This window comes from Vidua chalybeata, chromosome 3 (genome assembly GCF_026979565.1).
Source record: "Vidua chalybeata isolate OUT-0048 chromosome 3, bVidCha1 merged haplotype, whole genome shotgun sequence".
Classification (NCBI taxonomy): Eukaryota; Metazoa; Chordata; class Aves; order Passeriformes; family Viduidae; genus Vidua; species Vidua chalybeata.
In genome coordinates, this window is record NC_071532.1 from 5,005,542 (window position 1) to 5,149,720 (window position 144,179).

The 144,179-nt window shown below is 43.6% G+C and overlaps 1 protein-coding gene and 1 long non-coding RNA gene across 3 annotated transcripts; one reads left to right on the forward strand and one right to left on the reverse strand.

Annotated features, from left to right (window-relative positions):
• Nucleotides 1-5,043: 5,043 nt before the first annotated feature.
• SPRED2 (sprouty related EVH1 domain containing 2) lies at nucleotides 5,044-64,413 on the reverse strand. The gene is made up of 6 exons (XM_053937069.1): nucleotides 64,234-64,413; nucleotides 31,458-31,635; nucleotides 29,964-30,132; nucleotides 27,132-27,196; nucleotides 8,925-9,074; nucleotides 5,044-8,519 (listed from the first exon to the last, which is right to left on the reverse strand). Exons 1-6 carry the CDS (start codon nucleotides 64,278-64,280, stop codon nucleotides 7,869-7,871), a joined length of 1,260 nt encoding a protein of 419 aa, XP_053793044.1. The 5' UTR covers nucleotides 64,281-64,413; the 3' UTR covers nucleotides 5,044-7,868.
• Nucleotides 63,946-67,024, forward strand: LOC128785012 (uncharacterized). Of its 2 annotated transcripts, none has more exons than XR_008429727.1 (3): nucleotides 63,946-64,241; nucleotides 66,109-66,224; nucleotides 66,432-67,024. It is a non-coding gene; the product is annotated as an uncharacterized LOC128785012 (long non-coding RNA). The 2 variants fall into 2 exon arrangements; XR_008429728.1 differs by lacking the exon at nucleotides 63,946-64,241 and adding an exon at nucleotides 65,054-65,409.
• Nucleotides 67,025-144,179: the final 77,155 nt, after the last annotated feature.

The window sequence follows — 144,179 nt, forward strand, 5'->3', positions numbered from 1 at the left end:
GTCTCCTACCTGTTGCTGGAAGGAGCCCATTTATTCAAAGTCTAGAAAAGCACAAATGCAGCAAATAGCATTGCATTGGAGATGGCTGCTAGTTTTGAAATTAAACATATGTGGTATTTTTGCTACCTCTCTGGCACATTGCAGCCCTTCAAATCTCTCTGCAGAGATCTCTCTGCAAAGACAGGGGTAGGTGTGAGGACTCTGCTCACCCTGCAGCCTGCTCCAGGCCTGTGGCATTTCTGGCCACATGTGGAAGTACAACTATGTCTCAGCCTTGTGGCAGAAACTGTATTTAAATTGTGGAACTGGCACTGTTGCAAAGGCTGCCTTGCTCTGGCCAAATGGCTTACCACAAACCCCTCCATTTCAGACAGATGAATGAATGCACAGGCTTTCCTGCTTGCCAAAATGCCCATGGTTTCCCCAGAGCCCAGTCAATGGGCGCCTAGAAACAGCATCACTGACCATCCAGCACATGACCCTCGAGCCGCAGCAAAGCAGAAATCTCCTCTGAGCAGAATATATCTCTCTGCTTCATCCTACTGCTATTTTGCTTGCTATTTGGAAACCTTCTCATTTCTGTGGCTGGCTCAACCACTTAATAAGGTTCTGGGGTTATGCTCTAGATGAGGATGTTCACTGAGATCTATTCATTAAGCAAACAGAGAAATCCTGTAGCCAGCCCCAAGATTTGGGGTCACTGCACAGAAAACCCCATTCATTGTTGCCAAGCCACCAGGGTCAGCTGTCCAGCTGGAGTTTTACCTTCTTATTTAGTTATTTAGAGGGTAGCTATCACTTAGGCCTTTAGATCATGTTGGTAATTTTGGATTTCTGTTCCAAAAGGATATGTATATACACATTTGCAGTTTGACAGCCTGAGCCATGCTGCTGGTCTGAACTCTCCTCCTGGAGGCACAGACCATCCGCCCTTCCTGGCAGGAACACATGGAATCTGCTGGGGGCATTCCAGCTGGAACAGCAGACCCCATACCCATAGATTACTGTGACAATGGGAGCTTCCTTTTAGGTATCCCTCAAAAGAAAAGGAATAAAAAACCAAGATTCTATTTCTTATGTTTCATATCTAGGATGAACCATATTTCCCGCATCTTCATTCAGTCCTAACTTCTATTTCCTTTTTTGTTTTAGCTGTTCAGAGTTTTCTGATACTAATTTATTGGGATTTGACTTTTGCAATGTTCAGACTCCTGAAGAAAACCAGCAGAGTACTGCTTCTTTTGGCTGCCCACACCAAAATACTCTCCGCTCTAAGTTGTGGCCTGCACTTTTGCAAAATGTGGTTGAATGTTATACTTTGTAACCTGGCTTTTATCATTGTTCTCAGGAAGTTGTAAAGTGTAAGCACTTTTAAAGTGAAATCACTTGCGTTCAGTTGCTCTGGAATTGAGCTTTTAAAGTTGGAAATTACTCTCTGGGGCACAAGGAATGATAATGCTTCAAACTTTAGAAGTGTCTGAGCTTTTAGTTTCTGAATGAGGTTGGAGCTAAATGTAATCTGCATACTGGAAATCTCTGATTGGAAGATAGGGTACATTTGGAAACATATCAGACTTGATACTTCAAGGGTCTCACTGTATTGACAAGTTCCCTATCCCTGTTCTTTTTTACGACTGAAATGTCACATCAAGAGCTCTATCAGTTCATAAGATAACACTGGCACAACACTGAAGTGAGGAAATTAAGAGTGTGAAAATCAGCAAAGTGCTTGATAGTCCTGTCAGTTGCCTTAAAACAGATGTTGGCCAATTCAGTAGCTCATCACGACATAAGCTCAGAAAATGCAAAAAAAGGAATGGCAGTTCATGTGACATTTTCTATGTAATTAATAATAAAGTAATCTAGATAAGAATTAAGCTTAAGGCTGTGTATGACTTGGCAATGTCTTATCCATCCTGAAGTATGCATTAATTCTTGCTCCCCGAGGCAATGATACTTACTCCTAACACCAGTGACTCCTTGGGTGATTACACGAATTACATTCAGTCTGAAAATCACTTTGTGCTTTCCTTGCCTCCTCGGAGCACGGAGCTGTGATGGCTCAGGCAGAGAGATGGGATGTGTTGCAGTCCTCACAAACCTTTCTCCTTACAACCACCCAGAGCGCTGCCGTGAGATCCCGTCTCACATGACGTTAGGCAGCAGGCTTGGAATCTAACAGAAGCCAAACCAAAGTCTGTCAACTCTTCCTAAACGAATTTACAAGCAGGGAATGAGATGAATGGCATGGGATGGTTGTGCATTACTGCAGGAAAGCAACTAAAAATATTTGTGGGGATCTAAGTATATGACCCCAAAAATACACACATACTTTCCACCATTTAAATATCTTGTCTCTGGGTGGAAGCCAAACATTTTTCTATTTATTTCCACATATGTCATGAAGATTCTAAGGAATTTAATTGCCTAAATACATCCTGGAAAAGGACAAGGTGTTAGGAGGATGTTAACTCACCTAACATCATGTGCTAAAGAAAGGAAAGCATCTCCTTGTTGCTCTCACAGAAAAAGGCTGCATTTCTTTTATTACAAGAAGACAAAATTCTGTCTGTGATAAGTACTGAGAACACATGCAACGATACCTCTTGTTTCCAGGCATCCTGACAGCTACTTCAAATTTGCATTTTTAAGTGGAATTAGCAGAGAAAGAAGATTTACATACCCCTTGCTGGCAGCTTGGTTTGTGCTCCATGCAGCGAGGCTCCTGACAAAGCCCGAACCTCCCGATTAATCTCCAGGATGACAGGAGAAATAACCTTTGGATGAAGATGGTGGTGAACTTGTGCTCAGGGTACTCCAAGCCAGACTGTGTCACAAACCCCCCAGACGACTTTGTGGAAGCCATTCAAACTCTTGGACTTGTTTTCACAACAGGAGTAAGCCACTTTTGCCCATTTAAATCACAAACTCTCCAAGCAGAGTGAGAAAAACCTCCTACCCAGTGACTAAAGGAGGCCAGGTGAACTCCCCTCATGCATCCTGCCCCTGAAGGCAATGCCAGGCAGCTGCACTGCTGAGAAATGCTCGTTACCTTTGTCCCTTAGAGAAGAACAAAGCTGGAGGGACCCACACTGGTTACCCCTTGCAGTTGCCCTCCACTCACTCTGCCATTCCTGACCTGATGCTGCTTCTATGAGGAGAGGCTTCTTAGAAGCATTTGTAGGCTTCCTGAGGGAGCAGTCAAGAAGATCCTCTCCTTACCTTCTGACTCCTTAGTTTCACAGGCTACGAGGAGAAAATTCACACAGGTGGAACTGGGTTTGTCTGAAACCAAGGATGCCTCCCCAGGGGAAAAGCCTGGGTGTGAGCTGGGTCAGCACAACTGCTGCTTAAGCAGGGAAAAGAGATGCCTGGAGAGCCACTCTGAGCCAGGCAATGGTAGCTGCACACTTGGTGTCAAGTCCCTGCTAGAAAATGCCCAGCTGCATTTGTCAGACCCTAAAACTCAGCCTGGGTGAGGACTTTATTCTAAAATGTATTTTGTATTACATTTACTAGTGAACTAGATTTTTTTTTTAAACCATAAAATATTCAACACATGGTTTCATATGGCTGAAAACTTACAGTATCTGTGTCCTCTCTCAGTCTCTGTGATTGCATGCTACCAAGAGGACAGTACCTGTCCCAGACAAACAGGAGTAAATTATGCTGCAGAAAGTTGGTTGATGTTCATGGTGCCTCCTATCCTGATGGCACTTGTGTTTTACACAGATTCAGTGCCCAAATGGATTATTTTCTTGTTCAGTTTAGAAATCTCCAGGCATAAGCAACACCTTTGATTCATGGATGAAAGCAAGAGGACATTGCAGGCTGCAAGAAACATGGTTTTAGCCAGGCATTTTGTGGGATGGGCTAAATCCAAATGGTCAAGGGAATAGGGTTGGAGTTCATTAGTTACAGAGCGATGGACTGTGAGCAATACTTTGCAACTTTGCTGCTGACAGAGTCAAACACCAACACAAACTGAATGATCTTGTGTGCAGAGTCCTGAACACAGCACCTGACCCACACTGAGCATTTCTCACAAGGGCTGCACATCTTTTTAAAAAAACATACACATACCATCAGTTGTATAATAAATGTACACAGAAATCTTAATGTGAGCACATCACGTTTCTAGGAATATGTAAACAAATACAAATGAATAGAAAGTGTGCTCTTTGCCCCCTCTCCTACATATTGTTTGAGGCAGCTTTGTTGTTCAGCAGCAAAACAACCAGCAGCACATAAAAGAGGAGCAACAGCTTCATTATCACTTACCTATGGAAAAATAAACCTGGGCTCTGCAGATGTGGTCGGTGTTGGCCTGACCAAGCCCTTGGAAATAATTATAAAACTTCAGGTATACTCACTGGTTTCTCCCTGATTTTCCCCACTGATTGGTGGCAGCCTGGTGTCCATTTAAACTGGGTTAATCTCTTTCCATGCTAAACCTGTCTGAGCAGGGATGGCCGTGCCAGGCACCTCAGGCATCTCTCCTTCCCAGTGGCTGCAAACCCGCTCGTGTGCCCTCAGCAGCCGGGACGGCTCTCGCTCAGCAGCCACATCTGTGGCCTTGCCCTGCTCCCCGCTCCTCCTCAGAGCCCTGGCTGAGGTGAAACAAAGTCAAATCAAGGAACAACAGCCCTGCAGCATCTCCAGCTCAGCCCAAAGCCGTGCGTGGGGTGAGGCCTCAGGGGAGAAGAGCAGGGGGAGCAAGAGGGAGCCTTTGCTGCTGCCATGGCTGCCAGGGCCTACCGGGGCCTGGTGCTGCCAGGCCACGTCCTCCCGCCAAATGCGCCAAACACCCAAAAAACACCTAAAATCCACCAGGAAAAACCCACCCATCCTCGTCCTCCCTTGCTGTGTCTGGATGAGAACGGCCTGTGCCCAAGGCTTAGCAGCCTTTGCCACCCAGAACTGTAAAATAAAGCAATTTTTTTCCTTAGAAACCCTGAGCTCTGGAGATGCCCCCATTCTGTTTTCCCCTCAGTCTCCAGCCACCAACAACAATAAACGGCATCTTTTTGACAATAAACGGCATCATTTTGATATGATGTATTTGTATTTACATGGTACATTTTAAAGCAATAGCTACACTGATCATACATATTAGAAACAATAAAAAAAGAAGTTAAGAACTAAAATGTACATCATACACTTGTATATATATTTTTTTTTTTACACAGAGGTAAAAAGGCTTATAAAAATCAATACAACAGGGTTTTAACTTTTAGTATATAGATACATAATGATGAGGCTTCAGGCACTTTAATTTGTTAACGTGAGCAATAGCTTGGAAAAAAAAAACAAACAAAAAACCAAAACCTTTCCACAACAGGAAAAAAAAATTGGTTAATGTTTTTGTTACCACAGATACAAAAATAAAATCTGAATAATTTCTCTCAAATGATTGATGTCAGTATTGCAAAGCTGACTGGGAGAATGCTACACACTGTTCAGCAGCAGTGTGGAAATTAAGGAGAAATATTTACAAAAAACCACCCATTTCTATCCTTGTGCCCTTACACCACTGCCATCACGAACCAAACAACGTACGCAGCAAAATCTACAAGTATTACAAAAACCCAAGAGAAGAGGGAAGAAGGAGGGAAAGAAAAAAAAAATAAAAAAGAGGGACTTTTTTTTAATAACTTTTATTTTCAGACATACAGAAAGGCTTGGAGTATGTCTACTTTACTTAAATAAATAGGGGCACTTCAAGACCGGACAAAAAACTGTAAGATCTTTTTGTAGTGTTGTGCTTTATAGAGAGAAGATCTTACAGATGTTTGTTTACATGAAACAACTTTTGAGAACAGAAATAAAAGGAAAAGGTTGTTTCATTAATTATTTTTTTACGAGGCTGGCTTGATGTTTACTAGACACCATTGAGAGATTTGTCAACTGCTATTAGGCACAAAATATTTATATTTCATTCAGCAAACCCAGACACATCACCCAGAGTGTAACACTCCATCCCTTTTCCACTATCATTCAATTTTTTTTTTTTCTCCAACTGAAAAAATCCCCAGTAACTGCTATGAATTAAACCTACCCAACTCTATAGTGTATAATAAGCACATTGCATACTTAATTTACCGTTGACTAAAAAGCTGTGATTAACTCTCAGAGGAACTGTTGGGACATTCCACCAAGAAAGAATGGCAAGCATTCCTTTTACATTTATTTGGCAAATTAATTATTAAAAAAAAAAAAATCCTCTCTTTTAAGACTGATGTCAATGTGCAATAGAGGGAGGGAAAGGACATGCGACCACTGGCAATTTACTGCAGAAAGAAATTATGGCAGGAACAGCAGTGCCAGCTTTGACAAGCCAATCCCTAGCTGCCTCAAAGTATTCGGATTGTACTATGCTAGTTAGAGCTCACTGCGCTAAATCTTTTTTTTTTATTTTTTAATAAAAATTATTTGGCTATTCCTTGTAATATATTAGAAAAATACTCTTTTTCCAAGCTAATTACAAGCCTTGTACACAAGACAACATGACATTAAAAAAAATAATAATTAAGAAAAAAAAAATTAAAGTAATATTATCCTGCTGTATGCACCTTATGCATCCACTTGATAAACCTGGGTGGTGAACTGGGGAGGGGGAAAGCCAGGCAGACGCCTCAGTCTGGCTCCTGCAAGGACTCACGTGCTCCATCCCACACACAGGCTCACAGCAGTGTGCTGAGAGATGTGGAAGAAGCTGGCAGATTGGGACCGCAGGTCACAGACTGGAAGTGGTAGTTATCATCCTGGCTTTGGATTTTTCAATACCTGCTTGGACTGCTAAATGCTGTTACTACAGTGGACGCGAATGTTCTCATGCTCATGTATACAGAAAACAAACACACACGATTTTCCATATAATCCACCACTTAATGCAGCATTTCCCCAGAATTGCCATAATAGTGCTTTTGACATTGCATTGTTAGTAATTCTTTGCATATCAACAATTTTCCTCATCTGGAACCTTAGTGTTTTATTCACAGATCTCTACGTTGCTGTCTAACGATGAAGTTCCCTTTCTTTTTGGGCAGAGCTCTGAAAACACATTTTTCCAATGCTATTTAGGGAAAAGAGAAAAGCCTAAAATTTAAGTTTCCCTTTCAAGTAGTGGTCTGAAATGATTACAGGTAAGGAGGACTATCAGATTCTCAATGGCTGTGTGACTATGGTAACTGAGCCTTACTTTCTGTTCACAGAGCTTTAGGAACAGAGAAATAATTTAAGATGTTTGCTGAAGGAAATGACGATGGACCCTAGAAGAGAAACTGCAGCTTAGATGGCTATTTTAGCTTTGGAAAACAGAACAAAAAACCCAAAGAAAACCAGTGACAGAAATACTGTGTTGTGGTACAAGTTTGTTACTAGCACACCTTCTATACACACACAATAGCTTGACGGTAAGTTAAAATATCTTCCAAGTGAGATCTCATTCACTACACCGTCCCATTTCTAGAAATGCCAAAGCTTGCTAACACGCCGTTGGTACCACACAAGCGGAGGCAAGACAGACACAACCTGGAGATGTTCTACAATCCACCACCATTTAAAGCAGTTCTTCTCTCAAACTCATTTTAAACGAAAAAAAAAAATATAAACATGTACAAGACAGTCTGTTTTGATTACAGATTAATAATACAAAAGTCTATGCTGTAGGTTAGTTAGTTAGAACAGTTGATGAGCAAATCAATGCAGTGTGAGCCCCAGACGACCCAATGTAAAGTGATCCAAACTGGTGGTTTCCGGATGCTGTCGGGCACAGTGGCTGCATTAAAGTGAGTGACCTCAGTGCTCCAAAACCAACGTGTTCCTTGAACTACAGGAAAAACCTAACACTTTGAATGCATCTGTAGTCATCCAGCAGCTTTGTGTTTTCCACCACAGCACCTGCACATGACCCCACAGTGGTAACAAGCCCGAAGCGGCAAGTAACAGCACATACATGGAGCAATGAAAGACAAGGCGATAAGGGCCATCCACCGGAGGCAAAACATTTCATCACTGGTGTCGCACGAGCAAGGATCTGTATAGTCTCCTTCTGGGTCGGACATACAGTGATAGAGCATAGTGTCTGCGCACCACATACAGCTCACTCGATGGATGCAAGTCTTGACGCGGTCTGGAGCATCCTGGCACTGACCCCGCTTGTTCTCCTCGTGGTTGAACATGTCCCTGCAGTACACGCACCGCGACCTCTCACCATCTTCCTTCCGCCTGGGCTTGAATTTGACAGGTTGAGTCTTTATCACAGCACCCTTGGTATCTTCACCCAGGTCAAAGTCCGAGTTGTCTACGTAAGGATAAGTGTATTCGTGTTTCGAGGCCTCGCTTTTGGCAAAACGTACGTAGGAGTCCATGTCATCAGGATCAAAGTTCTTCCCTCGTGCTGGGGCATGGCGATAATCCTCATACCCAGTCATCCAAATCTTTTCCCGAGGATTGATGCGCACTATCTCCTCATCATCATCTGGAAAGTTGACGTGCCGGTAGGATCGTGGTACTGACTGTGGAAGCAGGAAGGAGATGAAGAGAGAGAAAAGATAAATAAGCTCATTTTGCTACTGGTAATCACTGTCTCCTTGCTTCCTGAAGAGCCAATACTTAACAACTTTGTCTTTCCTTCTTTATATGCCCTTCACCGTGATCCATCGCAGACTTTTTCAGCCTTTGGCTCATGAGGGAGTACAACTGTCACAGTCCTACACTGGCCTGCGTGCACGTGGTACAACATAACATGCAGTGTTACCCCCTCCCCACACCTTTTTTAATAACAGGAAGCCATTTAAAGCTAAATGAGAAGGAAAGGGGGAGAGCAAAAGGAGGGAGCTGCCTCGGGCATGTGGAGGAAAAACCAAACATGGGAAAACTCTGGCAGACACAGAGGTAGCAACACTGGGAAGAAACCTTACTTGTTCTAGATGGTAGTGGTCAGAGCTGTAATGGTCGTGAAGGTGTCCACGAGTGCAAATTCTTCGATGTTCGCAGGATGCAGGAGAAGCCAGAGTTCGCACAGGCTGTTCCCTTTTCTGAGAGGAGTTGGAGGAGCTATCTGTAGCATTCTGTTTTAAATGGAAAGGGAGGGGAAAAAAATTGTCACACATTCAGCTGTTACAGCACAGGGCATTAAGAGATGTTTTGCCACTCACTGACTTCGCGCACACCTGCAATATTGGCAACACCTGACTGCTGGAGGCTTCATGAAGTTTCACATAAAATACTTGAAAGAGGTAGATCTGTTGCCAGGCCATAAAAGCTGTCACCACACACATGGAAAAATAATATGCCATAGCCTGCCCGTGACATATTCACTAACACCACTTGTATTCTCTTGGCATGTTATTTGTTATCTTGGGCATGGCGGGACGATGAGTGCTCACCAGGTGCTACCTCTGAAGAGCAAAGTTAAATCCCAGCAAATGATGCAATCCTGTAGGTCCTGAAGGCTCAGACAGAGCATCTGTGTGCCCAGGCTGTACCCCACCAGTCACCCAGGCTACAAAAATACTGGCAATTTTGTTAACCTTTACACATTCTCCAAACACTCACTGAATTCCAGTTCATCACCGGCTACTTAAATATCAGCTTTCCTTTAAAAACTTCAGGCTTTTTTTTCTTGTTTTGTCACTTTTTTGCCACTCACAATTACTGTGCAATGAATGTTACTTGTGTTTTTATACATTCCTGGCTCCCTGTGAGCACTTTCTTTAGGTTAATTAGTTACATTATTATGCAACAATGATCATGAAAGGGTGAAGTATCACACAGTAACATGCTATTGCCAATACCTACTGCTTCTTAACAATCCTATTTCTCTTCCTGCAGAAACACACAGAGAAGGAATAATGTCAGCCACCATCTCTCCATATCCCTTCCTTGGTTAAAACAGTTGCCATACAATATTCAGGATTTTGCCCATTAATTCTATTTATAGGTTTTTCATATTATCATGAATATCAATGGACAGTTGTTAAATGCACCAGCAAACCAAGAGCAGGAAAAAGAGAGCCTTCATGCACAACAACCAGAACAGCTATAGCACTGCACGTGCCTGAAACATTGGTGCTTGAAATAAAAGAAATCTCCACCCCATCCCTCTCTTAACTAACAAGATGTGCTGCAGCTACAAGTCCATGGAAAAGGTTCCTGATTGCCAGCTGAGACACAAACTCAAGAGCAGAGAAGAATTGTACCAGTAGGAGCAGAAGACTGGTTTTACCTGAAAAACCTTCTCTCCTTGTCAAGAATGCACTCTCTAAATACTATTTTCCAATGAATCGCACCAGACGCATTTCTTGCTCCAAGAATACAAGAACCCTCTTTGTGAGTATTTGTTTATTCTGAAAACAATGCTCTGAAAGACTCCGTCCAAAGGTGAGAACACCTTGAAGCATTACAACACAAAAACAGATGTTGGTTCTCTTTAACTCTTACAGCACTTTAAAAGCACCGAACTCCCAACTTATTTTGTTGAAAGCAAACACACAGTTGTTTGCGGTGTGATGTAAAGCCAGGCTGGGTTATCTGAGAGGTGCAACAAGCAGAATGAGTTTTGAATGGCTGACTCCCATTAAGAACAGACTTTTAATACGTGTGTTTGTTTTATTTTATTTTTAAAACAAGTACACAGAAGCAGATCAACTCTTAACATAGTTAACAACACCTCTAAAGTGGAACCAATATTCAGCCTGCATCAATATTCAGGCTCTTTTAAAAAAGAGGTTTCATCAGTCTTCATAACTTATTAGACAAAGGCATTTCAAGTCTGGGGTTTAAACCCTTCAAAGCTAACTCTTGTGCACTCAACTTCAGGCCCTACAATAACTAGCACATTTTGGAGACATTTAAAGAAAAAAAAAAAGAGCAGTTTCTACAAATGTTTTGTAATAACATTAAGCTTAAAACCCGTTTGAAAACCCTGAGAAGAGTCAGGATTTAATTAGAACAGACACGTTGGTACTCACACAAGTACCTTTCCTGCAGAGCTGTATGTGGTGCAGACCAAGATGCTGAGCTGTGATTTAAGCTTCTCAGAAAGCCACACAACACACCCCATGATCCAGGCACCTCAAGCCTGCTCTCAAAGTTAAACTTCAACTGACATGAAGCAAAAAAGAGGCAGGGTCTTAAAATGGTACCATGGCAGCCAGCAGGACCCTTCACCTTCAGTGGATCCACAGCTGAGCCCTGCTGGGACAAGCCTTTTGTGGATACACAAAAACATCATGGGTGCTCATGGTCCAAACAATGCAGCCTGGGGAAACAACCCAGTGGGAGGTCATTGCACATACTGTCCTGCAACTGCCTCCCTGTCCTGGATGAAAATAAAAATCCCACCCAAACTAGATATAACTCCTTGATAATCTCAGCAGGGCAGCTGGGAGCTATAACCAGCCCTCTGCGCTATTTGCTGCCTCTCTGGGAAGGCAGCATTTCTGCAACAGGCAACTGGAAAAGAGCTTGTAGTGATTTTTATCTTGCCTGATTTGTATCTACCTTTGCTATCCTCCACACCTTCTTCCTTTGGACCCGTCGGGGCAACCGAGCCTCTCTTGCACATGTGTTGACACGGCTACAAAACCTGTTTGCAGCATACCAGAGGCTGCGGCGCTGCTCTCCGCTTTCTCCTTATTAAAAATTGCTGCATTTCCACATTCAGTGTCCTCAGATTAGATGGGCAGTTTGCCAACACAAATACTTACCCTAAGTACCCATAAAGGGGAAATCAAGCTCTCTAAGACCAGGTCTCTGCTCACTCATCCATAAAGAAGTTCATGGTGACTCCTGGCTGGTGACACCAAAGGCAGTAGCTGGGTGACAAATGCAGTGTCTGTGGAGTTACCTTGCTGAGCATCAGCTGGGATAAGCACTGGTACTTTCCAAAAACCACCATTGCACCAAGGTCCCTCACTATTTCAAACTGACATAGGGGAAGAGTGCTCTTAACACACATGAATGCGTGGTCTGAGGACCGAAGAAGACAAAAGAGGTAGTAAATTCCTACCTCCCAAGCAGAAGGTCACCAGTGAACCCCACAGGCCCCTCACCTGTGCTGGTGGGCACATTCATCAGTGATGTGAGGAGAGAGATGAACAAGATGACGACACAGTTTCCAGATGAAACTTGTTATTTCACCAGAGTCAAAATGAAAGTTGACCCTGAAAACCTGCTTAAGAATCTCATAATGCAGAAAGACTTTTAACATGCTGGATGCTAAAAAACCCCCAAACATAATTAAACCTAAAGAGCAGCGTGACATAAACACCTTGATCTGACACACAGAATGATGCTCTCTGAGCCAGTTATTGCTGGACAGGAAAGAGGTCTTGGGATTAAAACAGGCAGCTCTGTGACAGTGTCCACTTGGTGGCTCAGCAACAGGTTAAAAAAACCAGCAGCAACAAAGACAACCACCAAGGCACTGCATGTACCTGCTGTGCTGCTCCAAGCTGTCTGTGGTGCTGGCCCTCCTCCACCCTGGCCCAATAAGGGCATTTCCACCTCACAGAGCCATGGCCAGGACCACAGAGGATATGGGATGGCTTCTCAACAACAGCTAACTAAATAGCCTGGGTCTCTCCAGCCTGGGAAAGAGATCATGGAAGGGACCAAGAAGATGAGAAGTCTACTGAAGTGTGAATCCCATAGGAATGTGAGCAGGAAGGGATTACTCTTCTAGTATCCTTCAGAAAGTAAGATCACGAGGCATTCACTGGAACAGGCTCAGATAAGGTTCAGGCAGAAGGAGGTACTTCTGATGGTGGTCACAGCTAAAATGAGGTTCAAGAAGCCAGAGAGAAACCCTCAGAAGAAATTGACCAAGGATTAGAGGCATGATGATGCCTCAGGCCTCTGAAAGTGTACTGTTCTCTCAATGCCCCTCCACTGGGACTGAACCTGGACTTGGTGACTGGTGAAAATCAGGCATATTTTCAAAGAAAAGGCACACTCATCCTCAGCCAAGTGCCACTAAGAACAAATGATGGTAGGACTTTGTCAGTGAGGGAAGCAGGGAACAGCTTCTGTCCCCCACAAGAAGACTGGGACTTGGCTGGGATTATCCACCATCAGCATAGCAGGCAAAATTTTGGGGAGGGTAGTGAAGGGTGGAAACATGAGATGCTTGCTGTAAGTCTTCCAAATACAAACACACTCACCTACAGAAATACATCTAGAAAGGACGTGGCCTCCAGACACAGGCTGTTTCACTGATGGAAAATCAGGTCCCAACTACTGAGCCACTGGTCTCTCAGAGAAACACCATCTTCTCCTCAAACCTGTTAAAACCAATCCAGCTCCAGCATTTGGTTTTGAGAGGAAACTATTGAAAACATGCCCAGTAGTCACAAAAGAGAAAAGAACCCAAGACTAAAAGTTGTTGGAACAGGGAGTCCGATAACAAACTCTGTTTCAACATGCCCTCAAACTCTCAATTATGAGAGATTTGTGCTGCTCATACCAGAACCTTCTGACTGCTACAGCGGTCACAAACTCTTGTGGTTTCACTGCCTGGATAACAAAATCATTAATCATGACCATAAGAGTAATTTTATAAAACCTGTGCAACACATTTCCTGTTGCAAGCGAGCTGGACGTATCTGAGCAAGCACACGTACTGCATGTGTGGTATGGCTGCTTAAAGAAAAAACAGCAGGCTTCTACAGGCAAATGATGGCACTGTGGTAATTTACAAAAAAGAAAAACATGTCCTTGTTTCCCCCTCAGACTTTCAGAAGTGACTCATTAAATTAAAAAACCCCAGTCATTAGTAAAGAAGATTATGTTAATCATTTACTGCAGTTTATTTCTCATTGAAATAGATTTGTTACACAAGAAGGCTAATCAGATACCTAAGCAATAAGCATAGATGAGCATCTATGAAAAAAAACACAAGAAAAAGAAGACTTCTCCTGCTTCTAAACTGGACTTATTACCTTGCCTCTAATGACCTCACAGAATAGGTTTACTCTGTGTGATGCAACATGCAAGGCTGACTATAAAAAAGAAGAAAGAATTAAGAATTAATAATTCTCTCTCAGAATTATGAAGCAATACAATCTGTGGCAGCTTGTCAGAAAATTGGCTGCCAGAGGGAAATTATGGAGTTCTGTCACTTAAAATTTCCAGAAGTGCTCTCTGCCAGCTAAAGGATTTGCAAGTTTGCTGTGAAAAATAATTGTGGGTCAAGCAAGACAAGATTTTTTTTTTCCCCTCTCCAGAATGGTTAATGGTTGCATGAAGTAGGAGGGAACAGATGTATCATGATGTTGAACAATTAGCTTTGCAAATAAGGGTTCTGAAGGAATCAAAACCCCATGCCAGCCTGGCCTTTGCAAAGCACAAGCCAACCTGCTCTCTATTGCCACGCTCCACTTTTCCCATTTCCCACTGCCATGCAAGCCCACACACCACAACATCCAGATCCAAGGGGGCCTCCTGACATGCAGCACAGAAAAGCAAAACTTGGTGGGGCTCACGGTCTCACCTTTACCGAAGGCATCCTTCTGCAAGAGCCAAAGCTCCCCGCAGCAGCTCCTGGGCTCACCTGCGGAGGCCGGAACGTGCTGAAGGAGAGCCCAGCACCAACTCTTCTTTTGAGAAGGCATCCCCACCATTCCCAGGACAAGAAACCCAGCTCTGCTTGGGTTGAGGATGAGCCTGGAGAAGCCAGAGAGCTGCATCCTCCCGTGCCACAACCCAACCACCTCCGGCCGAGACCTCTGCAATGGGCTCCCCACCAGCAGCCGGAGCCCCTGGTGTGCCCTGCCCAGGTGCAATCCCTCGGGAGCCCTGGCACAGCTTCACTTGACCCTTTGCTTTCACTGGGATATGGGGAGGCACAGCTGTGCTATCAGTACGGAAAGGAAGAATGATAAAGCCAGCAAAACAGCGCAGCAAGCGAGTGATACCGAGCTCTGCGCCGGCCTGGGCCTTATCTACGGAGCCGCTGTTTAGGAACGTCACCAAGAGGAAGTCTGAGAGTTATTTCGGATGCATGGCAGAGAAGCTTCCACCTTTCCAAAGAAATTAAGATAAAATATAGTCTCCCAGAACTCCCTCAGCTTAATCTTGCCAGACCAGAACAAGTCCTTCCGTTTTCCTCCAGCTTCTTTTAATTTTATTTTTAAAGCCTAAAGAGATACAGCACTTCTGACTTTCACAGACAGTGGAACAACACAAATTCTAAATTTCATCTTGAAACACCTTCTTCTCTCTATTCAAGACATTTAGAAAAGGGAACAGCTGACATTTTCCATCACCCTCTAACTGCGCCCAGTAAACTCAAGACAGCCCATTTCAAAGAGACCTTAGATTATCCAAGTATTAAGAAAAAGATTCAGTGTGAAAAATCTTTTAAGATGTGAGACTCCTGTCTCCTAAGCACAAGCTTTTAATTTGTCATGGCAAGACAAAACCATGGAAGAAAATGCTTTTGTCAAATTTCTGTTTGTTTCCCATCACTGAAGACAAGACAGAAACTGTATTGCAGAAAATTGTTTCCACATATTTTTGGAACATTTTGCCACTCTCATCCACTGGGGATGGCTGCAGCTGAATGTAGCTCTACTCTGCTCAAAGTCTGAAGGAAAAACTTCATGCTAGATCGTATTCCAGTTCAGTTCAAAGACAAATTGGCTGTACACAACCTTTACAATAAGCATGGATTCAGACTTGTCCAATACCAGAACATGAGCAGAATTTCTCAAATGTTTGTTTTCTAGTCATCCCTGAAACAAATACCAATATAAAGTGCAGACAGCTTGCTGTTTTTTACTCCTACCTTTTATTATTTTAAGTTTTTGTGGCTATAGCTTTCAGTGCCATAAAGATGCTGGTGGCTGTGCTGGCTGAAGTCAGCAAAACTTAAGGAACATTTATTTATTAGAATTCAGCACACAAGATAATCTCCATTAAACTCCTGCTAAACCCAACTCTGGCATCATTGGGCAGCTCTGCATGGGCCACAGATGTGGCTTAACAGCTCACTTCAAGTAGTGAAAAGAATATATGAGACTCAGACACGATGACATGACAAACACTCAGATGTGGTAAGGGGGGGAAACCTCAGGGAGATTTTCCTGTTTCACTACTTGCCTCATACAGGGCATCAGATATGTCTGCAAAAAGCAGGCATTTGAAGAGATACAAAGAGAGACTTTGTCTGCAAAAGTCAGAGGAGGACTGAAGTAAGTCAGTATCCCATTTTGCTGCAGACCTGGACCAGAGGCTCTGAGAATGTCTATTCAACATTTCCTTCCCAGGATACTTCTCCCCCTCACTACACCACTGGGCTAGAGAGAGCACTGCTTCGATGGAAAGTCTTTGCATCAGGTACTTATAAGGGAAAACCAGAATGTTTTAAGGGGGAAGAATCCCAAACCACAAGCCCAGCTTCTAGGGCTGCTCTCCCAGGCAGCACAGCAATCCCACAGTACAGCGGTGAGAGCAGGGTGGCTCTGTCTGCCCACAAGGTGCTTGTGTCCTCATCCAAGAGGAGAGCCTCTCCTTAGCAGGACTCCCACGCTTTCTTCTTCATTCCTGCAACTCCTCCATGCTGAGGCCTGATTGGATTCCTCCATGCTGAGACAAGCTACACTGCTTCAACAGGATCTTTTTATTTAAACCTGGGAACTGTTTCAACTAACCCATTGCTTAAAACCATCTAAGGATAGAGGCTAGCCTTTCCCTTTTGCAGAGGCTCTGTTAATCTGTTTATACCTTGAAAATGACACCCTGGTGTGGACTACAGCACTGTTGGATGCTCCAGCATCCAACATTTGCACTTGTACAGCTCTGCAAAGACTAGCAGAACCACTTTCTCTAACAGTATTATCCACATTACCACAGCTGTCCTCTGCTAAGGCCAAGAGAATGGCCACCATGGTCTGAACTGCTGAAGGCAGGGGATGGCCACTGCTTCTCTCCCCCACCAGTGCCATCACCTGCTCTGTGGGCATATGCATGGGTGCAGGACCACAAGAATGCAGCCCAAAATCACTTTTCCATCAGCTCCCTGACCTCAGCTGACCATCCACGTGGTGGCACGGAGGTACAGAGAGCAGAGGTGGGGGAGGCTGGAAGGGGAGCTCCTAATTTTCAGGTGCTGACAGGGAACTTAGCACATCCAGCCCTGCCAAAAAGTGTTCCTTTTGCAAGATGGGTAAAGAAATAAAGGAGGAAAGTTCATAAGGGGGTGTTAAACACTGGACAGCTGAGCGCAGCTGGGAACAGATGGCTCCACAAAACTCACCGTGAATCTCAGCCCTTCTATACAGAAACTTTCAAGGAGGGGGGCAGGGAGTAATATTAAGGGGGTAAGAAAAACACTAAAGAAAATTAAATCAGCCAAGCTAAAAGAATTGATGCACCTAAACCATCATTAATGTCTTCAATGCATCTAATCCATCATTAATGTCTTTGCTATGTACGCTGCACCCTCTAAATCCAGCAGTGCTCCTCCTATATAATACAACAGGTTACAAACAGAGGGAGAAAAAACTAAGTTAAATGCAAACTTCCCACAGAAGACTGATATGATATTTTAGGAAGTCAGTTAGGGGTCATTTATTCACACAGTTATGAACATCCATGATATTTTAGCTGGAATTTATCACCAAAATAGAAGCCAACAGCTGATGCAAACTTTTAAAATATCCTCTTCATATGCACTGCAAATATGTCAGGCTCTGCTTAAAAATGTAGTGGTACTTATTTACTTCTGTCTTTCCTTCTCCTCTTGCAGAAAGTGCCAGAGACATATGAACTGCTTCCTATAATCACTTCTGATTTAATTTTCATAAAGTATGTACAAGATACAGGGCAAACAGACCCTTAACAAAACAGAGGGGAGGGAAGGAAATGGGCGTATTTAGATGCAGCTTTTTATAATGCATTTCTGTACTGGGCAGAGGTCCACTCTGAGCTCCCCAGACTCCTGTATTCTGTTGTTCATCCTCAGTTACTACTAAACACATCCTGGGGGGAAGAGGGGACACCACCTTACGATATTTTCTCAGTCAGAAAGTTGTGGTGTTTCTTTACTGCTTTCTTTTGTTCTTTCTTGCCTTTTTCTTTCTAGGGGTGGGAGGGGGAATCTGTCAACTTAAAGAAAAATCCTGAAGCATCATATAAAAGCATGTTTCATTGGTAAGCCAAATAACTCCTTTTCTTTCCCAAATTCTCCAAAAAAAAAAAAAAAGAAAGCCCAAGTAAAGAAACAAACAAAAAGCCTCCAACTCCAATAATTTGAGAGGATCCAAAATTCAAGGACGCACTCCAGGCAGCCTCAACTCTCTGTTTGTTTTGGGTTTTTCTTTTCTACCTGTTACACAAGACGACAGATTGAAATCAGATTTGCCAGTGTTTACACAGCAGGTGGAATTACAGGCTCCTTCACGAGGAGGAGAGCAGCTCATTTGCCCCACATTTCCCACTCAGCTCCCTCCCTATCGCTGCCCAGACGGATGCTCCAGCTCAGCACCAGGAGCCAAATGCTTTTCCCCCTGCCAAGGGTGCAGAGAGCTTTGCCTGCTCGCTGCGTCCCTGCGGTCCCACAGCCCTGCTGGGGTTTGTGCCAGGCAGCCATTCCCTAATCCCTCCTGCTGCACTACAGGAAGTTGTCAGTCATCGCTGTGCCCCTGGCCAAGGCTGCCTCCTCCTTCCAGCAGTGTTTACACCCCGTGCTGGATCCACTCTGCCTGTCATCTTCAAAGGCAGTGCCTGGGGCCAGCCAAGGCACCCCAAATCCAGCTGTCCCTGCTGCCTCCTCCTGCTCTGGGACAAGGCATTTTGTTCCAACACAGCAGCCAGTGAGACTGCAGCTTACAAATATAGCTGTCTGCTGAAAGCCACTTCCTCAGGTTGGATATGCAAGTAATGGAAAAGGCCATTTTCTGCCTCTGTCAAATTTTCAAGCACCCTGATGACGAAAGAAAGGCCTATACACTTCAAAGGCTGACTGCAGAGCCCAGATTAAAGAAAAAAAATCTAATGGAAAGCTGCAGTCATATCAGTCATGTATTTTCAAGGTAAAAGCATACATTTGGCCATAACACACCCCCATCAACACCGCCTCAGCTATGCTGGCAGCTCCTTCTAGTCTCAGCTGAAGGATGAACTTCACAGTAGAAACATGAAGGAGGAAAATGCCACGAATCCTAAACCAGACACAAGTGCAAGAACCACCTTACTTGTATCACCAGCACAGCAGAGGTCTTGCAGCAGGCAATGGATCCAGGGCTGGGGGTATGCAATGAATTTCAGGTGGCACCATGAACAACGGTGGGGTGGCAAAGATTTTTTGCCTCCTTCTCTGCCCATCAGCTACAGTTTCCCTTGAGCCAGCACTTCTGCTTTTCCAGCCATACAGTGAGCTGGCTCCAGGAGCTAAACCACCGGAAAAGTATTCGCTTTCTTTTATAGGGCTAGTTTTTGGTTCACTTCCCTGGGTTGGCTCAGCTGTGCTAGGAAAAGGGGGATGGAAGAGCCCCTCTCTGCTCTGCTGAGGCTAAAGATGCATCAGTCAAGTTGCATCCCTCAGTTGTGGTTTCATATAGGTGCTAAATAACTCCTGCAACCCCAAATCCTGCTCCCCCACATCAAGTTCACTCTTGGTGTGACTGCTGCAAAAGCAAGGTGGGGGAACTGAGCTGGCTGAAAAATAACTTGCTTTTCACAGGCATCTTGACTCAAATCAGGAATCAGGTCCCCCTTACATAATACCAAAGAAATGCCCTGGGAACCATGGCTGAACAAAAGAGAAAAAAAAAAAAAAAAAAAAAAAAAAAAAAAAAAAAAAAAATTTACAAAAAAATCTCATTTACCATTCTGTTTTACTGTATGTTAAGAAAGGGCAATTTACTCTTGGTTTTATTTTGTTTCTGACACATTTGTGCCTTAAATACACAAATGCACTACAAACAAATGCAAACAAATGCACTACAGCATTCAGTTCCAGAAGAATTGAAAGGGAACACGCTCATAAACAGCTTCACACTTTAACTCATCATATAGTTTAAGTACATTACTACACAGCCAAATTATTTTTTCAGAAGACAAGCACGCAGCTAGTTGATTGCAAGTGTGAAATGGTGCTACAACACACTCTGATCACAAATTCACCAAACTACATCTAGAGAGGCACCAGCCAAGTCACCTTTGTACAAGGAATCCTACAGACAGGTCTGCTAGTGACATTTTTATCTTAAAGGCTCATCCTGCAAGAAAACAACACCTTCAGTAATCTGCAGATTACTTAAATTAATACAAATTGTGTTATACACAACAAAAATTATAGAGTACAAAATGTAAAGAGCTGGTACACTGAGGTATGGCACCATATCATCATCCAAGCCCAGGGAAAGAGCAAAATGAGTGTTGAGAAGGAGGAAAGAATTAGGAGAGAAGGAACTCTCTTTTGAACTGCTGGAGCAAACTAAACAAAACTGAATACTTAACTGGTGCACAAATTACAACACAAGTTCTGGCAAGATGCAGCTATAAGGAAACTTCCACCATTGCAAAAGATCAAATTTCCGTTTCCTGCAGGATATATCCCAATCCCACTGCACAACCAACTGTGTTTGTATGTGGGAATGGTACAGAGCCAAAAAATACACTACAAAAAATGGTCTTGAGAGGAAGAATTGTGACAAGAGAAATTGCTTACCCTCAGCAAAGTAGCTCAACACATCCCAGTCATTGCTATAATTAGCTACATAAAAACTACAGAGCAGTGAGCCTTAGAATATCTGATAGCAATGCAGATACTTTTTGATTAATAATTTGTAATTCACTTATCGAGTGAAACAGCACCAAAGCAACGGAAATTCAGTCAATTTGGGAATTGTGTTAAAATGCCAATTTCTGATCTGCAGTAAGAAAAGCATGCTTTACCTATCAGAGAGTGACACAAAAGCAAAAAACCCTCATGATATATACAATAAAGCAATACATAAATCATCCAAGACCTTTACTCCCCCTCCTTTCTTTTAAAGGAAGCAAACAAACCTTCAAACTTTCTCCTATCTGCTCCCCTGAGCTCTTCACTTTCATCTTATGAATCTGTTACACACACAAGAATAAAGAGATTTCATGTTCTGTGTACCTCCACACCACAGTAATTTTTATATATCCTTCTGTCCAAATGACAGGTTATGAGTAAGAGTAAGCAAGGACAATCTATAGTAATGGCCTCTACATTTTTGAAGGACTTAAGGAAAAGAGCAGCTGCCTTTCCAGATTATACCACTGTTTCAGTGACAATAGTATTAAATTATCAGTGAGTATAGCCTGCTTGTGTTGGCAGAAAGAGCAAGAAAATAAATGGGTTAATTTCCAGCACCACTTGAAAGAAACAAGAGATCCTCAAAGAGAGGGAGAAATACAACACTAGAAAATAAACCTAACAGCCAGAGGAAAAAACTTTCCACTTGACCTTCCCTACTGAAAAATCTCTTTCAGCATTGGTATCCATTCCCATTGAGTGATGTGAGTTTGTGTGGGCAAAGTTAACCTGAAGGCAGGAAAAAGCCCCAAACAGATAAAAAACAGCTAGCCTCAAAACTGGTGAATAGTCAGGACCTTTTCAGATTTTTGAGGGAAGGATTTGAGCATGCTGCTTTTTCTGTGTGTGAATTTCTCTCTTCTTGGCAAGTACTTTTTTTTTTTTTTCCCCTTTAAAATCTGAATTAGAATAGCTGTGGTTTACAATGCAAGCCCAAAATCCAGACATCAGAGGATGTGGCTAGCAGCAATGAACCCTTTGGCTGCTCACACAGAGCACAGCTGGCTGCTGGGCAGGAAGAAGAACAGAAGGCAGGCCATCATGTCCTGCCACTGCAACAATCCCCTTGTTGGTCTGCTCAGCCTCACAGAGCAAACAAGGTGGATTCGCTCGAGGTGATGACCCCATCATTCCCACAGAGAGCTCTGTGCCTCCAAAATGCATTTTCCCCTTCTGCTATTGGAGGATGGCATTAAGAAAAAAGGAAATTGCAAGCTCTTGTGGCTCCTCAATCTCTGAGCACAACTTCTGACTGAAACACATCTCACAGCTCAGTGTTGTTCTACTCCCAGCAACGTCATTTTCCACAGAGGGCTGGGATGAGAGATGCTCCAGCATCCAACAGAACTTACAAATATATTCCAAAGTATTTGGACTGGGTTTCTACTGTCCACTTTAAAGAAAAAAAAAGCCCCAGTTTTTCTTTAAATGAACCATCTGAATATGAAACAACCAAGCCAGCAAGAAAAATTAGATTTAGTGTTTATCTAGCTAATATAAATCTTCTAAATTTTAATAGTGAGGCTCTAACATGCTTGAGGCCCAGATGGGAAATGAAAGTAGACAAAAGGTTTCAAGGAAAGGCAGCATAAATCTGTTTTTTTTAATTAGGAAAGCAGAAGAGATGCAAAGAGGACTGTAATGCAAACATCTGCCCCACTATGCACCGTTCTGGTGAAGAAGAGGTAATTGTGTCTGACTCTGAAATGACTGTCAGCAGTATCCAAGCCACATAATAAACTTCCTAACTCAAACATCCCCAAGCACAGGAATCCATGTTCTGACAAGAAAAAAGGGACAAGAGGCAAAGGATTGCTCCAAACACATGACTTGGTAGTGAAAACATGAGCCTGAAGACTTCTGCTGGAAGTCCAGGAAGAAAAGCAGTGGCAGCAAGATCTGTCCATATCACCTGAGTGAAGCAGGAGAGTATTTCCCCCTTCTTGCAGTTGGGGGACCAAGATAAGTAAGCTTTTAGCCAGGAGTCAACAAGAGAAGCAGTGGATTGAGTGTGTGCACCTTGAAACGCAATTCTGTTGCTCAACCATGCACCTCTAGATCACGCCTGCTTGATCTGCCAAACTCTCCAGGTCTCATATTGAACAAAAATAGGATTTTAAAAAAAATAAAAAAGTATTGATTATATAAAATATGTGTGATTTTAACATGCATATTACACGTAGTAAGGTTGAGTTTTGCTGTGTTCGCCCTTACATTTCCCTTAAAGCTAAAGGAGACTGAAGTAATTTTTAGAGTCACAAACCAGAACGAACATGGGAGCTGCTGCTCCTCCTGCCAGTGGGTGTCTTTTCTTTAGCACTAAAGCAGGCACAAGGCTGCAGATTTATCTGAAAAACACATGAGTGGTGTTTCACCTGAACTGGTCATAAGGTTTCAGAACAAACACCTCTGCTTTTTCAGATGGGATGCTAAAATAGGCCATTTCAGGCACTCTGCAGACTCTGGAAGACATTGACCTTTTTTCCTTGGAATCAATTCACAATTTTAACTTTGTGGTCATGTGGGATTATTATCTGTAATTGAAAGTAGAAGTGTAGATTAGGGAAAAAAAAAATTACACAAGAACTCAATTATATGGCAAGTTCCGTGGCTGAGGAACTACAGAATACACCCAGTCTGTATTAAACCCTATTTCTGAAGCAAATGTTAATTAAAGAAGGCTGAAGATGCAAGCTGGATGGATGAAGACAAACAGAACAATCTCAGCCTGTTGCAACGACAGTGTTTCCCCAACGGAGACAGAACGGATGGCCAGTCTTACTCAGATTGCATCTCTTGAGAGGACGATTTATAATGTACCAGACAGAAGAAATTTATTTGCTAACATATGGAAAACATTTATGGGCTCTTTGGAGGATCTGAAACTCAAGAAACACAACTATGTATTGTTAAAACTCCTAAATGGAGATTTCATTTTAGAAATAAGCATTTTTCAACTCGAGGCTGTGACATTTAGTTCTATATACTGTTGTTTCCTGCCCTGTCAGGTATGAATTTCAGAACAGGTTGTTTGCTGTAGGTCTAAGCCACAGGACAAGTATTAGCTGGCAAAGTCCTGTTTTTAAAGATATAACCAATGCTTCAGAAAGATGGATGGGGAGCGTTTCCATAGGGATGGGGCAGGGTATTGCTGCCCAAGTTATCATCTCGTCTCTGCAAGTTACAGTCATGGGAGGAGACAAGACTACTGACACCAAGTGAATGCTCCCACAACCACAGCTGCAGATTATCAAACACCCCAAAAAAGTCCACCTTCTGATACAAGAAAATGGTCCTCCACTAATCCATGCAAGGTCACAGCCTGCAGGAGAGCTCCACCTCTGGGGCAGAAGTTCTCTTCCCCACGGAAACAGCCTGCTGGACGCCTGGAAGGGCTGCGGGCTGGCTGAGGGATGAACAGAACGGATGATGCACCAGTCACACACACGAAACCACGCACATCCCACGGAGCCATACTGCAGCTAACAGGAGCAGGGGCTTTAGAGAAGCCCCAACAACCAAAAGCTGTGTCGGGGTCAGGGCTTGCATGGAACGAGGGGGGTTGTTCTACAGCTGGGAGCATTATGTTGGTGCAAACATCTGCGCACGATGAAGCCGGGGTGGCCGGCCACAAAGCAGCCTCAGAAATGTGAAGTTTTGGACCTGCTGTGCTTGAACAGATTGAAACATCTTCATGAAGAGCAGGACCTCAGGCCAAATATTTGAGGCAGCAGTGCAGCAGCAATGGCTGAGATTTTCAGAGACGGGCAAATGACTGATTAAATGACTCAATCATGCAGATACTTTTGAAAATTCTGCCGCACGCAGTTAAGTTTATTCATGCATGTGTGGGAGAGGGGGAGGATTGTGAAGATTTTAATAACTACCTTAGGAAATAAAAAAGAACAAATGCACTTTCTCTTTAAAACAGAGAAAAAAAAAACCCCAATCAAATAAAAAAAATCCACTGCTGTGACTGGAGAAGAGTATACAGAAAGCTGTAGAGAAATTTTGTGTGGAAGGATGACCAAATGGACTACGATACATGAGTCAAAAATATGTGCAAAGAAAGAATGGAACAGAAGGGTAAAAATACAACATTTCACAGCCCTATCAATTTCTTCCAGTTTCAAACTGCTATGTGCTTCAGTATGTTATTTCTGGCTTATGCAGTCTTCATACTTCACCATAACCTACCAGATAAAGAGGAAGTTGAGAGCTTTGAAGAACTTAAGGACTGCAGGAAAAGAAAAGACTTCATCCCAGAAAAACAAAGACATATTGGGGAAGGTGATGTCCCCAAAGCCTTACTTTTGGAGTATGACAACACATCTGCCCTGGTGTGCCATCCTGACAAACACCACGATGCAAGGTCCCACCACCAGTGAGGTCCCACCAGCAATGAGATCCCTCTTGCACTCTGGAGATCATAAAACCCTGCAGAGAGCACTGCCAGGCAGGACACAACTCGTTCCCCCAGGTCCCAACAAGGTGCCAACACCGCTGAGGTTTCCCTCCTTGCTAATGCTATTGAGCAGCTTGTTCCTCCTTCTCCATCAGGCCTCCTACCCATAAATGTCTGCATGGCAGGGAGTCACCTGTCACCTCCCCAGGGTCAAGTAGGTGGGAAAAATCTCCTGCAGCTCTGGCTCTTCATTCTGAATGCAGGAGTTTGAGTGATTTTGATGCAGCTGAAGCAGGATTCATCCAATGTTTTCAATGTAAAACAACACCTACTTAAAGGCAACAAACTGGTGGCTAGTCATTCTTCCCCCTTGTAAAAATCATTTTTTGAGTTTAAAAATCAACACTCAGCCACAAGATTAAGCTTGTGGAGAAATTCAGGAGCACTCCCAGGTGCCTGAACATGAGCCAGTAGGATTTTAGCAAAAATATACTCTCCTGTTTCCACAGGCCACTAGTCGCTGCTTAAACATTGAGTATGCCAATGTGTAACCCAGTGAGAGCTGGCACACACCCATGCAAGGCACATTTTGATAGTCATCCGCTTTCTGATGAGCACAGAAGAGCCACACACACATCAAGAGTGACTGTCCACCCCCAGCAGAGCACAGCTCGTCCAGCGGATTTGGGAACAAAGCCGCACATATTGGTAAAAGGCTCTGGCTCCCCTGGTGCCTCCCCCGTCTGTCCCATCCCAGCCCCTATAAATCACTCTGGCAGGTAGTTGGGAAGCAGCTGCTAATGATAGTTTTGCTGCAGAGTGCAGGAAGTCACCTTTTAACCCTGCCTGCTGTTGTTTGTCTCCCTGAGCGTGACAAAAGGACAGATGTGGAAAACACGCCAGCCCTTGGGAAGATCCGGTCAAAACTCAGCAGGGAATCTGACTTGGTCCCATGCTGGCGAAGCATCACCCTCAAAAAACACCTTTTGGCTTTGGATGCTTCCTGGGACTCATTTTCAAGCAGCTTGATGCTTGTACTGACTTTTTCCTCCTTCACCCTAAAAATCCAGGGAAGTATCCCAATGAAAATTTTGAGTTTGCTGTTGCTGCACTGAGGATATCCCACCTTCCCCATTCCGGCCATCCAGGCCCCACAGGATAAGGAGTGCATTTGTAAAATAACCAATATGTGCACACGGGGGTTGAATTCAGGTGAGCACAAAACTTCATTAACAAAGAAGTATAGAATGTGAGCAACTTGTTTCCAGCCCATGGAATAGTTCTAATCAGAGCCACATTTACACCTAACAAGTTTTTTTTTTTACTTTTTAACTTTCTTTTTGAAGTTAGTAGCTTTAGTTTCAGCAAAACTCTGTAATACATTTTAGACAACACCACAAATCAACCTCCAATAGTTCGCTGCTGTTTAAATCATTGCTTCTTACACACATGCCACACTACTGCCTTCTTCCACCTGAAGAAGACTGCCTGAACTTTCTACATTCCATGTACAGGTGAAACACCTCTAAAGTTTGCTTGTTTACAACTGTGATCCAAAACCTTATTTCCTGAGTAGCAGTCCTCTTGCTAACTACCTGAGTTTGCAGGAAGCCTCTCACAGACAGAGAGAAGTATTAGCAGGTGTGTGCACCACCTCAGTCTAAGCCAAGAGAAACTCAAGGGTGATTATTTCTTCACTTCTAGCCCCTGACATCACCTGCTCTGACATGCTTTTCAAGTGAAGACAGGAGGCCAACAGGAGGCCTCACATTCTGTAGAGGATATACTTCCATCAAATAAAACACACCCAGTGCTCAAACACGGTGGTGGCTGAATGCCAACCCTGAGGCATAAAAAGAAAAACCTTTTCTAACCTGACCATGTGAACCTGAACATGAAAGAGGAGGACCCTGGGTGACATGTACTCACAGTGAAGACATCATCGTCGCCGACCTCAGCCTCGTTGTGAAGGGTGGAAGAGGAAGTTGTAGATCCTAGAAAAAAACAAACCAACAGCTTTTTAAACATGTGACATTTCCATTAAACTTTTTTTTTTTTTTGAGGTTGTTAAACATTTGGATTCTCACAGGTTTGTGTGTTGTAGCTGCACGAAAGAGCGGCTCAAATTAAGGAAGAACGACCTGTCTGGTGGTAGCTGGGTTGGAGAGGTAAAATCTGAAAAAAATGTTTCTTGAAACGCAACTGTGTGGCTGCCAATGCTAATTAACAATGATAAAAATAGCAGTTACCATTTCCAATTACAGAAGACTAATTTCTCAGAAGAATGGTAAAGCTATGTACTAATCAGCGCTCCAGGCTGATTCTTAGCTGTCAAGAAATCACATATAACTTTTTCTTCACTTTCTCTCTAAACAGGGGGGAGAAATAACCTTTAATTTAAAATAAAACGAACCTCACTTTGACAATGAAGAGTTAGGTTGGATTTTTTTTTCCTTTTAATTTTGGAAGTTGTTATATACTCTAAAGGTCTTCTCTATTATCGCCTACTTCTCAAAGAATCACCTTGCCCCACGTAAACAAAGTATTTGAAAGGAGCTGATATGTGTAAAACCACAGACGAGAGAAAAATACTGGGGTACAATTTTCATTAGGTACATTAGGCAATCTTCTGGAAAAGTAGGGAAGCATATCAAAACACTTTCCTCACCCCACAGTTGCTCCTGCAGAGCTGCTCGAGGGCCTGGTGAGCACCCACATCACAGAACAGCCTCAGGGAAGGGGCTGCTCACCGTTGCTGGACTTAACACCAAATTTATGCTGTACCTAAAAACAAGTGACTCCTCTCCCTGTACCCAATGAAGATCCCACACACCCCTCCTGGCTGGCTTCATCTACCCTAAGGCTGCCAAGGAGGGTGGGTACAGCTGGGGGGAGAACCCTCAAGTCAAAGGTCTGTTTTTTTTGATGGAAGCCCATTGTTAGACTGAATTATGGCCCCATCACATCCCTGACCAACACAGCAGAATGGCTTGTACCACCTTCACTCTGGAAATTTGTTAAAATAACGTGTTTTATATAATGCTATTGGCACCAGCCTTGGCTGCTCTCAGTTGCATCATCACGAAGATGTGCAGAGCTAAGTGTGAAAGCCCACTTAAAACACTGAGTAATGTGGAAACATTTGTGCCATTTGCTACATTAGCTTTTAAATTAAAAAAAAAAGCTGAAGCTCTATGGAGCTGCATAGGGTTCTTGTACCTGTGCCCCAAACTTCTGATGCTACAGGGAATGAACTATTGGTTAAATATTCACAATAAAGCAGTGATTTCATGATGTGAAGTTCTGAATGCACACTTAAGTTGTGCTTAATATTACCTGCTGAATTTGATCAAGTATGTGAACAAAAAATGAATGAAATTAAATCTACTGCCCAACACTGTGTGTGCATGAACAAGCTATTGTTTTTCATTCAGAAAGCCTTATTTGGAAGTTAATGAGGAACACATTCATGAGGATCAGCCTGTACTGTTAATAGGATAAATATAGATTTGCTGATTTTGAAGTATCTGAGATATAACAGAACTTCATTTTAAATACCTCCACTGTAATATGGCTCAAGAAGAGCAAAACAGGAGTTGCCAAGTACTGGAATCTTCAAAATACTACTCAATACATTTGAGTTGTTATCTCCTTGAAACTTTGCACAATCCCATGCCACTTACATAAAACATCACTTTTATGACTCAAAATGTTTCACAGTTTTAACAAGAAGAAGCAAGAAGCAAGTCTACCTGTAACTTCTCGATGGCACAGAAAAAAGCAAATTTTTAAGAACATCTTTCCTCTAACTGATGAGGTATTTACCAGCAATGAGCCCTGGGGGATTAATCCTCTTCTAATATCTACCATGTTCATGTCAAAGCAAGGACAGGCTATCCAGAACATGAAGCTGTCTTATGGAGCTAATGTCCTCAAAAAGAATACACATCTATACATACATCTGAGTTAGTATCCTCAGAAAATGTACCATTTGTATATAAAAATATCCTGGTCACACTGAAAGAGAAGGCAAAAGGCTTTGGACTACTAAGTCCCTACATAAAGTAGTAGGGCTTAAAAAAAATCAAGAAAAAATGCATGAAGAATCAAATTTCATTAAAATAAAGTACAATTGAATTAGAGCTGTATTGTGATTGCCTGATTGCAATGAAATGTGAAAAGGAAAAATTTATGACAACTTCAAAGCACAGACAATTCAAACACATTTTTTTACAGAATTAAAAAAACAACACCCCAAAGCACAACAAAGTCTTCAAGAACTACCATTCAACTAAGAGGATGCAGACAAAACTAATTACTGCAAAATAAAACCAAAACCAAACCCAGTTTTATTCAACTCCAGGCAGGAATTAAATCCTATGATTTAACAAAGACTCAGTAAGATGAGATTTGACTGCAAATAAAGAGCCTGGGCTGCTTGAGTTGCCATCACAAGGGTGAAACCCAAGCCTATCAAAAAAAGCAGTAAAAACAAACTTGGTGATAAATAACAAGAAGTCTTGACAGACAGGATTGAAAAATACTTGACTGAAACACCCTTCTAAGAAAGGGATGAGAAAACACAATTCCTAAAAGCTGGGGCTTGCTCACTCTAGGATAAGGGCCTCAGCTGCACTTGGACACAGGCACAAGAGACCTCCAAGCCCAAGAGCTGATTTTAAACACTTCCCTCTTCCCAGCTCCCTGACTCAAACCCCCTGCCCACTCTTCCAAGGGTGGAAGTGTCCACCCCCACGCTACCTTCAATGAGGTCCTCGATGGCTTTCCTCACTCCTCGGTCGAAGGCTCGAGCGTCAGCGGGGCTTTGAAAAGTGAGCCCAAACTTTCTGTTGTCAACTTTCCAGTGGTGGAAGGTGGGGTTTGCCTTCGTGTACACCAGGTCCTTCTTCACAAAGCACTCCAGCACCACCTGGGAGGGCGTGAGCCCCAAAAGAGGAGCAAAGTCACTTTTCCCACCCCAAGGACACAGCCAGCACCGTCTCAGGCCGGACCCAAAAAGCAAGCCAAGTCATGCCTCACATGGAGAACATCCTTCCCTACCAAATTATGGCTAATAAACACCAGACACTGTAATTGTTCTCAAAACCATTGCACATCCATCTTTTGCTTGTGCTTTGAGTAGGCGCTCGCTCCCTGCCCCAGGAGCATGTTTTGGACCCAGTGTGGCACAGGTTAAGCTAACGGGGGGCTCAGGAGGAATGAGAACCTCTTCCCTCAGTAATTTTGCTCAACAGATATTTTATCCACCAGCAGCAGATTTAGGAGGTGCTGCAACACTCCCCTCACTGTTTTTAAATTGTTCACCCCCAGCCAGACACTCATCTCAAGTTCTGCTGTGCCAAAACCATCTCTAGAGTGATGCTCAGGGACAACAGGAACGGCTTGTCATGTCTTACTCCACCCCTCAAAACCATAAGCATGGCTCCTAAATAATGTCAAAAAAAGCATCCTAAGCAAACAGCATTGCAAAAGACAAACCAGAATTGAAACAGCTTTAAAACATTAGGCTTTTTGAAAGCAAGATCATTTCTGACTCAAATAATGCATTTTTTGAGCCTGTGGAGGAAGTGCTGCTTTTAAGCCAGCCCATATCTTCACAGGAGTGCATTTCAGAAGAATCAAATACATAAAAACAAGATAACAAATGATAACATTTCAAGTGGCCCCTGGAAATCAGGAAAAGGCTTTATTAATTTGATTTGTGCAGGGATACAAGAGAGCTCCTTTTTAGATAAACAGCTACCAGGAGAAACCGAGTGTGTCAATTCATAAGAGACAACTTGTCTTCATATTCTCACTCAGCTTGTTCAAACCTTGAACAGCACGCAGCATAAATAATTCATGGCCCTTTTAAAAGGCTTGCACTGCATTACTCAGTGCAATGTGACTGGCTTCATGGGCTCTTTACACTTCAATTCACTTCTCACTTACCCCCGCACTAGGTCTAAGAAAAAAAAAGAAAAAACCACAGGCCCTCTTTCATTCAAAGGGGATCTTTGCACATGGATGTCAAAAATTTACCTGCTCCTTCCAGGTGGCATCACGCCAGCCTAGGTAGCAAAAGATGGCAATTCTAGATGAGGATTGGGTTTGTTTTGTCCAATCCCGTATTATTTGCACATGCCTGTTTTTCATATATTTAAAAACCCAAAACTTGCAAAAGAATACAATAGCAATAGATTTGGGATAATTCTCATTATAAGAACAGACAGAAGTTGAATTAGGATCTATTACCAGTTTGTCTTTCTGCCTTTCACCATGGATTAGAAATCCACTTCTTCCATTGCCCTCCGGGTACGTGACCTTGCAGACGCCAACTCTACTGAGACCGCCTCCTTCTTGCGGCAACCATCCCCCACTGGAGTCATCTCGGGTCATAACCACAGCTTTGACTCGCACAATATAGCTGTCACTGCAACGGCAACAAAACAAAAACAGAACCTTTTGTGAGCATCACGGTCGCATTCGCAGCAGCTCTTCTTGAGGGTGGTGTTTAGACGGCGCTGCGCCGACCCCAGCGGAGAGTTTCTGCCCGGGATGGGTGTCCACCTCTGCCATGGACGGCCTGGAACGCTCCAGCCATCGTAGGAAAGAGACCTGCCACATGTCAACAGACAGATCATACAGCCTGTGGTCCCTGACACTCTCTGCCTCCTGCAGCTAGGGACAGGGACCAAGAGAGTGGGGTGACCCAGGCACCACCCCAAGGCCAACTCCCACACTGGGGCATCAGGTCTCCAAAGTGCTGGAAGAACACATGGAGCTCAAATAACCCATGAACGAAGTGTTTCAAGGTTTCTGTGATCAAATTTGTGAAGCGAGCTTTGGAAGATGACACTCAAATTCCTCCACGTCTGGGACCGTTTTATGGGGAAAATCCCACAAATGTGGCTCCAGCTGGTACCTCAGATGAAAGGAGACAGAAATCGGCTCAGCTCAGGTCATCAGGACCATACCATGCCCCTAAAACAGTTTCACCAGCATTTCACAGGGCTTTGAAAGTCAGAGTCTCCTAACCTCACAAGAAACTATTCTGGAAACACCCAAGATCTGGGGATAATCCAGACACCTACCACAAAGGTTTACAAGAGCCCCCACAGTGGGAGACTCCAGGCCTGCCCTGTACCCTTTCCACAAAGCAGTTGCTCCATCACCTACTGGGGACATCCCCAAGGTCACTCAGAAGCAGAAAAGCCCCTACAGAACGCAAGGAAAAGCCACACACCTCGCATGGAACGTGCAACAGACTACAAGCTAAAATGGGTTGTGCCACGCACACCCACGGCGCTGCAGAGCTGCTGAGGCACCCAGTGGTGCCCACAAAGCTGCTGCAGGGCACTCAAACCTGCAACATTAACATCAAACCTGGGACGAGAAAAAGGGATGTGCCCATGGACTGCCCATCTCCAGATCACCAGGTGACCTCACCAGGAGAAGGAAGATCAACACACAGAAGGCTCCAAGAGGCAGCCTTTCAAAATGACAGGTATTACCCTTTATGGAGAGAAATTCCTCCCTGTATCCAGATATTTTCCCAGCATCCTCTACAGCATGACAAGCAGTAGTAGCTTTCTTCATCCTGCACCAGGTAAAATTGCCTCATTTTCAGACTATTTTTGCAGCAGTTCAGCTGCTAACACTTAAACTCCAAGTTTCCCTTTCTCTGACACAACCAGATCTAACATCTAAGCAACCAGCCTCATGGATCCTACCTGAAAGCAGTTTGAGGACAAACCAAGGGAAGCAGTGAGCATCTTCTGGGACCAGCTTATCTCTTCTGATCTCACAAAACATATGCTGCAATTTTCTTTTCACAGCCTTTATTTTATGGATATGCCAACCTTCTCACTGGACCTACACGATGACAGCAGTGCACAGATGCCAGAAGCTCATCCCCTGCTGCCCTGAGTACTTTGCAATGGCTGATAAAAAGCTTTCCAATCCTATACACAGCCACAGCTGACACACACAAGGTATACACAGAACTGAGAAACCATGTTTTTAAGAATATTTTTGCTCGAGTCCTTAAAGCAGCTTCCTGGTACAGTAAACAGGGTAAGTGTGTCTATAAATGGATCCAGTTACCTTTTTATTTTTTAATGAAAACCTCTTTCTAGATTTTACAGAGGCAACTTTAATCTCCTGACTTCCTGATACTCAGAAATAAGCAAAATACTTCAGCTAATTTCCTACTGTGCAAAAATTGAGCTGCTTCCATCCAAGACAGTTTTTATTCTTTGTACCTTTTCCATACTGTCTATAAGGATTAACAATTAGCAGATTAAGTAAAAAGAAAGCCAACTATACATTTCTACATCTTTCTACTATTCCCCAAGGATCCTTTCTGGACTTATTTTTAGCTCTCTTCTGAAGTCAGAGCCGCTCAATACGACCTTCCCTCCTATCCCCCCACAAAAGTCATCCACAGAAACTGCTGCTTCTCCTTCCACACTTAAAAATTGCCACTGGCATTATAGCTTCCTGCAGGATTTACCATTCACTTTTATGGCAGCAGTTGGAGCCTCTGGCTGTCCCAAAAGTAACGTTGCCTTCAGTTACTTTGCTGCAGAAATTGTCCACTTAAAGGAAAATTAAGCAAGAAGCAGCTACTCAGCACTTTGTGATTCCTGACAGTTACTTGCACATTTCCATCCCCTCTCAGTGAATTCTCTAGGCTCCTAATTGCATCTGAGTATTACTGGATACCTATACATTAAATTTAGGTGCCATGACTATCCCTGCCCATTATAATGACAATCTAGTGGGGCACAGAGACGCATGGTTTTCCTCTTCATATCCACAGCTATCCATGACCTATGGCCCTTACAAACTCTGCCACCAGATGCTGAGATAACACCATTTAAACTGTGTTTTTCCTATCCTGAAGACCAACCTCCTTAAAGATAAAAAGCCAGAAAATCTAGTTTCCATCCCCCTACCCCTGCAAGGCGACCTCTGTTCCCCTATTAGACAAGAGCCTTGTCCAGCAGAAGGGTTCACCTTTGGCAGGGCAGGCAGAGCTCTGGCTCCATTAATGTAATCCCCAGCACACTTTCCTGCACGATCAAAAGTCACCAGTGACGCTGGGCTCCCTGCAGAGCTCTGTCCTCACTTCTGCTCTGCTCCAGCCACAGCCACAGTTCCCAAAGTGCCACCTGTGCCACGGGACTTGGAAAAAAAGAAAGGAAAGATAAAGGGAAAGGAGGTGGTTAAGGGTTCTGAGGGCTGGACATCTTGGTTTAGTCACTGGATTAGGACCCAAAAGCTGCACATTGAATTTTCAAGGCTACGCACAGCTTCCTCCAGTCTTCTATGTCTAAATCCTGCCTGCTGTTTCCATCCACAAGCCTAGAATAGGCAATGCTTCTTTCCCTCATGCCAGTGTTGATAAATACTTGGGAGGTACTCAAATATTTCAGTTCCATATAAGGATCTTGCTTCCTTAGTGTAAAAGCTGTTTATTTTCTTTGCTATTTCATTTTACGCGACTGCATCAAGGCTCTGGCTGGTTCCAAGTGTTCCAAATCCTGAGGAGCAAAGGAGCGATCTGCAAATCCCATGTGTGTGCCACTGATGAAACCTTGGTGCACTGGAGTAGCAGAACAACCACATTCAAGCCATCCATCTGCATTTTTATCATGGTAACTGCAATTCAACTCTGTCACAAGAAATGGTTAATGAGGTACATGAAAATATTTGGTCCATTACAATTAATGAGGTACTGATAGCTAAAAATGAAACAGTTAGAGAAAACCCCACAGTAGCCTTAGTTTCCCTTGTTTTATTGGATCCTTGAAACTTTTAAGACTGCTCTAATTGTTGGGTTTATGGCCTATGAGCTATGCTTTTCATGCAAACTATTCTTAATTATGCTCTTAAATGCTATCTTAACCCTACAGATTTGTCCTCAACAGCCTTAAAAGCTTGGGAAGAAAGTATCTGAAGGGATTACCCAGCTGCATGGCAGGCAGCCAGCTTGTTCCAGGGCTGCTCCAGGTTGTCTGCCTGCCCCACCCTGAGTGAAGAAAAAAAAGAAACAGAATGAACTTGGGGAGTAAAGGTAGCGCCGAAAAGCACGTGTTGTTTTTATTGGAAGGAAAAGAGAACTCTTTAAAAATTATAGCTCGTGGGTATGCACATACATCTATAAAAGTAAAATACAGTGCGTGCATGTCTAATTGCTTTTCCGGAGGACACAGAATTTTTCCTAAACAAGAAGTGACTGAATATGACCTCTGTCATCACTGAACCCTGGCTTCCTTATCTACAGTCCAACTCACAAAGCATTTGTGTGTCTAAGAGACAGGTGACACTGGAGGCTGACAGAAGTGCTGTCCCCCACCATGTACGCATGGGGCTGCCCTCATCCTGTGCTCTCAGACATAAACCACATCACCTCCAGCAACACTAATGGGGGACACAGCCATGAGCCCCTTGTGTGGCCAGTGAGGGCTTAGGGCTGCAATCCTGCATCCAGGACTAAAAACCAAAACAATTCACTCCTTAATTAAGGTTTAATCTCACCAATGTCTTTGTAAAAGGAGGGTCAAAGTAGACAACTCCCTTCCACCAGCTGCTCTTCTTTTCCACTTTGCTTCCAAAGCAGCAACTGCAGATACCATCAGATGTCTAAAAATCCCAAGGGAGAAGGAAAACATAGTCCAACCCACCACATTTACTACTTTTTTTGAATGACATTTAGTATCTAAAACACTTCCCAGACACCTTCCATAATTCAGTAATATCTTTCCCTCTAGCCAAGCTACTTGACCAAAACACAAGATTATAAACTTCTACAATATTGCTGCCAAAAGGCACTTTGATGTTTTCCTCCCTTCCCAACTCTACAGCTTACAAGGCCAGAAGAGATCCAGGTCTCAGAAAAAAAGGTATTTGCCCATAATGGGTTTCAACATTATGGACTATTGTCTTTTAATCCATGCATTGACATTTTCAGATCCCAGGTTTTAGGGAAGAGCCTTAAAGGACAGCAGGAGGCTGCTAATGCAACAGCAGCAGAGGTCAGGCACATAAACACTATTTAGACTATTTGGATCCAAACAAATTTAACTTTACAATTACTAGGGCATAACCTGCCTCTGGCTGACCTGGATGTATTTCACAGTGCCAGGTGTTTTCCCTGCCTCAGCAGCTCCAACAGCTGGAGTTAAAGCCATCACATTCTGCCCAGGTGATTGCTGCAAGTTGTATTGTGAGGCTCCTCTCTGCAGTTCATCCCACAGCCAGAAAACAGGGACATTAAAAGCTGCTATTTTTGGAGTCCCACTTCCTTGATCTGCTGGTCAGTTCATGAACCTTCTTGCAAAGGTGACATATCTGCAGATTATAACCAGCATTTTCTTCTTCAAATCCTAACTCAGCAATTTGTTTGAAAGCAAACTTCTGAGAGTATGCAGCTATAGCAAATTAAGTTGATATTTCCATACCATTTAGATTTCCAGCAGGTTTGAAACTTTTTCATTAAGTATCAAAACCACTAAATATCACCAAGAAAAAAAGACATCTGTGTCTCTCTGGCCAGATCAAATGTTAGAATGGAATCTGAAGAAAACCATGGAAAATCTCCCAAAAGTTTTCCTTGCCCTCACCTCTGCATCATACCAGGAACAAAGAATCTCTATACCTGTAACCCAACTCTTGTATAACCAATTTGCAACCTGCATTTTTCTGGTTTTCAAATCAAACACCACCAGAATAAAAAGGGCACCTGGGAAATTTTAGTTTCCACACAGTCAGAGTAAATACAAACAATTCAGTCTCTACATTCCTTGCTCCAGAGATGCTGGCAGAGCCCAGAGCAGCCCCAAAGGCAAAATGAAGAGGGGTCAGATCTCCACAGCCAGTGCTCGGCAAGCCTGGGTTTGCTTCCAGCACTGCAGCGCATCCAAAAATCCTCCAGAGGAAAATCTAACAGCAGTTTTGTTTGGTTTGTTGTTGTTGTTTTTTTTTCTTTTTTTTTCCCAGAAGAAAAAGGACTTCTCAAAAAACCAAGACACCTGCAACAACCCAGCCGCCCGCCTCCACATCTCCTTTAAATGCCGAGGCAGTGAGGAACAAAGGAACCCTTTCACCAAAACGTTTGTTCAACATTTAAGGCTGATTTTATTGAGTTTACGAGAAACAGCTCTATCCTAACTAGCTCAAATGGGATTTCATAATCCCGTAATTAGTTCAGATCCTTCCAGGAAGTATATGAGAATTCATTCCTGAAATGCATACATACATTATATATATATATATACACACACACACACATATATATTAAAAAATATACATATTATATAGTCCTGCAAGGACTAAATCTATTTTTTTTGGCCAGTGTAACATCCTCTCCTGTGCCAGACTTGCCCAGTGATCCCCACAAAGTGCTGCACACGTGGGCAAAACCTCAAATGAACTGGAAGCAGCTTTTTAGGGAAAAAAGCTGGCTTACAAGTATGCTGATAGGCAAGCAAAGATCCACGGATGCAGCTCTAGGTCTCTCCCCAGAAATTAGCTTATTACACAAACAATATTGAATTAAAATGACATTTTAACGGCATTGGGGCAGATTAATTTATGACTTGTGTCTGTATTGAAGCATTTATGTAACACTGCTGAAACTGTGTTAGAGCTGTCAAAAGTCACAGCAAATGTTGTTACAAAAATACTCAAAACAATATTTGATTTTTTTTTCCCCCTAAACGGCAGCCATGACATCACGGGGACACACACACTAACAACAGAACCTTTAATGAGCAACCATTCAATGAAATCTCTGAAAAAAAGACTTTCCTTCAAATTTGTTGAATGGATCAATTTTGCAATAAATGGTTATAGATGCACATGGTATGTCTTGAAAAGTTAAAAGGGGCAGCATAATATATTAGAATAACTTGCCCTGCACCTCATGCAGTACAAGCAAGAGTTACAGCCTCAAGTCCTCTTATTTTTGTGCAAGGGTACAAAATATTAACAAATTACAAGGAAGCTAATTAGTACTATCATTTACAGTAATGAGTAATAAATTGTTGTTGCATGACAGATGGTATTTGTTTTATACCACATGTAAGATAAGCAAAAGTCACATAAAAGTTTAGCCAGCCAAATAGGTAGATTTCTAAGATCTGCATCCTGAATTGATTCCCCTACATCAAAAAAAAAAAAAAAAAAAAAAAAAAAAATCACAACCAAGTTCTACCCTAATTTTTTTCCTAACTAACATAAACTGACCATAAGCATTGTTATTGCTATCCTATGTTAGCTAATGAACAGCAATGCTTAGCAAAAAAAAAAAAAAAACCCACTGACAACCACAGAAACTACATTCCATAAAAATGATTATGTCTGCAGACATATACAGAGTATTCCTGTAAACTCAAAGTTTACAAAGAAAAGAAAAAAAATTGCTCACCCAAAGGAAGTTGAATTTTCTCCCACTCTCCTCCATTTTGATCAGTGGAGACTACAACTATATTTATTGCTCTGTAAACATCCTCAATGACATGTATGTTATAATTATGAAGAGCAGATAATATTTTGCAAATATTAAAAAAAATAAAATAATTCTGTGACTCAGTTCCAGCTGGGACTATATCAGAGGAGGGGTGAGGGAGTAAGCAGGATAACTGCAGTCTAAATCTAAAGGGTTTTCATCTTTTGCCAGATAAATGAATGTAAAAAAGAAAAGAAGACATTCTTGGCTGTATCAAAACCAGCAAGCACATTGGTTTTGCCTTCAACCTTTTTTTTATAAATCCCCTACTCCATCAAATGTCCATGAAGAAGGACATCAAGGGAATTAGCTTCCCAGGCAGCATCTATTTTTCCTGCTGGAATTTAAAGAAAGGGTGAATGCTAAATCATTAGTTCTGGGAAAAAAAACTGATACACAACCATAAATGAAAGGCTGTGTCTCACAGAAGAATTCTTACATATTCACTGATAAATTATATGCTGATTTAGACAACATTCAGAAGGGCTGTGGGGGCAGATGGGGGGAGGAGGAGGAAAAAGAACCCCAGGAGTAAAAAACACGGAATTATACGCAGCCAGAGCACACTTACCTGCTGGGGGATGCCATTTCCTCTGCATTTTAAACCTTTACTGCTCCTTTGCAGCACCATTGCCACCACCAGCCTCCCTGTCTGCCCCGTGTCCCAGCTGGCTGCTGCTTCCCCCCATGCGTGATTCAGTCTCCTGGAGGGATGTGCTGCATTGTGCGGGGTGAGTCATCCCAGAGGTATTCTGCACATTACAGCCCCGGCCGGACCATTACTCATTCGCAATATCCTCCCGGCTCGGAAGAGAACATCGACCAAAGATCCTTGTTTCCCCACCCCGGTTATAGGCTGGGAAAAAAAAAAATAAAATAATTACGATACAACTGCCATAAAGTCATGATGGGGGTGTTTAGCAGCAGCTGATGGGGCAAACGTGCAGCTGAGAGGCTGCCCAGCAAGGCACCCATGCACCCAGGGCTGCCAACAGGTCCAAAGTTGAATGCAGGTGTCATTTCCTCTGGTAGCCTGTCAGCACTTTATTCCCAAAAGCTGCCAACACAGCGCTGGGACCAAGGGTCCAAACAACTCAGAAGGCTTGGAGGAAGCACTCAGTCTTCCAGTATGTCTGCCTCCATCACAACTTTTAAAGGGGTTTTAAATACTTCCAGTGGGCAATGAGTTGGTATCTCTAAATATCAGCTACAGATCCTCACACACCCCATCTCTGCTGGCAGCCCACACAGCTGCAGTGCCAACAGCTGCATCCCTGCACACGAGCTTTGTGTCAGACACTGCGTCTCAAACGCTCCCCTTGCTGCTCAGGAACCGCCTGGACAACTGCTGGAACCCCTCGCTCAGCCAGGGTGTCGAGTATGTCCCCACAAGTTCTATGATGATCCCTAACGCCCTCTCATTAAAGCAGAACTGCTGCTCAAGAAATGCCTCAGCACCGATAACGAGAATAAAAATTGTGACACTAGGGCTCTGAAAGCAGCTTCTAAAAATACCTGCCCAGTTTCTGAACTAATCTGTGCTGATGATTAGGCAGGAGGGGAGAAGAAAGCTAAGTGTTTCCAGGCTCAGCTGCTTCTGTCTGCCTTAAATCCAAATGGTTTTAACCCTGATTTGGGACAAAAATCCCCTCTTCCCCAAGGTGGAGAATGATGACCAAGGTGATGTTGCGTGCAATCATCCTTCAGAGGAAAGCTGCATCCCCACTTTACAGACACAGACAACCTAAAATCACAGCTGCTCCTGAAAACTTCATGCTTGGACCATGGAAATGTTGAGCTAAGGACTAATGAGGCTTGAATCCAGCTTCATTGAGCAGACACCAGGCCACATGGAGGATGCTGGGACTAGATGGCCTTAAAAGGTCCCTTCCCATTCAAACCATTTTGATTCTATGATATTCTGACATCTGTTCATTGCTTCTCTCCAGCACTCAGCGAGCACGTGTGCAGGTGCAGCTGCAGGCACCTATTTGCAGCTTGGGTGGGTTTTGTCATGACAATGGAATCAAGCTACAGTCCAAAGTCATGGTGAAGACAACAGGCAGCATGCAAAGTTTGTTACAGTGGTATCAACAGATAGCTGCATTTACTAAATTTTAATATACAACATAAAAAGATCATTTAGTTTAATGGCCAGAGAATAGTCTGTGTTAGTAGAAGTGCATCTGCAACCAGTGGGTCAACTCATTAGTCAGAGTAGCATGCTATGCAAGTAATTAATATGATAGGTGGGGTTATTTTAGATTTTAATTGCACATCCCCAGTCCACATCTCATTCTATCCAGATGTGCCAGAATCTGCCACCTCACTTTCCTCCTCAAGCCCTGCAGCAACACTGCTTTTACCTTCAAATGCTTAATGCAGCACCCATCAGCTCAATCCTCATCTGTCTCCAGCAAGAACTCAGCACACAAGTCCAAAGCAACGTCAGCCAGCAAAATTCAAGAAAGCTGCCTGGCACTTTTTGCTGCAAGTCCAGTTTCTAAAGCTTTTCTCCCAAGGGAAGATGAAATTAGCCTCCCTGTGTAAGACAAAACTATCCTTGAATAAGCTGTGTTGTAACCGTGTTTTTGAAACAACATCTTGAGCAGTTACATCTCCCCAAGTTTTCCTGTTTTCTTGCCTTCTTACTGATCTGCAGGCCAACCCCAGCCCTGGTCCTCCTAAAAGCTCAAGGCTCAGCACACAGAGCGACTTGGGACCATCAGAAGGTTCTTACAGATGAGCAACATCAACCAACAGTTCCAGTATGACAAATTACATAGAGAAGCCATCACACTGTACAGGTACCACAATCTCACAGCTGCTGTGGGGCAACTCTCAGCTGATGGGGCTGGGTTGAGCCACCACCTGGGTAATCTCTGCAAAGCTCCTGCTCTGCCCAGGGTCAGGAGCAGGTGGGGATAAACACTGTGTGTGAAAATGCAAGAGAGAAAAAAAGCTCTCTGTTACAAATGTTACAGCATGCTCAATCCATAGGGATGGAAATAATGTCCTCACCTCTTGTCTACATCCAGAAGCTGTTGCATCAGTCAAGAAGAACCACCAACTAATTCAGCTGGCTTCAAGCCCTGCTCCCAAAGGTTTTCTCCAAAGGGAAGCAGATATCAAGTCACTGGATCAGCATCAACTGAATCACTCACTGGGTTCTCACCTTTGCACATGTTCGTTAACCTTAAGCTTAAGCTAACAAACCTCAGCTCCAAGACGGGCAATGCTGCTGCCTTTTAAAAAATATTACGATTAACATAAAAATTATTTTCCCCCTTGAATACTGCCCAGTCCAGTAGTATCCAACCCTACTAGCTTGGTGCCACAGTGAAATATCCTCCAAAGTTTTCTTGCAATTCCTAGTGTGGACCAATGAGTGGCTGTGCCAACACATGAACATCTTCCCCATTTCCCAGCAAAATTCATGCTGCTACAGGGTTCTGCTGTTAGAAATCTAAAGTAAACACTGCACCTGGAGAGCCAGCAAGGTGGTGGATCTGCCTTTTGCTGCCTGCCAGCCAACTGCAAGCATAGTTCAAAGAGCTGAGACAGTGGCTGGAGCAAGAGGAGATGGAATTTTCACTGGAGCTGCTGGAGCACTGGTAAAGAGAATGAAATTCAGCCACCTTGTTAACAGCAGTCATGTCAATGGGCTGGACTTCTGCAGCAAAACATTAACAGAGCACCCAGGACCAGGCCCTGGCAGTTGTGAACTGGGCACAAAGATATCTCAGCACACAATTCCAGTGCAGTGTGAGGTTCCCAGCAGGGCCAGGTCCATTTTGGGAATACTGAAACTTGTCATGCCTCACCCTCTGGGAACACCAGGCAACCTACTTTCAGTGTAGTAGTCAAGATTAACCACAGCAATATTGCCTGAACACTGCTTGCTGTGCCTTGTAAGAGGTAAAGGTGACTTTTCACCAACTTTGTTTAAATTTAAAAAAATAACAAAACCCAAAATAGAATAAACAAAAAAAAAAAAAAAAAAAAAAAAAAAAAAAAAAAAACAAAACAAAAAAAAAAAAACCCCAAACAATCAAATGCCCTCCAAACAAACAACAAGCCCTAACAAAAGACTTCATAGGCATGGTCAGTGTAGTTTTATGCCCAGCACTTGAGAGACACCCACTGCACTTATGCTGTCCTGCTGTCCACAAAGCTTTCTTGAATACCGGGGTCATTCAGCTGCGTCACAGGGAAAAACAGGAAGCATGTCAAAAATAGGAAAAATGGCACAAAATTAGATCTTTAGGAAGGACTTCAGACATTTTATGATACGCTTTAGGCTGCTGAACATTACAGGAGCACTGAAATGCTCCTCCCTACCTATCATTACCATGCTTTCCCTATTTTGAATGTCATTCTCATAGATGAATGGACCTTTGTACATATGTATGACAACAAAAAAATGACCCCAGCATAGATGGGTATTTCCAGCCAGGATCTGGGTGGAGGCCATATGGACTTCATTTTCCTGCAGACAGATCAAAGGGAAGTGCCAAGAGCGTCTTACAGGACTCCATATAAACATCCATGACCAGAAAAGAGGTTATAAAAATGACATGCACCAAGCTCCTCCACGCCGGAAAAGCCTCATGTGCTTTTCTTCTTAATTAAACCCTTCCTCCACAGCTCCTAATTGATACCTGGACAAACAGCTGTAATATACTCCAGGAAATCTAACCCTGTACTTTGCCTTACTTGTGTGACATGGCCTCAGTCATCACAGGGCACACTGCAAACTTTCATTTTCTTGATAGAAAACTGGTTTAAAAAACAAGCTACTGAAAAACCAAGGCCTTGCTCCTCCCTTTTTATTTTGCACTTTAATACTTAGCTCAAAGTAGAGGTACTTAAGTGTGAGTCTTTTAACCACTGCATCTGTGTTTTCCTTTTCTTTAGGATAATTTTTTTTTACCATGAGGCAAGTACTCTCAGACTAATTATGCACATCCTAAACCAGATATATCATTTTGTGTCTTACCCAATTTTTTTCCTCTAGATTTCAAATCATCTTTACTGCTCTCTGAGGGCTGGCACTATCTTCTGGAAAGCCCCACACCACAACTCAATATTCCACGGTACAACCACCTGCAGACCAAGAGGCAGGATATGACAATCTTTATCCACCTACATTCCCAAAATCCCTGAAAACTCCCATAAAACCGTAATGACCAGCTCCAGCTTCACTCTCCAATCTGATGTTGACTGTGCTTCCTGTCAGCCAGCTCCCTGTTTTGCCAGGGACTGACTTGAACTAACCAGCTTAAGTTTTCAGGATCACTTTGCTTCTCTGTCAGTGTTAGTAAAACATTATCTTGCCCTTAAAATGTACCTTGTCCAGCTCTTCTTCTCAGTGCTCTTGGGAACAAGCTGCTGTTTTATAGACTTACAGGAAGATGAACGCTTATGATTCCACTTTCATTTTTAGTAATGTGGGAATTATTTTATTGCTCATTTATGACACTTATCCTCACGTTCTGCCTCCTTCAGAGCACAGAAAAACCACAAGGCAGGCTTCCCCTCCTGTAAAGGGTACTGCAAGTGTCACCAGGCCTGCCTTGGATCAGGACATCCAGCATTAACTATTTATGCAGTGGTAGGACAAGAGGGAATGGCTTTAAGATGAAAAAGGCAGGTTTAGGTTAAGTATTAAAAATGAATTCTTTATTCAGAGGGTGGTGAGGCACTGACACAGGCTGCCCAGAGAAGCTGTGGATGCCCCATTCCTGAAGTGGTCAAGGTCAGGTTGGATGGGGCTTTGAGCAACCTGGTCTAGTGGGAGATGCCCCTGCCCACAGCAGGGGCTTTGCAGCAAGATGAGTTTTAAGGCTCCTTCCAACCCTAACCATTCTATGGTTCTATGATTCTATTTCTTAGCTTACTGATTTTATTATTTAAGTCCTATAGCAGGCAGAGATTTCTCACCAGTACCTTTGGTCTCCTCTGGCCAACTGTGTGCATCTCCTAACCCCTACTTTGTTCTCCCTGCAGCCAGCTTTCCTGTTTACATCTCTGCTGTCGCTTCCCTTGCACAGCCGAAGGGCTCTGGAAAAAGGACAAACAAACAAGCGTTTCCTCAAGATGCTGGCAGTTGCGTGCCTCTGCCTCTCTCCCTACCACTGTCCTTCACCTGGTCACAACACTGTCACATGCATTTAATGGCTTGTATTTCCTGTGCTCTGCTGTAACAGGCAGAATCTTTTAAATGCTGAAAGATACGGTGGTGCCGAGTGCTTGCCGAATTGTCCCTGGCAAAGAGGGATTTTGCTTGCACACAGCAGAGAAATCAATCAGGAGAATCATCTTGGGGTCATCCTATTTTCTCATTCTGGCAGGTAAGGATGAGTTGTTCAACACACTGCATGTTCATGCTCTCACACCAATTCCTTCTGAAAAGGCTCAGTATAGGGACAGCTGGAGTCCTCTGAAATATATGAAAGAGATCAAAGACTCCCATGGTCTTTCCTTTGAGCAGCAAAGATGGTGAAGCAGCTTCTCATCCTGTACCCATCAGCATTTTTGGCACACTCACTACTAGCTGGGAGCTGCCATCTCAAATCTGGATTCATTGGGGAATACCACAACATTGGACCAAAAAAACCTGCTAATAGCTTATGCAAGTCTATTAATTTAAATGACCACAGCACTGTTTAAAAGCATCAAAAAATGAAACCTGAAGAGAAGCAACATTACTTCCTTGCAGAAGAAGTTGCAGAACTTCCCACGGAAGAAAACATCTACCTTTTATGTTTGGGCAAAGCCCCATCTAGACCATATACTGTCCATTTCCAATAAATGACTGACGTATCTACAAGGGAGGAAGAAGATATACCTTGATTTTTTTTCCTAGCTCGACACTGGTTTTTCTGTGTCTCAAGCTGTGTAACAACCACTCTACACATGTTCACCAGATGATAATGAAACCACAAGTGTTTATCTCAATCCAAAATGGCTTCTTTTTCCCCCCCCCTCCCCTTAAACCCAGATTTAACCAGGGTTTTAATTCAAAGGACAAAAGGTGCATGCTTACCCTTTTATGCTCCACCTAGAAACTTGGGTTTTTTTCCTTAAGGCAGTTTCATTCAGCTACAAGTCTGACTTTAGGATTTATCCGTCTCTGCCACTATGTTCACTAATATCTTGGAGCAAAAGAAATTATAGCAAGGAAGAGGCTTGGTCTGAAGATGGGTCTCTGTTGTATTTGTGCAAAGGGAGGGCAGCTCTATGCCCAGCACTCCACTGTGATGTTTTGTCTCCCAGAGAAGTCGGCAGCAGAAGAGTGATGTGTCAAGACTGCCCTGCATGGCCTTCTTTTCCACTAGAAATTAATATTCTGAGAGAACAGCAATGACTTTCTGGCCTCCTAAGGGAGAGACTCACTGCCCAAAAGCAAGATGAGTACAAACTTTGCTAAACAGTTTGCACCATGATAGGAAATCACAAGTAGACAAGACATCTGAAAAAAACCCCAAACCCAAACGAAACTCCTCCATGCCTCTCTGAGTGTGATAGAGAGATATTTCCAGCATTAATCTGCAAGGTGGGGCAAAGGCCCACAAGCTGCTCCTTTGTCCAGGGATGCCTTTTTATTAATGTTAGCACCACGAGGAGGCTGCTGCTCCATCTGTGTTTCCTCCAGCACGGGTTGCAGGGACAACAAGGGTTGCAGGTTGTGCAGGGCCAGCCCTGGGAGCCACCAGAAATGCTGAGAAGATGCTGTGGATATGAACACAAGCCAGTGTTCATTCTGCCACAGACACCCCAGGCAGTGCCAGAATGAGCTCTGACCTACAGGCCCAGCTCCAGCAGATTCAGTGATGGAGTCAGATGACGACAGCTCCTTTTGAAGTAGAAAGCTGAGGGGGAAAGTCAGTTACTCATCCAAATCCACTGCTCTCCCTTGGAAATGCATGCATGATGCATACCATCAATTTTGAGAGGGGAGAAATCACATTTCTCCTGTCTTCACCCTGTCCAGATGTGCTTGGGCTGCAATGAGTCCAGCGAGGACTTGGGAGTTAAGTCCCCATCCAACACACACACATGAGGAATATATTTACACATTTAATGCATGTACTTACAAACAGTGTTGAGATTAGCTAGAAGTAACTAAAGTTATTAGTGTAGCAGCTGAAAAGATTGTTTCCATCCCATTATAAGAAGGCAATGCAGCATCTGGATGTAGAAAACAGACACTTCCCTGTTGACTAATGGCCAATGCTCACCTTGCTAAAGGACTAGCTGGAAATCTGTGGCTGTCTCAAGAGAAAGCCTAGGATGTAGCAGCATTCCTCTTCTGGAATTCCAGCTAACACTCAGACAGGAGCCCTCCAGATGCATTCACAACCAAGTAAATGAAGTTTAGCTGAAACAACGCTTCGCCAAAACTAACACAAGGACAGTGACCTCTGGAATTTGGTGCTACTTGCAGATGTCCTAAAGGATGCCATCAATGAAGTCATAAAAAAGGTACTTTAAGCCTTGGCAGTGATTCATCTAGGTATTTTTTTCTAGCAAAAAAGCCTTATTACTGAGGGGAGTGTTTCCTATTATTTGCAGGAAAATTCAGAGGAGAACAAATAGATACTAATTTGTTAAAAAGACAGATAAACATGTACAGGAAACACTTCTGTGAAGGTCCTGCTCCTCTGAAGATTAACAATCTACAGTACTAGAGACAAAACCATGACACTGAGGAAACAAGTGAACTATAAAAACAGGAAGAAGTGGAAGTTTATTTTTTTTATGTTATTTTGAGGGAATATTTGTTTTTCTGAAGCTTAAGATACCAGCAAAAGCCTCCATCTGCAAGTCATACTATTCTCTATACAAAAGCAGCTGCAGCGAGTTTCCTCACCCAGGTCCCCAGAGCTGTCAGATGGGGAGGCCATCCTGCACATTACAGATCTGCTGCTTCCCTAACCAACACTGTTGTTCAGCTTTCACCTCATCTAAAGCCATTATGAATTGATGCATAGACAATACTCTGTAGCTGACACCAATAAATCAAGTTATTTTGATGTTGCATTTCCCCCACAGCCACAGGGCTAGGCATTCCCTCCAGATATGTATTTTGGTATATTTATTGTAACAACATTAAGGTTGTACTTGTTGGAAATGAAGGGCTTTGTCACAAACAGAAAAGTTGCTCTGGACTCTCCTGCCTTAAGTTTTTGTTCAAACGAAAATAAAACCATCAGTGCTGTGAATGACAAGGATGCAGCTGGGATGTGCTGGGGCCAATCACCACTTCTGCAACAACCTGGTGGCACAACTATTTTCAGACCATCACAAGTCACCAAAGCTGAACAGACCCCATCACTTTGTCTGGAGGCACCAAACTTTGCTTCTGTCTCAGAAACATGTTGAGCTCGCTCATGGTGGCATCACAAGGAGCCTTCAAACTTCTCCTCCTTGAGTGAGTCAGGCTGAGGCACAGCACTGTCCAGGGGTCTTCTGCTGTTAAAAGAGGTGGGGAGAGTAGGAGACAGGGACCCCCCCATCAATTTGTCTTCACTGAGGATCTTTTTGAAACAACTTCTCCACCTTTTTCTTGCAAAAGCCTGCAATGAACCTAGATAATTCCCACTGCAACCAATGCCACGCACGTGTACTCAATGCCAACCTAAGAGCAGATTTCAAATCTGTCTGCAGAATTCCCAGAGCACAGAAAGCTATCAATGCAGAAAATAAGTTCAACTTAACCTGAAAAAAAAGTTTAAATATTTATGCTCCTAATATGTCCTCATCACTTCACTCTTCAGTACCATTTATAGATGAGTTATTTTTGTCCACTGAAAGTCATCCCTTTGAACTAGGGCATTCACTGTTTAGGAAATACAATTACATTTCCACGTTAGTTAGTGGATGTTAGTTAACTAGCAAGGGGAAAATTATCTACATTAAGAAAATACAAGTGCAACACCATCAGCCCTGCTTTCCACTTGGCTTTGACCTCTACCACCACTGCAATAATGATGCAAATGTTATTTGTACAGTTATTGTGCACAAATATAGAAATATCTCTACACTGGATATTAATATAAAATATTAAGCAGTTGCTATTTGTCTGACACACACTACACCAAGCCACATGCCTTCTGCTTTTCTTTTAAGAAGAACAGTGGCTGCCTGTAACAGTATGGTCATCAGTGGGTACCCACCTTTTGCCAATTCACATTTCCTTTCCACATGATTACTTACATTCAAATGCTGCTGTACTGCTGCAAATTCAATAGGCCAGTTTTTACCTTTGCTACCTTCTGGGTTTGTGTGCTCATGTACCAGGGTTTTATGGGACCAAATGTCCTACACCACCTTGTAGCTCCTCCTGTTAAGTACTGGTATTGGTAATTAAACAACTCACATCAGTTACAAGCAGAAATTGGAATAATAATGATAACAACAACAGAGGGAACCCATAAGCATCAGCTTCTAGGAAATCACTATCAGAAACAATGCTGAAGTTCATGCTCTCTGGCTAATGAAGTACTTGAGGTGGAGGCAAGGAGCTGCACCCATATTCAGTGCTTACCAAGGCTTCCTGTGCTTTCCACCCCAATGTATCACCCAGAAAAGTCATTTCAGCTCTGAGATGACTCCCAGATATCCTGACTTCACCCCTTCTTTGCTCCAGATGAAGGAATGAGCTATCAAAAAACCCTGTGCAATGCCTCCTCCACAAAAGTACCAAACTTTGACTCCTGCCATTGAGACAGATCATCAGCAGAGAGCCAACTAGCACAACACAACGGTGTTTTGCTCCGTTGTCTGCCAATACCCAAGAGATACTTTCAGAAGTCATGGACTGGCTCTTCCAGTCCTTTTCTTCAAAGCATATAAAAATAGTATGAACTAACAGCAAAGCACAATAAAATGATGGGTGCCTCATCTGGCTTCTGAGCTCTAGCAGCTCTGGTGACAGGACACCGTGTCCAGGACAGTTGTAAGTCAGATGATGAAAAAAGCACTGGACTTTTGTTCTGGGACATCTCATGGCTTCTTCACTTTGCACAGTCCTGTCTGCATGGGCCATTTTTGCCTCATCCATTAATCAACCAATGTTTGAGGTCCATCAGTACTTGGCATGCCATTGACACGAGAAATAAAATCACAACAACAACAAAAACAATGATAAAACTCAAGCAGCTTCAAAAATCTTCACAGCACCTACAGACTCCAGACTGTCCTGCCAACCAAGGTAGCAATGGGAAGGCTGAGCTCTGGTGCCAGGGACCCCAGATACCCATCATGCCTATAATGACCAGCTGTTGCCAGTATGGAGGATGGTACAGGCACTATTTCAAAAATCCCACTCCTGGATAGCGCCTGGGACTTCCTCTGCCAAGCATGTGGCATTGCAAGCTCCAGGAGGCTCCTCACTTGCTTTCCTGAAATGCTGCTGTGGAATGGGCACAGAGGGCTTTGATGAGCCCAGGGGTGCTCACACTGTCTCCAATCAGCTGGTTTTATTAACTTTAACCTGCACCCACGGGCCGCTGAAGGTGCTACATCCCATTTAGATTTGCAGGGATAAAATTAAGCTTTTCCTTTGATAGGGAGTGATTTTTGTGCAGTGCCAAAGTGCTTGTTCAGGCAAGCTTTCTATTCACCTGGGGCAATCATACTCTTCAAGCTTAATTAGATCATATCCCTAGCTAAAAAAACTTGATAGTTAATTGAAACTTCATGCCAACCTATGGTCTGCTCTGCGTGTCTCTCATGCCTCATGTAATAGAAGTCCAAGGGTGGGAGAGCAGCGTGGGGTGGGGAGAAGGTTTAATTTTAGCCAAAAGGAAGAACAGAGTCAGCACACCGCCCAGCTAAAGAAACGGACAAAAAAAAAAAAAAAAAACAACCAAATCCACTCTGCCACAACCCTGCTCCATGATGTGAACTGACTAGAACATGCAAATGACCCATAAAGCAGAGGAGTGCTGAATGTCAAAAAGTGTTCACAAAACTGGACAAACCATGGACAACACAAGCCAAGAGTGCTGTGCTATACAACATGGGGGGACAGCCTGCAAAAGCCTTGCAGATGCCAACAAGGCACTCTTGACAAAACTAAGGCTTATTCTGCAGAGAGGAAGTTATCACAAGTATCTTTTTTAAGCACAAAAGAGGTTAGTATATTTAACATTTTAATTAGCTCATGAATGACAAAACCACAGTGCTGCAAAAGAAGTTCCTGTATTTAAAGTGTTTCAAAATGAAATTAATATATGGGGACTGGATTTTAGCCTTTTAGGTATTCCTTTCCCCCATATTTAAGGTCTAGTTTTCAGAATAAGTTACATATAAGATAGCAAGAACATATACCAAGCTGTAAACAAGCACAAACCTTTCAACTCTTCTTTATTCAGTTACCTGAAGAAACTAATTCATGTTCTCTGTAACGCAGCACCTTCCTACAAGCCACTCTTCACCCTCCCTCCAGTCATGTTTCTTCCTGGGATTCAAAGATTTCCCTTTGGTGTCAAGGGAGTTTATAAATACCCTTTATGAATTATACAGCAAGAGATACCTGAAACAGGTGCTCAGCCAAGGACAATCCCACTGAAGCCATCCAAGGAAAGCCCTCCTTGGTTTTATGCCATCTCACTAACCTAGGGAGGTCTAAAGACAGCTCTGGCAATTTACAGGTAGGACTGCCCTGGACGTTATATAACACGTCTTTGAGAAAAAGATTATAAACTTCCTAAGTTTTCTGCTGTCCAGAATTTGAAGCAAAACATCAAATCAGCAAAACACCCCAAAGGGGTTACTTCTTTCAACAGTCAACACTTATCAAGTGTCTTGAAACGCATGACATAACAGGAAAATTTACCTATGGATTAGAAAAAAAAACAAATTCAGCAAGCTGTTTTGCATTTTTTGTCCTTGCTATGCAAGATCTTGAGGAGAGGCTCAGGCGCCAGACAGTTCTGTCCTAACCCAACACCAGCTCTGTCAGACACAGCACGGTTTCCCTTCCCTGTTTGCTTTGCACCGTGGACTTCCACGCCTCACGTCCCTGCCCCGCAACCACCGCCATCCGTCATGCTCCAGCTGCCTCTCCCTGGCTATTTACTCAGGGCTGGGTACGGCCAGGAATTCCTCCGTGTAACAAAATGTACAAATGTGCTTTTATGTGGGGCATTTCCATGCTGCAGAGTGCTCTCAAGGAGTTTCCCCCCTTCTGTCCCGAGGAGCTGGCTTTACGCAGAAGCTCAGGGAGCAGCAGAAGTTTCTTGCCAACAAAAGTCACACGTGGAATTAGAGGAAAGGGGCTCAACATTTCTTCCATCCACCTAAGGAAAGGAGAGCTTAAGAGTGCAGAATCCAGAGCATAAGACAGGATAAGGCTTAACAGGTAAGGTAACAGCCAGGTGCTCTGTATCTGGTAAGGAATGCACCCCTCAATGATAAGCCAAGGAAGAGTCACCGTCTAACACTGGAAGACACCATCTGCAGACACAAAGAAGATTCACTTTTGGTCTAAGAAAAATAGCCACCATCTCCTTGTGCTCTCTCTAGCAAAGGGTGACCCAACTGGCCCAAATTCACATTATGGCAGTTAATAAAACCATAAGCTGAAATTAATCACTTAAAAATTTGTATTTTTTCTGCTGACCCATCACCAATTAAGATAAATTTCTCTGCTATTCTGTTCTTGCCTCCTCTCCCCACTGCTCTCATCATATACAGGGATGTTTACTTCAATATCCACTGTAAAATAAATCTAGTGCTAACCACACTCAGAAGTAACATCAGTAGCTACCTACAAAGTATTTTTTAATGCATGCTAAGATTTGGAGAGTCCCTTTCATATAGAGATGAGAGAGGATGTGAAGGATCTGCCTTTGATGTTCGGTTCTCAACTGAAGGAGAATCGATGTTGACTATTTCAAGAGACAACCTCCTCCAAATGGCAGGCATGCTCTCTGCAACCAGCAGCAGCAGCTTTCAGCTAGCTCACTGGAGCCCATTACTGAGCTCTTTACAGCATTATTCACAACAAATAGCTTATGTTATATATTGTGTCTAACTGTTCCATAGACAACTGGTCGGAGACAACAGATCCAGATGCCTCTTGCAAAGCAGTTGGGTTTTCCAGCCCTGGCTTACAGAGCAGGGGTTTCTTTACACTGGATAAAGGCAGCACCTGGCTGTTTTAAACACCCACACCATGAGCAGGTATAGCCAGGGCTCACTACTTGTGACCCAAGGTGAATGATGATCTGAAGAATGTCCAACTAGAGGTGCTCATTTTCAATCTCACCTCTTCCATTCATATCCCAAGCACTGAAATTAGAGTAATTTTTTTCCTTCTTAAAATATGTAGAAGCAAGCACTACTTGCAGCTGACTATGTTCAGGAGGGTACCAGACTCATGTAGAACCACAAAACCTGGTAAATGATCTTGTGAGAAATTATTTCTCCCATTCCTGCAGCAGAGAGCAAGCAAAAGAGGGAAACAGTCTAATAATATTTAATTACTTTTTCTTTTTCTTTATGTGAAATTTGTACAAAAGGTATGCCTTTTAAAATCTCAACACTTAAATGCTGGAAAAAATATTTTCTCCTCTCTATCACCTTACCCCAAAACAACACAGAAACCTTAGTTACATTCACAATCCAAAGAGGACGGATTAGCAGAATCACTCTGCGATTTCATTGCTTCAGTCACTGCAGCACGTGGAGTGCATTTGGCCAACAGAGGCAAACCCAAAAGCAGCAAAGCACTCCCCTGCTCACAGCTATTCCCCTTTGGTTTTGTTCAAGTCAGCACTGAGAAAGCAAATTAAGCTTCCAACTCTCAGTTCCTGTAATGGCACGAGATACCCAGCGCTGACTCCAGAAGTTTATATATTTTCTCTTTAAAACATGAATGGGAAAGTGTACACAAACACCCTTCTTTCCCCATCCCTTCCTTCCCCTAAGAAGGGCTGTTTATTTTTTTATTTGACCTTATGAAAGGTTGGGGAAGCTATTCCACCAATACTCTGATAAAGGTTGCCCACGCTTCCTTAGTGATATAGCCAAGGGAAGGAGGAAAAAAAACCAACACCACCCAAACACCTCCACCAGCAACAAAGCTGCTAGATGGATTATTTAACGACTTTTGGATAGAACACCGAATTTTATCAACTAATTGATCCAGTCTACAGCTCACCCAGAGCTTTCCTGCACCAGAAAATAGAGAGTACACGGATGTAACAAGCACTAAGCACCACAGAACTTAAGAGCTCCATAGCCAAACCAAGATAAAACTACCTCATATGGGGGCTTTTTGTATTCCAATTTATGGATCTTCTGGACCACCATTTCTAAAATAGTCCATGTGGCTGCTAACTCTAGAGAAGAATAATTTTTGCTCACAGGGATTTGGAAGGAAGAGGGGGCTTTTCTGCATGCATGGAAATTTGTTTCAGGACTCTTGCTTAAAGGCACACACGCAGAACCAAACCAAATGAATGGCTGGTGGCAGATTTTGTTAAGCTGTCATTTTTTTCATTCACAAGCTGTGATTTTAAAGGGCTCCTCAGCTGCTCTCTGGGGGAGGATCAGCACAGCTGAGGTCACTGGCACACCAACCACTATCTGCACATCCAAAAACTGGGAGACCCTGGCTAGATCCTGGCCTCTGGGCACACAATTATTCCTAGGATACAGTAAAAAGCCTGGGAGAGAAGCAAAATTTCTAATGTGCAAGCACAGGAGAGAAGTTGGGTAAAAACATCACAGAAAGGGAGGCACACATACTTTAAAATCATCCAGCCCAGAATCATGCAAGATGGCCACAGCAATCCCAGGATCAATAAACTCTTTTGGAGTTCAATCCAAGGCATCAAAATAAGCCTATTTCTGTCTCCCCTTTATCTACTGTCTGCTAAGCATTTCTACACATACCACATTGCTATAATCATAACTTTTGAGGTGGGGGAAGATCATCTTCCCCATGTACAAGTCAAACAGTTAAAATCCCTCCCCTTCCTCCTGACTCTGCCCATCTGCACAACTCTGTGTTTGTAAGGATATTAACCAAAAACAGTCACTTATCCAGAGAGACTGACCTGGGAAGGTTTAGGACTTCTGGGTAAAGGTGAGGGAGACACAGACTTTAGTAACTGATAAAAGCACAAACAAACCTGATAAAGAGCTAAAAAAAGAAGAAAGGTTGATATTTATCATATAACTTGTTTTAGGAACTACTGTAAAAAGGCACATCACTGAGCTGATAAGATCTTCCAAATCAGTGGAGTTTATGTACACATAGGCACAAGGGGAAAAGGTTTATTTGGACTTTAAGGTTCTTCCTGTAGGATGCAGTGTTTATAAAGGGTATTTCTAGAACTTCCTGACTGCATTTGTGAGATCGTGCTCTCTGTGTGCTTCCAGTTCCCTCCAGCCTGCCCCTCTCCTATCAATACCCCTTTAATTTTTTTTCATTTTATTTATTGTTTTTAACCAATCTGGTTAACTCTGCATTTCACTTGCTTCAAATAACAAGCAGAGGCTCATCTCCAGCACTGTTTAGTAATTTTCCAGCCATTCAATACACTCATGAAGTATTACTATAACAAAATGCCAATACTTGCACAGAAAAGAAAGAAGGAAAATTTTCCCTTAAGCAGCTCTAATGGCTTAATTGTACTGCAGCCTTTTATTCTTGCTTTTAAACACTGAAAACAAGCTCTGCACTCTCTTTTTCTTCTACTTCAACTAAACACCAAGTGCCTTTTTAAAAACACAAGGTCATTCAAGCAATACAAGTATCAGAATTACTATTTTATAAAACTCTGTACCATTTCCTAACCCCTTTTTATCTTTACAGCCACCAAACTGCAGACAGACAGTAACAACATGTAAAGCAATGATGGGCTGCAACCAGCTTAACACCTCCCATGCCAAGTTTCAGTCAAGGATGAATTACGCTGGCAGCATTATAAATCTCTAGTGATAAAGCTTTTGCTGCAATTTCACCAGTATTTAAAATAAAAAAGCCCACCACTGAAGTATCAGTGGCTTTTCCATAATTTATAAACACACTTTAAATACATGAAGGATAACAAGCTCCTGAAATGCAGAGATTTACACTGAGGTCTAAAGGAGGTGTCTGTACCCTGGTCCTCCACTGCCATCAAGGCAAGCAGGGCTTTTAATACAACTTCAAAAATGAAAATAAAAACTTTAAAAAGAAATCAGCACTAAGGAATCAGACACCTTGGTTTTTAGGAAATGTGATCATGTAAGGCGGCTGCATTGTCAAAATTGTGGAGAAAATTGGAGAAGGCAGGTCTAGGTCTGGCCCCCACCTTCAGCAACATTCTCTCCCATGCAGTTCTTTCCCAGCCAACCTGCCAGCAGAAGAGGGTGAATTTCTCAGCTCGTCAACATCATCAAGACCTGCTGCATGGGGCACCAAAATTAGGCATTCATCACCCCACTGAACCACTGGACTTCTGACCTCAAACCCTCACCCCCACAGTACACACAAATGATGGAGAGGTACAAAGATCCAAGCGTAACAGCAATCACACAAACAAATAAAGCAAAAGTAAGTAATTGAACAAAAACTAAGCTACACATCCATAAATCTCCGAGCATGCTTTAAATCAACCCAGGTAATACTTTCAGATCTCTACATAATTTTTAAGAATGAGACAGTTTGTAAATAATTGCAACCCCAGAGCCAGATCCCCACAGCAGCACTGACTGTAGTCACCAGTTCTGCTGACGCCTTCCAGCAGCTCTTTTATGGCATCCCTTGGATCACTGGAAAACAAAAGAAATACCTCTCCAGTATTAGAACCTGGATACTTCTCCCCTTCAGAGCCCTCAAGGTTTTACAAAGATGGATGTGGTGACGAGCAGCCCAGAACGCTGATCGCTACCAAGGCATGATCCCAGCTATTCACCCGCCCCCCGCCTCCTTCTGTCCCAACTGGAGGCAAAGCACACGCTTCCCTCTGTGCTGCAACTTGAAGCATTAGCTAGCAACCCTCTCTCAGCTCCAGGGCATACCTTTCCACTTGTAAAACCAGGTGAACAGCCAGCATGCCTTCCAAGCGCTTGGAAGCCCAGGTGGGAGTGTTTGGACATGTCAGCAAAGAAATGCAACGAGTGGAGGTAAGTTGAGCTCTCTGCTTTTAGTCAGGGGGGTGAACTTGATGGGTGTCTTTTTGGGCAGCATCCCCCTCAAAAGAGGGACTTGCTCAAGGTGCCATGGGTTAGGAGTCATTACTGCTGCAGAAAAAGAAGTGCTGCCCACATTTCAAGGGAGAAAACCAGATAGAAAGAAGAGAGACCCTTCTTTCACCTCATGTATGTCCCCCAGAAAAATGCTTTCCACCACTAGTATGGGAATTAATAAATAAAAAACATAAATGGTCTAGAGACTCAAACAAAAAAGGTAAATTACACAGGTGTGCTGTAGATCAGATACTAATTGCTTCTAGAGGCATCAACTAATCCTAAACATGGACTTAATTCCTGTAAAACCACATCATTTAAGAAATTTCTTTCTGCAGGTGAGGGGAGGACCAGCAAGGAACTGGTAGGCCAACTGTGGTGCTGCAACAGGCTCCAGCTTTTAGGGAAGAAGCTTTGTGATTTCCCACTGTTTTGAAACTGACTGCTGTAAGAATGCCTTCAGTGTATTTCAAGTATTGCAATGGAAACTAATCTTGCTCTCAGCTACTCAAACAGGCAAGCGATGTTCTACATTTTAATGTACAGGAGGGAAGCAGCCACTTCCAGCTAGCAAGAAAAGAAGTAATGGCACTATCCAAACAGGATGTATGTATAATGCAGTTAAAAAAACCAACAACCTAAGTGTTTCCAGACCTCCTTGGGACTTGAGTGCATGTGCAGAACATGCTCCTGTCCTTGCATGGCAGCGCAGGTCCCTACAAGCTGGAAGATGTGTTTCCCATACGCAGGATTAAAAGACGCTATCAGGTTTTACAGCACATCTCCCAGCACCAGTCTGGCAAAGAGCAGCAGCAGAGGTGGAACAGTGACCACCTATTAAAAAGGAGGGGGAAGGGGTTACTCTCAACAAGAGACAAACACTTTTGTTCCTAAGGAGAGATGTACACAGGTAACGAGTCCTAATGTTACTTCTGAAAGCCTGTTTATCCTTTGATTAGTTCACTGAAGACACTAATTCTGGCTTGCATTTTTACTCATTTCTGTAGGACCTGGGACAAAAAGCTCTAGCTAGCAATGAACAAGCTTCATCACCACGGCAGTCTCCAGGTCATGGAATGCTTTTCTCCTTGCCAGACACTGGTGTCAAAGTTTGTACTTTGGGCAACTCTGCAATCCCACTTTTGGAAACACCACAGATGGGGAAATCAACTTCTGTTGTTAAGAAAGTCCCATAAACCCTCCTCCCCATGCCTGCCAGTAAGAAGCTTCCTTCCTAGCTGGAATAGCCATCAGCAGTACTCGGCTGATAGACTCAGGATCTCCCCTCTGATTACTCGTAGGAGTTAGGAACAAAGTGTAGGGGCGGGGGATGGGGACACAACAAATCCCCAAAACATAGTCCTTGAAGTGCAAGTTGCAAGCCAAGAAAGTCAAAGAATTAAGTTATTCAAAGACTGTAAGAACAAGCAGGCTAGAGACAAAAACAGTACTTTGGGTTAAAACTCACTTTAGACCTACTGCAACAGGTAGAACCTGCTGGCAGAAAGGTCTCCAACAGCCTTGAAAGCAGGTTTTGTAATAGTGCTTTTGATAAAACACCTTACTTTAAGGTGAAGCATCTGCTTCTACTGCATGGGGCAGACAGTGTTTTACTCCACTGGGTGCATGTTACAAGGTGCATGTTTCTCCTGATGTGAGGAGAAAATACTGCCATGAGGGTTTGCCTGCAGCGTGAGTCGTAGAAGTCCTGCTTCCAGACAAGCGTGACACATGAAGGAATAGAAATAAAATCGGCAAGAAGCAAAACAATACCCTCGGAGAGAGCAGAGAAAAGGAAATGGAGACAGAAAATGAGATGGAGTGAAGACATCCTCCTGGACTTTGAGATGATGTCTACCTGCCCACACAACACTTGTCTGACATCAAGCTGAAGCAGAAAAAAGAGGTTTGGGAGCATTTGCAGGTACCGAGACTGATGGTGATAAACGTTCCAGAACGGCTGTGCTGGTGGGCAGAAGTGCAGTAGTATTGCACTGCTTTGCTGCTCTTGCTGCATCAGCAGGGCTTGCCCCTCATCCCAGCTCCATGGCCTCCACTCATCCAGCAGATGGTTTTCCCTGCCTTGCAAGGAACCAAATCCTGAGAAACCACATGGGCAAAGCCAGCCTTTGCTCCCAAGAGCTGGTGCAAAACCCAAGGTGAGGGTCAGATGCAGAGAGAAGGCGCCCAGCACAGCCCAGCTGCATTTCTCTGCAGCTTGAGAGGGTCAGGTTTACAGCACTGAGCAAGCACCAGAAAAATAAATGATTAAAGGAAATTTGACAAGGAAAGGGGGTGGACGTGGGTAGAGAAACAGGAAGGAAGGAAAACTCAGAAGATCTTGGCAGAAAACCAATAGGTAAGAAAAGAAACAAAAAAAAAAAAAAAAAGAAAAAGAAAAAAAGGAATCATTAGAAACCATCAGCTGAGTTTACTCATAGTCAAAGTGGAAAGAAATGGCCAGTGCAAGCAAGATGCTGGGAGATGCTGCCCTGCTCTGCTTGCTGCCAGGCTTGGAGCAGACCTCTCTTTCCAGTGCTGGGATTTATGTGACAACAGCTTCTTGCTTGCTTTTGGTAGTCTACAGAAATGGGGACCTGCTGCAGTTCCTATCTCCTGTCAATCAACTCCACAGTCTATCTGAGCCTTTTTTAGTCAACTGACCTTTTCTATTTTACTTCTTTCTTAAATTCTACACTGCTTTAGAAGCTTAAGTCCTACAAAAATCAAATGCTCCACTTAGCAAACAGGGCATATATCAAAAACACAGTCTCCAGAGCTGTACTTTTAGTTTCACTGATCTCTGTGCCCTCTCCACCCCTGCACAGCTCTTGCAAGAAAGATCACCTTGTGCTGTTAAAAAGGGGAAAAAAAAGAGAAAAACAAAAAAAGCCACACTTTTCAATGAATTTGTTGTAGGGAGCAGTTCCTATGTCCATTCTGCTGGAGGGAAGGAAATTGAATTTATTGATTCCTCAAGTATGCCAGAGCGTGTAAGAAAGAAAAATGAGTGACTGAAACCAGTAGTTAAGTTGTGTCTCATTTCTGAGCTCCTATTTTCCAGCCTGGTCCCGAAGAAGGAGGACATCTCCCTGCAATTTGGTGGCCGACAGGAAACAATTTTGTGGTTTAAATCCAGCTCACAGCAAACCAAGCCCATGTTAAGAGCGAGCCTTGCCACACAACACACTTTTGTTTGCAGCCTCAGGATTTAATTAAACAGGTAGATAAAACCTACCTTTTAACCCACGCTCCAGGGTGTGCCTCAGTGAGATAAAAAAACAGGCTGCAAAAACAGGTCAAAGATGATTCCATGCAGCATCTGCACCACACTCAAACACTGTCCTGCCGTACTCCTCAAGGAGGGGAGCTGCACCAAAAAAAATCTCACTTTCTGGTTTGGTTCCTCCTTTTCTGTGCTGCATCTGGGTTATCCATGGGCTGCACGGGGCGACAGCAGGGTCTAATGTCCTGAGAAATTAAAAATCCAGCTCCCTTCCTCTTGTGGCAACCCTCTTCCCTTCCAGCTGTCCCTCTCCATACATCTTCCACCTACAACTTCTTTTCAAGGCATTTCCAAAACAGAAGTAGAAAGAGTAGAAAGGGCAAATCCCTTCATTCTTTCCCCCCTCTTCTTCATCTGACAGATCTATTATTCCCTTATAAACAACAACTTCTCCCAGAGACCGAACAAAGCAGCTACTTACATGTCATATTTTAAACAGGCATGTTTTCAGGCCAAGAAATAAACAGTTATATTTTGGCAACCCTTCATTTCCTGTCCTATTTGCGAGCGATAATGTCATAACACACAGTGTGTCCCATGCCTTCCTCCCTGGCTGAAACTTGCAGCAAAATAATTTAGCTGAATGAGCTGCTTTTAATACCTATAGAAAAATCATCAGAATGGGGCAAAAATTGAATGAAAATGAAGGGGGGTGGGGTGGAAATAATATTTTTCAGCACAAAGGGCAAACTGCAATACTGATGGATTCAGTATTCAGAGCAAACATCGCTGGTGTCCGCTCAGATGTTGGGTAAATGAGACTTTGGGACGGTCAAAAGAACCAGCAAGAGCCAGTTAAATCTAATTTCCTTTCCTTAGACTGGAAAAACACATCGGAGTGATCTCACACCACATTTTGCTGTCCCGGACACCACCACAGCAACCCTACACATATGCCACTTAACCCAGCTCGTTCAAAACCTCCGGGGGACCGGTCCCACTCGCAAACACTTGGCTTGGAGGAGCGCTCCCGGCTCACTGGAGTAAACCAGGCGTGCGCTGCAGAGACGGGGACACTCCCGGGACACAGCCCGGCCAGGGCATCGCGGCTCCATCCCGAGCAGCGCAAGGCTGCGCACCAACACTTCCTCGTTCTCTGACCTTTTCCATTTAATTACTTCCTGTGACTTTCTTGGAACCATGCATCGGAACGAGCAGGCGGCAGCCTCCGGGCATAACCGAATCACTGCGAGGGCTCAGCTCCATTCTCCTCCTCACAGGCTGAAAAGCCACGGGCAGCCCATCCAGGATGCTTTCGGTGTAAGGTCGCCCGCATCTTCTGGGTGCGGCGCTGCCCGAAGTCCCCCCAGCGCTCAGGTCCAGCCCCGCAGCCTCTGATTTATGACCTGGCATCCCCGATCTGCCCCCACCCTGCAACGTGCGAGGCAGCACGGGCTGAGTGAGGGGCGAGCAGGGAAGCAGAAGTAAAGGCTGAGATGCAGGAAGAGGCGCTCGCTTGGCAATGACAAACTGACCTCTAAGTATCGATCCGAAATGGTGCAGTTCTGAAGGGACCGATGAGTTTCCAGCATCCTAAACCCTGTTTGTTTCCCTTCTCGCTTTTATAAATTGACTCAAAACTCTAAGTGTAATTGAGCTGTTCTCAAGAAACTACTAAAAAAAAAAAGGAAAAAAAAAGTTGTTATTTACTTGAAGAGGGTTATTTTAAAAGGCATCCTGACAGTGGTCCTTTTTTTTTTGTAATCTGGCTGTTAACATTTGCTCACAGTGCACTCAGTGAAACAAGAATAGCTATGCAAATTAAAGCCAGATATCTAGGGCAAATAGCGTGCTATACTACCATTGTTCTGACAGCTTGAGAAAACTTATCAGGAGAGCCTGTCCTTATTTCTTTTAACACCATATATATTGGAGAAAAAAAAAAAATCAAATCACTTCACCCACCACTGAAATGAAAAAACAACCCATGAGTCACCGACTTCAGCAACGCTATCAATCAATGCAAGGCTGGAAGTGAGGAGCTTACAGAGGAAACCATGGCTTACCTAAAACACCTCGTCGTGCCCTACAAAGCCAAGGCCTGCACTAAGCTCTGACAGCCCAACTACGGCCTCCAGGAGAGCCACTTGGGATGTGCACTGAGGTAAGGACCACGAGGCATCACTGACCCTGAAAGTCAACACATCCAAAGCCCAACAAAAAAGCTTTCAGTGGCCCGGGAATGGGTTGGGTACCCTGCGGTCAGCAGCACTCCCAACCTCCAAGGGACCAAAGCACACAGTGCTGCTGGCTTGACAGGTGACCCCAGGAGAGGTGGCATAACCCAAGAGCTTCCACGCACATGAAAAGCATTAGCTGAAGCCTCTGTCAGCATGGCAGTGCAGCAGCACATGGAAGAATTCACACCCAAAACAAACTGCAGCCTACAGTTAGGGGAAAAAAAATCCCCCACCTAACCATCAGAGCCAAGTGCTCAGTGTTTTACACCAACACTCACCTCTGCACTGGGCCCTGCAGGAAAACACATTTGGAGCAGTATCTTGCCTCAAGATGAAGGCTGGTGAGCGCCAGATTTTTGTCCAGTGATTTGGGTTAGGTTTGGCCCCGCGTTCTCAAACCCAGACACAGGGACCCACTTCTCTTCCTCTTGTCCAATTTACAAAGTTTAAAAAAAAACCCAAACAAACCAAATTAAGAACCAGGTTTTTATTGGAAATGAGTTGGCCAGGTTTTTCCAGCCTGTTAGGTCATAGCAATCTGCATGCAACTACTTCTTTTTTGGGTTTTTTTTTGGTTTGTTTTTTTTTTTTGCTTGTTTTGGTTTTTCTTTCTCTTGTTGTTGTTGCAAGAACCTTACCAACTTCAAAATAACCACGATTTTAGAAGCTACATATAAACACGTATTTATAGTCTCTTCATTAAGAGCTGCCAAAATAACAATTCCTCTCAACACACACATTGGGGGCAGAAGCCATTTCCTTCGCCACTCGTATTTCTCCAGTAAATCACCCTAAAATAAGTTTACCATGATGAAGGTGCAGGCGCGGCACATGCCACCGATTATGATTTTTTCGGACCTCAATACCGAGCCAGAAAATTGCACAATTTTGACGCTGCTCTATAAGCCCTGCAAGGAGTCGTTTTAAAGCACGGTACATCCTATGGCGCTTGGCACCAACCCAGTCCTGCACGCCAGTGAGTCATTCCTCTTGACTGTCAAAACCCCGAAGGAGATAGCCAGGAACAGCCCTTGGGCCAGCACGGCGTGGAAGAGCCCTTCCTGCCATTCCTCTGCAGTAGCTTCAGGTTTTATTTTGGGGAAGAAAGCATTAAAAAAAAAAAAAAAAAAAAAAAAAAAGGGAAAAGGGCACCGTCGGGCATTTTGAAAGGCTCGGTGCGGCCTCTCGGGGGGTTTATTAGCGGGGAGGCGGCGGCAGGGCTGCGGAGCGGGGGTGGGCGGCGGGGGGTGACGGTGAATGGGGAGGCCGCCGGTGACCGGGTTTATGAATGCGGCGTCATGTGACGGCGGCGGCGGCCGCCCTCCTATTCACAAAACGGCGGCGGCCGGGGCGGGGATCCGCGACGTCGTGTGTCCCCCCCCTCCCCAGCTCCGCTTCCCGACCCCCCCAGGCCCGGGGCTGCGCGGCGGGGGCGCGCACCGCTCCCCCCTCCCTTCCCCGCCGCTTCCGCCTCCGACCGCCCCCGCCGGGCGCCCCGAGCCCCTCGGCTGGGGCGGGGAGCGGCGGCGGCGCGGGGCTGCGCCCCCTCCCTGCGGTGCCCCGGGGCCCCGCACCCCGGCGGGGCCGCGCCGCCCTCCCGGGGGTTTTTATGAATGAAAGGGCCGTATGCAAATGAGCGCGGCCCGGGGGGAGCGCGAAATGGCGGATGCGCGGGCGGGCGGCGCGCACACGAACGCGCGTGTCCGCGTCCCTCTGTCCGCCCGCGGACGGTCCGTCTGTCCCTACGTGCACGGGGTACGGGGGTGAGCGACCCGCACCGGCTCCCGCCGCAGCAACAAAGACTGCCCCCTGCTCCGTGCCCCCCACCCGCCCGCCGCCCCCGGCCCCGCTCACTCGTCAGGGTAGGCTTCCTCGGTCATCTTCTCCCCGTCTAGGCTCATCCCTCGCCGCGGGCGGCCGGGCTGCGCCTCCGCATCTTCCCGAGCTTCACATGGCGAGGGAGGCCGCGCCGCGGCGGGCCGGGGCTGGCGGCCGCGCCGGGCCCGACGGCGCGGGAGCGCGGGCGGCGGCGGGAGGGGGGGAGAAGGGGGGACTACGGCCGCGCTCGTCGCCGGGCGGCGGCGGCCGGGGGCGGAGGAGGAGGAGGAGAGGCGGCGGTCAGCGCGCCGCGGGGGCGCGGCGGGGCGCGGCGGCGGCGGCGGCGGCGCGGGGTCCGGGCCCGGGGGAGCGGCGCAGCGCCCGGGGGCAGGCGGCGGCGCCGGGCCAGCCCCATGGCCGCGATCACGCCATGGCGGGGCGCCGCGGGGGGCGGCGGAGCGGGCGGGGAGGGAAGGAGCGGGGAGCCCCGGCAGGAAGCGGCGGCGCTGCCGCGGCCGCCGGGAGCGGGCAGGGCAGCGCCGGACCCGGGCGGGAGGAGGGAGGGAGCCGCAGCGGCGGCGGCGGGGAAGGAGGAGACGCGGCCGGCAGTGGCGCCGCCCCGGCCCGGCCCCCCGAGCCCCCGCGGCGCAGCGCAGCGCCCGGGGTGCGGTCCCGCCGCGTTCGCCTCCGCCCGCTGGCGCCGCCCCCCGCGCCGCAGCCCCCGCGCCCCGCCCGGCGCTGCTCTCGGCCGGGCCGGAGCGACGGGGCCCGCCCGGCTGCGGCTTGTGCCGTACGGCCCGGCCCGGCCCGGCCCGGCTCGGCTCGCCGGGTTCAGCCTCACCCGGCCCCGCTCAGCCCTGCGCAGCCGGACCCAGCAAGACCTAGCTCAGCCCTGCCAGACCGCGCTTAAAAATCACAGAATCGATTAGGTTGGAAAAGTCCTCTGATATCGTCGAGTCCAACCTATGACCGAGCACCGGGTCAGTCAGACCGTGCCACGTCCCGTCTTCCCTTAAACACCTCTGGGGGCAGTGACTCCACCACCTCCCCAGGCAGACCATTCCAACGTCTAATGACCCTTTCTGTGAAGAAATTCCTCCTAATGTCCAACCTGAAACTCTCCTGGTGCACCATAAGAGTGTGTCTTCTTATCCTGTCACTGGTTGACCTGGAGAAGAGGCCAACCCCAACCTTGCCAGATGCTCCTTTCAGGTAGTTGTAGAGAGTGATAAGGTCACCCCTGAGCCTCCTTTTCTCAGGCACTCCTCATAAGACTTGTGCTCCAGACCCTTCATCAACTTTGTTGCCCTTCTCTGGACATCTTGGCTCACCTCAGCCTGACTTCTCCCAGCCTGGCTGGGTTCAGCCCAGCCTGGCTCAGCTTGGTTTGGTTTGGCCCAGGGCAGCCTGGCTCGGTGCAACTCCTCATCGTGGCTGATGAGCTCCATAGGAAGCGTTTCCATACCGTTATGCCGTGTGCCCAGTGAGTGGTCTGGCAGCTGGTCAGTAGAAGAAGCCCAGGGAGCTAATGTCACCCCCACAGCAGCATGTCCCGAGGCTCAGGTGCTGTTTTCTTACCACCCTTTTGTTCTTCCCACCCCACCTTGCCCTCTACGAGAGCTCAAATCTCCCCTTAGAGCCACATTCAGAATTGCTGTGCGGTCCATGCTGGTAACATCGTACAGCTTTTCTCGTAGATCAGTTCAAATGTTTTTATATCTGCAATGAACAGTGCCATAATTGTAAACACTCTGCCAACTTGTGTTGTGTTCACAGCTACACCATGACATCTGCCCTCAGGACTTGCTTGGTCCACAGAGGAAGGGGAACAGGAGCTGACTGTCGAAAAGATAGTTTGGCCCATGAAGTTCAGTAACTAGCTGTGAGTTTTGGTTTTGCTTCCCCCATCAGGTCCTCTGTGATCAGGCAATCCTGGGAGAAGAAATGTGTCTGTACCACCTAAGCACATCACCTTGGCTTCCAGCTTTTGCAGGCCCCTCCACCGCAGCATCCCTATCCCACTGCAGGTAGGGAGATGTGCCACGTCTGCTCTCACTGCATTGGGATATTCAGTCTCAATATGGCTGCAGTTCCTAAGGGAGTCACATACTGATTTAACTTTCAAGTCCAGTCTATGGGATTTAGTCTTGAAGGGGCCTTCAGATTTTGGCGTGGAAATTGTGTTTCTGCTCCGCTGGGTTTCAGTTTCTAAGTGCTGTAAATTTTCTTTTCAGGAACAGAAGTGGAAACTCGGAGAGAAATCTGTGGACTGCTAGTAATGAGATGGAAGCAGGAGCTGATGAAAGCTTTGAGGTCTTCTCCTCAGGGAGAAGCGGCATGTCCTTCAGAGGCGGTACCAGAATCTGCAGCTTTGTGGCACAATATTACAGAAATGTTCCTGTCACTGCTAGAGGTTTGGCCATAACACCAGATAATGTGTGAGAGTGCAAGCCTGCTGCCCTCCCTTTGGCAGATTGTGGATGCTCTTTTGGGTGGCAATGCTGCCTTCCCCCCCACCCCCTTCCCACCCATTCCTTTGCAAAGCACGGTTTGTCACCCCCTTGGCTGTGCTAATGCATCCCCCGCTGAGGAGTGACACTGCTGGATCTGCTAAATGGTCCCAGCTAATAATACTCCCCAATACCTCTTTCTTTTGGAAAGTTATTCAAGGATCCATCTTGCAGAATGGCATGATGAACATCTTGGCAAATCTGAGCTGGCAGCTAAAGGAAGTGTCAGGGCAGGAGTAAGCAGTTGGGGGCAAGGAAATGGCAGGAACGTCCTCAGCTGCTGTACAATAAAAGACCAGATGTAATGATTTGACACAGTTCCACCCATCCTATGTCTTTTTTTTCCCCCAAATGATGCTGAGATTGCACAGACCTCTAACATCCTCAAAATTTTTCATGCCAAAAATTTCTGTGATCAGCGGGAACACTGATGTGCCTGAAGTGGGGAGCGTGGCATTTAGCAGTTGGTTACTACAGAAGCAGAATATGGGGAGAGTTATAGCCCTGTGAAAAACCCAGGGCACAATCATGTAATTAAAAAGCCATTATAATGGTTATACCTCTGAGGTGGACTGGGTATTAATCACTGTCTGATTAATACTTGAGAGCTTATCTGTGTGATCTGGATGTATTTTTATGTGCTTATGTTGTGTGCGCGCGTATTTACCCCGACTGTGAGAAGCAAATGTGTCTGAGGCTTGGAAGCTGAAGTTTTACTTGATCTGGCTTCTTGAGTAATTTCCTGTGGATTTGCAAGATCTCTTATTTGATCTCTGCTTTCACTGTCCTGCCAATTTGCAAGCTGCTAAGCAATTTATTCTCTTAATGATTTCTCTCACTCACTGCACAACCCTCTTACTATTACTTTCACCGAGGTATTGAATTTTATTTTTCTAATATTCAGGTTACTGTGCCGGTTCTTGTAAGTAGCGTGTTGGAGCTGACTGACTTTTCTGAATGAAAAGGCTCTCTCTCAGAGGTGTGATTTCTGTTTGTGCGTTGCATTGTTTGTACACAGAGCTTCTGCTCAGACACAGAATAGCGCTTCCCTGTGATGGGATCGTTAAGGTACCTAGAATTAATTAGCCTTTGGTGGCAGAACTTCAAGGCAGCAGCTCCTGCATACTAATGGTTTGCCTGCTATGACTGTCCTGTGTTTTATATTCAAAAGAAACATTTATTTTGCAGAGTAATACTTCAGCTGTTGCAGAGAACCTTGTTGCTGCTTGGATTGGAAAAAACTTCCCTGAGTGCTGTTACACCTTTAGCTAGCACTTATTTAGGATGAGAACCACTGGAATTTGAAGTGTCAGAGTTTAGGATGGCATTTACTGCAGGCTTGCAACGTAGCCTCCTGCCTTCACTTACTTGTAGAACCTTTCAGCCTTTGAGCTGAAATCCTCCACACTGTTGATTTAGGAACCTAAATATGAATGTTGGTACCCTGTTGACTGTGCTGAACTCAGTGATTTTTCCACTGACTCACTTGGTGACTTTGAATGAGTGAGGAGTGGAAGTCAGCAGTCCTGAATCATGCCATCCTCCAGACAATTACCCCCCTCCCCAATAATTCTTTCGAGCAGCAATCATACTTTAAAAGCAATTATTACATCTCTATTTCTCCCCATCATAATTCCTCAGAATTTAAGAGCTACAGAAACAATCTGCAACATTTGAAGTCAGAGTGAATTTTTCAGGGCTGACACTTTTTGGGAGGTCACAGAGTTTGGAAATACAGAGGTTTTTTTCAGCAGGAGTGGGATTTTAGCATGTGGTTTGGAGAATTGTCGGGATCCTTTTGGGCACCTGCCAGGGGAAGAGGATGTGGAGAGCTCTTTGCAGTCTTCCCAGGATGTCCATTTGGAGGCTGGTAAGACCAGAGCAGGCAAGCAGAAAGGACCCTTGATGCCAGATGAGCTGACTATCCCACTTCTCCATTTTTTGGTTTTTATAAACCTGCATTTTACTAGCACAGAAAGTGGCAGCATTGAGGCGATCCCTGCGCCGTTGCCTGTATGGATTTTCTGGACACCATGGGATCAACTTGGGCAACAGCAGCAAATGTGCTGAGGGCTGGGAAGGCATTGACCAGTGCACACAGTCAGGCCTGAGTCATGCCTATGGGACAAATCTGGTGTCATTTGTAGCTGTGTTCCTCAAACCTCGTGCTCTCCTTCATCCTCTCCCAAAATAAAAGCAAAGTTTATTGAAATGGGGAGATGGTGAGGAAGAGCAGTGTTTTCAAAACTCTTGCTTTCCTACTGGGCACTCTGTTGCCCTCTTAATATTCAGCAGTAAGTGATTTATAGCCCCCCTGACATGGTGGTTTGGTGTTTCCTTTGTGTGCATAACTTCCTTTTGATATAAGGAGATGATAACAAACCTAAATTGTAGTCTCACAAGCACATGACACATTGTGGTGCAGATAGCAGGGAAATGCTCTAATCTTGAGTTCAACACTTCAGCCTTCCCACCCCCAAATTCCACCCTGGTGAGAGGGTGGCATTAGCAGGTTTAGTGAGACAGCAGTGTTGGTGGGGGTGATTCTTTCACACATAGTGGTGCAGGATGAAGGTTTTGGGAGTGCCACTAGAGTCAAGTCCCTGGCATGGACTCAACAAGAGATGGGTGCACAGCCGCTTCTTGAACTTTTTTGCATACCTTTTTGTGCTGAATGCTTGGAAAGAAAAACTGCTACAAAACATTCACTTTCTGCTGCCAGTTCTGCAGCAGTGCTTTTCTCCTGTTGTTCCCCACTCAGCATGCCCTGGCCCATCAAATTGGAAAATAACTGTGCAGGAACTTTGCAAGTGTCACTGCAATCTCAGGATTAGTCCTAAAGCCAGGCTACTTTTGGCAGGAGGGAAGGGCTGCTCTTCTCTCGAGATGCCTTTCCACCCTTGAGAGGTTTCTGCATTTTTGATACAGCTGTTTCCAGGGCCTCATGAGAACTGAACAAACAGATGCCAAATAATCTGGTTTTATTTCAGGGAGCAGAAAAGTGGATTGATCTTGGAAAAACACTGGAGTTGTGCACACCTTTCCCCCCCCTACTTGGAGTTATTTGAATTAGGTTTGAACCTTTAAGTGTATTTCAGAAAGCTGCCTTCTGATAGCCAAACTTCACCTGGGTGTTCCTCCCTTTCTCTCACAGCTATTGTGAGACCATCCCCCCTGAACACCCACGTCCCCTTTATTGCAAAGCTCTTTGATCAGCCTCAGCAGGTGACATGATGAACAGTTGACTGACTACTTTGGCAAAACCAGTTTTTGTGGCTTGACCTCCTTTTTGCACCTGGTGTCTTGCTGTGAGTGCAGGGTCCTGTTCAGTGTCTGAGTAGTTATAATTGCAGGTTTATCCAGTCTAGACCTGGTTGTGGGAGAAACCCCCACACAGGTATCAATCAGGAAAGGTTTCTGGAGTTAAATTAAGCATTTGAAATATGGAAATGCTGACATGGCTGGGTCAGATGTTTGATGCTGTATGGTACACAGGGGGAATGAGTTGTATGTACCCTGCCTGTATCCTCATTTGCTCAGCCCTTGGCTTCAGGGCTGCTCAGTGACACTGACCCACTCAGTCCTTTGCAGATGCTTGGCCATATTTAATTTCAAAGGGTGCCAGTCCACCCTCTTCTCCAGGCAGATATTTTCCCTTGTGTCAACATCCTCATAACAACTCCAGCTAGGCAAATATAGCACATGGCTTATGAGTGTCCTGGAAGGACTCAGAGGTGGAGAGTTAGAGCTAAAGAAGGCTCATGGTTAACCCCAAGCACCACTGAATAGCTTTGGGATAAGTCGCAGCACATGATGAGGAAGCTGGGAGGAGAGTAATGGTCCTGCAGAGAACACCTCCTTAGACAGCCACCGTCCAAGATGTTCCCAAGGATTCCCATGGAATATAATCCTGTGCTCCTTTTATGTTCTGGTAATCACACACATATTATGCTTCCCTGCCCAGTTCTAAGGAGAAAAGTGATTAGTCACTCCACAAAAAAAAAAAACCTTTGGGGACTGTACATATTCTCCAGTATGGATGCCAGCTGCATCCAGAAGGGAATGAAGACTCTCAGCTCTGCTCTGTGTGTGGTTGTTAACAGAAACTGCTATTTGCAGGTACTGGATGCAAGGCCTTCCAGGTGCCCACTGCAGCTGCATCCCCAGCAGTGTTTGCTGCCAGGATTGACAAAGCCCAGAAATGCAAGCCCAGCTTATGAGAGCTTCTCACCTACAAGACCAAAAGCACAAGCTTGATCCTGCTCACAGAACTCCCTTGTTTAAGAGAGTAGACTCTCCACTCTCTTAGAGGAAAAAAGAAGGGCTGGTTATTGCTGGATGCCTGTTCTGACCTTACAAGCTGAAAGTAAAAACAATCCAAGATATGGGGCATGCTGAAGTGGCAGCTGAAGGGCTTTTTTTGTTCCTTCTGCAGTTAATGCCATCGTGCTAAAACTGCACACGGGTGGGAGTGGGGGTTAATTTAAGGTTTAGTGTGACCAAGAAGAATTATTTAGAAAATAGCAAATGGACAACAATCTGAAAAATGAGCTTCATTTCCCTAACCAGGAGTACTTGACTTAAGAGACTATGAAGGAAACCTCCATATCCATGGCAGGTAAACATTTGCCTTTGATTCTGTTTTTCTCTTCAAGTCTAGAAACCCCAGCATTTACACTTAAATGGATGTGCTGTAAGCTATGTTTAGGAAGAGAATTTCATCCCCTCCTGCACGTACTTTTACACATGATAATTATTTCACTGCAGCTTTACAAAGTATGGCTGGAGGGATGGTTTGAAAGGGAGGAGTTACATGGCACTGATGATAACTGCCTGATTCAGCCCCACTGAAGGCAGTGGCAGCAGGATCAGACAATCCAGAAGAGATATTTTATTTTAAATAGCCATTATGGACCTTCAGGGACCTATGGTAAATTCCTGCCTTCTGTATCCTCATTTGCAATCCTTCTGATTTCATGCACAGCAGAACATGCATGTATGCTGGAACCATGCATGTGTTCAGTGAGGACAGGAATTTCTGCATTTTGTCACCATTTAAAAAAACACCAAAAAAACCTAACAGAGAACTAAAGAGCTTATGAAGATGACATTTTGGTGAATTATGGTATTTTTTTAATACCATTGGTTTTGTCTTCATCAAATATATCACAGAGTTTGGGCTCTTCCTTTATTTTTTGCATTCTGCTTCTTCTCTCCCACCTGATCTGTTCCTCCCATACAACTGGAGTTGTAGTCCAAAACTCGTGGAGGGGTGAAAGAACTGCTCTATAACCACATGGTCTGGATGCAATACCTTGCACATAACTGCTTCTCTTTGTGCCAAAGACATTACCACACTACCAGTATTTAATTTGTTATCACACAAAATGCTCTGGATAGCTGTGACATTGAAACACTTCCCATAAATCGGTTCCTGCTCAGCTCTAAAGAGATTTGGGTCTTTGATGTTTTTCAGTCTAAGAAAGTAACATGTGAAAGCTCTCCCACAAGGCTTGATCAAAATCTTGTGAGATGGCAGTCTAAATTTTGGCCTCTCTCTGGCTTGAAGGCAAAGCAGGACAAGCCTTTGTTTTCTTGATAGAAACAGGGATGGCTGTCTATAAAATCCTGAGAGGGTGGAAAGCAGAGATGATTTCCACCTTCCTGTGGCAAGGTCAGTTCTATTCTCTCTGCAGATGGACCCACGCTAGTGACAGCATGGGCAAGGCACCTTTTGAGAAAGGTCACCAGAGCCTGTTGCCCTGTTGCTTTCTAATGATTGAAGCAGTGGTAAGGACTTTGTGCCACTACCATTTAGCTGTCACCAAAATCACAGCCACAGCTTTCTTTGATCATAATGTCTCCTATTGCAGGAAGCTGTGGAAACTCTACAGTAACTTTGATGCACACAACTACCCCAAAAGGGGCTTTGACCTTTTAACAATGGCACTCCATTAAACAGTATTTTCTTATATTGATTTTTCAAATATTGAGGTGGAGATAATCACTGAGAAACATGAGATCTTGAAAAAAAATTAAAAATATAATAAATCATATATTGTGACTTTTGATTTATACTATCTGTGTAATCATGTCTGATCTTATAGGCCAATTTTCATTTGTATCCTTCATAGTCACTTGTAAGGGTGGAGGAGAGTGTTGGTCTTCCATTAAAGCAGAAGGAACTACAGCCCAAGGAAATACCTGGGTGTCAGGAAGAGGACTCGAACTCAGGAACATTTGGGAATCATTTAAGACAGGAAGACAACATCCTCTCGGGTTTAATTCCCTGTGCTTGCTTGTTTGTGTCTAGTTGCTTGGCTGTGAATGGTGCATAAATCACCTGAGACCCTCCATTCCTCATTACTGTTGGAAAGGACAGAAATAAATTTTAACATATTTGTGAGACATACCAGAATTACTCGAAACTTAGAAGAATTTTGGAGCAAAGCTAAATGCTTCAAGCCTAAATAGCACACTGCTAATTCTCTCCTTATAGTTTATATCATCATGGATTAAAATGAAATGCTGCTCTGAAGGTGCCCCATCAAACAGAACATGGTTGTAGTTGTTTGCCTTGCGTGGCCTGAGTAAAAGTGCATTTCAACCCTAGGAAAATCCTTTATACCCTGATTTCCAAATTCAAACATAACTCTCTACAGATGAAACACGTTTTTCACCCTTTAAAGTAGTGTTTTCACCTACAAATACTTGCTGCCTAAACAAGAGCTCTTTCCTTTGCACTTGTGCCAACATGCAACTTGGATAAAGAACTAAACTTAGATTTGTAGTTATGCTTCCACTGACTTTTTTGGTTTTGTTTTTTTAATAATGACTGTAAGACATGTGCCGTCTCTCTCCTGAATTTTAATCCTTCTAATGAAGGTGTGTTTGAAGAAGGCACACCCTTCAGAAGATGTTTTGTGGTATCGTCTTTGTGCCTTTAGTGTTGAGGACCAGCTGCCTTTTCAATTTTAAACACACTTTTCAGGGTCTTACATCACAGAGGCCTAAATTAAAACACACTTACCATAAAGGGGTGCAGCACAGGCATTCATCCTGGAAATTGCACTGCGACATGAAAGATATCCAAACCCTACATGTAATTTTGAAGATGAGCAAGCCCTGGCCTTTCAGATGTCCCACGTGAGGGAAGCGCACCCACGTCCCGCAAAATTGTAAGCTTCTGAATCATGGAAGTCGGAACCTAAAGCCTCTAATTCCCACTGAATTAGAGATGTTTCACTATGTGTGTGGCTGTGAAAAGTAAGCCCAGTGCTGGATCAGGGCTGGCTGACTGCCTGGTGGATGTGAGCCTGTGCAGGAACCCCTGTGGACCAACACCCAGCATGATGCCAGGAGATGCAGAACTCAGGGATGGGCAACTCTCACTTTCTGCCTCCCAGCTCCTCCTCCACATGTCATTCAGGCCCAGGGATCAGGATCTGGTGGCTCCCCATGGCATGAAAATTTTGCTTAGTGGTTTGCAGGCTGAGAAGAGCTGGTCATGCCTTGAGAAAAGAATTATCTGATTAGCTCTAGATGTCTTTCTCCTAATTTAGGTTATTGGAGAAATTTTTTCCTCTAGTATGGTGGTATACACCAGGAGTAAGACCACTGCACCTTTATTTTGGACATATACACCATGGTGAGAGCAGCAGCTAGTCTTTTACTTCACTCCCTGCAGCTATGGAAACTTTGCCCCAGGCTGTGCACCCCTGCAGAAACAGAGACTTCCTTTCGGGGTTCATGGGTTTCCTGCCAAATCCTTTCTCCATATCCATGGCTCCCAGGAACCAAACAGCTGCTTCAGAGAGCCATCAGCTTCATTAGCCTGTGGGTATACAGAGGGAACCCCCAAACTTCAGCCTGAGTGAGACTTCCCTTCTGCTTCTATTCACTGTCAGTTTCACTTATAACTCTTCAGGGGAAAGATTTTTTTGCAAAATCTTTCAAGTATCAGATACTGGCAATCCCTCTCCTGGAGTGCCGTGGTTGGAGAGTATCCTGGGCTAACCTGGGAGGGCAAGGCTCTCCCATGTCTAAACATTGCTGTAAATGTTACTCAGCCTCCTTTGGGGTTACTGGGCTCAACACAAATGTCCTAGCCAAGCTCACAAGGAAGAGGAAATATGGGAATATATGCCACCAGAAGACACTGTCTCCCTTGACCTTTTTGTCTGTAAAACAATGGCTTACAGAGAGTTTTTAACTGAAAGGTGTTGTTGGTCTCTTTCCTTCTCATTTTTTTGACTTTTGTTTCCTGTAGGAGGATCTCTGGAATTCCTTAATGTTGTCATCAAGTCCTAGGGATTTCCTTCTTTTAGCTGTGCTACATCTCCCAAGTTGTCAGCAATGCAAAATTGCTGAGGAAAGACATTTCTGTTTAAACTGGAAGCCATGAATACAAGAGCTTCTCCTCCCAAATTTTTACTTCCACGTCCCCAATCTTACGTCTTTGCTTTGTACTCAGGTATTTCACTTGAGACTTCCCAGTTTCCTAGAAATTCTGATTTACTCTCTTGCTGAGTCTCTGGAACAAGATACTAAATCCATCTTACTTGGAAAAAAAAAAAAAAACCTAAAGAAAGAAGAATAAAACCCTAATTGAAACATTTTGCTGAAAAAAAATGCCACAGCATAGTGACTTTTGAAACAAAAGCCAAAGAAATAATTTTTGCTTTTCTAAACTAGGAAAAGAAATGCACATGTATACCTGTTCAGTTTGGAGTGGAGTTGGAAAATCTTTGTCTCATATGCAGTGCCAGCTTCAGGAAAAGGAGAGCCTGGCTTTGTCTTATGTGTATTTGTGTGTCTTTGTTATCAATAGTTAGCAGTCAGTCTTGGGAAGTTTTACTGTGATGTTGAGGAGAAGGCTGCAATTCCAGGCACTCAGGTGGCTCCTTTGGAAAGGCTGAAATGTGGCTGCCTGCTCTTAGGTGCCCATGAACTCCTCTAAAACCACAGGGACTCTGCACCCCACTTCTTTCTAACTCAGGATGACCAGATGTCCAAGGCCCAGGTCCATTCTGAAGTCCTAACAAGCATCTTTGGGATATTGTTTTTGTCTCTTTTTCTTTTTTTCCCGGGATATAGTTTTTCTCCCAGCAAGTCCTTCTTCATCTGCAGTGATCTGATCTTCTTCCACATCAAGAAGACAGTAGTCTCCCATGCAGGAGTCTTGTGCCTCATCCACCTCATCACCCTCCCCAGCTTGTCCTCCCTTTGTCTCTTCAGAGTCATCACCCAACTAAGAGCTTTGTAACTTCAGTGCATTTATACCCCTGCTCTCCCAGATCTCAAGGGATAAGTTCCCTGTCAATCCCACCCAGAGGGATCATTCTTGTGTGTGCAGTGACTTTAAGGTACATCATGCAGAACCTCATGGTACATCATGCAGAACCTGGAATCAGTCCAGGATTCCCTGGCCAAAACCCAGACACCACATTCCCTTCCACCATGTGAAAATGAAAGTAAGCTTAGCCACAGCAAAACCACAGAGCAGTGGTGAAGATGGTGTTGGTGGAGATGGAGTAAAGCACCCAAATCTTTACTTCATATTTTCAAGGGGTGCAAAATACGTGGATGTGTCTGTCAGGAAGGCTTCCAGAAGGACAAAATGTCACTGGGATCCCCACTACAAGAAGCTGCCGTAAGGTCGGTGACACAGGATTTCCGCAAGCTGGTGCTTATCTTGTAGACAGATCTCCTGGGGGGTGAAAAGTCAGACACACACACACACAGGTACAGTGAGCACAGCTGTCTGTTGTGGGGCTGTAAGGAACTGCCGGAAACCCACAGAGGAAGATGCAAAAAAACCCCAAAAATGTAAAGGGGAAAGGTGGGAGGGAAGAAGCTGTTTTTCTCAAAGCTTGGCCGCCCTTGCAAGCAGAGTAACATCACAAAAGAGACACATGGTTAGGCAGGTTTAGACCATGAAATCCTTTTGGAGTTCTCTAGATGGTGAAGTAGAGGGAAAGAAACTTTGCTGCACACCTGTGCAGTTGTTAATGTGATGTTTTCAGGAGAGTTCACCCATGAGTAGGCGCAGCAGCTTGCTGTGCTGATAAAGCTCATTTCTACTCTGGAGTTAGGTAAACTAAGCCATGGGAGCAAATCAACTCACCAAAGCCACACAGTAAATGTGACAGAGGTAGAAAGATTAAATATGAACAGATTGCCCTTACTCTACCTGCTTCACACACTCACGTGAAGACAGAATCTTCATTGAGCATTTTAGAAGCTCTTGAAATTCAGAAGTCAGGTGGCCTGGATAATACTGACTCACTTTTAAACTGAACTGAATCCAGTGCTGGGGCACTTGAGGGCTCAGTTTAGCCCAAAGGAGCAAAGGTTTGTTGCTCGCTCCATGTCTGCATGTCAGGAAGGCACAAAGCATTTGAGTTAGCTCTGAATGTCATGTAAATCCCTCCTTGAAGCCTGAACTCTGACTGAAATCCATTCCCATTAATATGAGAGGTACAGTGCATACACTGATATATCATCAAATATAACCTCTGAAAGACCTGGGGAAATAACATCTGCCTCAGTTCAGGGTCTGAGCTGGAAAATGGAGAGTAAAAGAACTAGATTGCATCAAAGCAAAAGAAATGGTAATTTTTCCTTTCTATCTTTTTTTTTTTTTTTTTTTTTGCTTGGGGGAAATGGGAAATAAGCACCAATGTGTTATTTTGGGTCAGTCCAAATTGCATTTTGAATGTAACATTTTGTTTTGAGGTTAGTTACCCCTGTTGTTTCTCACACTTTCTTTTATTTCATGTCTCTTTTAAGTGGAAAATGCCACTTTAAAATAGCAAATCAGAGGGTTGTGTTTAAGAAGCAGTGAAATAGAATGCTATGGCATTTTCAAAACAATTTCTTTCAAGAAATGTAGATATGTATGTATTTCTTCCATAAATTTTTGGATACAGTTGAAAAATGTTTGCCATGTTTCATTCATTTGGGAAACTCTAAAATTGCATGGTTTGGGTTTGTCCTTTTTTTCCCCTTGGTATTTTAGGTTTTTTGGGTTTTTTTTTTTCCTTTTTTTTTTTTTTTTTTCTTTTTTTTTTTCTTTTTTTTTTTTTTGGCCTTATTCAATTCCGGACGAAGGAATTGCTTCTGCAGAAACAACAAAAGGCAGATGAGAAACCCAAGGAATGGCAAGGAATGGGAGATTTCAGGGAACAGGGAACAGGGCTTACAACAGCACCTGGGGCAGAGGCCAGTGTATGGCTAAAGGCAAAAGCATGAGCAGCGCTCTCTTATTTCCCAGCAAAGCTACTGAAGAAACAGCAGTGAGGAAAGAGTTGAGACAACAGGGGATAAATGTGTGCTTTACAGTGCTCAGCTTTAAGTGACTGTGCCACTGGAGGGCTGATTTTCCATCAGCCAGATCACCATCACAAGCCTTGCATCCCGGGTTTTCTCAGTTTGCATCCCAGGTTTTCTCAGTTTGCGAGCAGGCCCCAGAGAGGCAGATGTGTTGGGTCCTGCCAGGGATGTTGGGGGCTGGTTTTATTCTTGTGCACCCCATCCCCTGTGGGGGATCTGCAGGATCTCCTTCGCTGGGTTTGCCCTGTTAGGGCTATGGAGATAGGGAGGTGCTCTTGGAGCTGCTACTCCACTACTCTAGATGTGGGCTTGCTTGCTCTCCAGGCAGGCTCGGGGTGTATGGAGCAAAATGCCTTGTGCTCACTCCAGATAAGAGAGGTGATGCTGATAGGGGTGAAGGAAACAACCCAAACAACCGACTGAAGCAGAATGTGGTCTGCAGCACAAGTGTTTGCCTGACTTGTTGGCACTGTGAGGCAGGGGCAGGTGGGAGCTGGTCCAGGGGTACCACACTGCACTATGATGTCCAGTGGACAGCCAGGTCCTAGAGTTTCTCTTTCCAATCATAACTTCCACTGTGAAGGCAGCAGCCCTTTAAAACCAGATGTAGGTTAACTGGCTGCTTAGGTGACAGGCATTTCCTTCCCAACCAAGAAATAATGCTGTGTGCTTTGACGAGCAGGGGACACGCATTCTGAATTCAAGCCATTTTAAGTTAGCCATTTTCTGATTTTCCCAGAGCTGGCCAGCTGTGGCCTTCTGTGTTTGCTGCATCATGAGATGCTTTGTAATGAAATGGTGGGGTCTCAGCAGGCCTTATTCTGTCACTGGAACAATGGAGCACAGACTTTCTTTATATCCTGGAGGGCATCAAATAATAAGAACAAGAAAAGTTGTCCAGCTGTGCTTCAGCTGGACTACTTTTCTCTTTTCATTTTTTCAGTCAGTCTTAGTAGACAGCGTGGCTGTCTGACTCACTTGTCTTCTGACAAGGATACTTAAAATGTAAATAGAAAACTTGTTTTAAGAAATGGCATGTGCCTAGCATGAAGAAGTAAGAATTACCCCTGCTGGAATAACCTTCCTTTCATTGGGATTATATTAGGGAGGAATTTGGTCTGCTCCTTGGCAGCTCCGTGCACAAGCTGGCCGTTGTTATTAAAATCTAGAAACTCATTCCTAACCTTAGTCACCTCAGGTGATTTGCACTTGAAAAGATCACACAGACTGGTAAATTTGGGAAGGATACATAAAGGACTAGCAACACAAACTGCCTTCTGGCTGGTGAGGGCTGGGGTTACTCAGATTTCTTGGCAGTGCTGGGCTATTCACTAATTCAGTTCAACCCCCTACAAAGTCTGTGTAGAGGTAAAGAATTGCAGGCAAAATCCACTGGCTGGTCCCCCAGCTCAGAAGACTGCCTGGAGCTGGCTGTCATGGCTCAAGGTGTCCTGGAGAAAGAAGCCAAAGCATCAGGCTCCCCTGGCCAGTGGGAGATGTGCCTGTGATGGTGCAGGCAGATTTTTGCTGCTCACAGCCTCTCTCCAGTTCCTTGTCACAGTAAGGTGAAAATGGACACGACAAGTGGCTTAAAGATTTTGAAGACAGCAGGTCAGGAGACCTGTGGGGCCTGGTGGTGGGAGTGACTTGAGCAGCACATGTGCAGCTGGAGGAGGATATGCAGCTCCACCCCTATCCTCTGCTGGGAAAGGGCTGCTTGGGAGGCAAAGCCCAGCTCAGCAGGGACCTGGGAAAAAGGGGGCTACAAAACAATTTGCCTGCATCTACTGAAGCAAAGCTAGCAGGCAGCATGGAGAACGACTCATATGCTAAGCCCATCATACTTGCTGTCTTTTTTTTTTTTTTGTTGTTCTTTTTCATTGTCAAAACCACTACAGAGAGCAGCACATTTCCAGGAGCCTGGCTACAGCAAGCAAACTTCCCTGTGGCTTCCTGCTGGCTTGGGGAAGATTCGTGGCTGGGATGCTTTACCTCTTCCGTGCCAACTCAACTGGAGCCATGTCTCAAGATGGTTCTTTGATACCCTGTACAAAGGATTGTTCCTTATGGTGTTTTTGTCATGAAATAATATGTTTCTGCAAAGTTTAATCTGATTAAAATACAAAGAATTAGGATGGGGGACTGGATATGTGCAAAGTAGTATTTATGTATCTGTTTCTTTTGTTAATAGATAGGCCTGGCAGTCCCACAAAAACTTAAGCATGCACTTAGTGTTCCCAGTGGCTAATCCCATGAAAGTCTACTCCCAGTGTGTATTCAAGCACACATGTACATCTGCATAAGGCACGAACTGCACGGCTCTAACCCTGATGTGCTGACTTAGAGCTGTCAGTTGTGAATGTTCCCATGTCTGGAGCATATCCTCAGACTCAGGGATGCCTGAACCCTCACTGTCTGGATCTACAAGGTGTTAAGTAGCACTTGGAAAATGGAGGGCTGGAACGGATAGGCAAGAAGTTACATTTAACGATGTGAAATAATGGTAGAAGCCAGGCACAGAATCATTAAATAATGGATTTGGTTGTTCATTATTTACTTCAGCCTTCCTTCTGCCTCTGTGAAATGCTGACTCCTGTGCTGTCCATCTAAAAATGGCACAGTTGCCATCACTTTTTCCAAATGGACATTTTTGTTTAATATTTTGAAAGCAGGTCTGACGAATCCACAAGTATCAGTGTTAGGCAGAAGAAGAGAAAGCTCAGAGATAATGCAGATGTGCATGTAGTTAGGCATGCACCTTATCACTCAGTAAAATTGGTGAATTACTATCAGTGCCAAAACAGCGTTCTCAATTGCTGCAACAATTTGCCATCTTTGATACAAGACCATCATAATTTTGGTCTGCAATCTGATAAAAAGCCAACGGTACCAAAGCAGCAAAGAGATTAAAAGCAAAACAAACAAAGGAAATGGAGGGGGAAAAAGTCCAACAAATTAAAAATTAGAAACTAGAATTTGACCTGTATAACACATTTTATACTAAAAACCCTCACCATATATTCCAGTACTGTTCTGATGGCAGATCCATTGCTCATGTGAGACTGGAGTGACACCAGTCTGTAGGTACTGCTGTGCAATTCTGGGATCTCTAGAGCATTGGTGATTGTGAGTTGTTCCTTCTTATAAGGACCCTATGGGCTTGGATACTTGGGAAGATGTGCTGGGTTTGATTTTCAGCGTAACCTGAAGCAAAAGTCAGCTTGAGGCTGCCAGATTGTGCCTGGTTTCAGATCAAACCTCTGTGAAAGTAGTGAATTGAGTAGGGTTTCCACTCAAAACCATAAATTGGTCTTGATATGCTTGAAACTTTGCCCAGACTTTTTTTTCTTTTTCTTTTTCCCAAACTTGGCCTGTGTTCTAGCTTTGTAACAAAACCTAAAACAAACATCTCTGGGTTTCGGGTTTAGTTGTGAAAGTTTAACACAGAAACCATTTTCCTCCAGGGGGAAGGGGGATGCTGGCCTGTGTGCTAAGACTAAGCTTCTTTTTTACTCTTTTGAGAGTGACAGTGACAGCTTGTATTTTCTACCTTGAAAGCAGTTGGAGAAGAGGTTTTGGCTCAATCTCTGATCTGAAGGACAGAACAGAGAAGGGTGACCATCATGTCCCTGCTTGGATCTCCAGCCTGGTTTTCCCATTCTTGGTAGCAAGAGGGAGTACATTAATGCAGAGAAGCCCTGCTGTCTGGCTGTGATGCTACTTAACTCAGACCAGAGCAGCTCTGATTCAAGGTCAGCATTTGATAGCATGGAGGCCAAAGATAGCAGGACAGATTTTTGCCTGGCACGTGGTAAGCTCAACAACTGGGAACCATGCCACCACAAGAGAAGGAGCTGTCAGAAATTGCAGCTTCCAGCTCACGCCAAATTCCCATCTCACTGGGAGTGACGCTTGTTGTGTAAGAAAGCAAGACACCATCCATTAATTGCTGGCAGCATTTTGTCTTTTTGGGAGATAGAATCTTCTGATTCCTCTTGTGCTTCTCCCAGCAAGCTGAGCCTCACTTTTTGTAAAGGAAGACCAAGGCTGGCATTGCTCCCCTTGCTCTGGTCGGCATAAGGGAATCCAGGACTCCAGCATTTTCCCATTAGTTTACTGCATCATGTGGTGTGAAACAGGGCTTTTAAAAATAGCTTTTTTGTCCAGATTACTAATATCTACAAGGTCAAAGACTACAGGGGTTACCATTCTTACCATGTTAAGAAGCTGCTGCTGTCTCTGATGAGCACAGATACTCTGTGTGGTCCTCACAGCTTTTGATCCAGTGGCATGAATGGCAACACCAGAGTCCTCTCGGTGTGTCTGGCTATAATCACAGGAAGCTCATTCATTACGCATGTCCTGAAGATATGGAAGTCTTGCTAATCAGCTGGGATGGGAGGGGTAAATTAATCATTTCCTTTTACACTTGTTGATAGAGCAATTCATTCTGTCATGAGAAAATTTGGAAGTGGGGTAAAGTTTCAGTAAACCGTGAGTAAAACCTGAGATTTCAATCAGATGTTGTGGTCCAGCTTTGCTGCTGCTTTTGTCTTTAATCTTACTTTCCTTGCCTCCTCACAGCAGGGCCTTTTCCAGGATTAAACCACACTTCCCAGAGCTGTCCTTTTGAGTTAACGGGGACAGGGAATGGACCGAGGACCTAGGGAAGTGCATCTAGTGCCTAAGGCAGTACAGCCACTGTTATCTCAGTCATTAGCAGCAAGAGCAGATTAGGGACCTCCCATGCTTTCCTCAGCAAGTAGGAAAGGAGTGTCCAGAGCAGTTGGGACAAATTCTTTCTGCCTCTGCCTGTCCCACTGGGCACTGCTGAGTTTCTTTACTTGCTGCTACAGAACAATCCAAAATAACACTCCTTTGGCTGCTGCCCTGGATCTCTTCATGAAAGGGGGGAAGTAGTGTGCATCTTCAGTACTCTGTGTCCTTCTCCTGGCAGCGCCTGACTCCTGCAGTGATATTTTAGCCTCTCCAGAGGCAGCTGCTGAAATACTGTTGAGCACAGCATTGGAAAATAAGAAGAACTGAAGCTGGGTGGGTTTTTTTTGTTTGTTTGTTTTGGTTTGTTATGGTTTGGGTTTTTGCTACATCAGGCTTTAAGTTGTTAGTTCTAACAATAACATTTCAAATCACAGCTCAATGATACCACTGTGTGTCTTAGGGATATCGATATCACGATGGTTTTAGATGTACAGATGTACACAAAGGGCCTTCATATTACTCCATAGCACCTGAGGTCTGCAACCAGGGATCATTAACAAAATGTTACGTATCAAATCCATTTAAACCCTCTACACCATCTAGATACAGCAATTGTCATATAAAGTGAACAGTACCTTTGCATGGCTGTTGTATTAGAAGAAAATGTGCTGCTTATTTTGCCTGATTGCTCACCTGTCTGCTGCAATCTCTGTGCTAAGTGCAGACCTCTGTTAAGCTCCTTACACTGGCTCTGTGGTAGGGTGGGACTGGATGTTATTTAAATTAGGGAGGGGGGGAAAGAGCAATTAATGTTTTGTGTGATCACAGAATCACCTTTCAGTTGCACCAGTGGGAGATAAAACTTGTTAGTTAATTGGAAGGGCTGAAACCCCAAGGCAACCAGATGCCATTGGATTTAGAGGATGCAAGAGAAGATGGAACTGTGTGCTATGGGGGCTTTTAGTTTGCCAGGCTTGCATGAGTGTGGCTGCACTTTCCATTTACAAAATACCTCTATTTTCAGTTTTATTAAGTAGTACAGATGTGAAATGGTCTCTTTTAGACCTTTTGTCCTCAAAGAAGCGATGCTGCTTTATGTATGTTGAGGCAGTGAAAATGTTATATGCGACCAACCCAGCTGTGCACCGTGTTAGTTTATGGAGCTGACAAAGGGGTTTTAAATTAATCCAACTGATTTTGGAGTGCTCTGATATACAGAGCTGACCTCTAGCTTCATGTTGATGACAGGCAGCAGACACTGGCACCCTCAAAGGAACCTGGTACTCAGGTGTCTTTAAGCTGATCGAAGTGCTCCTTCTCACTCAGGTTGTAGTGGTATGGTGCTTTGGGTATTTATGGTTAAAGCTGCCATTGTGCAAAACATCACCCTGTGCTTGCAAAGACCTTGCCAAATCAGGTAGTACCAGCTGGACCGAGCTTGCAGTGAAATGATGAAATGCTGGCTACATGCAGATACCTGTGGGTTGGGTGTCAGTAGCTCTGCTGCTGGAGCCTATTGCTGGAAGGCAGTAGCCACAGCTGCTCCTTCAACATTCAGTGGCCCAAAACTGTATTGATTGTGACAAATTTCTTGGTTTCTGCTCTTGCTCTGGTTCCTCAATGTAGCTTCTGCTCTTTAGCTCCTGCTGTCTTCCTGAGAAGCTCATGTCATAAAGACAGACCCTGCTCTGGCTTTCAGCTATGCAATTTTGGCCCCAAAATGAAGTGATTCTTTGCTGCTGTAATTGTACCTATGCAACATTATTACTAACAAAATGTTGCAGTTCAGCCTTTCCTACCTCCTCATAGCACTGCCACCCAAGTCACTGTGTTAGTAAAACAAATGACAAAGTTATGGAAGAGAGCTTGAGCTGATCTAATGGCAGATTGCTGCTAGAAGAGGGGAGCATATCCCCTCTTGCTCTGTGCACCCCCATGCTGCCCTAAACTGTGACTGTTCTCCTCCTCCCTTTGTGCTGGTCTTCAGCTTGTTTGGGATCCTTCAGTTGAAAGCACTGAACCAAGGACTTGATAAAAATGAAACCTAAAGTGAAAAAGAAAAAACTAAATCCACACACTCATAAAAAGGAGATTTTTGGACTGGTCAGAAGAGAGTGGAGTCTAGTACAAGGGATGGGACAGAATGCAGACTGAAAATGGGAAGTTCAGTGAGATTGGAAATGGGATAAGGGAAAAACCCAAGAGGAACGAGGAAGAGGAGAGCATTGAACTGTTATTTAAACCCATCCACTGCATGTAATCTCACTTTCTTCCTGTAGCCCATGTCTCAAGGCAGGAGACTTGTCCTCTGCCTTGTATCTTTGGCAAAAGCCTTTGCCATTTTTTTTTTGCAAATGGGTTTAGTGGCAGCAACAAGACCCACAGCACCTGCCAACAGGCAGAACATACGATGCAGGCGGCAATTCAGGACCCCCTGCTCGGGATACTGGGATGAAGCTGTTGGCCTCAGCTTACTAAGCACTGCTGCTGGACACACACATGTACAATGACCTGGGAAGAAGCAAGCAATAAGCTCTGAGGCAGGGAGGAAGTGAGCTGAAATGAATGTAAGAAGCACTGTTTTCAGGCTGCAAGACATGTAATGACTAATCTGAACAAAAGCTCTCTGTCCCAGCAAGGTGTTAATTATATGTCTTGTCTTTCTGGATATGTGTGAACAGGGTCTCTTTGCCCACTGGGAACAATGGGTGCAATTATTATTTAGTGGGAAAGAGAGGAAGCCTAGCTGCCCTTAATGCACAGGATCAAATGAAGGCCAATGAAGTGTATGTACACGTGGCCTGCACTCTGTGGCTTAGTGTAACCTACAGAGTTTGCCAGTGTAATTCTAGGGTGTGGAAAGAAATGAACTCCCCCACTGCTGGCAAGGTGCTGGTGTAGACAGAGCTGTGCTGACAGATGAGTGTTTCTGACAGTTTAGCATGTCTGGGTATGTTGGTGGCGTTGCTGTAGGCTGAAATTCCCTTTGGTGGCACAGGCCATGTCTCTGTTAGGGGATTCAGCAATCATTCAATCTACCCCTCCACAGCAGTAGTACAGGCAAGGACAGTTCCACTTATTTTGTTGTTGTTGTTAGTGCAAGATACCTCCTAGCCCAGGACAATGTTTTTCATGCGTTGGTTTGCTGGTGTTCTAGATGTATTATGGGGTATAGCACATGTTTTTAACAGTAGAGCTCTGTGTTTCAGGCTCTGGCTACAGAATGAAGTCTCTGAGGCTGAAGCAGGAAAGTAGTTATGCCAGAAAGTGATGCAGAACTGCTCAGGAGGGGGACAGGGGGCTGCACCATGAGGCTCTTGTAGAGAGAGAGGAGAGCTCACTTGAGCATGTGTATAAGACACCCTCTGTCCTATCCCTCCAGAGCCAAATTAGAAGATAAGTCTCAAAAGTCACCATCGGACTGTCCAGGTAGGGCCTGATACTGCTCTGTTTCAAGCAGTATCTGTTCAATTCCTCAGTATAGGATATCCCCTCTGCAGACGAATCCTTGCACAAAGCTGCCCAGCTCTGGTCCCTGCCACAAACCCTGGATGCTGCTCATCACCTCTTCAGCAGGCTCTTGCTGTAGTGAATTCCTCTGGCTTGCTCATTTTCTCCTTCACTTTTGGAAACAGAGGGTTTTCCTCCTCCTGGCTGAGCACAAAAAGTGTGGACCATTTTGTCAACATCCATGCTGGCTCTGATTTCAAGAGTTGACTGTCATCAAGCATCAGTGTCACCAGGGAGCTTTCTGCTAGGTATGGTCCAGAAAACTGCTTGGACCGATCTTGCTAATGACTTATGTGCAGCTGTAGAAGAACATGGAAACCTTCTCTGCCAGAATGCTAGAGGAATTTCTATGTTTAACCCTCCATGGAGTATCCTGAGCTTTGAGTGTGAGTAAAAAAGTGACTTCTGGTAAATGTGATTAATTTTATTAGGAGGGAAAAGGTAAAAAAGTTAGCATTAAATTTATTCAAAAGTACAGTAAGTGTTGGTTGGAAAAAAAAGCATAGAGACCTCATTATGGATAACTTAAACAGCCATAGATAACCAAAATGTGAGAGTGCAAACATAAAGCACAGATCTTTCTGCTACCTCCTCAAAGTGTAAGGACTGGGGAAAAAGGTGCTTTAACCAAAGTTTCTTTCGCTCTGCTAAAAGCATGCTTTTCCTGAAGAGATGCCATGCATAAAGAAGAAATCATGCTAAAGGCATAATTTTGTTTTCCAAGTCAATGTTTCATTTGCCTCCTCTTAGAATATACTTTTCTTTGCTTATAATCTTGGCATGGCTGTACATATTTTCTATTCTCTTCAGGGGTGGTTTGCTTTGTTGTCATAGCAATGCCTTCTAACTCCTGCACTCACCAGTTTCTTTTCAGGTTCCTGCAGGCTGCAACCAGTCCCTCATTGTGATGATCACATCTCCTAACAGCTTTAACACCTCTTTTTATATCTCCTAACTATAGGCACATTCAGAAGCATGATTCCAAAGAATTCTGGCCCAAACAGGTTTTCAGCTTGAAATTGGGGAAAAAAATAAAAAAAGAAAAAAAGGCAATAACATTGTTTGTATCTGTTTGGGGTTTTCATTGTTCTGCTGATGATCTAATATTTCAACATTTTTATTCATTCATTGTCTTAGTTTTTCTTGGATGTGAGCTATAATTGCCTTGGAGATCTGGCTATTGGAGATGAGATGCACCAGGCTGGAGAGGTCCTGGTTGACTGGAAGCTGGCTAATGTTGTCCCTCCCAATTTTCAAAAAGTGCAATTCAGATGACCCTGGAAATTTTAAGCCTGTCAGACTTGCTTCAGTGACTGGTAAATTATGGAGAAGATTATTGAGGGAGGTATTGAAAAGCACCTGAAGGACAAAACAGTCACTGGTGACAGCCAGCACAGCTTCAAGTCCTGCTTATCAAACCTGATTTCCACCCAGCTGATCAAGGGAAGCCAGTTGATGTTACACTTTTGGATTTCAGTCAAGCTTTTGATACTGTCTCTCATGGGACCTTCTGGACAAAAGGATAAACACATCCTGGGATGGGTGAGATCATGGCTGGGGCACAAAGGGTTACAGTGAGTGGGGTGACATCAGACTGGGGACCTGTCACTGCTGGGGTCCTGCAGGGCTCCATCCTTGGCCCTGTGCTCTTCAACATCTCCATAAAGGACTTGGACACAGGACTGGAGGGACACTGAGCCAGTTCACAGACAATGCACAAGGGGGAAGAGCTGTTGGCTCCCTCCAGGGCAGGGAGATGCTGCAGAGAGACCTCAACAAATGAGAGGACTGGGCAGTCACCAACCATGTGGAGTTTAACAAGGGCAAGTGACAAATTCTGCACCTGGGGTGGTGCAGCCCTGGATGTAGAGACTGGGGAATGAGAGGCTGGAGAGCAGTGCCATGGAAAGGGACCTGGGGATCCTGGTCCATGGCAAGTTGAACATGAGCCAGCAGTGCCCTGGCAGCCAGGAGGGCCACCCGTGTCCTGGGGGGGGCATCAGGGACAGCATCCCCAGCCGGGCAAGGGAGGGGATTGTCCTGCTCTGCTCTGCACTGGGGCAGCCTCACCTCGAGTGCTGGGGGCAGTTCTGGGCACTGCAGTATAAGAAAGAGGGTCTAAAGAAGGGCTACCAAAAGAGGGTCTGGAGGGGAAGCCATATGAGGAGTGGCTGAGGTCACTTGGTCTGTTCAGCCTGGAGGAGACTGAAAGCAGATCTCATTGCAATCTATGAATTCCTTGTGAAGGGCAGCAGAGGGACAGTGCCAATGATAGAACCCCAGGCAACAGCATGAAACTGAGTTGGGTAAAGTTTAGGTTGGATATTAGAAAAAGGTTCTTCACCCAAAGGGTTGAGCATTGGAACAGGCTCCCTGGGGAAGTGGTCACAGCACTGACCCTGTCTGAGTTCAAGAAGCATTTGGATGATTCTCTCAGGCATGTGGTGTGATTCTTGGGACTGTCCTGTGCAGGGCAAGGAGTTGAAATTTGATGATCCTTGTGGGTCCCTTCCAACTCAGGATATTCTGCGATTCTGTCATTTTGTGATCAGTGTGGCTTTAGGACTGTTTTTCCATAGCTTGTGATCACAGCGGCAATGTGAAGCTGGGACCAGGCCAGCTCAAACAAAATTGTCCCTTTTCTTGTGCAGTCTTCCTCAACATCTTTCCTTATGCAGAGCTCCACTTTTAAAGACTCATCTCCTCCCCTTGTGTCCAGCTGGACCCTTAGCAGCTAATGAGGCAAAGCTCTGCAGTCAGTCACTGCTGAGCCAGGCAAGAAAGAGTTAAAGCTCACAGGAGTGAGGGAGGCTGGATGAATTTCTTAAACTTCCTCCCTTCATCCAGAGCATTCATTTACTATGAAGCAGATATAAGGGTATTGCTGGACATGGGCAAAGTGGGATGGGGTAAGAAGACAAGTCTGCACTCAATCTTTGTGCCCAGCTTTGCTGTGGGCTTCTCTGTCCTTGAACAAGTCAGTCCCTCCATCCTGCACACCAGCACACCCCAGGCAAAAGAGAAAACACTTTCTTCATGTTCAGGTGGGAGGGAAAAATCTTTTCAAGCCCATCTAGGCTTAGGTGCCACATGGGAGGGATGGTAACAGATCCTGTGTATAGAGAGCACAGACTTTCCTTGTCATTTCTGCCCTTCATGGGAGACCAGAGCAGGGAGGTCTGTGGGTTTGAAGGTCCTGCTCAGCAGCTGCTCTGAAGTAAGGCAGGTGGGCTACTGTGAGCAGCACACCTCGATTCAAGTTGAAGTCTGACATCCTTGTGTTACACCTCCAGTGTGTTGTGCAGCTGCTGGTTTTATATGTACATGGGAAACACTTTCAACAGGATGGGGTGATTCCACCGTCTTCCACTGCACAGCTCTCCCTCACTTTCTTGATGTGTATCTGCAAGGATACATGAGGGCTCCGAAGTAGCCAGAGGGTTCCAAAGGAGCCATAGCATATATGCTCACCCCCAAATATTTTCTTGACAGATTATTACAGGCTTGCATTTCCACCCTCACCACACATAATACAAATCACAGAACAGAGATCGCTCCTGCTCCAAAGGGCTTTGTTCATTGCACAGTGGCTGTGTGAGGTTGCTGGCTAATACTTTGTTGCTGTTGGAATTAGTTTCAATATGAATCAATACCATTTTTTTTAGCACAGTAGGCACATATGCTATACAATTGAAAGCAATTTTAAAGGAACTTGTGCTTTAATGAAACTCCTCTTGCGTTTTGGTTCCAGAGACTTCCAATGATCAGGAAGGATCATTGGTTTTTTGCTGTCTTTGTAAACATTACATTCAGTTTGGATTGTTGTTGTTGTTTTTAAATCAAAGATGTTAGGTTTTTTATTTTTTAATTTCTCCCAAAGTAGGAATATTTATATTTGAACCCTCCAACAGCTTTGGAATGCAGCCTCCACACAGACTTTAATAGCAAAACCCACTTCTTCTGACTCAGGGACCATTTGATGAAATGTCTAGAGAAGCAAAAAGCAGCAACAAAAAAAGCTTTACACAGATGCTTCCCTGTGACTAACAGAACGTCCACCCAAAGCAGAGAGAGTATAAGTACGTTTGTCATATGTGGGTGTATTTTTCCCATACATTCATTTTTAAAGTTATGCAGTAGAGCACTATAAAATTATAGTTTTACAAATAAGCATTATTTGACCGTCACTGGGCTGAGCCGATGACTCACTCTGTGACCTCCATGCAAGTCATTTGATTTTCTTGTTCCTCACTAAAACTATGTGGGAAACAGGCTGAAAAAAGAAAAAAAAAAGACAAACCCAGAAGGCATTCCTGACAATATGTTCCCTACCTAAACTTTGTGTGTTGACTGGAAACAACATTTGAAGTAAGAACTTTGCAGCTGCTGGCTTGGTGTCTGTGTCCAGCCCTGTAGGAATTGTGGGTGGCCAATGTCTCTGAAAAGCATGCTCTAAATATGGGTTGTGGTGTCTGGCCTATTCTAAAACATTAGCAGTAGAAGAGTTGCAGGCAGCTGCCAATATCATTATTGTGTCCCACCAATCTCATTAAAGTGTCCCATTGTCATTGTGGTGTGAGCTGGGTCTTTTACCAACATAAATGCACTGTCTCCAGAAGTACTGGGAAACACTGGCCTTACAATACAGAGCTTACAGGCTTTAGTGTGTCTGTCCACATCTCAGTCTTCATGGTTTTACCTTCCAGTATTGGATTTCAATTTGACCTGAAAGCTACATGTTTGCACATAAACACCTTCTATAAACACTTAAAAAAATAGTTTCATTATGTCTAGAAAACAGCATAATTGTTTAGTGTTTCTAAGGCCCAAACTATTAATTAATCCAATCTGTGCAGTATTACCAGCATTTTGAACACTTCTTCGCTGTTTAAATGTTTTGGGGCAAATATCAAAGAATGACGAGATTGATCTGGTTTTAAAGACCTCACGCTTGCTGGCTAAATCTGGGTGCCTTGTCTGGATTTTCCTTTAAAGCATATCTATGTCAGGTTTTTGAAGTCTTCTTTGGAGAGGATGGTAAGAAGGAGAAAATAACTTTCTTTAATGACACTGGGGACTGCATGCAATCTCCTGGTTCCAGGACCTGGGGCTTAAAGGGTGAGGCTTGGAAAGGCCTGTTGGTTTTGCCTCTGTCTTTGTTTTACATATGTTTCTAGTTTATTTTCCTGTTGCTATTCATTGCTTTTTTGGTTTGCTTTCATTTTGCTTTTCCCTCAGTTTCCACCTAAGGGGCCTTGATCTATTTTAAAGAGGACACAGCAGTTATCTTAAAAAGAAATCTCATTAACTTTATTTTGACTCCTTCTTTCTGGCTGCCAGTTATGTGAACCCCTCCTCCCAACCTGCTGTCTAGTGTAATTGCTACCTTGGAACAGCAATATTAAGCTCTCCACACATATAAAGGGACTTAGGAGGTGTCAACTCTGAAGCATCTATACCATACCTTGAAGGCACAAGCTCACTTCAGAGCTGACTCATGACTGCCAAACCAAATCTACTGGATTTAAGTGCCACAGTCAAAGAAATAATTGCCCTTGTTAATTTGGATTGCCTGTCCATCAGGTGCTGGCAGGGTTGGAGAGTTGGTCTTGCTCCTCTTTGTCTGTAGGCCAAGTTCAAGCTCTGTCATTTGGATGATGTATCTATCTTCTGAGCATAGGACAAAGATACCACGTGAGCAAAGCCAGCATCTCCCTATGCAGCTGTCTTGCTAGCAGGATTATCTTGCTGGCCCCTGATGCTGTAGCTATCCTTGTCCTTGCTCATTGTGGTCAGCTGCCTGGGACAAGACAGGGATGTAAGATGTAGGATGCCCCAGGAGGGTGACTCCTCTCTCTTCTGAGGATGTAAGTTGCTGAAGCTGAGTCACAGTCCCAGCCATTTGAAAGGATGTGGGGCTGGAATGAAATATAGCAACAATTAACAAAAGCAAAATCTACTAAATAAGAGCTTCCTCCATTTCATTTTCCTTATGGGTGTTACTGATTCATCACTCTAGCAGTGCTGGCTCCCACCCAGGATGCAAAGGGCATAATATAGGTTGTCTGGAGGCAGTGGCTATGAATATAAGGAAGGCTTCTTGTATGTATCCGACCCAAATTGCTTATGTAGAACAGCAAAATGTATCACGGGGAAAGAATCATGCCTGTTTGGATTGCTGTGCTATTTGAGGTGGCTATTATCAAGTGGGTAGTATCAGTCACTGTGAGTAGCTGTTCTGGGAGCAGATGATGCAGTGAAAGCTGCTTCCTATGCATCTTTATCCCATGCCTCTGTACACACAACCCTTTAAATACAGCTTCCCGCAGTGACTTGCACAGCCCCACAGCACCTTCTGTTCCCTCATCATATGAGTCCCACCTGCTTTCCTGTGCCACAGTACCAGCTGGCCAGGCAGCAGACGCTGGCAGTGGGAAAGCTCCAGTAACCAGTGTGGAGCCTGGCTGGTGTGTGCTTGCTACTGGGCCACCCCATCAGCCAGATGGGTGACTCTGGAGTTACAGAGCCTTTCCTAAAACAAGGGCAATCATTTGGGTAGCTCTTCTCAGCTCAGTTCTGATTCTCATTAGGCTTGGTGAGGTTGCAAAGATATTATTTTCCTCCCTCTCTGCCAAATTTAGCTGGAATTGGCCAACAGGTTTAAAAGCATTTGAATGGAGGAGGAGGGTGGGAAAGGAGAAGAAAACAGACAGAAGGATCACATAAGCCTCATTTCAGCAGGCTAAAAAAAAAATAGAGTTTAGTTTCTAGTTATTACATGTCTTTGATTTGTCTTCAATACTTGAATGCAAAGAGAGATGATTTTTATCCAGACCAGTAAATAAACAGGTGTCATCACTACTTGAGGGTTGGTTTTTCTGGTTACCTGTGAGTGAAAGGAAGAAGGAAAAAATCTTGATGCTTATATATCTGGAAGTGGAAAGTGGAGGAGTAAAAAAGATTATGAGCAAACAGAGGGGGCAATGGTGATCACATACAGTGAAAATAATTTTCACCATGGTAACAAAAATAAGCTCCCCTAAGGATGCACTTGGACCTTCAGAACCAATGTAAGCAAAGATAGCATTGATGTATGTCTTGTTTAGAACATAATTCATGGCAGCTTCAATGGAATTCTTAATGAAGTATGGTATTTTCCCCTTAAAAATCACCTTTTGAAGATGGAAGCTGTTAAACTCTTTTAATCATCACTTTCAATGTTTGCCAGCCAAATCTGATCCAGGAAGTCAATTAGAAAGAATTCTCCTGTGTGCCAGGTTTAATTATCTCGTTGTTGTGCATTGAATCACTATGTAACTCTACTCTTTAACTTCCTGCACAGAATTTAGGATTGTTAAACCTTATTTTACAGAGGTATCAAACAAATATTGGAACATACTAAGCCAATATCATTGTGTCTGTCTTGTAAAGGAAGGGAGATTCATGGATTTAAATAGATCTTTAGAGAAAACTTTCCCCCTCAGCAGTTATGATTTGCTGGTGAATACAATCATGTGTAAGCAGAATCTTTGCTTGTATCTTGTGTGGAAGAAGCTACTCATGAAAAAAAGAGTGAATCTAAACCCTAGAGTCTGTTCCTCTTCTAAGCCAGCTGTCTAAAAGGAAATGGTCAAAGTCTTGTCAACCATTAAGAAAGAATTTGTTTACCAGATGTTCATAATAATCCTGTGAGTATAAAAAAATAGGGAAATCTGACTCCTTACTGAGGACCAGGGCTTGCCACTCCTGTTTCATTGACATCAGCAAGACTCCTCATGTCACAGAGGGCAAATATTTTCGTGAGAGCAGATTCCTGCTCTGAACCCTCCTATGTCATTTACATACATGCCATCATTTCAGGATTGCTCAGAGGCTGCTGTGGGAGACCTCTTTCTTCCCATCTCCCGCACACTAATGGTCACGTGTCTGTAAGCTCTCAGTCTCAGAACCTGAATGCCAGCGTGTGTGGTCCGGGCTGGATCTAGATGTTATGTGTGGCTGGGACAGGAGATGTCCCCCAGGATCACCAAAACATCTTTAGAGTAAGGTTAGTGGTACATTTGGAAAGGGCCATTCAGTTTGGGAAGCCACCGGAGAGTGACAGCCTAGAAGGACACTCATTCTTTTCTCCACCCAGTTGGATCTATGGAAAGATAATACTGCTGTTACTTTAATGGAGTTGTCAATTAAAGGGCTTCAAGGAACATCCACTGCCTAAGCTCAGCCCACTGATTCAGACTGCTTGGGCTAGGCTATCTGATTGTGGCTGAAGTGGTGTAGGCAGCACTTAGATAAGGTGATCCCACCTAGAGAGTTGGGATAACCCCCTAGCAGATGGGAGCTGATAAGTAAGTGGGAGGTGGACACATCTCCCAGCAGAGCAGCTGCTGCCTTCCCAATCAGGTCTTTTAGTCCTGACTTGCATCTGTCATCCAAGGGTCAATTGAAAGGAGCAGGGGCTGCTGAGCCTTGCAAGAGACCTGTTTTAAGATTAAATTTTGCATTCTCGGTTAGAGCATGGTGCCAACAATGCCAAGGTCACGGGTTTTATGTCCTTATGGACCATTTACTTAAGAGTTGGACTTGGTGATCTTTCTGGGTCCTCTCCAACTCAAAATATTTTGTGATTTCTGTGATATAGTCACTTTTTGAGGGTTGTTTCAGTAGAAGTATGGCGGATTCAGTAAAGATAGTAACTTTACCTAGAGTCACCGTAAGATGCTGCTGCACTCTGCTAGCAACAAGAAATATCAGGAGTACTCTCAGGCTGCTGGATTTGGGAGTTTTTCACTGCACAGAAGACACAGTGCAAAATAAGTTGGGCTAAAGGATACTGGTGTCACAGGAATAGAGCAGAATGATCTGGCTCTGGAGGTGATGAGGTGTTCCCCACAGCTCAGTTCTGGGGCCAGTCCTGTTTAGTTAGTATCTTTATTGACAACCTGAAAAGAGGCGAGAGCTGGTTGCTTCTCCCATGTAACAAGTAACAGGATGAGAGGAGATGGCCCCAAGTTGCGCCAGTGGAGGTTTAGGCTGGATAGTGTGAAAAAATTCTTCACCAAAAAGGTTGTCAAAGACTTGTACAGGCTGCCCAAGGAAGTAGCAGCATCGCCATCCCTGGGAGTATTGTAGATGTGACACTTGGGGACGTGCTTAGTGGTGGACTTGACACTATTAATGGTTCGACTTGATGACCTTAGAGGTCTTTTCCAACCTAAACGACTCTATGATTCCATGAGGTCGTGGATCTGTGGGGCGGAGAAGCGGCCGCCGCCTCCGCCTCAGCCATGGCCGGCCGCGGCCCCCGAGCCGCTCCACGACATGGCGGTCGCGGCCCTGCGGCGCCTTCCCGCGTCAGCCGCCGGCAGGCGGGACCCAGCAGCTCCCGGGCGGCCTCGGAGAGCCGCCCCCCGCCGCTCTCGGCTTTCCCCGCTCTCGACTTTCTGCTCTCGGATCTCTCGGTTCTCGCTTCGGGCGCGGTGACGGCCCCGGCGCCGGCCCCTGCCCCGCGGGGGTCTCCGGCGGCCCCGGCCCGGCCCTGCCTGAGGGGAGGGCGACATCTTGTGGCGTGTGGCGCGGCCGTCGGGGCGGCCCCGGGTCCGGCCGAGAGCTGAGGGCGGAGCGGTGAAGGCCCAGGAGCGAGGGCCGAGGGCTCGGCCGCCGTCTTGGCAACCCCCCGCCCCGCCTCTGACCGGGGAGTTCCTGCAGTGACTCCCCACAGGTATCTCTGAGCCACTGGTGGAAATCAAAGAGTAATTAGGTTGGGAGAGACCTTCAAGATCGTCAAGTCCAACCATCAACGCAGCACCACCATAATCACATCTAAACTGTATGCCCGAGTGCCACGTCCGGGTGCCTCTTGAACATTTCCAGAGACGGTGACTCCACACCTCTCCAGACAATTTATTCCAATGCCAAATCACTCCTTCAATGATTTTTTTTCCCCTAGCACCTCATCTGACCCTCCCCTGGCATAATTTAAGGCCATTTCCTCTCATCCCCTCACTTGAGACATGGCAGAAGAGATGAACCCTCACCTCACTAGAGTCTCCCTTAAGGGAGTTGTAGAGGGGGTCACCCCTGAACCTCCCTTTTTCCAGGCTAAACAAACCCTGTTCCTTCAGCTAGTCGTCTTAGAGCTTACTTTATTTTTCAGATCCTTCACCAGGTCTTTTGCCCTTTTCTCATTTCTTTCCAGCACCTCAATGTCCTTCCTGAATTGAGGGGCCAAGAGCTGGACACAGGGCTTGACATGTGGCCTGACCAGTGCCAAGTACAGCAGGGCAATCACTGCCCTGGTCCTGCTGGTCACGCTATTCCCGATACAGGTCAGGATGCTCTCGGCCTTCTTGGCCACCTGAGCACATTTCTGGCTCATATTCAGCCACCTGTCAAACAGCATCCCCAAGTCTCTTTCTCCTGAGCAGCTCTCAAGCCGCTCTTTCCCCTTTCCTGTCTTGCTGGCTGGAGTTGTTGCAACCCAAAAGCAGGGCCTGGCACGTGGCCTTGTTGAAGCTCATCCAGCCATCCTCAGCCCGTCTATCCAGCCTCTGCAGAGCCTTCCTGCCCTCTAACAGATCCACACTCCCAAGCAACATGTGTCCTCTGCAAACTTACTGAGGATGCATTTAACCCAAATCATTGACAAAGCTGTTAAACAGGACCATCAGCAAGACTGAGCACTGAGGAACAGCAATACTGAATCCTGGGAGTCATTTCACTCAAGTCTAGTATGAAATTGCCCTAGCTTTCAGGAGTGGGCCCCTGTTGCATCTTAGTTGCGTAAGGGAGAGTGATTTGTGGCTGAGCAACGTTAAGTGCTGTAGCATCCGACCAGGTTTCCACATGGATTCTCACAAAACCACAATGGGAGGGCCCTTGAGCAAACAGATTAATTTTCGACTGCTGTTCCAGTCTGCATGTGATAGACGTAAGGCTAAGGGAACCAGTCTGAGGATTAAGAAATTTTGTTTATATTCCTCTTTCCACTACTTGGTTGTAAAATGACCTTGGATAAATCCTACCACCATATACGGTCTTGGCTTTCCCATCTGTGACTTTCATAGCACTCCCTTGAAAAGCACTTCAAGACCTTTCAAAGAGAGTAATAGGATTTCTCTTTACTAAATTGTTCCTCGGCCTAAGAAGCCTTATTTGAAAACAACTAGTTGTTTCCTACTGGTTCTTTAGGAATTCCAATTAATTAATTAATTAATTTGCAAAGATGGTCACTTTTCTTTTTGTTTCAATGCTGAGATAGTAGCATCTAATTTTTTTCAAAGGAGGAGGTGGTTTGCTATTTTATATTTTTTCCATTTACTAAGATGGATAAGTAGGAAGATGGCTTATTCTGATATAGGATTGCAGGCAGAGTTTTACTGGCTATTAATTAATCCTGAACAGAAATATTTTAAACATTTCTCAGGGTTTTTTTTTGTGTATGTAGAAATAGTTGCTTTATGAACTCTTTTGTATTAGAGTCCATCCCCATTCCAAGCATCACTGCTTTCTGTGAAATATTATAATTTGCTTTTCCCATCTATATAGTTTTACATAATAAAATGAATGCCTAAGGCAAGAGATCTGTCCTGCAAGGTGCTCTAGACAACCAAAACCAGTGAAAGCAAAGCTGATGGTCATGGGCAGCCTGCTCTAGGTGACCCTACTTGAACAGAGGAGTTGGACAAGTTGACCTCCGTAGGTCCCTTGCCGCCTCAACCATTGTGTGATTCTGTGACACCTCTGACAGTCAGGCCATGGATTTGCTTGCCTTTTCCACTCTGGGGCTGAGAGTGTTAGTCTGGGAGAACATGGCTATCTTTTATCATCCTCAGGCATGTGACCCTCCGGGCAATTTGAGAATACCTGTGACTGACAGGATGCAAGTCACAAACTTTGTTCCTCTCTCCTCCTCAAAGAGCCACAGAGGCACGCGAGGACTTGACAAAAGTGCTGAGGTCATGTAAGGCGTTCACCTTGTCCAGGCCCCGTGGACAATGAGGGAGTCACTGCCATAGAATGGATTAATTTGCCTTACAAGGATCAAGGAGATGGCATGTGATAAAGTTCCCCCAAAAAAGGAAGAGTGTAGGAATGGTGAAAGGAATTTTCTCCTTCCATCATCTGTGGAATACAACCTGCTGGCACATCCTTTGCAGCAGCAGTGGGACTCATACCTTTGAGTCCGTGCGCATTGTGCCCTCCTTTCACTTATCTCTGCCTCACACTCCCATGACTGAGCCCTCCATTCACTCTGGTTTTGTGAGTGGGAGTGCTGATCAGATGGATCTGTAAACCTGCCATCATTCCAGCTGGGAATGTGGGTCCACTTGGGTCTCTGATCTTTAAGGAGACTTGTTCCTTCTGGTTCATTTATTAGTTTTAATTCGTAGATTTGCAAGGGGGCTATTTTTGTTTTGTGATTGTCATCCTCTGACAATCCAGGAACATGGTCCAGCCAGGGACATGCCCATGCCCTCTGAGGTCACACAGAAGAAAGGAAGAAGCAGAGAGGACCACAGAGGTGATGCTCACTGTAACAAAAAGATCCAAAGCTGCTGATTCATAGAAAGGATCACAGCTACCCCATGGGAATCCATCTCCACATACTGTGGAATTAGTCAATGAAACTCATTGCTGCTAGACTACATTGGGACCAAAACTTTGCAAGAGACAGAAAGAATAAATCCTCTTTTTCTGCTTATTTGGGATGATCAGTTTCATAATAGATTATACACAACATGTTTTTTTTGAACAAGATACAAAACCTGATGGAATGAAGGTCAAGTCCAAACACAGGGATGGGGAACAGAGTATTGTGTATTTCTAGCAGCCTGTATCTTTCTTCAAGATGACAACTATTGTCTGCTTCCATAGCTGGAATTAGGCAAGATTTGGTAATAAAGTTCTTAGGTGGGACTGGTGTTTGGTTGTTCCAGTGTCTGCATAAAAGGAGATGGTATGGTCAGTCAATCCACCAGTTCAATCCTGAACTTCTCAATAGTTACTGCTAATCATGAACACTGTCAGTATTCAAAGGACTAATGGGCTTGGGGATGGACTCCTTTGCCTTTTGAATGGCTTTCTCTAGCAGCATGGTGCAGCTTCTGGTCAGATAAGGATTTGAGTGGAGAAAGTGGGCATTGGAACATTCAGTTTTGCTGTGTGAAATGTTGCGTAGCCAGGTAATAATGTGTGAGTGACCCCCAAAACAAGCAGCCAGCAGCTGCATGGTTTGCACTGGAATGAAAACTGCTCTAAAAGCAGTGCTGCCATCATTAGCATGTTTGATAGGGAGATAATGCCTTTTCCTTTTGATAGAGAGCAAGATTTTCCACTCTCCTTGTGAGAGGTTTTACTGGTATCCTCCAAGAGGTCATGAGTGGTGCAGTTTGTTGGTCTTTTACTCCCTTCTCCATCCTGTGTTAATGGGAATTTCCAGGGACTCCACTTTCCAGCTTCAGAAAGTTGCTCTGTTCTCTCCTTTATAGAGAACGCAATGATTTTCCTTAATTGCTCGCAGTCAGTCTCTCTCATTGTTCTTGCAAGATGTGCTTGGGACTGTCAAGGCAGCCCAAGTTCAAGGTGGTGGCAGGTTGGGTCTGGGACATCTTGCGCCATTCGGATTTTTTGAGGCAGCCGCCCACTTGGGGCCACAGGCCGCTGAACACAAACGCCGGCCCGATTCACTGTGAAAGAATGGCCACCACCCCAGGTTCCTGATGTCAGTTTGCAGGATGCGCCTGGGACTTTCAAGGTACAAACTGGAGTTTGAAGTGGTGGCAGGTTGGGTCTGGGACACATCCTGCGCTGTTTGAAATTTCAGAAGGCAACCCTGAGTGGGCTCAGGGCCACAGGCCCCTGAACACGAACGCCGGCCCTTTTCCTTGTGAAACAAAACTCACCACCCTAGGTTTCTGATGTCAGTTTGCAGGATGCGCTCGGGACTGTCAAGGCAGCCCAAATTCAAGGTGGTGGCAGGTTGGGTCTGGGACACATCCTTTGCTGTTTGGAACTTCAGGAGGCAGCCGCCCACTCAAATCCACAAACCCCTGACCACGAACACCAGCCCTTTTCCCTGTGAAACAGAACTCACCACCCCAGGTTCCTGATGTCAGTTTGCAGGGTGCACTTCAGACTGTCAGGGCAACACAAGTTCGAGGTGGTGGCAGGTTGGGTCTGGGACACATCCTGTGCTGTTCGGAATTCCAGGAGGCGGCCACACACTCAAGGCCACGGGGCCCTGAGCACGAACGCTGGCCCTTTTCACTGTGAAACAAAACTCACCACCCCAGGATCCTGATGTCAGTTCAGGGAGTTCTGGATCTATTCCCTTGGTAGCTTCTTGCCAGACTGCTGTTTCTGAGAATGCTCTGCCCTCCTTGGGCTTTCGTCTTTTTTTCCAGCCACTGCTAATCAGTGCATACATATCTGCAGAACATGAAGTAGCTGCTCAACATGTTAACTCCTTGGTGACTGGCTAAGTGTGGGGCTGGAGCTCAACATTCTGCTCCTTAAAGAATATGAAACCATAGGACTTCCTGTTTTCTTCTGGGTGGTCTCTCTGGAAAGGAAGCACTTTGCTAAAGACTAAAAGAAAACCTGATTTTAAGGAATTGCCTGAGGAGTATAAATTCCCATAGGAAAGAATAGAACAAAATTTCAGTCTCTAGTCTCAGATAGTGAATTATTTTCCCCGTTCTTTGATCTCTAATGAATTTGAGTCAGTAAATAATATCTGCTAGCAATTCTTGAGTGTATCACATCTCTCAGGAAAACACACTGAAACTTCTATAACAATTTAAGGAGAAAAGTATGCTGAAATTAGTCTTTCATTGTCTGTATTTGACCAGGAAATATGACCTAAAATTTATTTATATTTTAGCAAAACCAAATTGGTGGCTTTTCAGATCCTAAAGAAAAAGAGATAATACAGAGAATAATAGGAAGAAGACACTTGAGCTATTTTTGTGGCTTTGTGTTTATAGACAGAACCATCCAGATGATACTGATCCATATTGATGTGTGACTGTTAAGGTGGAAACAGAAAGTCTTCTTTCAGTGGGGGGAAAGACAAGGATAAATTCCACAAACCCTGATACTATGGGGAGAAGAAATGATCAGGATCCAGAGACTTTGGGGTGCTAATATTTAGTAATTAGGCAGGGTGAAAATCTCTCAAAAGATACTGCAGGAAGTCCCATATAAGGGCATCTCAACATTTTTGTTCAGTTGTTTACAACTGATTTTGTAGCCATGTGTATGTAGGGAAAAGAATAAAAAGATTGGGTATTAGGCCCTGGGGAAGGTGCTATGTATATATATATAAATAATATAAATATAAATATAAATATAAATATAAATATAAATATAAATATAAATATCAACTCACAAATGCACACCCACGCATCCATACACTTACTGACATGTGAATGGACACATTTATGAAAGAAAGTTGGTGTTCTCAAACAGCCAAGAAAGTTTGCCATTATATTTGATGGAAATGGAGTGTCTTGGGCCAGGATCAGTAAAAAGTGCCTAAAGAGCATGTGAGAATTGAATTTCAAAACTGCCTGTGTGTAATACCAAGATTTTATTTGCCTACATATTTTGGTAATTTAAAAGAATGCTGGGTACCTACATCCTTTGGGCTGTAGAAAATAACTGTATTTCTCCCTGTCCCAGAAAATCTGCCATTGAATCCAGGTGCAAGAAGAGTAGAGGAGGCCTTGCACTCTTCATACCCAGGCTGGGATGTTTTATTCTTCTTTGCCCTTAACAGGGAAAGTTGAGTGAATCTCACAGGAATGGCAGAGACCAGCTGGCCAAGACAGATTGTCGTGGCTGGTCTTGCCAACTCTTGGTGTGAATTCAGGAAAGGGAACTGCCCTGTTGGCTCTGGAGCTCAAGGGTGGCACAAAAATGATCCAACAATCTCTGTGAGCTCTTAGTTCCTTATCATACTACTCAAGGAACATGCTGTTTCTGCCTAAGTGAGACTTGCAGCTTTAGGAGGAATAATCTTGTATATCTTGGCAACAGCTCTGACTTCCCCTGAGGTCTCAGTTATACAAGACCCTGTTGCTTCACACACAGCATTGTCTGTGCCTGTGGAACAGCGTCGGGGCTTGAGCGGTCTCTGGGCTGCAGTCACTAGATGGCAACATGATCACACACAGAGGTGCGTTTCCTGTTCCCTTCCTTGGAATACACACTCTCTTGTGGAAGGACCGAGGACTGGAAGATTGCATTCAACTTCTTTGACGCCTCAAAACTTTCTAAGATGTCAGTCAGTGAGTTCAGCCTTACAGGAGAGGTGCTGTGTCAAGACACAGCATCTGCAAGCTACTTCATATTCTCAGTGTCTTCAAAGGGTCTCATCATCTGGCTTTAGAGAGTTGTAGTGAAAAAAAAAATTTCTTGGTGATTCTTAACACAGTCTTGTTAAAAAATAAATTTTAACTTTATGTTTAAGTCTGTTAAGTTTGCATGTCTGTTTGCACAGGAGTGCATTTATGAAACAATTTTTACCTTGTGCCTAGATATTTAGAAGATCGGCCCCTCTGGGCATCAAGGATTCAAGTTTTTTGTAGCCTGTTGATAGTGCATTGCCAAATTCTAGCTTAGCTCAGTGGAAAGGGGGACAGCAACCCTGGCACATCTGATTTTTACTTTCAGGTCTGCTTTTCTCCCAGAGTTGGAGCATTCTGTTTGCTGGAAGAGCTGCAGTCTCAAGTCCTGCTAAGGGAACATTAGGAGTTAGCAATGGCCATTGCTGGTGGAAGAAGTATGAAATACACAGATTGACTCAAAACTGCTGTCACAATTATACAAAAGTTTCTACAACAGTTAAAAATTTTCATCTGCATTAATCTTGTTCCTGTCCTTCTCCAAGCTATGGGGTCAGCATATTTAACAACTTCAATGTTCAGAGGTAATGAAATTAATACATTGAGGCTACTGGAATAACTCATGTCTTTATACACGATTAGCATGATTTCTTTGGCTGAAGGCACTGAAGGTGCCTCTGTTTTAAGATGTGTCAGAATATTTATCAGTTTTTTTGGACGACCACATACCTTGTAAATACTCTTAGACATGTCTCCACTTTCCAAACTAATCATCAAGGGAATGAACATTCATTAGCTCTGTATTTACAGTAAGTGGATCACAAAATATTGGCAGGGCCTAGACATTTGTGTGCCAGCTGACTTGGAAACTTTTGGTGGCTGAGCCTTTCAGAGTGATTGAAATTAATGGGAAATAATTTCAGGTGCAGGACTCCTGTCTGGGTCTGTTACCAGCTGTAGAAGCAGTGTCTTGCGAAGGTGAATTAATCACCAAGTACAGATAACTTCTCTGTGCCAATATGCTGCCATCAATCTGAAGTATTTTGTAAAGAAAAATGTCATCTTTATTGTGCAATGAACACAGTGTTTTTTCTCTGCTAAGCTGCTTACCTGAGGCCTTTTTGCACCTTCCATGTCCACAAAAGACACACTTGTCGGCCTGGCCTTCAGTGGCTACTGTAGGTACAAAACAGTTACTGCTTTTAAACTTAAGCAGGTGCATTATTCCAGGTATGTGAGAAATCTTGCAAACCAACATTTCCTGGTGTACTGGTCTCACCCAAAGGCATCATCTTCATGTGCAGCCTTACAGAAAGGCGCTTTGCTGGGGACAGACCCCCACAGATCCCCAGCCATCTCACTCTCTCTCTTCCAGCGATGCATTCATCCTCAACTGAGACTTCTGCCACAGCTACTGAGAAACACAAGGGAGCAGGAGGAAACATAAGGGCATGTGAAATGCCAAGTCTACCTTCCTCCTTCCAGAAGGATTTCTTATTTCACTTTTGCTGCAGTGGTGGATTCATTCAAAGACTATAGTTCTCTTGCTCTCCTGACCAGCATCCTCTGTTTCACCTTAGAAATTGTTTCCTATGGCAGCCATTCTTTGGGAGGAAAAACTACCACCTGTAATCCAGCTGCTGTAGCTAGTCAATGTACTATTATTGCCTCTTCAAGTTATTTGATCTTTTTTTCTTCTGACATCTTCACTCTGATCCACCTTATTTTTCACTCCAGTTAACAATAATAGGAATTATTAATGGAGAAATGAGCTCTTTACCCCTTATACTTTCTTGTGCCTCCCAGGCACAATACAAACTTGGTAATTCAGTTGGAACCTTGTGCATGAGGGCAGAGTTAAAACCTCATTCAGAAGTCCCCAATTTTATTTTACTTTGTTTTTTAACATTTCATTATAGCCCCATATGAGTATATGCCTGATAGAAAGTGTAAATGCACAGAGCCAGATTTTCCTTGGAGGGCTCTATTCTGCACGACGTGTTAAACAGCTGCACAACCACAATATCTGCCTGGAGAAATCCCACTGCAATAAATGGAATTACCTGGATGGTGTAAATAAGAGCAGACTCTAGCCTCAAGGCTACTTGCAGTTATTTTGATTTTTATTGCTGGCCAACAGATGAATACTCTTTCCCACAACAGCCTGCCAATAAAATAGCACTGTTGTTATGATTCTGGTGTTTTCCTGTCTTAATTAATTGAAATTGATATTAAAATTCAGTGGTCATCCAGGCAATGCCAAAGTATTTGGGAAGCGTTTTTACCTCATTATAATTGTTGTCAGTGCTGTCCAAGGTATATGCTGTAAATGGAAAAAAGTGTGATACCTTTTGTTCAAATCTCAATCTGAGAAAGCTTGCCTGATGCTCTAAATAATAATTTTAAAGATTCATGGCTATTTATTATATAATGTATGGGTCTCAGAATTCATCATGTGTGCTGGTGAGGCCTTCTCTTACAGGAAGTGATAACATGTCACCTCTATTTGTTAATTCATCTCTCTTTAGCTGGATTCAAAGCCTGATGATTCTCAGCTGTAAGGAAGTGTCTCTGTGACACAAGCTCAATATTTCTGGGTGTTGCATTTATTAGAGGAAATGCTCACTAGACAGAAAAAATGACTGCAGGAGCTTTTCCAAAGTATCTTAGGGGAAAATCTTCAGTATTTTTTTATTTATTCAGAAGAACAAAAGAGAGCACAAAACCCCATTGATTTTTGTTATTCTCTTTTGGTATCAGCTACATGCAGTGTACAATGTGAAGGAGGGATACATGTATTTTGAAGCTGAATTTACAGGGATAGTTTAGATTGTGCTGATTTTGGTGATATGAAAACAGAGGAACATCCTGGCCCCAAATGGGCTTGTTTCAGAAATGTGAGCAGGGAGAAAATTGGGCCAGGGGTTTCAACTGGCTTTTCTTAACCCGTACTTCAGTATTTGCATGCTTAGGTGTCTTTCCATTAAAATAGCAGGGATGCTCCAAGGTAAGCTAATTTCAAAATGCTGGAGGCTTTGTATTTTTTGGCAAGTCTGCATTTCATGGATAATAAGCTTTCCTCAGGCTTTCATTTTTTGGCTGTGAAGGTGATTCATCCAAAAGGGAGCCCTGCTAGTACTGTGTGGAAATCAGCTTCAGAGCTCACTGGTGCTGGGCACTTCAGACAAGCTTTTCGTGTGTGAGGAGCTGATCTGCTTATGGCCTGCACAGCTGCTCCTGACTCCCTGTGCTCATGTAGGAAGGGCACAGGTTTGGTGCTGACAGGCAGCAGGGGATGATGCTGAAGCTGCTGCCTTGCTTTCCCTGACTGGAGACACGACAGTTTCTCTGTGTTTGCAGAAACTATGTGAAGTTGTTGGGTATTTATAAAGCCATGTGGGGAGGCACGTTCCCACCCTCTACCAGGCAGAGGAGCATTAAGAGGCTCTCAGTCAGCCTAGGAGTCCTATGCAGTGTGAGGAGGCTGGGCTATAAAAAGATGTTCAGTTGGAGTGGAGTGGGAGAGCAGTGAGGGTTCTGGAGATTGGGCCCTGTGTTTGAGGTGCACTCCTGAGACTATCAGGCAGCAGAAGCTGTTCTCTGAAGGGTGAGCGAACTGTTGTTAATTCCACTGGTTTTGTGGGAGCTGATGGGGATGTGCTTGGTGGTGGGCAGTGGTGGGGCTGAGGAGGACATGGTGGATTTTATACCCTCAGGTACTCCAGGTGAAGATGTGGTACTTCTTGGGTAGCTGAAACTATTTGCAGGACGTTGTCAGAGTTCTGTGAGTGGCTGTCCGGACATGGGGCAAACTGAGCAGAGACATGGAGTGTGTTGGCTCAGATGTAGGAGTGAGAATAGTTATGTATCTTTCAAGAGCAGCTCGATGCCAGAAGTGGTGGCATTGCTGTTAAACACCTCTAGAGCAGTTAGCTGAAAGAGCTGGTGCCTCTAGAAGTGGGACCACAGGCAGAGACAGCCTGGTCCTGTGTCACTGAGGCAGAAAAGTCTGATTCTAACTGTATTGGACCTGATCTATGTCTATGTACTCTTGCTTTACCTGAGCTATCAGTGATTCCAGTGTATGGCTTGGGATGGGTGTTGTTGCAAGGATTAGGAGGCCTGATGGATCTGAGCCAAATCTGAGTGGTCAGTTTGCTTGCTGTGTGCTCCTTGGTGTATCCCTTATTTTTCATGTTATCTGGAGTTTGCTGTTGCAGGGTTTTTGTTAGGGGAGATATCCCTTTCCTTTGTTACTCTTGTTATAAATTATACTGTTTATTGCAGTATGTAACTATAAAGATATACAATTAAACAATCTGTCTTCCTACTTTAAAATAGTAACCCTCCACCATGAAGCTGCTTACAGAAAAACTAACTTTGCATGGCAGATCTTTTCCTAAAGAAAGCTCAAATATTTCTAAGATATGTGTTCTTTTAAAGCTGTCAAGAGCTAGGGTAGTATTGAATACATACAAACAAATGTGTACTCAGTTTGATACTTGGGTGTCTGGTTGTGTTCTGAAGTAATGCTGTGAAATAAACGTGTGGAAAGGCTAATTGACTTTGACATGTTAAACATGTTGGATAAAAGCTGGCCAGGGCTGTAGAGAGTTCTGGTAATAGCAGAGGGTAGCATTATGAATAATCAGTCTTGTTTCTAGATAGCAGCTTCATTGTTAGGCAGAATAAACGATTTTGCTCTCTAATATAATGTTGCTGCACTTTTCTTCATCTCTTTCTCTCTCACACTGATTGAAAGCTCTGGTGAATTTTACTTGATTCCCCCACATGGTAAAAATTTGCAATGGTATGAAAGTTATGAGAGAACAATTCTATTTAAAGGAAAGGTTGAAATGATAAATGAATTAATTGACAGGCAGATGAAAATAAGTCTTCTGGTCATCTGAAAAAATGATCTGCTACAAATACAGCTGTAGTGGCTTTTAGCAAATGCCAGACTAATGTGAAAAAATGTGTTTGGACTAACTTCTTGCAGCTCTACAAACACACAGTGCTCCAGCACTTGGCTCCCTCTTAGCTGAAGGGTAGAGTGTATTCTATTCAGAAAGAGGTTGCCAGAGTTTGCAATCCTTTTAGTTTTCATTGCAAGTTTAGGCTCTTGTCCTTCAATTCCACAGGATCTTCTATGTTCTTGTAAACACCTTCAAAGTCATACATACTTGTAGGAGACTTTAAAAGCCTGGAATGCTTTTGTGTCATCCACTTCTTCCGCTGCCTGTTGGTGGCAGTCACATCCTGGGGTCCCAGGCTCTGATTGCTTGAGCAAGGAAGGAATTTCCCAGATGTCATGACCAAGCCAAGAAAGTAAGTTAATCATGCCTCTGTAACAAGTCCCAACGTATAACAGGAGCTGGGATGACTGAAGTCTGTAGTCCATAGAGTTGGAGATGGCAAATCTGGAACAGCCTCAAGGAAGAATGTTGGCAGACGGAGGGGAGGCAGGAAGGGAGTTTATACTGGTGTGATTGCTGCTTGCTGGAGTTGTTTTAGAAGACATGGTAGTTTTGTAGAACCTTTCTACTTCTGCCTTTCTCCCTGGAGAGAGTAACCCAGTTTTTACTGATCTGTATGATATTGGAATACTGTCTCAGTATCTATGCCTACTTTGGATAATCCTTGGAGTTTACTTTAACTCTTTGGACAGAAGGTGTTGAGAATATTGTCTCTTTCGAGCTGAGAAGAAGATAGAAATTTCTTACTTCCTTTGCAACTCTTTCTTTCTTTCTTTCTTTCTTTCTTTCTTTCTTTTTCTTTCTTTCTTTCTTTCTTTCTTTCTTTCTTTCTTTCTTTCTTTCTTTCTTTCTTTCTTTCTTTCTTTCTTTCTTTCTTTCTTTCTTTCTTTCTTTCTTTCTTTCTTTCTTCTTTTTCTTTCTTTCTTTCTTTCTTTCTTTCTTTCTTTCTTTCTTCTCTCTCTCTTTCTCTCTTTCTCTCTTTCTCTCTTTCTCTCTTTCTTTCTCTCTCTTTCATTTATTTCTGGGTCTGTTTTTCTGGCTATTCTCATGTCTGTTTTCTACCATCTATAAAGTCTGGCTTGTTTATAATCCTATTTTCCTTATTGTTTGAGAACAAGACTGGACACAACCAAAATTCCCTGTGGCATCCCTGGAGACACATCCTCCCTGCTCTGGGCTTCTAATCCTTTGTTTATGGTATTTCAGCCAATTCTCGATTAAGGATCATGTGACAGTGTTTATATTCAAACTGAATGCAATTAATAAGTGTCAAGACATCATGAAATGCTGTGTGAGTTGTGTGCTAAAAGACAAATGTTCTATATCTAGGCCTTTCCCTTCAGGCACTAATTAGATAATATATGTTTGAAAGGGTTGAGTCTGTCAGTCAAGCCATAGATCTGTAAATCCATGTTGAAATTCATATGGCAACACTCATCAAAACACTTAAACGTGTGCTTAAGTTTTTTCTGTGTTCAATCAAGTACATAAGCATATGCTTAAGATTTGGGTCTCTGGGCAGACCTGTAGAGATTTATGAGGGAAATGTTTCTCATCTCTATCTGCCAGATCTCCATCTTGCTACCAGGAAAACGGAAGCCTTCATTTACCAAGAGCAGAGTCATTCCGAATTCCCAAGATTGCTTGGGAATGCAGTTGCTTTCCTGTCATCTAGATGTAGTTAAGGTCCTTTATGGCAAGTGATAGAGCTCAACAAAACCTTATCAGTGTCTCTGTTTCACATCCAGGACTATTTGTGGCAGTCTTTTCCATTGGCCCCTTAATAGTTCATTTTGAAGTCAGTGTGGTCTTTACTAAATTTTAGTACATGGCCTTTTCATTCCCCTGAGCTGGAAAATAAGAAGCCCTAAGATATAGCATGGCCGGTGTCACTCAAACTGCCACTGCCACTGCAACTGACACTGCAAATTTGCAGAGGACTTCTCAGTTCCCAGAAGAATTTGGGCATTTACCTGAGAGCAAAGTATTAAAGAACGTTTGAATATTGCCTGCATGGCAAGGAAAGGACAGCCTTGAGGCACTTAAGAGCAAACCTGTCTCTTCTGGGTGTAGTTAGGCCTGCTGGTGCTCTTGGCAGTCTCTGACATGGCTGTGTAGATGGTGGGCAGTTTGGTAGCAATGCCTGGAACATCCTGCTCTTTTGTAGAGGCTGCCTTTTCATTGTTCACAGAACAATGCCTTCCTGGCTATAACTGCCACCATCTCACTTATATGCTTTTTTTTTTTTTTTGCCTGTAACCTCAGCCTCAAAACAACTGCAGGCTATAAACAACTAACATTTTTTCAGGAAGGAAAGAGTAAGAAGTAAAAAGTGAAATAGGTTCAAACAGGGTGAGATAAATTTAGCTGTTCTACAGGACCGAAGTGGAAATGAGAGCTTGACTGGGACAAAAACTAAGGTTTCTACTTGAGTCAACCAACCACAACTCTTGAAGAAAATTAAGCTCCAAATCCTGAGTGGTTCTGGGAACTGGTATTAAGAATACCAGTTTGAACATGGTGACCCACATCTGGAACAGCTGTAATCCTATAAGCTAAGCTTATAGAATTATAACACAACCGCTCTGAAACCTCTCTAAAAAGCAGAGTTAATACATTTAAAGACAGTGGCCACTACTTGGTCTGCCAACACAGCCTAGGCTATTGTTAGAATGAAGCTATAGGAATTTGCTTCTGCTTTCCACTCCCAAAGGGTATTGGGGACCAAAAATTTATAATGGGTAGAACTGAAAGCATGTTTCAGATCTTCTTGCTAGTCCTTTCCAGGGACTGTCTGTACTGCCCCAGGGTGCTGGCATTATAGTCCTGAAAGAATGGATGGTTTAAAGCCTGAGGGAGAGCAGGCTTGCATCCTCCAGAAGTCTTTTACTAAAAACTCCAAGAGGAAAATGTATTCATGTGATACAGTGCTATGCTGTGACCAAGTCAGAGTCAAAGTGCTGCATGAGAGTTCAAGAAGCCATCAAGTGAGCCCAAAATGTAGTTATGAAACAAGAAGACCAAGTCCATAGGCATCATTTCAGAATGAGATGACAGGGAGGTCTGAGTTAGATTTCAGTGACCTCCAACACAAATTGAGGGTAAGTCAGAGGTGACTGGTGGTGTAAAATCTAGTGGGTGATTTCACTTCTTGCTTCCTCAGCTGGCTGTTGTATCCTGATATGAGGCAGCTGAGTTTCACCCAAGGCATATTTTAGTCAAGGTAAGCTTTTCTGAGAGCTCTGAGCAAGTCCTCAGGGACATACTTGGCTTTGTGGTGTCTGCTGGTGCCCCAGCATGCTCACAAGCGATGTTGTTTTGTTCAGTTGAGTGCTGTTAGCAACAGGGCTGGAGGCCAAACTACCAAAACCCTTATGGCTGGGAAATAGGCAGTGAACTGGCAAAGGCCTGTGAATACGTGCAATTTTTAGCATTGGTTGAATGTGCTCAGTTTGGAGGCAGACCCGTCTCATGTGATGGTGAGTAACCCAATATGATTTTCTGGCAAGTGGCGACTCGATGCCAGCATTATGAATAATCCAGGGCAAAGCAAGGTCAAGTGTTCAGGCGGCACAGGTGTTCTTAAATAATCCATGGACCATGAGTAGCTTTTGTGATTTTTCACCTTCTTCCCCTCCATCTGTTTTTCTGTTGTGTTCATACAAGATCTCCCAGCTTCCAGGCCTAAGTCCTGGAAACTGAAAGCAGCCTCCTTGATCATGCACAAGTGGACTGTCAAAATGGATTGGAGGCCACCATTCTGTCAAAAACACACTGGGAAAGATCACAGGGTGAGGGCTTAACACTTCATCTGAAAAGGTAGACTGACTGTTGAGGTGATGCATGCAAGGAAGAAAACCCTTATTCTGCATCCCTGGCATTGAGTTTCAAGATCAGTTTTTGGAGGGATTTATGTTTTCCTACTGCAAAACCCCTGGTCTGTGGTGGTCTGCCTTGGTCTCCTGAGCCTTCCCATGTCTTCACATTCTTCTTTCAACATGTGTTTGGGCTAATTCCATCATTAAGCAAAAATCAGGTTTTGGGCAAAGTGAGAGACTGTAAAGTCATCTCTGGGAACATGGGCTGAAATGACAGCCAGAGAGATGTTTCTGCTTCTTGCTTGCTTGTTTTTAATGGGCTCAGCCTTTATAGAGCCCATCAGACCCAAAAGAAGTTACTGAGTTCTGAGAAGTAAGTATTGTTTTGGGCTGAATTGCATTGGGGAATGGAGCTGCTGTACAGCAGAGGAGCTGGAACAGAAAAAGAGAGGTTGGTTCTTGATTTGAACAAATGCTTGGAATCCCAAATTTGCAGAACTTTTCTATTCCATAGGGAAAAGTGGAAGGTGTGAAACTTTCATTTGTTCCTTAGGTGAGTTAAGGCCTTACTGTGCTTACTCTTCCTTTTTCTCTTCATCTTCTTCCCTTTCCTCTGTCCCTTACTTCTGTGCTGTCTCATGAGTCAGAGTGGGTGTATCACATGTAATTAGTCTACATTGCTGTTCATGTTGGGGCAGCTACCTTACACAACTGTCTTTCATCAAGAAAAATCTGCCAACTGAACGACCTGCAGCACATTGCCAGGTGACCTATTCCACTTCAGAGGCTGCTGTGCAGTTTGATTCTCGTTGGATTAGGAAGTGTGACCACAGTAATTAGCAGGAAGTCTCTGGATCTGGATGCAGCACATTAAATGCAGTCTGGCCCTTGGAAAAATCTGACCTTGCTAAGTAAGAGCGGGCAGGCTGGGTCGGGGTGCAAAGATGAGATGGGCAAGAGTGAAGGTGAGAGAGATGAATTTAATGTCACAGAGATTGTCACAGGCTAAGGCTGGACATGCTTTTTTTTCAGAGGCTGCAAAAAGAATTGCTTGCAGCTATGTGACAGAGAAAGGTATGAGTTAAAACAGATTGACTTTCCTCCTCCAGCACACACGTGCTCCTTAAATACCAGGGGAGTACAAAGGGAGCAAGCCTTTAAAAAAAGATTTGTTCTATAGACTGCAAAGATGTGTGATTACTAGCAGTCGTACAATTTATGGCAGGCAAAGGTGCTTGTGGGGCTTTTATGATGTGCAAGTAAAGCAAGAAGATAGAGGGAAGGAAAAGGCATACTCTCCAAATGCCCATCTTTTCAATCAACAAATGTTGCCTTAGAGGCAAAAGCTTGGGTGTTTCTTTTTCCCTTGGTGTTCTGTGTGCTTGTATTAGTCACACCCATTTATTTTTGGCATAATTCATGCACTATTTGAAACTTGGCAAGAGTAGGGATGTTATGGCCAACAGTCAGTCTTGCTTCAGGAGTTTCTATGAATATGAATGCCTGAAGTTCACATAAGCTTACTCTGTTACTATAGCAACAGATTTGTTGTGAAATCCTTGTATTTTTAAGGCTAGATCCTGTAAATTAACTTCATCTTCACTAGGATGTATGATGCTAGTGATTTGTACATGTATTGTTCTCAGTGAAGTTGCAAATATTAGGAGAACGGGCAAATTCGAGGATTTAGTGAAATTAGATTTAATCACAAACAATTCCAGCACTTAAGATCAAAGTAAACTTGTTTTGTGTGCCATCCAAAGATGGGCTGGGTGCCCCCAGCTCAAGCAGAGTTCAGAAAGAGTTGAAGGTGCTGAATAACACAGCTCAAGGTGCTGCAGAATGGTGCCTTACATATAACTAGTGCAGTCCCTGCTGAGCATCTGACACCTAGGGGGATGTGTTCAGTTGTAAAACAACACAATAGGAAGTGTAGGAAGTGTCTCATAGAAGCAGAAGAGTAAAAACCTGCTGGCCTTTTTTTTTTTTTTTTTTAATTTTTTTTTTTTTTTTAGGGGAATATTAAAATATGCTTTAGCTTTTCTGCTTGCTCAGGGATGTTTGAGTCTCAGTTGATGATGAGCCCTGTCCAGGCAAACCCCTGCACTGCAGTCCATATGTTCTGTGTGGAAACAGGGGTCATTGCAGGTTCAGGGTCTTACTGCGTCTCCATGAAGGGGCCATCAAATACACATAACAAACTAACTTGGGAGTGGAGAGGAAGTAGGAGCTATTATTTTTTTTTATTATTATTATTCCTGCTGTTTTTTTTCAGTGGACTAATCATGGTGTAATGTAACTGTAATAGTTAACAACCCCAGCACCCACCCCTCTCCCCATGCCCCCCTCCCCCCACAAATGGGCTTTCCAGATAAGTGGGATCCTTTTTGAAGAGATTGTGGAGCCCAGTTTTCAGTTTGTAAGTCCCCTAAGCCTCTCAGTGTTTGCAGTTGCTGAAGTAAATGGAACTCCATGCAGTGTGTAAGGTTAAACCTGTGGTCCAGCCTCTTCAGGATCCAGGTCCAGGAACGACTTACACCAAGCACCTAAGAAGGGAAAGGAATGCCAAATTAATGGCTTTTCTTACTCTTTAACTTGGGTGCCTCAGGTATTTCAGGGGCTTAGAGGTTTATGGGATGCTGGGTCATTCCCATTCTGCTAACAGGAGTGTGCTAGGGAAGGGGGCAAGACTTTGCAGGCCAAATGACCTTACAGCAGTAGTTTAAGGGGATAGTTCTCATTATGGAAGTGAGGTGACTTGCAAAACTCTATTTTTATACCAGGCTGGTTTTGGTTGGACAAGTACATAAAAGTATCTGAAACACAAAACTTTGATTTTGTGGTTACAATCTTTAAATATTTAAAAACTACTAAAATACTTTTAAGATTTGTTTCATCTTCACTTAAAAACTGCTCCCCCAATTCATGTCAAGTTTCACTTTTTATGCTGATTTTGCAGTCAAGGATAAAATAAAGCTGTGAGATTTTGAAGTGGGAAAAAGAAGGTGCTGGTAGCAAGAAGATATGCTTAAGAGTCTCTGAAAACTTTTTTTTTTTAAATACATTTTTGCTGAAGGTTGTGCAATAACTATGTGCAATAAGCAATGTGCAGTCTTGCCAAAGAAATTATCTGATTTCCTTTTTAGAGTACAAAATGAACCTATTGGCAAATCCAACAGCAGTCCATATTACCAATGACATTTTTTCAATGATAGGAAGGTGGGTTGGAATAATTTGTCTTTTATAAGGATTGCAGCTTTTCTTATAATAAAGGATGGATATGAACTATATTTTATGGACAGTCAGAAGCTTTCTAAGAACAAGATGGGCACCTGATAATTAAAGAAATACATTAATGAAGCAAAGTGTGTGCAATTCTTAATTCACACAAAGAAAGACTCCCGAGCAGTTTCTCAGGGCACATTTGGAGCTAGAAAGGGAAATTACAGATGAATCACAGTTGCTGATAGTTTTTCTTGTCATCTCTGAGGTCAGTGAATATGTATGTCTGTACTGCAGAGCTACAGTGTACTGCTGAGCTCAGAGGTACACGCATCTTGCTGGAGTCACCCTGGGACTCTCCTCCATCTCCTGTCTTGTTAAGCTGTGACCCATCACCTGACACAGTTACACTTCCTGTGATTAGCAAGTATCAGGTTCCCTTCTCACCTGGCCACAGCCTCTGGGGTCTGTTCTGCTGTACTAGCGCCAGTATGGCAGGTTTTTTACATCTTTCCCATGGAAAAAAATCATAGAATTATAGAATCATAATCATGGAATGGTTAGGTTTATCTCATTCCAACCCAACTGCCATGGACAGGGATACTTTCCACCAGCAGCCAGGTTGCTCAGAGCTCCATCCAGCCTGGCCTTGAACATGTCCAGGGAGAGGTCATCCATAGCTTCTCTGGGCAACTTGTTCCAGTGCCTCACCACTCTCATAGTAAAGAATTTCTTCCTAATATCTAAACCTACTCAGTTTTATGCCATTTTGCCTTGTCCTGTCAGTGCATGCTCTTTTAAATAGTCTCTCTCCATCTTTCTTGTGGACTCCCTTCAGATATTGGAAGGCCACATTTTGGTCACTCCAAAGCCAGAACAGCCACTTTTCCAGGCTGTACAACCCCAACCCCAACCCCAATCCCAATCCCAATCCCAATCCCAATCCCAATCCCAATCCCAATCCCAATCCCAATCCCAATCTCAATCCCAATTCTCTCAGCCTTTCTTCGTAGCAGAGTTGCTCCATCCCTATAATCATCTTGGTGTCCTGCTCTGGACTGGTTCCAACAGCTCCATGTCCTTCCAGTGCAGGGGACCCCAGATCTGAGTGCAGCACTGCAGGTGGGGTCTCACCAGAGTGGAGCAGGAGCAGCAGAATTCCCCCTCACCTGCCACCCACACTGCCTTGGATGCAGCCCAGGGCACATTTGGCTTTCTGGGCTGTCAGTGCACATGGCTGGGGTGTATCCAGCGTTTCATCCACCAGCACCCCCAAGTCCTTCTTCCCAAGGCTGCTTTCCATCTGTCCAGCCCTCCGCCTGGACTGATACCAGGGGTTGCCTTGACCCAGGTACAACACCTTGCACCTGGTCTTACTGAATCTCATGAGATTCCAGTGGGGCCAATTCTCAAGCTTGTCCAGGTCCCTCTGGGCATCACCACTCAGCCTGATGTCATCTGCTGAGGGTGCACTTGATCCCTTTGTCCACGTCATTAATGGAGATATTGGTCCCAATATGGATCCCTGAGAGACACCACTTGCCCCTGATGTCCATCAGGACTCTGAGAGATTGACCCTCTGTATGCAAACATCCAACCACTTTCTTATCCATCCAACAGTCCACTCATTAAACCCACCTCTCTCTGATTTAGAGAGAAGAAGGGTGCTGTGGGAGACTGTGTCAAGGGCTTTACCAAAGTGCAGATAAATGACACTTGTAAATGGTTCCCTTGTCCATCGATGTCACTTCATCATAGAAGGCCACTGGGTTGGTCAGGCAAGACTTGCCCTTGGTGAAGCTGTTCTAGCTGTTCTGAATCACCTCCCTGTTCTCCATTTGCCTTAGCAGGGTTTCTCAGAGGATCTGTTCCATGATCTTCCCAGGCACAGAGGTGAGGCTGACAGATTGGTATTTCCCTGGGTCCTCCAGGGTCCTCGTTTTTAAAGATTGGTACAATTTTCCCCTCTTCCAGTCACCAGGGATTTCACCTGTCTGCCATGGCTTTTCAAATATCATGGAGAGTGGCTTGGCAACTACACCAGTCAATTCTTTCAGGACTCTGGAAGAGTTCTCATTGGGTTCCACTGACCCAATGATGTTTCCTTCCTTTTCTATTTATGTGCAGTGACTCTGTGCAGGAGACAGTTCCCAGCCAAAAACATCCTAGAGAGTGCCAGAAAGATGGACACAATGAGAGGATTTCAGCGTCGCTCTTTTGTAGGTGATGTCAAATTGCTGTGTTCTTGGTGGACAAATGAAACTGGAGCTCAAGAAGAGTGTAATGTAGAAGGTCTTATGCAAGCCTTTCTTTAGTCTGCCTGGTGTGTAGCTACCTGCCTCTGGGTGCAGGAAGAAGGCATATACTGAAACTCAGAGGGGCATCCCAAGGCATCCTTTGCAGTGTTTACTGCTTGTGAGAGCTGGCTGAGAGCTACTCCTCACTGTGCTTCCAGAGCAGGAGCATTTGCTGCTTCGAGTGAGTATCACAGAGGATTAGTGGTTGAGCCCTTTGCTGGGGCAGACTGTTCCACATTATGGTGGGTTGGTTAGGTTTTTGCACACACAGAGAACCTGTGGGCTTTCCAAAGTGGGGATAATGGTCTTCCCTTGAAATGTCTTGCTGGGCAGCCTGACCACACTCCCTCAAAGATTGCATATGAGACTTCTGTCTCCCTTAAAGGAAACAAACACAATGAGGCTTCAGTACAATGACAAATTGCTATCAGGATCAGGAGGCAGGCAATGCTCTGCATGTTATAATGTGGTGTAAGTAGCTCTACTGGCTCCTATCTCTGGCTTATTTTGACATTTTCTGGCAAAGCAACAGGGTGTTGCTCCTCCTTCCTCCCCTTTCTCATTATTTGTTTTGTATGTTTAATTGGCAAATTGGAGCAAGTGTGGAAGCTTGGATGGTTGTTTTGCCCAGAGCTTGGCTTTCTAACAAACATCTGGCCCCAGCTCCAGACCCAGATAGTTTGTTCTGGACACTTAAAGGAAATTCATACTTTGCAAGTGGTCCATTGAATGTCACTATGATGCTCTGCAGAAATTCAGCTCTAATGAGGTTTGTATGGCTGCAAACAACATGAACAACAGAAAGCAGTTTGGAATTGTCTTTTTTGTTTGTTTGTTAGTTTGGGATGCTGAGGTCATCTCTTATTCTAACTTAATTTCTTAACCACAGAGGTATCTTGTCTTCACTCACTCCTGTGCATGACCAGGGAAGTAATATCTGTTTAAGGTGCTTGTTAGATTTAGCTTATTTGTTTCTTTTTATTTTGGGACAGGGAAAACTCCATGGGAAGTGGAATGGACTGTAGTACTAGAAAAAGTACTGCTGGCTCACCTGTTCATGATGCTATGTCTGTAAAGAATAATATTATACAGGACTTGCTGTTATTGGACTTCTGGTATAAACCCTCACTGTACCTCATTATCCTCTGAGAGAGACATGAAAAGGCCTCCCTAAGGTTTGCAAAAATGAGGAAGCTGAGCAGTAAGAGGTACTATATTACCCTTGTGTTGCTGTCTTTCCAAGCAAGATGAGGCAGAGCACAAGGAGTAACTGAAAAGAAGTGATCAGGAACAAATGGACTGCAAACACAATGCCCATAATTAGTGAGACAAGTTGTTTCTTCTTTTCACATGACTGTTATTGCTAATGAGAAGAGTTATTTTCTCCTCTTTTTGAATTGCAAGTTTTAGGGGGAATTGAAGCAGCTAAAAAGTACTAATCAGTGAGCAAAAGGAGAGAGATGTTATTTCTCTTAGGTGGTATAGGCTTGTTTTCTTTCTGAATTCAGGCTTCCTGAATTGAATTCTGGGCTTATAGTGCTGGGACAGAAGAGATGTGCAAGGAAACAGAGTCAGCAGCTGAAGTGGCTTAGCCAGGAGTCAGCTCCCTGTACCTGGTCTCTAAACACTGGGAGGACGTGGCTGCAGGAATCATGGAGTGAGGTGTGTGACCTGTGCCGATTCCAGGTAGAGCCGCTGATGTTCCCAGTTAAGAAATGTGCTCTCCCAGGTGTCCCTTTGCAAGGTATGGAGTTGTGCTGCCTCAAGGAGTCTCCCCTCTCAGCTTCCCACCAGTTTGATACTTGTGGGCACAATGATAAAGGTCTAACTCTTTTCCTTTTCTTCCCATCCCATCTGCTACCTGAAGCATATGTGTGGTCACTGCCTGAACTGGTGTAAGCCCAAGCAAGCCCACTTAGATTTAGACTTCACTGTTCAGTTATGTGATTGTTAACAAGGCTCATCCCTCTAACTTGGGTCATTTTTTACTGGGGTTTGCTGTTGGATTATTTAGAATAGAACTTGTTTAGAATAGATTGACTGTGGCATGACCTGCTCACTTTTACCGTCTTCTATCAGAGGCAGAAGGGTGGGCAGTAACTGAGGTCAGCCTTCTGTGATCAGAAGAGGGTATATGAAAGCAGTAGCAGTTATATCCATTGCTCCTCTGTAAAAGTGTCAGCATTAAGGGTGTGTGTAGATTTTACTTTTGTTAGTTTAATGAAATAAAGCCCACATCTAAAGAAATTAACACAAAGGGTGTCAACCGGGTTTGGGAATAATGCATTAAATCATGTGTGTGACCTGTGGTAAATATGCATGTACAAGCACTGAGTCCCTGAACTGTAATTGGAACATAGCTAGTTTCTATTGTTGACTGTGAGTCTAATTCACATGAGTTGAAGTCTTGTCTCAGATTCTGTATCTGTGCATGGGTAATTACCACAGCCAAGCTGATGTTCAAGGTCTGGAAGGTGTGTCTGATGTCTGAGACTCACTCATTGTAGAAAAATTGGGAAAAATCTGTGGCAGGCAAGCGATCTTTTTTGCTATCTTTAACAGCAAGTATTAAGTCCTTGATCCTAATGGGTACTGATTGGTATCACTGGAGCTTGAAGACAGCACTTTGGAATTCTGGTTACTGTTCTCCTGGAAGCATAGAGAACCATGGCCATCAAAACCATCTAGTCCCTGGTGCATTTTGCAGAAGGATATACTTCTGATCCTTGTGGAATGTTTCACCATGCAAGGAGACAGTCCTGGTGACAACTCTCCCCCAGCCTATCCAATAATGCAGAAACCTGTTTCTAATCTGGAAAGACTGCTGAAAGAGTTCCTCTCATGGGATTTTAAATTTCCTATTTGCCCAAGAGCAGAATCCCTTCAAATTCTTCAGTGGTGAAACCTCAGCCACAGTATGAGTAGGGAACTTTATCACTTGGAAATACGATGCTGGATAAATCCATCTTGACCAGGTAAGGACTGGACTGTGCTGTGATGTTCTGCACACAACTTTACAAAGCATCACTTAAAATTCTTTACAGCCTCAAGAGCGCTTTGCAAGCATCGACTAAACCTGGAAGTGTTCCCTCCTGCTGTGAGATACTAAAGTAGGTGCTATAATTCCACATGTAAAACTAGGAAGATGACCTTCATGTAGTTAAGTGGGTTAACTCCAGGCCACACAGTGCAGATACAAACTTTGGTTCTTGCTTCTGTGTTTAACCACACCCTTAAAACTGGTATTTCAGCCTGCAGCTTGAAGCATGTCAGGACTGCAGGTGAGGATCATGGCTGCAGGGAAAGTCAAAGCTCTGCAGGGGCCAGCTTGTAAAAAGAAAACCAGTCACAGTCCCCTTACATACCGTCATGTCCTGGTTAGATCACAGGAAGTCAAGTTCTTCAGCCAAGCCTGTGTCCATGTCTGATTTGAAGAAGCAAAAACCTGCTGTATCCTGCTATATAATAAGCCTCCAGCTGGACTCTAATTAGGCAAATGCTATTACATATCAGCCCAGAAATTTGGGCTTAGTGTGGATTCAGTTCTTTTCCCATAGAAGCCAGATGAAGTGACATCTCTGGTTTCAGGTTGGCTCAATGTCTATGTCTTTTGGGGCTGAATCACAATTTCAGTCATTAGAAAAACCCTTTTTGACTGATTTTTTTCAGTGACACTATTTCTTTCTGTAATCAGTGTATAATATAAGAGAAAACAAAACAACTTTGGCTCCTGATTAATTTTTTTCCCCCCAGAGAATGGAGGAATCTGGGCACATCAGCTGTCTGGCCTGGAAGCAGCTGGCGGGTTTTCAAATACATGGATGTCTTTCCAGTTTTCAAAGAAGCTGTGTGTGGGTTGGAAGGAGAGCAGACTCCCTCCGACTGATAGATGAGCTTCGGAAATTCTCCCCTTGTTTTTAGATATTTTCAAATATTTGGAGAACAATATTAAAATAAATGGCTGACAAAATGATGATTACTCTTTTCAGTATTTCCATGGTTGCACAATAAGGATAGCACATGAAGAAAGAGCTGAAAGTTACATTATCATTGTAGGAGCAGCAAAAGTGTCAACATTGATTTAAGAACAAAGTCACACAGACGATTTTATTTGTTCCTGATCCTCCTCTGTGATACTTCAGTCTGTTTACACAGTACTACCCAGACTGACATTTCCTATGTGTGTCCAAATTAGTTTAATTTAAAATTGCAATGCATATTGAAGACAGAGAATTACAGCTCATGTGCAGCAATTTTCCAGAAATTCACCATTGCTACTGATTAGCTTTTATTAACACCACTAACTATTGAATTCAGACAGAATGTTATTTCAGATCACATTAAACTGATGATGAGTGCAACATTTCTATTGTTTGGAGCTGACACAGATCCAGTGGAAAAATTATTCCCTGAGAAGTACAGATGGATTTTTCAGCAAATCAGAAGACAAAATGCATTTGTTTTAGACTCAATATTCTAGACCAAGAAAATACTCTGAACTGTGTCACATTGTCTTTTAAAAAGGTATGTTTCCAAAATCAGGGGGGAAAAGTATTCTGGATGATAAATAAATCCTTTCAGCTTCAAAGAGTCCACTGTGGTAAGGATGAATGAAAACACAGAGTTTAGGAATATGAGGAAAGTGGTTTAAGTAACAAGACTGAATAGCAAAGCCCATCAAAGCCATTAAGGCAAAAACCAACAGATTTTAAAAAGTGAGAGTTGAAGATTATTTAGCATGGTGTGGAGGCTTTGCAGAACCCATTTCAAATGAGGATGGAACAAAAGAATGAGCAATTGCAGCTTTAGGGGAGATTTATTTCAGTGGAAGGGAAAACACTTGCTCTCTGATACCAATTAACCAACAAGAGGACAGCGTCACAAGCCCCTGATATTAAAAATGTAAATCCCAAGCCCAAGGGTGCCTGAAATGCAGGTCATACAATTTGAAGAGAGAATGCATAAAGAGATAAAGAGACTCATATTCAGACCACATCAGCTGCCTGATTATCTCCTTGCCTTCTGCCTATTCTGCTGGTTTCCAATAGGGAGTGTCAGCAGAGAGGCACGGGAGGCTCCACGGGTGAACCAGGATCACCTTGGGAAGTGGGTTGAAGTTGATCAACTGTGTGTCAGAAAGGTTAGGAAAACAGAAGATTAAAACCTGATATGGTACTGGGAGGCAAACAGGTGAGGGAGAAGCAACATAAAGGAGCTGTGGCACAGTTTTTTTGCACCCTGTGACCCTTTGTGTGGGGCTTTAAATCGGTGGTTCCCAACAGAGGGCATGACAGGAGTCTTTTGGATGCATTTACTTACTCTCACAAGGAGTCATGAACTCAGCTGAGACCATGACATCCAGAAGTAGGGTTTTAGGGTGTCATGAGCAGCATGGGAATCCTGCTGCAGATGTGCAGTTTGCAACTCAAAGGACAGCATGAGCCAGATGGAGCACAAGGATTCTGGCTGGGAAACTTTGGACCAGCTGCTTGCCATGATCAAGGGGACTGTGGACTCGAGTGGAACAGCTAAAAACTAATTATCTTTATTAGTACTGATGCAATAAAGGGCCCAAGTTGTTCCCTGAGGATCTGCCTGAGCTGAAAACCTGGATCTGCAATCTCACAGGCCTTAGGCTTGATCCCAAGAGTCAGAACAGGCTATTTTGCTAATACCAAGTAATTTCCATGCTGTCAGGGCAAGAGATGGGTGTTGATAGGTAGATCAGCTGTGGTTCTAGCACTAGGAGAATCATATCCTTGCTGCTCCAGGTCACCTGGGTTTAGTGTGAAAGGTAAAAGGCTTAAAATGTAGTTTCTGTGATTGATAGTAACAATCTGATGGTAGAAGAGACAATATTGCAAACTCCAGAATATGGGCTCAAACACAAGACTTTAATGCTATAAAAGAACCTTGGATCATGAAAATGATATTTTTAATGACTGTAGGTGTTTCTTCATTATATTAAGTAAATATGTTGCCACAACACTGGGCTGCCTTTGATTTATGGTAAGGAGATTGTGATAGGAATTAAACGAAAACTCATAGGAAAATTAATCTAAATAAGAATAATTGAAGAGATTCATGGTTCATTTGCACTTATATTCATCATACCTATTGTCTGAAGAAATACACTTACTTAAAGCCAAGTGACAGATTATAATTTACTAACTTTGTATTCATGACATCACTGTATTGTCTATTCCATAGTCACAAATGTTAAGCCTGAGCAGTTATTTTCGTAAAATACTATTATAGAGTTATAAGTGTCATTAAACAATAGACTGAGGTAGTGCCTTGTAATTTCAATCTCTGGATTAAGAAAATTACATGGAATGAAAATATTCTATTTAAAACCAAACCCTTGGCACTGTCTTTTCCATAACTATTATGCAGTAAGTAATTTAATTTGCATCTATTTTCCACTCGTTTTAAATTCTAATCTATAAATTCTATTTTCTCTTTATATTTAAAAACTCTTCTTCTCCAGTTTTTGAGGAATGTAGTCCAAAGGCCAGCACAGCCCTTCCTTGGGAAATGTTACAAGTAGATTTACAGATCGCTGCTGGGCAATCTGAAATTTGTAAGAGCAGAAGCTGTAGTGGAAGAGGAAGATACTTTGTATCAGAAAGCCTGTGTGAAAAGACTGTGTTGGGTTGTAATAATTGCCTCCACCTTTCAAAAAAGAAAAAAAAAAAGACATTTTTACATTTTTGCAGAGCCTATAGCAATTTAATCTATAGGAGCAACATTTCTGCTGCTCTTGGACTTTGAGCAGATTCCATTCCATATTCTAAGAAGCTCTGTAAAAGCTCACCAGAACTGGGATCTCCCCTGTGTGAGTCACACCTCTCCCATCGAAAGCCCTTCTCTGCATGTGCATTAGCCGTGCATCTCAAGGACACCGTGACCATGTCAGAAACTGAAGCAGGTAGCTCAGTGAGCAGTTCAAGGAGGTTTGTTAGAAGAAAACCAGCCCTCTTTCCTACATCCTCCCCAGCGTGATGGTGAGATGACAGAGGTTTGAGTGGCAGATCAAGTGTTTGACGCTCTCTGTTTAAAGCCAGTAGTTTGCCTTTCTTTCCTGGAAGTGCTTCTCCTTCAGAAACATTTGAAGCGTTTGTACATGCAGCTGGCGGCTCACGTTATTCTCCACAGTGGCCACTAGAGAGAGCGAGTGGCCAAGGTAATGCTTTGCTTAAGTACTGCAAAATGTTTCTGAGTTGAAAAGAACACAGCCACCCCTCGGAGCAGCCTATCCAGCACCGTTAGACGGTCTGTCCATTTTTACATCTTTTCTCTTTCTTAATACAGAGGTGTGGCTTGGAGCCTTCATCCTAAATAACTAAATCTTCCTATTTCAATGGTGGAAGTTAAGCTATTGATATCAATACATACTCTTCCCACTCTTGGAGCCATACATTTCAGTTGTTGCAGTGCTGTTAGTACAGCCCATTGTTCCTGTGGGCAGAGCTCACAGTAGCTCTAAGCAGTCTTTCTGGAGAGATGTGAGGATTTTGCTATTTTTGCTATTTTTGCAATTTTCCCCAAAATGTGGTGGAAGGCATGCCTATATTTCTGCCAGTGCTGAGGTAACATGCATAAGTTTTTTAAGATTTCTGTAGTAGTTTCATTTGCTCGTGTTATTACATATGTGATAAGCTATTTTTGTTCACACCAACACTGGACAAGGGTTAAAGGGGACTCCTTTCAGGAAGGCTGATGTGGTTTAGAGGTGGATGTTCTTGTTCTTACTGACAGGCCCCTAAATGAGAAACTGAAGAAATGGGGTGAGAAGTTTATGGGAAACTAGCACTCATTGAGATCTTAACCCATGCTTTAATACCCAGCTGGGATCTCTTCTTATCACAGAAACCACATTTTACAAATTATTTACTCTAGCAAATAGCCAGGCAGGCATGCTAAGAGTGACTGTAGCATCACACAGGAGTGGGCTGTGAAACAAAGGAACTTGCCAGTGCCCAAGATCCTGTCTCAAAATTGTAATTGCTTAGGGAAAGTGATTCTCTACTTCATAAAATGTTATGTACTGCAAAGTGAATGACTCATCAATATGGGGATATTACCACTAACTCTTAATGCAACTCTCCCCTCTAAAGGGCAGAAAAGCTGGGGCCTGATTCTGTTTCCATTAGAAATTATGAGGGTTTTGTAGATGATTTCAATGAAGACTGCATCAGACCTTCGTTATTTTTATGGGCCAAATGTCCTATGCATTCAGTGCTTATGCCATTACAAAGACTTATGTTTGTAATAAGAGACATATTGCTTTGGATATAAATACAGCCACAAGTATCAAATACAAAAAATATTTAAGTACAGTGAGCCAAATTTGTCCCTGTTGCCACTCCAAAAACTGAATAGGATTACACCAGGGATAGCACAGGAGAACAATAGCAATAGAAGAAATTGGTAACAAAATAACCTTTTAATTACCCTAATCTAACCCTTTGACCCTCACTCCCAAATTTACTGATAGTGAACAGGAGTGTTCAGCAAACCAGCCAATCCTGTTGCTGTGAAGGGAATATGCTGCTATGTCTAATATGATGTGACATGACAGAAGATTCCTTATGGATCTTGATGCACAGGGAATCCAAAAATTAGTTGTATATGTTTTAGAAGATTTTTCCTGTCATATGTTTTGTGGTGTCCCACTTCCATTCCTACAGACTCTGTGCAGCCCTGTTTCCCCCCACAAACAACCCATTAAAGCTCTGTGGCTCTTCTCGTGCACGTGAGAAATTTAAGCACAACAAAATGTGAGGATGAGGTTCACAGAGGGTCTCATCTTAAAGACACTAAATCCAGGGAGGGAAAGTCCCAAAGCTTACAGGAACTGCTGAACAGAAAGTCTCTTAGAGCCCATGTGCAGGAAAAGCAGGGCATGGAGATGTGGTAGAATCCATGTCAGCTGGATGGGGTTTGTGTGAGTCCCGGCAGAGAGGGAACAGAGGGACTGAGCTTGCCTGGTGCTCTCAGGCTCTAGAGCACATCTCTCTCCAGTCCAACAGTGAAATGTTCTCAGATCTGTTGTCCTTAAACCGGAGCAGCCTATGGATTTGAGAATCAGGTGTGTCTGTTCATCTGTGTTAATTTTGAATAGACCTCGCCATTGTCTGTGTGGAGGAATTGTTTTTAAAGCAAATTGCCTGTGTTTTTTGCTGATCTCTAAAGAAAGTGTGTGCCAGAAATTTAAAGCTATATATGAAGAAAACGTAAATCCTCATATGGGTCATGAAAGTTAAGGTACAGAGGGCAGTTCTGAAATTTAAAAAAACCCAGTCTATCTTACTTTGAGGGCTCAGTGGAGTTTGGGTATGGCATCCATTCAGTTAACTGCTTGTCTGCACTCCCTGGAGGAGAATGTTATGTCTCCATCCAGATACTGGCATATCCCTATTTTTATGCCAGCTATGCCAGAGTTACAAAGTTTTAGTCAAGCATGATGAGACATGACAGGGCACACTTTATTGAATAATAATGCCTGCCTAAGTGCATTTTCCATCTTCATTTAAATGCAATGCATTTGAAGTAAAGCAGCAATTCCAAAACACGGGTTTGTGTGTCTACAGCAATGGGTACCTCATTACTGTTTACATATGCAAATGAAGGAACAAGAAGCAAAAGTATTAATATGACAAAAATATCTAACTACTGTGGAAATTAGTCCCCAGCAGAAACCATGATAACTTTTTATGTGAATGGAATTTTTTTTTCTTAGTGTTTTCCCTCCCTACTGTATTTTTAAAGCATTTATATTACTTAAAATGGATCTTTATACACTAGAGGTCTTTAGGAACTGGCAGGAGACGAAAGCCCGTAGCAGCCCTTCCAATGCTGACAGTTTAAACCTAAGAAGCTCTGACATTACTGGGAATCCTTTTGAAGTGCCTGCAGCTTGAGGAAAATCCATCTGTTCCAGAAAAGGAGACTTTTCAATTAAACAACATCTTCTTTTCGATCAAAGATAGATTTTTAAAGACTTTTAAATTGGCTTTACACTGTTGGTATTAAGCAAGGACTGGATTTCACCTCTTGCCTTTCAGGGCCGAAGAGCCGAGCCCCACATGGGCTTTATGCCAGCTGGTTAGCAGACTGGAACCAGAGGGATGGGTTATTTCTTTTAATGGAGGAAAAGGAATTGGCAGCAGGAGTGAGCTTATTAAATTGTCTCGGTCTGCTTTTATTAATGCATTTGTGGAGTCGGCAGGTAGACTCACAACTGAGAGAATTTCACCAGCAAAGCAGCCTCTTTCAAGCATGGGCTCTCGTAGAGACTCCAGGATCTTGGCCGAGCTCAATGCACCCTTCGTCCTTCCAGGTACGGAGGCCATTTGATTTTCTGACCCCAGTTTTCATTTCTGTCTTCCAATTCATCTCCATTTGTGTTTCACTGTGTTGCAAGGCCATTGATGTCTCTAGTGTAGGCAGCGGAGCCAACTCCTACCTTACACATCCACTGTCTGTTAAGGCACTGATTGAAACAAGGCACCATGCCCCTGAACTACCTTTTTGATATTTCCATATCTGCCTTGAAGGCATCTATGTAAACATTACTGTAGAAGAACATTGAAATTGAGCTGCTTCTTCCTTGTATCTGAAGGACAGAAAGATTCTTCTGTGCATTTTCTCCCCAGTCTTTATCCCCTGTTTTGCTTATGCCCATTTGTCTCCCCTCTTCTCTGCTGTTGTACTTGGTGTTTTATTTCCCACCAAGCCTCTCGTTGAGATGGTACCAGAAGACCTTTTCTTCAGTCTCTGTTCTGAAATGCTGAGTTCATGCATCATATGCAGCCAGAAATGGAAGGAATAGGAGAAAGATGGGTTCCCCATAAGCTTAGGACACTGGAATTAATAAGCATCTTTTTTCTTGGCTCTTGTCCCTCTCTGCAGTAGTTTGAGGGTATTTGACTTGGGATGTGCTATGCATTGTTTTGGTGCTGAGCTGTTGAACTGGGTGTAGTAAGATTTAGTGGTGAGTGAGTGGTAGTGACTGAGTGATCCATTGAGCCTGAGCACTGATGTGGGTTACGCAGAAGGTCAGCTTGTGCTCAGCCTCTGCTAGGAACATCACATCACAGGATTTTCTGGGAAGATTAGGTTCTGTTTCTTCTGTTCTTTGGGCTTGGGTTCGTATCTCAGAGTCTTCTCGGGGAGAGCTCATCCCACAAATGCTCTACACTTAAAGAATTGCTCCTGAACCAAGATGGCACAAGTTGCTCCTTAAGCATTTGGGATAGTTTTGTAGTCTTATGGTAGTTTTGTGACCCTTGTATCAGACATCAATAAATCATCTTGGGGATCTTTCATTGCCATATACCCACAATATTTTCTCAACTATCCTTTATGTTTTGCCTTCCTTCCTACTGAATGGCTGTTTTCCTAGCCCTTGGCTATGAGGACCCACACCCTCCCTTGGTTCACACACAGAAGCAGGCAAAAAAGAAAAAGGTCATGGGGAAATTCTAGGAAGCCATCTGTCCAGAACTGAGTCAGGATGTTCTTGATTTCAGAAAGACTTATTCCCTCCTGTTAGGGGGAGATCAGGAAGCAGTTTTACACCAGATCTCAGTTTGCACAGATGGAAGGATCTTGTAGCACTGATGTATGCCCAGAGTACATCAGCAGGACAGGAGAGGAACAGGACAGCTCATAGTGCTCTTTCAGGAATTAAGAATATGCTGAATTATGAACATTATTCCTGGTTTCATCTTAGCTGCAGACCTTGGTAGGATGGTTTGTCAATGCACAGTTGCTGATATTTATTGCATCTGACTGCACTTCAATGAGCAGAGAACTTCCTGCTGTCCCCCTACCCCCACACACTTCTCCTCATCCCCTGCCTTGATGATCCCATGGGTTTGAAGCTCATCTGTGGAAGTAATTTTTTCTAGTGGGATGCTTGTCAGATCCTGTCAGCTACAAATTGCTCTACTGAAGGTGCAGAAATAGAAATCCTTACCTGTTCCTTGTGGTGGTGGCTTTTTTCCCTTTCTGAATCTTAGGACAATAATCTGCAGCAATTCTCCCAACAACTCCCAGTGCAATTTAACATACTAGGTGTTTTTTAGGTCTTTTATCTGCACCATCAGCTGGCATCAGCTGATTTGGAAGGTGTGTTTCTGTCTAGTGCATTGATAGCAATGGAATGTGCTCTTTAAAATGGAAGACATCAGAGTGAAGTGAGGAGAAAGACACAGAGGCTTCATTGTCACATTGTCATTGTAAAGGGGTTAATATTTTAAACAGGTTTTCACTTTTTTTTTTTTTTTTTTTTTTTTTTTTTTTTTTTTTTTTTTTTCTTGGGGTGCATATTCTGTGTCCCGAGTGCACCTGGTCTAAGGATAAAAGAACAGAAAGAACTGTGATATCTACTTATTTATTTTTTCCCTGGCATGACTTTCAGCAGAGATATAACCTGATGCAGCATATGCATAAAGCCAGTTTGGTCAGCCTGCATGGGGACACGAGTGACACGAGCCCCCTGTGAGCAGAGGAATCCACCAGAAATGTGTTTACTTATGGCCAATACACACAAATTCAAAGCCTACACTGAGGGTTTAGAGCACTCCATGCAGTGTCTGCCATACCAAATGCATGTTCTAGAAATCCCCAGCCTTTTGTTCTTGCACACAATCCTGGCAAGGTAGCTGTCAATGCTGCTGGTATTTGTCTTACACTTGTAGGTTCAGAGCTTTGGAAAAAAAAAAAAGTTACAATTATCTTTGATGTAGATATTTAAAAAGGCAAAAATGCCTTAAGTTAGACTCACTCAAAAGTGCATATTTATTTTTGTAATTTTTATAAGTAAAAAATATAAAGAAAATTATTTAAAAACCATTCTAAACACATTGCTTGCAGGTACCTCTGTTGATCTTCCTCCAAACAGCTTTACTCTGGATTTGGCTTTGCTTCTCTCCAGTTCTCAGGTAACAGAGGCACATCTGATTCAGATTTTAAGGCCTGGAAACCCATTCACAGGTAAAAATGCATCCTTATTGACAAGGGACCAACTCCAGCCCTTGTAGTGACTGTTGCTCACTTGATACTGCTGCTGTTGTGTCCAAAGCTTTGCAAGCAGCTGTGAGAGCTGAAAACAATCCAGATGTTTTGTCCCAGTGTTAGAACTCTGCCTGCAAAAGGAATCACATACATTGTCCCTAAACCACTAAAGGTAAAGCCAGATGACTTTGTCAACCAATGACCAGTTTATTGGGTTAGCAAATTATACTTGAAAATCAACCAGACTTCTCAGAAAGGCTCCTAGAGGAACAAATAATAAAGTTGCAATTTACTTTGGCAGCAATAGCTTTGTTGTTTTGGGGTAGAGGTCTTGAAGGTACTACTGGAAGTTATAAAGCCCAAACTAGCAGAGCCTGTTGCTCTTATACAACAGTTGCTGTGGGGAGCCTGGGTACAAAGAAATCTTCTGGTCTCTACTAAGGGAAGGACAGAGTTGTTTCTGTTTCACCTTGAGAAATAAGAAATCAGCCACATAAATAAAAGATGAAAAATTGGCTTTTGATGGGCTTGTTTGCAGAAGTTAGGAGTGCAGATCAGTGCATCCATTAATCAAAGGGTTGGACACCTCTCCACTGAGGACAGGATGAGAGATTTGGGGCTGTTCACCCTGGGAAGAGAAGGCTCTGTGGACACCTTATTTTGTCCTTTCAATACTTAAAGGGGGGCTTATGAGAAAGATGGAGACAAACTTCTCAGTAGGGCCTGTTATGATAGGACAAGTGGTAAAGGTTTTAAAGAGGGTAGATTTAGACTAGATATAAGGAAGAAATTTTTTATGATGAGGATAGTGAGACACTGAAGCAGACTGTCAAGGGAGGTCATAGATGCCCCAACCCTGGAAACATCAGTCAAGTACCAGAATGTTTATAGCAGAGTCAATAGAACTCTGAAGAGCTAGGCTCTTTAAAATTCATTTCACTCTAGCTAAACTTCACTCTAACACACATTTCAGATCACCTGCCAACCTGACAAATTTGAAAATGCCCCTTCAAGAGTATGAAGAGGAAAGTCTAAGCTCTCAAATCCTGTTGTTACTTGGTACAGGTGACCACAACACCTGGTGCAGAGTATTTCTGCTGCTCCTGCAGCTCTGCATCTTCTTGATAGGCTGAATCTGAAGGTTTCTTTCTAATAGATCTTTCAGGTCTCCCCTAAGTCAAGCCAGCTGAGGTAAAATGTTCCAGACCCCCAGCACATCTGCCCTTCACTTTTTTTTGCATCCATAAAACCATACCAGAAGACACTTTGGAGTATTGTCCTAAAATTGTGAAATCAGCTAGAGAGAAGTCAATGGTGGAGGTGGAGCCTGGGAGTTTTCATGCACACAACTTTGCCACTGTTTTCAGTTGCATGTTGACAGAGGATAACCCTACTGTAGGGAACCCAAACTCTGGAAACAGGGATAAATCCTCATTCCAGGCACCAGACTCCAGAACGTAACAGTTTTCACCTGTTCCTTGGAGGAATCAGCATCCCCTGTACTGGCTGTAGAAGTTGGCCAGAGAACTTCATCTTCCTGAATGTGAAGCTGGTCTCTGCAGAGGCTCCAGCACATCCTCTCCCTCCCCTTTTTTTTGGAAACAGTGTAGGTAGATAGACTGCCAGGTAGACAGACTGCAAGCTAAGCAGAGATTTATAGGGCAAAACCAGCTCCATTACACCTCCCCCTCGTGGAAACCTACTGTCAGTCAGTGAAAATTGTAGGAGAGGAAGAATTTTCCTGTGAATTTGCACATAGCAATGGCGCGTTGCATCCCTCTCCCAATTTCCAAGTGAGTTGAAGTGTTTCCAACTGGAGTTAGTGTGTGCTCCATACACATAAAGCAGGTCTATAGTGATGTGAAAGTGGCAGGAATAATGGCAGCAAGGCTCATGGCTGGTGAAACTGTTACAAATTTCCAGCCATACATAATGAGGGAGAAAGGAGAATCCTTCTTAGCAGTCTTGGAATAGCTGAGGAGCCATCAGAGCCCCGAGCTGCAGAGTATGAGGTACAGGAAAGATGAAGAGCCAGCTCTTGCTGTATTTTTTTAGTTTTTTTTGCTTCAGCTAACCCTGTGGGCTGTATGCTGGGAGAGTTATTTCTCTTGGATGAAATTCACCCTGAATAAGTAGGAGGAAGGAGAGGGTTTTTTTGAGAAATGAGAGCTAAGGATGAGGAGGAAGGACTTGCTCTCCACACCACAGTCAGCCTGAGGGGCTGACCTAGGGCTCAGTCCTACAGTAGGAATTCTCTGCACAAGTGGAAGCACCTGCAGAGGGTTGGACCAGATTTCTGGGAAGATGGTCCTTTCCCCTTGATTTCTTATTGTATGCTTGTGCTTGTGGAGAAGCTGAAAATGTTTCCCTGCCCATGAACTTGATCTACAAATTGTATATCCTTACCAGTGCACATCAGATGGGTCAGGTGTCCAAGGGCCACCTTAGACTCCTTTAGACTTCATCTGTCCTACTCGGGTAAATATGGAAAGACTAAGAACAGTGAAACACAATACTCTTAAATGCACTAGTAATGGATGCAAATAATGCATGTGTATAAAATATTTTTAGAAGGCACAGTGTTGTGGCTTTTATCCTTTCCCTTGTTGTATAATGGTGTTTGTGGTTACTTATTCAGCCACTACTGCAGTTTTTGCTTTGGGAATATAATCACCTACTAATGCAATTTATTGCCTTGTATATTTCTCTGCCAAGAACATTATCCCTTAAATAGAGGCTTTGTAATAATAGCCTCTAATTTCCACAACTTCATTGTTAATTTCCACGATTTCTACTTCACAAGTATTAAAACTCCAAGTTCTCCACAAGTCCCTAGATTGTTGCAGCTTAATGACAGTAAATCCAGTATTTTCTTCCTGGTGATTTTAGTCCTTTAAAAGGCATAAGTCCTTGTTTCCCTGCTCAGTGCCATTTGAGATGCACTGCTGGGAGCACTGGAGCCCGCTGTGGAGTCTCAATGATTATATTGCACACATGTTAGCACCCTGGGACCAAATCCTTCCCACAACACCCAGGCACTGGGATCTCTGTGAGGTCCTTAAGTGTTTCCTGGCAGAACACCTCAGTGAGTGTTTATGTAGGGACCAGAGGGCTGAAGCAACCTCGGCACTGTTGGTCCACTGGATAATGTCACACCTCCCATACTACTTGGGTAAATGGACAGAAACAGCTGCCCATTTACTTTCTGACATGGACAGAATGTGGGACTAACAAGCTTTCTTTTTTCTGCTTAATTATCTTATTTACTTTTACAGATGCCATTTGGCAGCCTCATTCTCTCCTGAGCTGGCCTTGTTTCAGTGGGAGGGCTTCTGACCTCTCTATATGGTGCAGAGCTTACAAACCATTTGGAGATCCTTCTCTGTGAAAGGCACTTTATGACACAAACCAGGGTTTTCTAAGATGTGTTGTGCACAAAGTCATTTGTGCAGAGTAGCAGCTGCCATTACTGAATTTGTTGCTTGCCACCACTGATGGTCATGGTATGCAGCAACCCCTGAAAAGAGCTCCCTAAAAAGGACAAAAAAATCCCACATCAGAGTGTTTTTGTAAGCCATTAATGTTTTATTTGGACTATAGTTTAGGTAGATACTGTAAAAAGATGAAAACCACAGTGCAGTAATTTGCACTGTGCATCTCTTCAGGATCTATGTTCTTTGCAACTGCTCAAAAACCTTGATCTTGTCCCAGTTTTATAGATTGGTTACCACAGTCAAAGTTCTGTCTTTCTTTTAAAGCAGCACAATTACTTGTTCAGGGCAACTGCATGGATAGAGATGAGGTTAGTTCAGCTCATTTTTCCCCAGTAAAATTATAATTTTTTTCTCCACGCCATGACTTATTAATCTTTCTAAAAAATATTCCTTCTACTGTTCAAAAGGAAAAATAAAATGAAGCCAAAATATGCTGGATCAGAGCAAAATTAATTGGAAATAATTTTCTTTTAAATAAGTTGCATATGTGTTTCCCTGTTTAGTATTCACAATGTACAGCAGAGACGCTTTCAGAAATGAACTCATTTTAAAAAGAGATAGATTTACACACACCACAATGAAAGCAGTCACTGGCAGCATTGTATACTGTATCAAATCAGTGACTGTTGGTACATATTTGAAGTTAATTTGACACTGAAGTAAACAAATCAAAGTGTGTTTATAGAATAATTAGACCATATTCCCAGTATTGTGGCTACAAAATTTTGTCACTGCTATTGAAGTACTCTGTGGTTTTATTGGGTTTGTTTACAGAATTCCTTAGCAACACAAAGAAAACCATCAGAATTACCTAAGTATAATTGTCATGGTAAAACCTGTCTTTGCATAATAGTCACAGACCAGCTATTTAAATCATAACCAGTGGTGTTGCTTGGTTTCATATTTATGATTCTGGAAGCATAAGCAGATCTATTTTGTGAGTTATAAGGACTTAGAAGAAAAATTGCAAATATTTATTTTATCCAACTGAAAATAATAAAAAAATCCAAAACCAGAAATGGGCTCAAACTTTTTTGCCAATTCTCTATGTATTTTTCTGCAACATAGAAACATAATACCTTTATATAAATAGCATATTACGACATACATTTTTTTTTCATCTGGTGTTTTCCAGCAGTATTATTGTGTAGTTTTGCATCCCTTAAGGATCGCATAACTGGAAAGACAGACGAAAGTGATAACAATAAAAAAAATTTGTTTACATCCAACCTCTTCCTGCAAATGTGCATCTAACTGTGCTTGAAGAAATGGTAGAGAGTCTAGACTACCCCAAAGCTGAGAATACACATTTTTTAGGTTTCTAAGTCAGGCAAAGAGACCATCTGTTATTTTCATTCTTCACTTTTATGGTTCATGTTATCATTTGTCACTTTTGCCACATCTCTTGAGTGCAAGGCAGCTGCTATTGGTTAATTTGGGCCTATTCCTGCCAAATGTATGGGTTAGCTTGGTTCAGCTTGGGGGTGCTTGGCTCTTCTCAGAAACACTTCTCAGAACTATAACATTACTTTTCTCATGCATGCCCAATAAAATAACAGTGCATGCAAATCTGGATCTGAAAGTAGGTGTTCCTTACATGTATGGAAGGAGAAGCTGCTATGAGAAACAGAAGTAACAAAAAAGAGGCAGAAGAGTAAAGAATTAGAGGTGATGTCTGATCCTTTTTGAAACCAATGGGAAGTTTGTCACTCACTTCAGTGGATTCACACCCACCACAGAATCTGCCCTGGGAATAGCTGCCTGCCTTTACTCTATTCTTTTGATCAGGGTGTGCCTTTTACTTTAGTGAAAGTATTCTCACAGTAAGTATGTACTGATGAGAATTCCCCTAAAATGGCATAATTCTCTGGTAAATTACTTCAGACTCACATTCTTGAGCACCTCAAGTGAAAAAAAAAAGTTCAGATATTGTTTTGTGGGCACAAGCAGGGAAGATTTATTTGGAACACAAATTTACTACCCCTGAATTTTTCCTCCTTCTGTGACTGCCTTCTGCAGATCTGGGATCCCTATGTCATGAGAGTGGTTTGTTCAACACTGTCCTTTCTACTCCAGAAAATGATGTACCCAGCTGTTTGTTCAGGTGGCAGGACTTCATATGTTGATAGTTCATGGTGCAATCTGGTGTCACAGTGGGACCAGTGGGACTGGACTTTCTGCAAGTAGCCAAAATAATTTCCATTCCTTCACCTATTATCCGTCTCACAATGGGGCTGAACCCCAGAGCACAGCAGTGGATGTAATGCCACTGTTTATGCAATACAGGTCAGATTCTTGTTTACCCCAGAGCTCTTTCCCAGTGGTAGCCAGATGAAGATCCAGGTGTCCAGGTGGCTGGTTTTGTGTTAGAGTTTCTCCCATCTGGATTCCTAGTAATGTAGCATCTGGAGCATAGCTTTGCTTCGCTTCCTCTTGCTAGGAGTTTTGGAAAGCACATGCCAGGTAGTCTTCCTCTAGAGATTAGGGTTACAGAGTGATAGATAAAGACAGTAATTAACAAATGATTTTAGTGTATTCTAACCTTTCCTCTTTTTGGAGAAGACATGCTATAAAACCAGAACTGGAATCTCCTGTGTTGTTTACTTTGTTTATCAAGATTATATTAAAAGATCAATATCTAATTTTTCTATTATACTTTAGCACTGCATCTTCCTAGCCCTTCAGAATCATATCCTATTGATTCTACCTTTAATGACTTTGAAATTTTCAGTGATTTGTTTGTGGACAATACTGTGCTTGATATAGATTTCCCCGTGTTAGTTTAAACGCTGGTAGTATACTTGGTGAATTAATGAAATAAAAATAGCTTTGTCAATAAGCAAAAGTGAAGCCACTTCCAACGTTTGTTCTGTAACCATTGCTTTCTGCAACTGCTGCCTACACAAAATTAGTTGGTGGGATTAAAGAATATATTCCTCTTTTATCCCATGTTTGAGTACTTGATCACAGAGGCATAGTTTAATCCAAACATCAATAGCATCTCATCAATTCAGTCAGATGCAGCTGTCAAAGTGGACTTTTGGTTTGTTTAGAGCTTTGAGATTTATCCTTTTTTAAGGTCATAGAATATTTTCTTTGATTTTTGATGCTGAAATCTTTCTTAATCTTCTAAACTTGAGAAACATCTGTTAAGATTTAATGGGGTGACTTTTGTCTTAGAATTGGAGTTTGTGTTGCAAATCTTTGGTTTTGAAAAACAGGAGAAAAGTACAAGCATATATTCCTTAGCAGTTATAAGCCCTGCTTGGTCAGCAAGCGATTAAACTAGTTAAAATGGAGCAGCAGGCAGTGCAGTTACATTTAAGCAGTGTTTCAGTGGAGTGTGATTTAAAATTTGTTTTGTTTCACATTGGCATTAGCTATTTCCCTTTACCATGGCACTTAGCTGAGAATCTGAGTAGCAGATTTGTGAGAGCTTTTAAATAATGAGACAGTGATGTAACCAAGTGATACAGAAGCAGAAAGAAATTTAACCTGCATTCTTAAGCTTTGGAGATTTGGAGCACTTGGGAAGAATGTAGTAGTTAATATGTTTGGAGATAAATGGCATCTAAAAATACATGCCCCTAAAAACATACAGACAGCTGTCACATCTAGTGCCTGAATATATTAGTCATTATCCTCATTAACAGATGCAAAATCATCCCTGTTTTCATAATGCAAGCATTTCATATCAGGTAATTTGTAGTAATTTTTTATGGGGCTGAATCCTTCAGCTCCCATGTGAGTTGGTGTTTTGAAGCAAGATTCAACTGAGAATTGGAAGATCAGGTCCAGACATCTTTCCTGTGCCTTCTTGCACTTTCTTACCTACTCCATAAAAAGATCATCTTTGCCAGGAATCTAGCACATGTATTTTTTTATTCAAAGCATAATATTGCCCCATCAGCTTTTTCTGTAGCTGGTAGCCACACATGTTTAATAAGTTTGATGTGAAGTCTTGTCTGCTGTCTTCTTCACTTCCACTTCAACAGCAGTATTACCTGGATGAGAAACCCAGGATGTGGCTTTCTGAATATAAATTCTCTTTTCTCTTTCTCAGCTCATAGAGAAGAACGTGTTGCTCTATAATTGCAGAGACAGCACTGGCACAACTTGTAAACCTCTGCAAAGTACTGCAGAGCTGCCATTCATAAGTACCCAGAGCTAAGTACAGCATGAAAAGCAGGAGGACTTGCCAAGTTTCTTGCCACTTCCTCCTACTTCTGACAAGGTTTTCAATTAGCAGCTTGTAGGGCCCCAGCCTGTGGTCCTATTTTCATGCAGTATGCATAACTTAATTCCCCAGAAGAGGCCGGAACTGCAGAGGAAAGGAAAATACACATAGATTTGTAATGTTATATATTGGAAGAAAACCATTTACTAACAGTGTGATTCTGGGAAGAGGAAAGAAAGAGGGGCACCGGGAAAAGGAAGAAATTACTAGAGTGGGTCTTCAAAGTGATGAAACCTCCCTCAATCTATTTTGTTAAAAAGCATAGGTTCCAACACATTTCCTCCCTGCAGCCTTGTGTAGTCCCTACACCCCTCCCTACTCCTTGTGTAGTCCTCATGTAAGGTCAACCTTAAGCAGCAACACATTGAAGAAGAGAGTTGCACACTCCAAATGAAGCTCTGTGTCTGCCTAAGTGCCCACAGAGCAGATATGTTAAATTAACACTGCTTGCTTACATTTGGCAATGTTTCTGAGTGTCTCCATTTAATGCCATCACTGCAAACAGAGGAATCCTCACCTATGGGGCCAAATAATGAATTGGTGTGAGTTTTTGTGCAGTCCTGTCTCCAGGTAGTAACCTGGGTCTCATGACAGGGGAGGTCAGGTGAAAGCAATTGTGTGAGTACAAATACACTCTTTGAAAATTGGTGCAAAAAACTTGGGGCTGTTGCACTCCTGTTTGGGTCCCTTCCAACTCAGCTTATTGTGATTCAGTGATTCACATTTTGCTTTTAGCAATCCATGATGTGTCTGTGCATGGAGAAAGCTGTGGCAACACACCAGCAACCTGGTGAAAGCACAGGTAATGTTACGGAGGACCCCTAAGGACAGCAGAAGTCTTATGGCCAGGCAGGGAGAAAAAAAGCCCTCCTGAGTCCCTGTGGTCAAAAGAAGATCTTAAAAGAGATGTCCATCTGTGAGCTCTCCTAAAAACAGAATGAGGGAGTGTGGCCTTTGGGAGCTGCTACTCAGCATGACGGGAGTGGATTGTTTCTGCAGAGCCCAGGGTGGAACCACAAGTGGGTTCCTCTGTGTTACACCAGGATGATCCTGGTCCTTTGCTAGCCAGAGTACGTGGAAGTGCTCTGGCTTATGGAAGACACATTTACCTTTCCCTTCTTGTCTCTCTTCCTCTGCTAAGAGCTTCAGTGGGAACAGATAAGCTGATTTATGGCAAGTGTATACACAGCTGCAGTGGAAGCCTTGAAGCAAAACTGGAATAACACAGCTACAGAGCTGAAAGTGCCAAGAAAGGTATGAACTGTGTGGACAAGGAACTTACATCTGTGACATGTAGGTGTGGCTGCTGTTGTGAAAATTGTCTTAATCCCCAGTGGTGCTGCAACCATAGCTAAGCCTTCACCTATTGCACTGGCATGAGACCCACTAGACAACTTCATTTGAGCTGAGCCATCTGCAACCTGATTCACTCAAAGATGGCAGGGAGTTTGGACTAGGTGACCTCTAAAGGTCCCCTCCAGCTCAAGACAGTCCATTCTGTGCATTCAATTAGAGGGAAAAAAAAAAAAAAAAAGAAAAATCAGCCTTGAAGGCTATGAGTAGGATTCCTATTTACTGATTTTTAAGATGCCAACCATATCTGGTTTCCTGTATAAAGGAGAGGGAGAATGGATCATCCACAGGGCAATTCAGGTCTCCTGCCTGAAGCTGGGCTCTGGAGGAGAATGCCTCACACAGAGAGCTCAGTGAGGTGTTCAGCAGGTGTCCTTGGGTATGGGAATGGGGCTTGGGCTCTCTGTGTCCCAGGGACACATGGCCACCCTGCTTACAGAGGGCAGGTTTTGGGGAGGTGCTGCTACAGGGAGCAGTACGGCTCGGCGAGACCTTTGTGAGTGCTGCCCCTGTAGTCCTCTAGTAAAAAGGAAGAGATGTGAATTTCATACATAAAAGGAAAAGTATCACATTTTCCCCAAATTCTTCAGGAAATTAGTCTCATATACAACCCCAGAATTTGGCTGCCTTACAGAGACAGAGTGTCATTTGCATGCCATTACCAGGCTGTAAAAGTCTCATGGTGACTGCCTACTATACATTTGCAATCTTTAGGGATCCTATGAAGGTCACCCCTGAGGTCAGGTTTGTTTAGTCTGTTCCATAATGGTGTAAAGTGGACTTGAATGTGTACTCTGCTCAAATAATACACAATCTGATTGATACTTAAACATCAGTAAGTGTTGTATATATGTTGCAGTTTCTAATGTTCAAGGCAGAGGCAAATCATGTATTTGCTAACAAATTGTTTGTACAAACAACCTGATGTGGCTTTGAAAAGTGAGTCAAAATAAGGAAAGAAATATACCCTCAAAATTATAATAAGAAAAATCTTCATTTTTTTTTCTTTAATTGAGAAAAGTTGTGTGTGTGTTTTTTTTTAACATTGTCTCTGAGCCTTCCCTGTATTAGGAATTCTTCCTCCTGTTTACTTTTAATTCACTCACCATCCATTCACTGATTGCCTTGCAATTCAAAAGCCAGATTCTTTATGTTGCATTGTTCAAAGATGGCTTAATTAAAAATAGATCACATCTTCTCTTTTGTGCCTAATAAGCATTGTGCTGATTGGCTTCATAGAGGCCTGGATGGTATTTCAGCCCTTTACATATCTTTCAAAAGGAATAATAAAAAGAAAGGGAGGGGAGAAAACCAATGTGAAATCTTTTTCATCCTTAATATGTCACGATTTAGTAGGCAAGAATTATTACTCGATGTAAGCTTAGGAGAATAAAGAAGGAGTAGAGAAAAGCTGATATATGGGTGACTTTGCTCTATCTCTTAATTTTTAAAATACTGTAGAAGTATTATCTCTTGTGAAGACTAGGCTCACCCAGTTTTTCTAGTGCTTCTCTTTCAAAAAGTCTTTCATGATGAAAATATAAATAAAAAGTGACATAAAATTATACAGCTCAGCACAAGACTGGTTGAGGCAAAATGTTCTTATTGCCATTTTCATGGCTACACCATAAAGTTATAACAATTAGTTATTAAGTTTTTTCCAATTTTAATCCTTTGTCATGCACACGGGCTCAGAGAGGTATTCCCTCTCATACTTTTTTAATTTATGGCACACTAATATGTCTGTGATGCTATATTTTACTTGATTCTTTCTTGCATTAAGAAGTTTAATAGTTATGCTCTGTTTAGTGAAGAGATTGTAATAAAGAACAAATACAAGAGCATGACCCTTCGCAACTAATGTGTAGTTTTGGGTTAAACCTAGCCAGCATCCACCAACACTTCTGGCTTTTATTTTTTTCTTAACCAGCAGTAATATAAAATTATCTGTGCTGTAGTCCAGCAAAGCTGCCTGCTGTGCTTTTGGAAGGGCTGCTTGCAGGTGTACCAAAAGTGAGGCTTCCTCTGCTGTGAGCAGGATGACCAGCACTGCCCGTGGGAGCCAGCTGAGCATTTCCCTTTCTCATGCAAATAGGAGCCCAATGCTTTGCTCTTCATAGGCTGCACCTGGCCAGTCCCAGCTGGCCAGAGTCCACCCTGCAGGGCATAAAAACCCTCAGGAGGAGCAGCCTTGTTTCTGGAAGAAGGTTTCAGGTCCTGCCCTTGCTGTGGAAGTTTGTGCCTCTGTGCTTGCTGTGGTGCTGATGCACTGGGCGAGCCCTTCCTGGGATTGCTGCGCTGTTGTGGGACTGTTTTCTGCAAAGGCAGCTCAGCTGCCTCTCAGCTCTGTCCTGCAGTGCAGACACATTCCCTGGGAGAGGCTCTAATGGATCAGAAGGTGAGCAGAATCATGGTCAATGGCCTGCTTTGACACAATCTAAAATAACGTGGCAATTTTGTCCTCTTGCATCCCCTGGTTGACCTCTTCACCACTAAAAACTTTGTCATCTAGAGGCAGAGCCCCTTTTTACCAGCTCTAGCTAGGTTTAGCTCTGGTTAGCTCCAACCCTGATTTTTGCCTTTCTGTTTCTGGCCATAGCCCTTTGTAGCCTTTATACTCCTTAGGATCTGGTTCAGGAAGATTTGATTTGACTCTGAGCTGGCAAATTCTGACTTTTCAGTAACTTTCAAAGCATTCCTGCAGAGAGCGATGACATGGGGAGTCCCCTTGCCAAAATGTAATCGTGCAGAAAATGCAAAATTGAGATCACCATATAGATTATTTTATAATGTGGTCACATGAGAGCACATGGCATAGAAGCCAGAAACTGAACAGTCAGTGCAACAAACTTTAGATTGTTGTAATTTGATTCGCGTAAGGGAATTGTGTTAGCTTTTTGGCTGTGGTCTTCATGTTCTGTTTGGAAATGTATGATGTCATTGTACCAAGCAAATCACAGCAAAAGGCTGCTTGTATTTATGTTGGCTGAAGGTTTAACCAAGTGTACATGGCAAGCTTAATTTATTGCTACTTTAACTTTGTTTAGTCACTGAAGGGCTTTATTTATGCTGGTAAATTCAAATAGTAGCTAACAGTGACCACACAGCTAAAGAAATGGCAAGAGTCATTATCACTAAATCACTTTGTTGCTGAGTTCCCTTAATTAAGCAGTGGGGAAAAAAATTGAATCCCTGGACATTCAATAGTGAACATGGTGGTAAAAGAGAGTGATTAATTGAGATATCAGTTGCTTTCCTTAGGAAACAAAATTTCTGTAACCTACTATGGCAAAGCAAGAATGAAAATAAAACTCAAGCATCTAAACTGCTGAATTAATTGAAGGCATATTAAAAAGTTTTATAGGCTCTCTATAAAGTAAAATAAATAGCAAGAAAGCTATATTCTTTGTGCAAACATTTTTCATTACAGTACGTGTCGGTCCCTTGGTGAGAGCTCATTAACTTTTTAAAAATTACCTTTAATGGGCTACTCATTATCATCACCATCAAATGCTTCACTTGTCCGACATTCTAGCGTTTAGAGCAGATTAAAGCCAAAATTACCCTCTAGATACAGGGCATATTCAACTATACAGGAAAAAAAATAAAATCATTCTGTAAAGTCATGGCTTATAAGCAGTGAAAATTAGGAATGTTGAAAGCAGCCTTTTTTTAAAGCTCAGAAATGTGACTCAGTGTGGTAGCTGTGGTTTTCGGCAATACATAAAAAAATGAAAAGGTTCCTAATTTTCAAGTCCCTTATTGAAAAGCTATTTGGTTAAACATAATTGAGAAACAGGCACCTGGAAGCCTGGTCTCCAGGGCTTGGGCATATCCTTGTTTGGCTGTTGTTTTGCTTAGAGACTTGAACAAGTCACTTCTTCCTTTGCCCAAATTAAAACTTGTGGGTATTGAGATCTCCTTTGCCAAGGACTGCAAACCTCTGCATGAAAGCTACTTTAGGAGATCACTGCTTCATTGTTACCCATCCTGCAAGAGCTCTGCTTGATCTCAAAACCACTCTAAGCAGGAGCAGAAACAGCACAAGATCTGAATTTTTAGCTTGTTTAAATTGGCTCAAGCTTCTCAATTTCAGTGGAAATTCACTCATTTTCACCAGTAGGGAAATTGGCGTCCACTCTGTTTTTTTTTTTTTTCTAAGGCTGTTTGAGGAGAGTGTAAATTCAAGAGTGCTGATTAAGAATTACAGACATCCTGGCATGTTTTGATTTACTGGGGACTGCAGTGCTCAAATGTTCTTGTTGTGATGAATAGCAAGGTTCATCAAGTTGCTTTAGCAAGGCAACCTCAAGAGCCTTTCTGTGATGGCAACTTCACTTACTCCTCTGAAGAGGAAAACAATATATAAACAGGGCTCAGTCTTGAGCTGGATGAACCCTTCTAACTCTGAGGGAGCTGGCTCGATGGTGTCAGCCATGGGTTTGGACCTCCTTTTGCCTTGCCTTTCCCTGGGTTATCTGAACACAGCAGGAATTTACCTGATTCACCGATATTCAGAGGTGTTCTTGGGCTGTGGTACCAAGCAGGCTGAGGAAATGGCACTACTCTTATGCAGATGAGGTGAAGTTCTTTGGCTTAAGCATGCCTGTAGTACCTTGCTGTAGTCTTCCTGGTTTTGGGGAGATGACCCAAGAATCCTTCCCCTGTCCATAAACAGATCCTGTTACTGTTCAAATCATCAACTGCTGCAACTTTTCATCAATTTCCTCCAAGAATCTTTGTTTATTTTTCAAAGCTATTGAACTGCAAATTATGGTGCTGCAATATACAGCCAGGCCTTTTAGTTTAATTTTCTTCCTGGACTGGGTTTTGGTTAGAATCCTGTATCAACAGTCCTTTGTTTGAAATAGAGGCATTCTGAAATTGTCTGGTCTACTCACAATATTATTTTCAGCCCTACAGCTGATAAGATTCTCCAGATACCTGTCTTCTGGCACTTTATATCTGATGGGGGAAGTATCTGAAGATTGGTGAAAAGCTGCAGACACCCTGGTGCAAAATAAAAGAAGCTTTGGAACATCTCAGTCGATGGAGCCTGGAGCATTCTCCAGATATTCTGGATGCATTGCAGGTAAGGTTCATAAACTGAGATTATCCAAAACTTACCCCAAAGAAT

Coding starts and splice junctions, on each gene's coding strand:
- SPRED2 (XM_053937069.1), bottom strand. CDS start 64,280: ATGAGCCTAGACGGGGAGAAGATGACCGAGGAAGCCTACCCTGACGA. Junction 27,197..29,963: donor CATCGAGGACCTCATTGAAG/GTAGCGTGGGGG, acceptor GTTTTTTTCTAG/GATCTACAACTTCCTCTTCC. Junction 8,520..8,924: donor ACCACTACCATCTAGAACAA/GTAAGGTTTCTT, acceptor CTGCTTCCACAG/TCAGTACCACGATCCTACCG.